The sequence below is a fragment of the Entelurus aequoreus genome, linkage group LG06 (assembly GCF_033978785.1).
Source record: "Entelurus aequoreus isolate RoL-2023_Sb linkage group LG06, RoL_Eaeq_v1.1, whole genome shotgun sequence".
NCBI classification, from domain to species: Eukaryota; Metazoa; Chordata; class Actinopteri; order Syngnathiformes; family Syngnathidae; genus Entelurus; species Entelurus aequoreus.
In genome coordinates this window covers 3,525,989-3,653,488 of record NC_084736.1, presented here as the reverse complement: position 1 = coordinate 3,653,488, position 127,500 = coordinate 3,525,989, and the positions used below count along the sequence as shown (strand labels likewise).

Genomic DNA, 127,500 nt, shown 5'->3' with positions numbered 1-127,500 from the left:
TTTTCATGACTATTTACATTGTAGACTGTCACATCAAAACTATGAATGAAGCTCGTGCAGCCCTTTGAGACGCTCCTGATTTAGGGTTAGGGTTAAGGTTGGGTTAGGGTTAGGGTTAGGGTTAGTGTTAGTGTTAGACTTTTCCACGTACTGTACAGGGCAAAAGTTTGGACACACCTTCACATTCAATGTGTTTTCATTATTTTCATGACTATTTACATTGTAGATTGTCACATCAAAACTATGAATTAAGCTTGTGCAGCCCTTTGAAACGCTCCTGATTTAGGGTTAGGGTTGGGTTAGGGTTAGACTTTTCCATGTACTGTACAGGGCAAAAGTTTGGACACACCTTCTCATTCAATGTGTTTTCATTATTTTCATGACTATTTACATTGTAGATTGTCACATCAAAACTATGAATGAAGCTTGTGCAGCCCTTTGAGACGCTCCTGATTTAGGGTTAAGGTTGGGTTAGGGTTAGGGTTAGGGTTAGGGTTAGACTTTTCCACGTACTGTACAGGGCAATAGTTTGGACACACCTTCTCATTCAATGTGTTTTCATTATTTTCATGACTATTTACATTGTAGATTGTCATATCAAAACCATGAATGAAGCTTGTGCAGCCCTTTGAGACGCTCGTGATTTAGGGTTACGGTTAGGGTTAGGGTTAGGGTTAGACTTTTCCACGTACTGTACAGGGCAAAAGTTTGGACACACCTTCACATTCAATGTGTTTTCATTATTTTCATGACTATTTACATTGTAGATTGTCACATCAAAACTATGAATTAAGCTTGTGCAGCCCTTTGAAACGCTCCTGATTTAGGGTTAGGGTTGGGTTAGGGTTAGGGTTAGGGTTAGACTTTTCCATGTACTGTACAGGGCTAAAGTTTGGACACACCTTCTCATTCAATGTGTTTTCATTATTTTCATGACTATTTACATTGTAGACTGTCACATCAAAACTATGAATGAAGCTCGTGCAGCCCTTTGAGACGCTCCTGATTTAGGGTTAGGGTTAAGGTTGGGTTAGGGTTAGGGTTAGGGTTAGTGTTAGACTTTTCCACGTACTGTACAGGGCAAAAGTTTGGACACACCTTCACATTCAATGTGTTTTCATTATTTTCATGACTATTTACATTGTAAATTGTCATATCAAAACCATGAATGAAGCTTGTGCAGCCCTTTGAGACGCTCGTGATTTAGGGTTAGGGTTGGGTTAGGGTTAGGGTTAGACTTTTCCATGTACAGTACAGGGCAAAAGTTTGGACACACCTTCTCATTCAATGTGTTTTCATTATTTTCATGACTATTTACATTGTAGATTGTCACATCAAAACTTTGAATGAAGCTTGTGCAGCCCTTTGAGACGCTCCTGATTTAGGGTTAGGGTTAGGTTAGGGTTAGGGTTAGGTTTAGGGTTAGGGTTAGGGTTAGTCTTTTCCATGTACAGTACAGGGCAAAAGTTTGGACACACCTTCTCATTCAATGTGTTTTCATTATTTTCATGACTTTTTACATTGTAGATTGTCACATCAAAACTATGAATGAAGCTTGTGCAGCCCTTTGAGACGCTCCTGATTTAGGGTTAGGGTTAGGGTTAGGGTTAGGGTTGGGTTAGGTTAGGGTTAGGTTTAGGGTTAGGGTTAGGGTTAGTCTTTTCCATGTACAGTACAGGGCAAAAGTTCGGACACACCTTCTCATTCAATGTGTTTTCATTATTTTCATGACTATTTACATTGTAGATTGTCATATCAAAACCATGAATGAAGCTTGTGCAGCCCTTTGAGACGCTCGTGATTTAGGGTTAGGGTTAGGGTTAGGGTTAGGGTTAGGGTTAGGGTTAGGGTTAGACTTTTCCACGTACTGTACAGGGCAAAAGTTTGGACACACCTTCACATTCAATGTGTTTTCATTATTTTCATGACTATTTACATTGTAGATTGTCACATCAAAACCATGAATGAAGCTTGTGCAGCCCTTTGAAACGCTCCTGATTTAGGGTTAGGGTTGCGTTAGGGTTAGGGTTAGACTTTTCCATGTACAGTACAGGGCAAAAGTTTGGACACACCTTCTCATTCAATGTGTTTTCATTATTTTCATGACTATTTACATTGTAGATTGTCACATCAAAACTATGAATGAAGCTTGTGCAGCCCTTTGAGACGCTCCTGATTTAGGGTTAGGGTTAGGGTTAAGGTTGGGTTAGGGTTAGGGTTAGGGTTAGGGTTAGACTTTTCCACGTACTGTACAGGGCAATAGTTTGGACACACCTTCTCATTCAATGTGTTTTCATTATTTTCATGACTATTTACATTGTAGATTGTCATATCAAAACCATGAATGAAGCTTGTGCAGCCCTTTGAGACGCTCGTGATTTAGGGTTAGGGTTAGGGTTAGGGTTAGGGTTAGGGTTAGACTTTTCCACGTACTGTACAGGACAAAAGTTTGGACACACCTTCACATTCAATGTGTTTTCATTATTTTCATGACTATTTACATTGTAGATTGTCACATCAAAACTATGAATTAAGCTTGTGCACTCCTTTGAAACGCTCCTGATTTAGGGTTAGGGTTGGGTTAGGGTTAGGGTTAAACTTTTCCATGTACAGTACAGGGCAAAAGTTTGGACACACCTTCTCATTCAATGTGTTTTCATTATTTTCATGACTATTTACATTGTAGATTGTCACATCAAAACTATGAATGAAGCTTGTGCAGCCCTTTGAGACGCTCCTGATTTAGGGTTAAGGTTGGGTTAGGGTTAGGGTTAGACTTTTCCACGTACTGTACAGGGCAATAGTTTGGACACACCTTCTCATTCAATGTGTTTTCATTATTTTCATGACTATTTACATTGTAGATTGTCATATCAAAACCATGAATGAAGCTTGTGCAGCCCTTTGAGACGCTCCTGATTTAGGGTTAGGGTTAGGGTTAGGGTTAGGGTTAGACTTTTCCATGTACTGTACAGGGCAAAAGTTTGGACACACCTTCACATTCAATGTGTTTTCATTATTTTCATGACTATTTACATTGTAGATTGTCACATCAAAACTATGAATTAAGCTTGTGCAGCCCTTTGAAACGCTCCTGATTTAGGGTTAGGGTTGGGTTAGGGTTAGGGTTAGGGTTAGACTTTTCCATGTACTGTACAGGGCTAAAGTTTGGACACACCTTCTCATTCAATGTGTTTTCATTATTTTCATGACTATTTACATTGTAGACTGTCACATCAAAACTATGAATGAAGCTCGTGCAGCCCTTTGAGACGCTCCTGATTTAGGGTTAGGGTTAAGGTTGGGTTAGGGTTAGGGTTAGGGTTAGTGTTAGACTTTTCCACGTACTGTACAGGGCAAAAGTTTGGACACACCTTCACATTCAATGTGTTTTCATTATTTTCATGACTATTTACATTGTAGATTGTCACATCAAAACTATGAATTAAGCTTGTGCAGCCCTTTGAAACGCTCCTGATTTAGGGTTAGGGTTGGGTTAGGGTTAGGGTTAGACTTTTCCATGTACAGTACAGGGCAAAAGTTTGGACACACCTTCTCATTCAATGTGTTTTCATTATTTTCATGACTATTTACATTGTAGATTGTCACATCAAAACTATGAATGAAGCTTGTGCAGCCCTTTGAGACGCTCCTGATTTAGGGTTAGGGTTAAGGTTGGGTTAGGGTTAGGGTTAGGGTTAGGGTTAGACTTTTCCACGTACTGTACAGGGCAATAGTTTGGACACACCTTCTCATTCAATGTGTTTTCATTATTTTCATGACTATTTACATTGTAAATAGTCATATCAAAACCATGAATGAAGCTTGTGCAGCCCTTTGAGACGCTCCTGATTTAGGGTTAGGGTTGGGTTAGGGTTAGGGTTAGACTTTTCCATGTACAGTACAGGGCAAAAGTTTGGACACACCTTCTCATTCAATGTGTTTTCATTATTTTCATGACTATTTACATTGTAGATTGTCACATCAAAACTATGAATGAAGCTTGTGCAGCCCTTTGAGACGCTCCTGATTTAGGGTTAGGGTTAAGGTTGGGTTAGGGTTAGGGTTAGGGTTAGGGTTAGACTTTTCCACGTACTGTACAGGGCAATAGTTTGGACACACCTTCTCATTCAATGTGTTTTCATTATTTTCATGACTATTTACATTGTAGATTGTCACATCAAAACTATGAATGAAGCTTGTGCAGCCCTTTGAGACGCTCCTGATTTAGGGTTAGGGTTAAGGTTGGGTTAGGGTTAGGGTTAGGGTTAGGGTTAGGGTTAGACTTTTCCACGTACTGTACAGGGCAATAGTTTGGACACACCTTCTCATTCAATGTGTTTTCATTATTTCCATGACTATTTACATTGTAGATTGTCTTATCAAAACCATGAATGAAGCTTGTGCAGCCCTTTGAGACGCTCGTGATTTAGGGTTAGGGTTAGGGTTAGGGTTAGGGTTAGACTTTTCCACGTACTGTACAGGGCAAAAGTTTGGACACACCTTCTCATTCAATGTGTTTTCATTATTTTCATGACTATTTACATTGTAGATTGTCACATCAAAACTTTGAATGAAGCTTGTGCAGCCCTTTGAGACGCTCCTGATTTAGGGTTAGGTTAGGGTTAGGGTTAGGGTTAGGGTTAGACTTTTCCACGTACTGTACAGGGCAATAGTTTGGACACACCTTCTCATTCAATGTGTTTTCATTATTTTCATGACTATTTACATTGTAGATTGTCACATCAAAACTATGAATGAAGCTCGTGCAGCCCTTTGAGACGCTCGTGATTTAGGGTTAAGGTTAGGTTAGGGTTAGGGTTGGGGTTGGGGTTAGGGTTAGGGTTAGACTTTTCCATGTACAGTACAGGGCAAAAGTTTGGACACACCTTCTCCTCATTCAATGTGTTTTCATTATTTTCATGACTATTTACATTGTAGATTGTCACATCAAAAGTATGAATGAAGCTTGTGCAGCCCTTTGAGACGCTCCTGATTTAGGGTTAAGGTTAAGGTTGGGTTAGGGTTAGGGTTAGGGTTAGGGTTAGACTTTTCCACGTACTGTACAGGGCAATAGTTTGGACACACCTTCTCATTCAATGTGTTTTCATTATTTTCATGACTATTTACATTGTAAATTGTCATATCAAAACCATGAATGAAGCTTGTGCAGCCCTTTGAGACGCTCGTGATTTAGGGTTAGGGTTAGGGTTAGACTTTTCCACGTACTGTACAGGGCAAAAGTTTGGACACACCTTCACATTCAATGTGTTTTCATTATTTTCATGGCTATTTACATTGTAGATTGTCACATCAAAACTATGAATGAAGCTTGTGCAGCCCTTTGAGACGCTCCTGATTTAGGGTTAGGGTTGGGTTAGGGTTAGGGTTAGACTTTTCCATGTACAGTACAGGGCAAAAGTTTGGACACACCTTCTCATTCAATGTGTTTTCATTATTTTCATGACTATTTACATTGTAGATTGTCACATCAAAACTATGAATGAAGCTTGTGCAGCCCTTTGAGACGCTCCTGATTTAGGGTTAGGGTTAAGGTTGGGTTAGGGTTAGGGTTAGGGTTAGGGTTAGACTTTTCCACGTACTGTACAGGGCAATAGTTTGGACACACCTTCTCATTCAATGTGTTTTCATTATTTTCATGACTATTTACATTATAGATTGTCATATCAAAACCATGAATGAAGCTTGTGCAGCCCTTTGAGACGCTCGTGATTTAGGGTTAGGGTTAGGGTTAGGGTTAGGGTTAGACTTTTCCACGTACTGTACAGGGCAAAAGTTTGGACACACCTTCTCATTCAATGTGTTTTCATTATTTTCATGACTATTTACATTGTAGATTGTCACATCAAAACTTTGAATGAAGCTTGTGCAGCCCTTTGAGACGCTCCTGATTTAGGGTTAGGTTAGGGTTAGGGTTAGGGTTAGGGTTAGACTTTTCCACGTACTGTACAGGGCAATAGTTTGGACACACCTTCTCATTCAATGTGTTTTCATTATTTTCATGACTATTTACATTGTAGATTGTCACATCAAAACTATGAATGAAGCTCGTGCAGCCCTTTGAGACGCTCGTGATTTAGGGTTAAGGTTAGGTTAGGGTTAGGGTTGGGGTTAGGGTTAGGGTTAGACTTTTCCATGTACAGTACAGGGCAAAAGTTTGGACACACCTTCTCCTCATTCAATGTGTTTTCATTATTTTCATGACTATTTACATTGTAGATTGTCACATCAAAACTATGAATGAAGCTCGTGCAGCCCTTTGAGACGCTCCTGATTTAGGGTTAGGGTTAAGGTTGGGTTAGGGTTAGGGTTAGGGTTAGGGTTAGACTTTTCCACGTACTGTACAGGGCAAAAGATTGGACACACCTTCTCATTCAATGTGTTTTCATTATTTTCATGACTATTTACATTGTAGATTGTCACATCAAAACTTTGAATGAAGCTTGTGCAGCCCTTTGAGACGCTCCTGATTTAGGGTTAGGTTAGGGTTAGGGTTAGGTTTAGGGTTAGGGTTAGGGTTAGGGTTAGTCTTTTCCATGTACAGTACAGGGCAAAAGTTTGGACACACCTTCTCATTCAATGTGTTTTCATTATTTTCATGACTATTTACATTGTAGATTGTCACATCAAAACTATGAATGAAGCTTGTGCAGCCCTTTGAGACGCTCCTGATTTAGGGTTAAGGTTGGGTTAGGGTTAGGGTTAGGGTTAGGGTTAGACTTTTCCACGTACTGTACAGGGCAATAGTTTGGACACACCTTCTCATTCAATGTGTTTTCATTATTTTCATGACTATTTACATTGTAGATTGTCATATCAAAACCATGAATGAAGCTTGTGCAGCCCTTTGAGACGCTCGTGATTTAGGGTTAGGGTTAGGGTTAGGGTTAGGGTTAGGGTTAGACTTTTCCACGTACTGTACAGGGCAAAAGTTTGGACACACCTTCACATTCAATGTGTTTTCATCATTTTCATGACTATTTACATTGTAGATTGTCACATCAAAACTATGAATTAAGCTTGTGCAGCCCTTTGAAACGCTCCTGATTTAGGGTTAGGGTTGGGTTAGGGTTAGACTTTTCCATGTACTGTACAGGGCAAAAGTTTGGACACACCTTCTCATTCAATGTGTTTTCATTATTTTCATGACTATTTACATTGTAGATTGTCACATCAAAACTATGAATGAAGCTTGTGCAGCCCTTTGAGACGCTCCTGATTTAGGGTTAAGGTTGGGTTAGGGTTAGGGTTAGGGTTAGGGTTAGACTTTTCCACGTACTGTACAGGGCAATAGTTTGGACACACCTTCTCATTCAATGTGTTTTCATTATTTTCATGACTATTTACATTGTAGATTGTCATATCAAAACCATGAATGAAGCTTGTGCAGCCCTTTGAGACGCTCGTGATTTAGGGTTAGGGTTAGGGTTAGGGTTAGGGTTAGACTTTTCCACGTACTGTACAGGGCAAAAGTTTGGACACACCTTCACATTCAATGTGTTTTCATTATTTTCATGACTATTTACATTGTAGATTGTCACATCAAAACTATGAATTAAGCTTGTGCAGCCCTTTGAAACGCTCCTGATTTAGGGTTAGGGTTGGGTTAGGGTTAGGGTTAGGGTTAGACTTTTCCATGTACTGTACAGGGCTAAAGTTTGGACACACCTTCTCATTCAATGTGTTTTCATTATTTTAATGACTATTTACATTGTAGACTGTCACATCAAAACTATGAATGAAGCTCGTGCAGCCCTTTGAGACGCTCCTGATTTAGGGTTAGGGTTAAGGTTGGGTTAGGGTTAGGGTTAGGGTTAGTGTTAGACTTTTCCACGTACTGTACAGGGCAAAAGTTTGGACACACCTTCACATTCAATGTGTTTTCATTATTTTCATGACTATTTACATTGTAGATTGTCACATCAAAACTATGAATTAAGCTTGTGCAGCCCTTTGAAACGCTCCTGATTTAGGGTTAGGGTTGGGTTAGGGTTAGGGTTAGACTTTTCCATGTACAGTACAGGGCAAAAGTTTGGACACACCTTCTCATTCAATGTGTTTTCATTATTTTCATGACTATTTACATTGTAGATTGTCACATCAAAACTATGAATGAAGCTTGTGCAGCCCTTTGAAACGCTCCTGATTTAGGGTTAGGGTTAGGGTTAGGGTTAGGGTTAGACTTTTCCATGTACAGTACAGGGCAAAAGTTTGGACACACCTTCTCATTCAATGTGTTTTCATTATTTTCATGACTATTTACATTGTAGATTGTCACATCAAAACTATGAATGAAGCTTGTGCAGCCCTTTGAGACGCTCCTGATTTAGGGTTAGGGTTAGGGTTAAGGTTGGGTTAGGGTTAGGGTTAGGGTTAGGGTTAGACTTTTCCACGTACTGTACAGGGCAATAGTTTGGACACACCTTCTCATTCAATGTGTTTTCATTATTTTCATGACTATTTACATTGTAGATTGTCATATCAAAACCATGAATGAAGCTTGTGCAGCCCTTTGAGACGCTCGTGATTTAGGGTTAGGGTTAGGGTTAGGGTTAGGGTTAGGGTTAGGGTTAGACTTTTCCACGTACTGTACAGGGCAAAAGTTTGGACACACCTTCACATTCAATGTGTTTTCATTATTTTCATGACTATTTACATTGTAGATTGTCACATCAAAACTATGAATTAAGCTTGTGCAGCCCTTTGAAACGCTCCTGATTTAGGGTTAGGGTTGGGTTAGGGTTAGGGTTAAACTTTTCCATGTACAGTACAGGGCAAAAGTTTGGACACACCTTCTCATTCAATGTGTTTTCATTATTTTCATGACTATTTACATTGTAGATTGTCACATCAAAACTATGAATGAAGCTTGTGCAGCCCTTTGAGACGCTCCTGATTTAGGGTTAGGGTTAAGGTTGGGTTAGGGTTAGGGTTAGGGTTAGGGTTAGACTTTTCCACGTACTGTACAGGGCAATAGTTTGGACACACCTTCTCATTCAATGTGTTTTCATTATTTTCATGACTATTTACATTGTAGATTGTCACATGTTGGGGCGGTATAGCTCGGTTGGTAGAGTGGCCGTGCCATCAACCTGAGGGTTGCAGGTTCGATTCCCGCTTCCGCCATCCTAGTCACTGCCGTTGTGTCCTTGGGCAAGACACTTTACCCACCTGCTCTCAGTGCCACCCACACTGGTTTAAATGTAACTTAGATATTGGGTTTTCACTATGTAAAAGCGCTTTGAGTCACTAGAGAAAAGCGCTATATAAATATAATTCACTTCACTTCACATCAAAACTATGAATGAAGCTTGTGCAGCCCTTTGAGACGCTCCTGATTTAGGGTTAGGGTTAGGGTTGGGTTAGGTTAGGGTTAGGTTTAGGGTTAGGGTTAGGGTTAGTCTTTTCCATGTACAGTACAGGGCAAAAGTTCGGACACACCTTCTCATTCAATGTGTTTTCATTATTTTCATGACTATTTACATTGTAGATTGTCATATCAAAACCATGAATGAAGCTTGTGCAGCCCTTTGAGACGCTCGTGATTTAGGGTTAGGGTTAGGGTTAGGGTTAGGGTTAGGGTTAGACTTTTCCACGTACTGTACAGGGCAAAAGTTTGGACACACCTTCACATTCAATGTGTTTTCATTATTTTCATGACTATTTACATTGTAGATTGTCACATCAAAACTATGAATTAAGCTTGTGCAGCCCTTTGAAACGCTCCTGATTTAGGGTTAGGGTTGCGTTAGGGTTAGGGTTAGACTTTTCCATGTACAGTACAGGGCAAAAGTTTGGACACACCTTCTCATTCAATGTGTTTTCATTATTTTCATGACTATTTACATTGTAGATTGTCACATCAAAACTATGAATGAAGCTTGTGCAGCCCTTTGAGACGCTCCTGATTTAGGGTTAGGGTTAAGGTTGGGTTAGGGTTAGGGTTAGGGTTAGACTTTTCCACGTACTGTACAGGGCAATAGTTTGGACACAACTTCTCATTCAATGTGTTTTCATTATTTTCATGACTATTTACATTGTAGATTGTCATATCAAAACCATGAATGAAGCTTGTGCAGCCCTTTGAGACGCTCGTGATTTAGGGTTAGGGTTAGGGTTAGGGTTAGGGTTAGACTTTTCCACGTACTGTACAGGGCAAAAGTTTGGACACACCTTCACATTCAATGTGTTTTCATTATTTTCATGACTATTTACATTGTAGATTGTCACATCAAAACTATGAATTAAGCTTGTGCAGCCCTTTGAAACGCTCCTGATTTAGGGTTAGGGTTGGGTTAGGGTTAGGGTTAAACTTTTCCATGTACAGTACAGGGCAAAAGTTTGGACACACCTTCTCATTCAATGTGTTTTCATTATTTTCATGACTATTTACATTGTAGATTGTCACATCAAAACTATGAATGAAGCTTGTGCAGCCCTTTGAGACGCTCCTGATTTAGGGTTAGGGTTAAGGTTGGGTTAGGGTTAGGGTTAGGGTTAGACTTTTCCACGTACTGTACAGGGCAATAGTTTGGACACACCTTCTCATTCAATGTGTTTTCATTATTTTCATGACTATTTACATTGTAGATTGTCATATCAAAACCATGAATGAAGCTTGTGCAGCCCTTTGAGACGCTCGTGATTTAGGGTTAGGGTTAGGGTTAGGGTTAGGGTTAGACTTTTCCACGTACTGTACAGGGCAAAAGTTTGGACACACCTTCTCATTCAATGTGTTTTCATTATTTTCATGACTATTTACATTGTAGATTGTCACATCAAAACTTTGAATGAAGCTTGTGCAGCCCTTTGAGACGCTCCTGATTTAGGGTTAGGGTTAGGTTAGGGTTAGGGTTAGGTTTAGGGTTAGGGTTAGGGTTAGTCTTTTCCATGTACAGTACAGGGCAAAAGTTTGGACACACCTTCTCATTCAATGTGTTTTCATTATTTTCATGACTATTTACATTGTAGATTGTCACATCAAAACTATGAATGAAGCTTGTGCAGCCCTTTGAGACGCTCCTGATTTAGGGTTAGGGTTAGGGTTGGGGTTAGGGTTAGGGTTAGGGTTGGGGTTGGGGTTAGGGTTAGACTTTTCCATGTACAGTACAGGGCAAAAGTTTGGACACACCTTCTCATTCAATGTGTTTTCATTATTTTCATGACTATTTACATTGTAGATTGTCACATCAAAACTGTGAATGAAGCTTGTGCAGCCCTTTGAGACGCTCCTGATTTAGGGTTAGGGTTATGGTTAGGTTTGTGGTTAGGGTTAGGGTTAGACTTTTCCATGTACAGTACAGGGCAAAAGATTGGACACACCTCATTCAATGTGTTTTCATTATTTTCATGACTATATACATTTTAGATTGTCACATCAAAACTATGAATGAAGCTTGTGCAGCCCTTTGAGACGCTCCTGATTTAGGGTTAGGGTTAGGTTAGGGTTAGGGTTGGGGTTGGGGTTGGGGTTAGGGTTAGGGTTAGGGTTAGACTTTTCCATGTACAGTACAGGGCAAAAGTTTGGACACACCTTCACATTCAATGTGTTTTCATTATTTTCATGACTATTTACATTGTAGATTGTCACATCAAAACTATGAATGAAGCTTGTGCAGCCCTTTGAGACGCTCCTGATTTAGGGTTAGGGTTAGGTTTAGAGTTAGGGTTAGGGTTAGGGTTGGGGTTAGGGTTAGGTTTGTGGTTAGGGTTAGGGTTAGGGTTTGGGTTGGGGTTAGGGTTAGACTTTTCCATGTACAGTACAGGGCAAAAGTTTGGACACACCTTCACATTCAATGTGTTTTCATTATTTTAATGACTATTTACATTGTAGATTGTCACATCAAAACTATGAATGAAGCTTGTGCAGCCATTTTGAGATGTTCGGGATTTAGGGCTATATAAATTATATTTGATTAATGATTGATTGACATGTGGAGTTATGTACTTAACAAAAAAAAGGTGAAATAACTGTAAATAGAGGTTTTACTGTATTCAACACTTGCAAATGAGACTCAAAAATATAACAAAGCAATATATAACAAACTAAACAGCACACTTATAAATAGCTCATTGTTACTTCTTAAATTAAAAAATATATATATACTGTATATATATTAAACAGTTAACATATATTAACACACACATAAATACTGACAATTGGCACCGGTATCGATTACCATATCTGAGTTATTGTGTAGAAATATGGGAAATAACTACAAAAGTAAATTTCATTCATTAACGGTGTTACAAAAAAGATGAGTTATAATAATACATCATGTTGGATATAGACAACATACAAACACTTTAATCATTGAATCAAAAATACTGAAATTCCACCACATATTTTTGCACACAAAGCAAACTATAATCTGGTAGCCAACAATTCTTCTCAATAAAAGAGGAGACATATAACCTTAGAGAAAAATGTCATTTAAAACATTTGTACGCACGTACAACACTTAAGACCTTCAGTATGTGGAATTAAATGATGGAAGCAAAGCAATCCAACAATGTACTAATATGATCCACTTCAAGAAACTCTTCACACTTAAACTTTTTACAAAGTACAAAGAAGAAGATAAACATTCTCAACTCAACCCAGTTGGAGAGCATTGGTAGTTTAAATGTGATTGGTGCACATCCCTACTGCTCAGCTTCCACACCCACATTTCCCCCAATGATGTTGGCACATGTATTATTTATTATTTAGCTGAGACAATAATGCATGAGCAATTCAATGATTCCATTTGTGCAAGCTGTAAAGTCACTTTCACACTCCTTACATAAGTCACCCACACTCACTCACACTTTCCTCTTATCACCCCCACGGCCTCCGCATCGGCAGCCGTATATCCGCTGTCCACTTAAGTGTATGTTGGCTCCGACAGGCTGCTTGGGTATGTTCTGATCAGAGTGTGGATCAAGCAGCTCTGACAGGGACGTCATTCTCCATGCCTTGACAGGCTTCTGCTGGTTTTGCTTCAACAGCACAATACTGGTCCTGTAGTTGTAGGAGTTGTCTCAAAACCTCATCAGGAGTGTCGACAAAAGCCGAAAATGGCAGAAATGTTATATTTTTCGAGAAAAAAATTTGCTAAAATGTCATAAGGGGGGACCTTTACACAAAAATTTTAAAAACGGTTTTGCTTCAACAACACAATACTGGTCCTGTAGTTGTAGGAGATGTCTGAAAACCTCATCAGGAGTGTCGACAAAACCCAAAAATGGCAGAAAATGCATATTTTTCTAAAACTTTTTTTTTCGCTAAAATGTCATTAGGGGGGACCCTTACAAAAAAAATTAAAAAAAATGGACCCAAAAAAGGGACAAGCGGTAGAAAATGGATGGATGGATGGGTTTTGCTTCAACAACACAATACTGGTCCTGTAGTTGTAGGAGATGTCTCAAAACCTCATCAGGAGTGTCGACAAAACCCAAAAATGGCAGAAATTTTATATTTTTCGGGGGAAAAAATTGCTTAAAATGACATAAACCCGAAAATGGCAGAAAATGCATATTTTTCTAAAACTTTTTTTCGCTAAAATGTCATAAGGGGGGACCCTTACACAAAAATTAAAAAAACAGTTTTGCTTCAACAACACAATACTGGTCCTGTAGTTGTAGGAGATGTCTCAAAACCTCATCAGGAGTGTCGACAAAAGCTAAAAATGGCAGAAATGTTATATATTTCTTTATAATATTTTGCTAAAATGTCGTAAGGGGGGACCCTTGGTGTTGGATGATTGAAAAAGTAAAATTGTACACAAAATTTAAAAAATCTCAATTGATCTTCCAGGGAAGGTGGCGCCTGTGCTGCGGACCAATGGCATCGAACCTATCGCCGGTGCTCAGCCAACGAGGTGCACCACATCCGCCTGGAGGAGAGCAAGTTCTTTGGGGAGTACCAGGGCAAGAGTTTCACCTTCGCCTCCTTCCACGCTCACAAGAAGTAAGTCCTACCTAAAAACACAGGGATGCAGCCCGGCTATGAACTCTGGTCTCCGTGGCAACAGGTATGGAGTTTGTCTGATCGGAGTACGCAGGCTGGACACCAGCAACATCCTGCTGAACCCCGGGCCCTGTCACATCATGGGGGCCTCTGACATCTGCTTCTACATCAACATCTCCAAAGAGGAGAACTCTGCATTTGTCCGGGGCCAGAGGGAGCCGTCATGGGGCAGCGCTGGGGGCCACACCAGGGGGGTCCAGCCCACCATTTACCACGGACTCACCCGCCTACCAGTGCACAGCATCATCGCCAGCATGGGTCAGTGAGGCCACACACACTTAATCAATCAGTCAATGTTTACTTATACAGCCCTAAATCACCAATGTCTCAAAGGGCTGCACAACGACATCCTGGCTCAGATCCCACATCAGGGCAAGAATTGTAACTAATTAGATGGCCATAGTAACTAATTACATTAGATGACCATAGTAACTCATTAGATGACCATAGCAACTCATTAGATGACCATAGTAACTAATTACATTAGATGACCATAGTAACTCATTAGATGACCATAGTAACTAATTACATTACCAAAGTAACTAATTAGATTACCATAGTAGCTAATTAGATGACAATAGTAGCTAATTATATTACCATAATAACTAATTAGACTACCATAGTAACTAATTAGATGACCATAGTAACTAATTAGATGACCATAGTAACTAATTACATGACCATAGTAATTTAGATGTCATTTGTAACTAATTAGATGACCATAGTAACTAATTAGATGACCATAGTAACTAATTAGATGTCCTTTGTAACTAATTAGATGACCATAGTAACTAATTAGATGTCCTTTGTAACTAATTACATGACCATAGTAACTCATTAGATGACCATAGTAACTAATTAGATGACCATAGTAACTAATTTGTTTACCATAGTAACTAATTAGATGACCATAGTAATTTAGATGTCATTTGTAACTAATTAGATGACCATAGTAACTAATTAGATGACCATAGTAACTAATTAGATGTCCTTTGTAACTAATTAGATGACCATAGTAACTCATTAGATGACCATATTAACTAATTAGATGAGCATAGTAACTAATTAAATGACCATAGTAACTAATTAGGTTATCATAGTAACTAATTAGATGAGCATAGTAACTAATTAGATGACCATAGTAACTAATTAGGTTACCATAGTAACTCATTAGATGAGCATAGTAACTAATTAAATGAGCATAGTAACTAATTAGATAAGCATAGTAACTAATTAGATGAGCATATTAACTAATTAGATGAGCATAGTAACTAATTAGATGACCATAGTAACTAATTAGATGAGCATAGTAACTAATTAGATGAGCATGGTAACTAATTAAATGACCATAGTAACTAATTAGATGAGCATAATAACAAATTAGATGAGCATAGTAATTAATTATATGACCATAGTAACTAATTAGATGACCATAGTAACTAATTAGATGAGCATAGTAACTAATTAGATGAGCATAGTAACTAATTAGATGACCATAGTAACTAGTTAGATGACCATAGTAACTAATTAGATGAGCATAGTAACTAATTAGATGACCATAGTAACTAATTAGATGAGCATAGTAACTAATTAGATGACCATAGTAACTAATTAGATGACCATAGTAACTAGTTAGATGACCATAGTAACTAATTAGATGAGCATAGTAACTAATTAGATGACCATAGTAACTAGTTAGATGACCATAGTAACTAATTAGATGAGCATAGTAACTAATTAGATGAGCATAGTAACTCGTTAGATGAGCATAGTAACTAATTAGATGACATAGTAACTAATTAGATGACATAGTAACTAATTAGATGATGCAGATTCCAAGCATGTAAAGACTTAGTATAGTTGAAGGTGATTATAAAACATGAGTGACATCATAATGGCAGCTACACTTTAGTGAAGTGAAGTGAAGTGAATTATATTTATATAGCGCTTTTCTCTAGTGACTCAAAGCGCTTTACATAGTGAAAACCCAATATCTAAGTTACATTTAAACCAGTGTGGGTGGCACTGAGAGCAGGTGGGTAAAGTGTCTTGCCCAAGGACACAACGGCAGTGACTAGGATGGCGGAAGCGGGGATCGAACCTGCAACCCTCAGGTTGATGGCACGGCCACTCTACCAACCGAGCTATACCGCCCAACATCTTAAACATCTAAACAGTTATTAGGGAATGTCCGGCGGGCCAGATTGAAAAGTTTAACGGGCCGCATGTGGCCCCCGGGTCTTAATATGACCAGGTCTGCCTTAAGTGCAATATACCACTGAGCTTTGGTGTCCCGGGTCTTAATATGACCAGGTCTGTTCTAAGTGCAATATACCACTGAGCTTTGGTGTCCCTGGTCTTAATATGACCAGGTCTGCCTTAAGTGCAATATACCACTGAGCTTTGGCCCCCGGGTCTTAATATGACCAGGTCTGCCTTAAGTGCAATATACCACTGAGCTTTGGCCCCCGGGTCTTAATATGACCAGGTCTGCCTTAAGTGCAATATACCACTGAGCTTTGGTGTCCCGGGTCTTAATATGACCAGGTCTGCCCTAAGTGCAATATACCACTGAGCTTTGGTGTCCCTGGTCTTAATATGACCAGGTCTGCCTTAAGTGCAATATACCACTGAGCTTTGGTGTCCCTGGTCTTAATATGACCAGGTCTGCCTTAAGTGCAATATACCAGTGAGCTTTGGTGTCCCTGGTCTTAATATGACAAGGTCTGCCTTAAATAGTTAATAGTTAATAATTCTATTAAATCGGGCAATTTCCCGAAGGCTTTCAAAACTGCAGTCATTAAACCTCTTCTAAAAAAGCAGAGCCTAGATGCCTCTGTTATCAACAACTACAGACCAATTTCAAATCTACCATTCATAAGTAAAATAATTGAGAAAGTTGTCCTCCAACAACTAAATCACTTCTTGGCTTCTACTGGCTGCCACAACAACTTCCAGTCAGGATTTCGACCTCTTCATAGCACAGAGACGGCCCTTCTTAAAGTTATAAATGACATCCGTCTAAACACAGACTCTGGCAAAACTTCAGTATTAATGCTTTTGGACCTCAGTGCTGCATTTGACACTGTCGACCACTCAATACTTTTGGACAGGTTGGAAAACTGGGTGGGGATCTCAGGCACAGTTTTAAGCTGGTTCAAGTCATATCTACAAGATAGGAACTATTTTGTTTCCATTGGTGACTTTGTATCAGAACCAACCAACGTAACGTGTGGAGTCCCCCAAGGTTCAATCTTGGGGCCGACTTTATTTAACATCTATATGCTCCCACTAGGACAAATCATGCAAAATAATAACATTGACCATCATTGCTATGCCGATGACACCCAAATCTATGTAGCGCTATCACCAAATGACTATCGCCCCATAGATCTTCTGTGCCAGTGCATTGAGCAAGTCAAACACTGGATGTGCCAAAATTTCCTACAACTAAATGAAGATAAAACTGAGATAATTGTTTTTGGTGCTAAAAAAGAAAGGTTTAAAGTCATCCAACACCTTCAATCACTGTCCCTGAAAACCTCAAATAAAGCCAGAAATCTTGGGGTTATTTTAGATTCTGATTTACATTTCGACAGTCACATCAAATCAGTAACAAAATCGGCCTACTATCACCTCAAAAATGTAAAAAGACTTAGAGGGCTCATGTCAGCTCAAGACTTAGAAAAACTTGTACATGCCTTTATTACCAGTAGGCTAGACTATTGTAATGGTCTCCTTGCAGGTCTTCCCAAAAAAACTGTCAGGCAGCTACAGCTTGTTCAGAACGCTGCTGCTAGAGTTCTAACAAAGACCAAAAAATGTGAGCACATTACACCAATTCTTAAATCCTTACATTGGCTCCCTGTACATCAGAGAATAGATTTCAAAATCCTCCTGCTCACATATAAATCACTACATGGTCTAGGGCCCAAGTATATCACTGATATGCTCCCACTATATACGCCCTCTAGATCACTAAGATCTTCTGAGACCAATCTGTTAGCGGTTCCAAGAGTAAACTCAAATCAAGGGAGATCATCATTCAGTCACTATGCAACACATAGCTGGAATAAACTTCCTGAAGATGTCAGACTCTCCCCAACTCTCACTACTTTTAAAACTAGACTGAAGACTTTTATGTTCACCTTAGCTTTCAGCTAAATCTTTTAATCTTTTAACTTTTAACGTCTGCACTGTTTTTATTTTTATTGTCTGCATTTTAATTTTGCTTTTATTTTCTTTCATTTCACTTTGTTGTCTGTGAAGCACTTTGAGTCTGCCTTGTGTATGAAAAGCGCTATACAAATAAAGTTGCCTTGCCTTGCCTTGCCTTAAGTGCAATATACCAGTGAGCTCTGGTGTCCCTTGTTAGGCACAGTGGCAATCGACCTGCAGGATTCCAGCGACAGCAGCCCAGAAGGTCCAGAGCCGGGGAGCACGGGGCCCGGCAGCCGGAGCAGCTCCAGGACGGAGATGAGCGGCCCCAACACTCTGGCCTTGCCTGCGCCGGCGGACTCGGCCGAGGAGCGACGGCACAGCATCGCACCCGTCCTGGAGCTGGTGGACGGCGTCAGCAACCCCACTTTTGACCTCCTGGGGGACCAGTCGGAGGACGAGGGAGGAGAAGAGAGCAGAGATAATGGCGACAAAGATGAGAGCGCCCACTGGTGGGGCAGACACTGCGAGTGAGTACTTTGAAGGTGCACTTTAGACGTGGTCCAAGGGTAACTGTGAGCGTGTGCTGCAGGTGGGTGAAGGGCTACCCGCTCAACTCTCCATACATCGGTAGCTCTCCTGCCCTTTGCCACCTTCTGCAAGAAAAGATGCCTTTTTGCTGCCTGCGCATGGACAAGGTAAGCACTTGGAACCGTTGGCCGTCCTCTGGCTCATTGGATTCCACACTCTCTCCTTTTTCTATTGTGGATCACGGATTTGTATTTTAAACCACCTGGAATACTATATCCTCTTGAAAATGAGAGTCGAGAACGCGAAATGGACATTTACCGTGACTTTTATCTCCACGACAATACATCGGCGAAGCTAACGTGATAGCATCGAGCTCAAATGAAGATATAAACAAAATAAATAAACCCCTGACTGGAAGGATAGACTATAAATCAACAATACTATTAAACCATGGACATGTAACTACACGGTTAATAATTCCCAGCCTGGCAAAGCTTAACAATGCTGTTGCTAACGACGCCATTGAAGCTAACTTAGCTACGGGGCCTCACAGAGCTATGATAAAAACATTAGCTATCCACCTACGCCAGCCCTCATCTGCTCATCAACACCCGTGCTCACCTACGTTCCAGCGATCGACGGAGCAACGAAGGACTTCACCCGATCATCCGTGCGGCCGGCGGCTAGCATCGGATAGCGCGTCTGCTATCCAAGTCAAAGTCCTCCTGGTTGTGTTGCTGCAGCCTGCCGCTAATACACCGATCTCACCTACAACTTTCTTCTTCGCAGTCTCCATTGTTCATTAAACAAATTGCAAAAGATTCACCAACACAGATGTCCAGAATACTGTGGAATTATGAGATGAAAACAGAGCTTTTTTGTATTGGATTCAATGTGTCCGAATACTTCCATTTCAACCATTGACGTCACGCGCATACGTCATCATACATAGACCTTTTCAAGCGGAAGTTTAGCGGGAAATTTAAAATGTCACTTTATAAGTTAACCCGGCCGTATTGGCATGTGTTGCAATGTTAAGATTTCATCATTGATATATAAACTATCAGACTGCGTGGTCGCTAGTAGTGGCTTTCAGTAGGCCTTTAAAGATCGTCTAAAGTTTGCTGCTGATCACATGGACAAAGATAAGACCTTCTGGAGGAAAGTTCTGTGGTCAGATGAAACAAAAATGGAGCTGTTTGGCCACAATACCCAGCAATATGTTTGGAGGAGAAAAGGTGAGGCCTTTAATCCCAGGAACACCATGCCTACCGTCAAGCATGGTGGTGGTAGTTTTATGCTCTGGGCCTGTTTTGCTGCCAATGGAACTGCTGCTTTACAGAGAGTAAATGGAGGATTAGCTCCAAATTCTTCAGGACAAGCTAAAATCATCAGCCCGGAGGTTGGGTCTTGGGCGCAGTTGGGTGTTCCAACAGGACAATGACCCCAAACACACCTCAAAAGTGGTAAAGGAATGGCTAAATCAGGCTAGAATGAAGGTTTTAGAATGGCCTTCCCAAAGTCCTGACTTAAAGGTGTGGACAATGCTGAAGACAAAAAAGTCATATGTCCACTGATGTTTAAAAACTCTACAGTTTAAATCTATTTCTTGTTTCCCCAACAACTTTTACTGTGAAAGTTACTGACTGTGCAGTCCAAAATGGCGGACGACTGGCGTAAACACTCCACAACATATAATAAATACATAGAGCAATATTGCCCCCTCGTGGAACTGTGCCGTCACAACTCCCTCCTCCAACCCCATAACAGTCCTGACTTAAACGTGTGGACAATGCTGAAGAAACAAGTCCATGTCAGAAAAGCAACACATTTAGCTGAACTGCAGCAATTTTGTGGTCAAAAATTCAAGCAGAAGCTTGTGGACAATGACCCCAAACACACCTCAAAAGTGGTAAAGGAATGGCTAAATCAGGCTAGACTGAAGGTTTTAGAATGGCCTTCCCAAAGTCCTGACTTAAAGGTGTGGACAATGCTGAAGAAATAAGTTAATGCCAGGAAAAGCAACACATTTAGCTGAACTGCACCAATTTTGTCAAGAGGAGTGGTCAAGTGGTCAAGCAGAAGCTTGTGGATGGCTCCCAAAAGCGCCTTATTGCAGGTCAACTTGCCAAGGGACATTGACAAAGTATTTAAATGGTTGGAATCTGCGCTTTTGGATGATATACCAGTTACTATGGGCATGTAATTAGTTACTATAGTAATCTAATTAGTTACTATGGTCATCTAATTAGTTACTATGGACATGTAATTAGTTACTATGGTAATCTAATTAGTTACCATGGTCATGTAATTAGTTACTATGGTAATCTAATTAGTTACTATGGTCATCTAATTAGTTACTATGGTCATGTAATTAGTTACTATGGTAATCTAATTAGTTACTATGGTCATCTAATTAGTTACTATGGTCATGTAATTAGTTACTATGGTAATCTAATTAGTTACTATGGTCATGTAATTAGTTACTATGGTCATGTAATTAGTTACTATGGTAATCTAATTAGTTACTAGGGTCATGTAATTAGTTACTATGGTCATGTAATTAGTTACTATGGTCATCTAATTAGTTACTAGGGTCATGTAATTAGTTACTATGGTAATCTAATTAGTTACTATGGTCATCTAATTAGTTACTATGGTCATGTAATTAGTTGCTATGGTAATCTAATTAGTTACTATGGTCATGTAATTAGTTACTATGGTAATCTAATTAGTTACTATGGTCATGTAATTAGTTACTATGGTCATGTAATTAGTTACTATGGTAATCTAATTAGTTACTATGGTCATGTAATTAGTTACTATGGTCATCTAATTAGTTACTATGGTCATCTAATTAGTTACTATGGTCATGTAATTAGTTACTATGGTAATCTAATTAGTTACTATGGTCATGTAATTAGTTACTATGGTCATCTAATTAGTTACTATGGTCATGTAATTAGTTACTATGGTCATCTAATTGGTTACTATGGTCATGTAATTAGTTACTATGGTAATCTAATTAGTTACTATGGTCATGTAATTAGTTACTATGGTCATCTAATTAGTTACTATGGTCATCTAATTAGTTACTATGGTCATGTAATTAGTTACTATGGTCATGTAATTAGTTACTATGGTAATCTACGTCACAGCAGCTCAGACGAGGCACCGAGCAGTGTGGGCGGGAAGCGTTTCCACAGACGTGGAAGGAGATTTTCACAACAAAGTTCTAAAGCTTAGTGATATATCAGACTGTAGGTGTGTTTATTTTGTACCCTTCACGTTCATACTTCACCGTTTGTTGCATTTTTGTCGCGTTTCACTCGATTGTAAAATATGTGGATGGAAAGGGGGTGTGACGTTCATATTTTGTCAATATTCAGTGTTTTATCCTTCATAGAAAAATGTAAAATGCCAGTACGTTTTTCCGTACGTTATGTAGCTACGTATGTTAGCTACTTCTCTTTGTTTATAATGTCTATTTTCTATTTCCTGCTGGACCTATTCTCCATTTTATGCTGCTGCTGTCGTATAGACTGTATATACTGTAATATTGTACATGGTCATTGGTTTATATTGTATATATGTTATAGACATAATATAATATATCTGTATATAAATTACTCTGTACACATATTATGTATATATTCGTATATATGTTAAAAAATTTTTTTGGTTGTTTTTTTTGGCTATATTAGTCTATTTATACCTGCATTGTCCTTTCCATCATTGTAACTGAGCTACTGTGTTGAACAATTTCCCTTGCGGATCATTAAAGTTTGTCTAAGTCTAAGTCTAAAGGCGGTCTGTCATAACGTTTTTAGCATTCAATCAGACATTATTGTGAGGTTTTGTATTAGTGTTCCTAAGACTAGATATACCGGCCCCCAGACACATTTTTTTCCTCTAAATGTGGCCCCCCGAGTCAAAATAATTGCCCAGGCATGTTCTAGCCTGATTCAGCCATTCCTTTACCACTTTTGAGGTGTGTTTGGGGTCATTGTCCTGTTGGAACACCCAACTGCGCCCAAGACCCAACCTCCGGGCTGATGATTTTAGCTTGTCCTGAACACTTTGGAGCTAATCCTCCATTTACTCTCTGTAAAGCAGCAGTTCCATTGGCAGCAAAAAAGGCCCAGAGCATAATACTACCACCACCATGCTTGACGGTAGGAATTGTGTTCCTGGGATTAAAGGCCTCACCTTTTCTCTTCCATAACATATCGCTGGGTATTGTGGCCAAACAGCTCCATTTTTGTTTTGGCCTTCCCAAAGTCCTGACTTAAAGGTGTGGACAATGCTGAAGAAACAAGTCCATGTCAGAAAAGCAACACGTTTAGCTGAACTGCAGCAATTTAGTGGTCAAGTGGTCAAGCAGAAGCTTGTGGATGGCTACCAAAAGCGCCTTATTGCAGGTCAACTTGCCAAGGGACATGTAAGCAAATATTAACATTGCTGTATGTATACTTTTGACTAGTAGAGCCATAATAAATTCATAAAAGAAGCAAACTTCATGAATGTTTTTTTGTGAGCAACAAGTATGTGCTCCAATCACTACATCACAAAAATATAAGAAATGATTGTAAACTCCAGACAGCCATGACATGATGTTCTTTACAAGTGTATGTTGTCAGGTTCAAGCACTGATGACATCTATTAAACAGACAAGAAGCAAGGAATCATGCAGAGGCAGAGTTCAATTTAGCTCATGAGGAGAACGCATGGAGCCGCGCACACTTAGTCACAGTCTCGCCCTACGCTCTAAGGTTCAGCTCCCGCGTCCCTCTATTTATTCAGGAGTTCCACAGTCGACATCACTGAGGCCGCCTCTAAAAGGAGTGGTCACATATATCATGCAAAGACTTAGACTTAGACTTAGACAAACTTTAATGATCTACAAGGGAAATTGTTCAACACAGTAGCTCAGTTACAATGATGGAAAGGGCAATGCAGGTATAAATAGACTAATATAGCTATAAAAAAAAATCTAACATATATACGAATATATACATAATAAGCAGGTCCAGGACGCACAATACGTGACGGAATGTGCTGGGGGCCTTGTGATTTCGCCTTGTCCCCGCTTCGTCTGCGTGTTGTCATCTTATCTTCGTTGAGGTCCTTGACGTCTCTGCTTCGTCTGCGTGCTGTCGTCTTATCTTCGTTGAGGTCGTTGAAGTCCTTGGCTGTTAGCGGGCTAAAACAAAGACAACATCTGTGGCTGAGGCCACCCCTCAGACAAGAAGTTTTGTCCTTGCATAGATTAGAAAAGTCTAACTTGAGCACAATAGCTAATAACTAAAGCAATGGATTTTAAGCATACTAAAGTGATAATATATACATAATTATTCTAACAATGTACACTTTTAAACCACAACTGTACATGGTAAATCCGATGGTGATAGTCCAAGTGTGGTATTCCTCCTCCTCCACCAGGCTTGTCACCACATCCCGCTGGAGGACGCCCGCTCTTACGGCTTCAAGAACAAGCTGATCATCGTGTCGGCTGAAAGTGCGGGCAACGGCCTTTACAACTTCATCGTGCCTCTGCGGGCGTACTACCGGCCCAGGAAGGAGCTGAACCCCATCGTGCTGCTGCTGGAGAGCATGTGAGTCAACACCTTTCTTTTTTTTATTTGGCAAATTTGGTAAGCAGAGGCGTGCGTCATGCTGCTCACAACTGCTGCTGAGGGCGTAACATCGCACCATAAATCTCAGCTCGGGTGGGGAAACTGCTTCCTGTTCTCCAGTGGGGGCATAACTGAGCTATTTTGGGCCTCGGAGAAGATGATTTGTGAAATGCTGGACACTTTGGGGCCGTGCAATAAAAATGCTGATGAGCTAGCAGAGGAGCTAGGAGCTAGCATAACAAACACTGAGGTGTTTTTATGCAGGATTAATTTGTGGCATATTAAATATAAGCCTGGTTGTGTTGTGGCTAATAGAGTATATATATGTCTTGTGTTTATTTACTGTTGTAGTCATTCCCAGCTGAATATCAGGTCACCCCCGGCTCTCACAGCATCTTCCCTATCTGAATAGCTTCAACTCCCCACTAGTCCTTCACTTGCACTTTCCTCATCCACAAATCTTTCATCCTCGCTCAAATTAATGGGGAAATTGTCGCTTTCTCGGTCCGAATCTCTCTCACTTCATGCGGCCATCATTGTAAACAATAGGGAACTTTGCGTATATGTTCAACTGACTACGTCACGCTACTTCCGGTAGGGGCAAGCCTTTTTTTTATCAGATACCAAAAGTTGCGATCTTTATCGTCGTTGTTCTATACTAAATCCTTTCAGCAAAAATATGGCAATATCGCAAAATGATCAAGTATGACACATAGAATAGATCTGCTATCCCCGCTTAAATAAAAAAAAATCATTTCAGTAGGCCTTTAAGCTGCTGGTCACTCCCAAGTTCTTGTTATGGCACATAAGCTGAAGTTTAAATTGATCGCCAGGCAGTAGTTGGTATTTTGTGGTTTATTCTCAGAGCTTTGAAGACAATAAACATGAGACCAATCCAGTACAGAAGCGTTCCCTAGCCCAGCCAAGATCGATCTTCTCCCAAACCCACGGAAGTGCTGTGTTCTTCCCTCCGTCCCTCGCTCCCACCCCCCCAGAGACGCTCCGTTCCACCCCCCTCCTCCCCACCTGCTGTCTGCCAGCCCAGCACCGCTTTGTGCCATTATCTCAGGAATGTTATGGGAGTCTCAACAGAGACAAAATTCTCTCAGCAAGGACACTCTAATGCCAGCACTTTGTACCAGACGAAACATTAGCTGAAGAAAATATGACTATAGGAGATACAAAAGAAGTAACACTTAAATATGGACACATGCAAAAGATCTGGTTCCGTCACCAGCCATCCAAATGATGAGAATCAGGTGTCCTAATCACTTGGCCCGGTGTATCAAATCAAGCACTTAGGCATGGAGACTGTTTCTACAAACATTTGTGAAAGAATGGGCCGCTTTCAATGATTTCCAGCGTGGAACTGTCATAGGATGCCACCTGTGCAACAAATCCAGTCCTGAAATGTCCTCGCTCCTAAATATTCCAATGTCAACTTTATCATAAGAAAAGTGAAGAGTTTGGGGAACAACAGCAACTCAGCCACCAAGTGGTAGGTCAGGTAAACTGACAGAGAGGTCAGCATAGTGCAAAGACTTTCTGCACAGTCACTTGCTACAGAGCTCCAAACTTCATGTCACCGTCCAATTAGCCCACGTACAGTACGCAGAGAGCTTCATGGAATGGCTTTCCATGGCCGGGCAGCTGCATCTAAGCCATACATCACCAAGTCCAATGCAAAGCGTGGGATGCAGTGGTGTAAAGGACATCACCACTGGACTCTAGAGCAGTGGAGACGCCTTCTCTGGAGGGGGGGGGGGTAGGATATGGACATCAAGTAGTGGACATAGAGAGAGAGAGAGAGAGAGAGAGAGAGAGAGAGAGAGAGAGAGAGAGAGAGAGAGAGAGAGAGAGAGAGAGAGAGAGATCAGAAGGTATAAGAAAAAGTATCTGCATTTGATTGTTTACATTTGATTATTAGCAATCCGGGGAGGGTGTTAGTTTAGGGTTGTAGCTGCCTGGTGTGGCTTCATAGCTTACCAAAGTCCTACTAAAAACATTTTGACCGATTTTTGAGCGCCGTGTGTAATGTTCTATATTCTCAATGGAACCTATAAACTGTTGGTGTTGTTTACTTCAGTCATATTGCAGTCTACACCTATCTCTTATGTGTGACTGCCATCTACTGGTCACACTTATCATTACACCATGTACCAAATAAAATAGCTCCGAGGTCGGCGAGCACAACCAAAATTATTCCGTACATTAGTGCGCCTTATAGTCCGAAAAATACGGTATATAGAAAAAAGTGTTATATATCTAATCAAATCCAGTATTATTATGAATGTGTTGAATTGAAAGGGTTGGCATGTTTAAAATATGAACTGTTTTGATCAATGCAGACCCGAGGCAGACTTCCTGGAAGCAATCTGCTGGTTCCCGATGGTTTTCTACACAGTGGGCTCCATGGACAAGTAAGTCAGGTCAAAGGTCCTTGCATATTTCATGTCTCACCGCAATAAGCCTAGAATCATCTACTATACCAGGGGTCGGCAACCTTTACCACTCAAAGAGCCATTTTGGCAAGTTTCACAAATTAAAGAAAGTAATGGGAGCCACAAAAAGAATTTAAAATGAAAAACACCGCATACAAAGCTTTAATGCTTTGTGCTATGTTAACCAGGGGTCTCCGACACACGTACCGGCACGCACTTTAATGTGGAAATTTGGTGTTAGTGCAGCCCACGAGTTTTGAATGAATGGCGCTTGATAGCATCATACTTGCCAACCCTCTCATTTTTCCCGGGAGACTCCCGAATATCAGAGCGTGATGACACTGCATTTGGCGCCCTCTACAGTCTGCCCTAACAGTGTACCTGCTCGACCACACGTAGAATGCAATTTCAGCTTGCTCACATAAGTGACAGCAAGGCTACTACTTCAGCAGCCACACATCTTACACTGACGGTACCAATACCCAGAATCCCATGCAGCCCTAACTCTTCCGCTCAACCAGCGCACGGAGAGGGGGGGGGGGGGGGGGGGGGTTGATGTGTGGGGGGATTTGGTGGTAGCGGGGGTGTATAATGTAGACCGGAAGAGTTAGGGCTGCATGGGATTCTGGGTAATGGTTGTGTTGTGTTTATGTTGTGTTACGGTGGGATGTTCTCCAGAAATGTGTTTTTCATTCTTTTTTGGTGTGGGTTCACAGTGTGGCGCATATTTGTAACGTAACAATGTTAAAGTTGTTTGATACGGCTACCGTCAGTGTAAGCTGTGTGGCTGATGACTAAGTATGCTTTGCTGTCTCCTGTGTGTGCAAGTAATAACATCATGCAACATGTGGCTGGACTGGCACGCTGTATGTAAATGCTATAAAGGACAATTACTGCAGTGCAATTAGGGCACACCCTTTATTTAGTAATTAGAGTGTAAATAGGATTATTGTTTCCCTGGTAGTAATCTATGAGAGACACTGAGATCCATAATTCTCCTGGGAAAATCGGGGGAGTCGGCACGTATGTAGCTGAGCCGCATCAGAGTGGTCAAGGAGCCGCATGCGGCTCCGGAGCCGCGGGTTGCCGACCCCTGTACTATACAGTATATGGCAGTGGTCCCCAACCTTTTTGTAGCTGCGGACCGGTCAACTCTTGAAAATGTGTCCCACGGACCGGTGGGGGGGGGGGGGGGGGGGGGGGTATGTAAAAAAAAAAAAAAAAAAAAAAATTTTTTTTTTTTTTTTTTTTACATAAATAAATACAATCATGTGTGCTTACGGACTGTATCCCTGCAGACTGTATTGATCTATGTTGATATATAATGTATATATTGTGTTTTTTATGTTGATTTCATAAAAAAAAAAAAAAATTTTTTTTTTTTTTTTTTTTACATAAATAAATACAATCATGTGTGCTTACGGACTGTATCCCTGCAGACTGTATTGATCTATATTGATATAGAATGTATATATTGTGTTTTTTATGTTGATTTCATAAAAAAAATAAAATAAAATAAAAACATTTTTTTTAAATTTTTTTTATTTCTTGTGCACCAATCGGTCCGCAGACCGGTACCGGGCCGCGGCCCGGTGGTTGGGGACCACTGGTATATGGCACATGGCAGCATTTATATGACAGATAGGGACGCCTGTGAGAAAAATAATGGCATTTATATGACAGACAGAGTCAAATAGTGGTACCTCATATGTGGTGGTAAGTGGTGCCTGTGGGTTGCACGACATAGACAAGTGGTTCTCACACATTTTTCACAAAGTACCACCTTAATGACCAACATTAAAATACTGTAGCGTAGTAGGCCTACATGTTCATAAAAAAACAAGGCAGAGCTTTTATTTAAATATATTTAAAGTATATTTATGGAGAGAATGCCAAGAGTGTGCGAAAAAGTAATCGGAGCCAAGGGTGGCTATTTTGAAGAAACTAGAATATAAAACATGTTTTCAGTTATTTCACCTTTTTTTGTGAAGTATATAACTCCACATGTGTTCATTCGTAGTTTAGATGTGACAATCTACAATGTAAATAGTCATGAAAATAAAGAAAACACATTGAATGAGGAGAAGGTGTGTCCAAACTATTGGCCTGTACTGTATGTCTGCAGCTAAATTATGAGTTTTCGTAACCTGATTTGAAATTGTTCTATTATCGTTTCTGTGCAAAATTATATATGGTGATATATAATAATAATAATTGATCATAAATTATGTTGGAAACCGCATATTGAATATATAAAGGGAAAAATATCCAAATCCATTGCTATTCTTTATAAAGTAAAACACATGCTGAATAATAAATGTCTGCATATGTTATATTATTCTTTTATTTTTCCATATTTAACATATTGTGTTGAAGTTTGGGGAAATGTTTATAAAACAAACGTAGACCCAATAATTAAACTTCAAAAAAGGGTCATTAGAATAATACACAAAGCGTGCTACTATGAACATACCAATCCATTATTTATAAGTTCTAATGTGTTAAAATTTTCAGATATTGTGTTTTTAAAAACAATGGAAATTATGTTTGGAGTAAAGAACAACAGCCTTCCAGCTTGTATTCTTAGCTTATTTACATTAAGAGGAGAAAACTATCATTTACGGGGGATATTGGTTTTTGAAATATGTAAAGCAAGAAGGAATACAAAATACAAATGTATTTCAGTTTTAGGAGTTAAATGGTGGAACAAGCTCAGTGACGAGTTGAAGACATGTACTTCTTTGTTAAGGTTTAAGAAAACATTGAAAGGTGAAATAATTGAAAATTATAAAATATAGCAACGATTACTTTCATCCCATTGATTTTTTTTCTTTTTAATGTTGATGTTCGAGGGAATCTTATTTTCAGTGAAGGTATAGGATAGGCAAATATAAGCCTTGGCTTCGGCCTATTCCTTTTTCGCTCATGCTTTTTCTTTACTTTTCTTTTTGTGTGTAAATGTGTATGATTGTTATATATGTATAATTTGTACTGTACTGTCACACACAATGGTTAATGGTTGATTATATGACCGAAATAAACTTATTTCATTTTAAAAAAAAAAAATATATATATATATATATATATATATATATATATATATATATATATATATATATATATATATATATATATATATATATATATATATATATATATATATATACATTCATGAAGTTTGCTTCTTTTATGAATTTATTATGGCTCTACTGAAAATGTGAGGGTCAAAAGTATACATACAGCAATGTTAACATTTGCTTACATGTCCCTTGGCAAGTTGACCTGCAATAAGGCGCTTTTTGGTAGCCATCCACAAGCTTCTGCTTGACCACTTGACCACTCCTCTTGACAAAATTGGTGCAAATTTGTTGGTTTTCTGACATGGACTTGTTTCTTCAGCATTGTCCACACTTTTAAGTCAGGACTGTTATGGGTTGGAGGAGGGAGTTGTGACGGCACAGTTCCACAAGGGGGCAATATTCAAAAGTATACATCCATCCATCCATTTTCGAACAAACAAACAAAAAATGGAGCTGTTTGGCCACAATACCCAGCAATATGTTTGGAGGAGAAAAGTTGAGGCCTTTAATCCCAGGAACACCGTTCCTACCGTCAAGCATGGTGGTGGTAGTATTATGCTCTGGGCCTGTTTTGCTGCCAATGGAACTGGTGCTTTACAGAGAGTAAATGTAGGATTACCTCCAAATTCTTCAGGACAAGCTAAAATCATCAGCCCGGAGGTTGGGTCTTGGGCGCAGTTGGGTGTTCCAACAGGACAATGACCCCAAACACACCTCAAAAGTGGTAAAGGAATGGCTAAATCAGGCTAGAATGAAGGTTCTGCTTGAATTTTTGACCACTCCTCTTGACAAAATTGGTGCACTTCAGCTAAATGTGTTGGTTTTCTGACATGGACGTTTAAGTCAGGACTGTTATGGGTTGGAGGAGGGAGTTGTGACGGCACAGTTCCACAAGGGGGCAATATTGCTCTATGTATTTATTATATATTGTGGAGTGTTTACGCCAGTCGTCCGCCATCTTGGACTGAACAGTCAGTAACTTTCACAATAAAAGTCGTTGGGGAAACGTAAAATAGATTTCAAGTGTAGAGTTTTTTAACATCAGTGGACATATGACTTTTCTTCAGCATTGTTCACACATTTAAGTCAGGACTTTGGGAAGGCCATTCTAAAACCTTCATTCTAGCCTGATTTAGCCATTCCTTTACCACTTTTGAGGTGTGTTTGGGATCATTTTCCTGTTGGAACACCCAACTGCACCCAAGACCCAACCTCCGGGCTGATGATTTTAGCTTGTCCTGAAGAATTTGGAGGTAATCCTCCTTTTTCATTGTCCCATTTAAAGCAGCAGTTCCATTGGCAGCAAAACAGGCCCAGAGCATAATACTACCACCACCATGCTTGACGGTAGGAATGGTGTTCCGGGGATTAAAGGCCTCACCTTTTCTCCCTCCAAACATATTGCTGGGTATTGTGGCCAAACAGCTCCGTTTTTGTTTCATCTGACCACAGAACTTTCCTCCAGAAGGTCTTATCTTTGTCCACGTGATGTCAGGTGAAACAAAAATGGAACTGTTTAAAAAATAAGAGTTGTATAAATTATTGGAAACTCAAGACCTCCGGGCTGATGATTTTAGCTTGTCCTGAAGAATTTGGAGGTAATCCTCCTTGTCCCAATGACCCCAAACACACCTCAAAAGTGGTAAAGGAATGGCTAAATCAGGCTAGAATGAAGGTTTTAGAATAGCCTTCCAAAAGTCCTGACTTAAAGGTGTGGACAATGCTGAAGAAACAAGTCCATGTCAGAAAAGCAACACATTTAGCTGAACTGCAGCAATTTAGTGGTCAAGCAGAAGCTTGTGGATGGCCACCAAAAGCGCCTTATTGCAGGTCAACTTGCCAAGGGACACCCGTGTGAATGTCTTTGGTGCCAAATGGTGTCATTAAGTGGCAGGAAGTGTCCCGCCCGGTGAGTAAGACATGAAGACCGCACACGATGATGCTGACCCTCATCTTCATCTTCATCACTTCACCTGACACTGACCTCTGCACTCCCCGTAGTTTGGACAGTCTGTTGCGGTGTGGCGTGACCTTCGCCGACACCATGGTGGTGGTTGACAAGGAGAGCTCCATGATCGCGGAGGAGGACTACATGGCCGACGCAAAGACCATCGTCAACGTCCAGACCCTTTTCAGGTCTGCCTCGCCCATAAAGTCTCAAAGTCTATGATTGTTTTCCTGACCTTTTGTGGTGTGTGCGCATCCAGACTGTTTCCAGCTCTGAGTATTATCACTGAGCTCACACACCCCGCCAACATGCGCTTCATGCAGTTCAAAGTCAAAGACCACTACTCGCAAGCTCTGTCCAAGCTGGAAAAGGTAAACGTGACCTCGGTTCACCTGCATACAGTCCTGGTCAGAAGTGTACATACACTTGTAAAGAACATCATGTCATGGCTGTCTTCAGTTTCCAATACAAGTCTTATATTTTTGTGATGTAGTGATTGGAGCACATACTTGTTGCTCACAAAAAACATTCATGAAGTTTGCTTCTTTTCTGAATTTATTATGGCTCTACTGAAAATGTGAGCAAATGTGCTGGGTCAAAAGTATGCAATAAGGTGCTTTTGGTAGCCATCCACAAGCTTCTGCTTGAATTTTTGACCACTCCTCTTGACAAAATTGGTGCAAATGTGTTGGTTTTCTGACATGGACTTGTTTCTTCAGCATTGTCCACACGTTTAAGTCAGGACTGTTATGGTTTGGAGGAGGGAGTTGTGACGGCACAGTTCCAAAAGGGGGCAATATTGCTCTATGTATTTATCATATATTAGATGCAGGCCAAATCACAAAAACTACAAAGAACTGCTGCATTTCTTGGGCTTAAGATCAATTCACAAAAAACAAAGGTCATAAAAGTCGTTGGGAAAAACGTAAAATAGATTTCAAGTGTAGAGTTTTTTAACATCAGTGGACATATGACTTTTCTTTCTTCAGCATTGTCCACACATTTAAGTCAGGACTTTGGAAAGGCCATTCTGAAACCTTCATTCTAGCCTGATTTAGCCATTCCTTTACCACTTTTGAGGTGTGTTTGGGGTCATCGTCCTGTTGGAACACCCAACTGCGCCCAAGACCCAACCTCCGGGCTGATGATTTTAGCTTGTCCTGAAGAATTTGGAGCTAATCCTCCTTTTTCATTGTCCCATTTACTCTCTGTAAAGCAGCAGTTCCATTGGCAGCAAAACAGGCCCAGAGCATAATACTACCACTACCATGTTTGACGGTAGGAATGGTGTTCCTGGGATTAAAAGCCTCACCTTTTCACCTCCAAACATATTGCTGGGTATTGTGGCCAAACAGCTCAATACTTGTTTCATCTGACCACAGAACTGTCCTCCAGAAGGTCTTATCTTTGTCCATGTGATCAGCATGAAACTTTAGACGAGCCTTAAGGTGTGGCTTCTGGAGCAAGGGCTTCCTTCTTGCATGGTAGCCTCTCAGTCCATGGCGATGGTTCTGGACACTGACACCTGTGTTCCAGCAGCTTCCAATTCATTGCAGACCTGCTTTATTGGTGGTTCTCGGTTGACTCTTGATCATCCTGACCAATTTTCTCTCAGCAGCAATTGATAGCTTGCGTTTTCTTCCTGATTGTGGCAGTGACAAAACTGTGCCATGCACTTTATACTTACGAACACTTTTTTCTGCACAGTTGCTCTTGGGACCTTAAGCTGCTTTGAAATGGCTCCAAGTGACTTCAAAGATTTGTTTTTTTCTGATCTGTGCTGAGTTCCTTTGACTTTCCCATCGTGGCGTTTGTAAGCGAGTCTAATGACCGCATCACATGAGTCCTATTTAGATGTGCTCGGAGAAGTCAACAGGTGTCGTCAATCATAATCCCTCACATGATGTTAAAGGCCTACTGAAAGCCACTACTAGCGACCACGCAGTCTGATAGTTTATATATCAATGATGAAATCTTAACATTGCAACACATGCCAATACGGCCGGGTTAACTTATAAAGTGACGTTTAAAATTTCCCGGGAAATATCCGGCTGAAACGTCGCGGTATGATGACGTATGCGCGTGACGAAGTCAGTATAACGGAAGTTATGGTACCCCGTAGAATCCTATACAAAAAGCTCTGTTTTCATTTCATAATTCCACAGTATTCTGGACATCTTTTGCAATTTGTTTAATGAACAATGAAGGCTGCAAAGAAGACAGTTGTAGGTGGGATTAGTGTATTAGCAGCGGACTACAGCAACACAACCAGGAGGACTTTGTTTAGTTTAGTCTTTATTTGAAGGGACAATGTACAGAAACATTAAGCTCAAAGACAGATATGTTCTGTACCAGATTATAGCTAAATAGCTCATTTCCATCTGCAGTCCCTGGCTACCTAAATTAAAGGGATACAAAAATCATGCAATAAAATTATGACAATAAAAACATACACAAGTATTAACCAACCAGGAGGACTTTGTTGGAGCGCTAGCCGCGCTAGCCGCCGACCTCACCTTGACTTCCTACGTCTCCGGGCCGCCAAACGCATCGGGTGAAGTCCTTCGTCCTTCTGCCGATCGCTGGAAGGCAGGTGAGCACGGGTGTTGATGAGCAGATGAGGGCTGGCTGGCGTAGGTGGAGAGCTAATGTTTTTAGCATAGCTCTGTGCGGTCCGGTTGCTAAGTTAGCTTCAATGGCGTCGTTAGCACAGCATTGTTAACCTTCACCAGCCTGGAAAGCATTAACCGTGTATTTACATGTCCACGGTTTAATAGTATTGTTGATTTTCTATCTATCCTTCCAGTCAGGGGTTTATTTTTTTTGTTTCTATATGCAGTTAAAGCACGATGCTATCACGTTAGCTCGTAGCTAAAGCATTTCGCAGATGTATTGTCGGGGAGATAAAAGGCACTGAATGTCCATTTCGCGTTCTCGACTCTCATTTTCAAGAGGATATAGTATCCCAGGTGGTTTAAAATACAAATCTGTGATCTACAATAGAAAAAGGAGAGTGTGGAATCCAATGAGCCAGCTTGTACCTAAGTTACGGTCAGAGCGAAAAAAGATACGTCCATCGCTGCCTCTCAAGTCCTTCACTGTAACGTTCCTCATCTACGAATCTTTCATCCTCGCTCAAATTAATGGGGTAATCATCACATTCTCGGTCCGAATCTCTCTCGCTCCATTGTAAACAACGGGGAATTGTGAGGAATACTAGCTCCTGTGACGTCACGCTACTTCCGCTACAGGCAAGGCTTTTTTTTATCAGCGAGCAAAAGTTGCGAACTTTATCGTCGATTTTCTCTACTAAATCCTTTCAGCAAAAATATGGCAATATCGCGAAATGATCAAGTATGACACATAGAATGGATCTGCTATCCCCGTTTAAATTTAAAAAAATCATTTCAGTAGGCTTTTAAGAGTAGGGATGATGTTTGTTAAGAAATTATCGATTTCGATGCCATTATCGAATCCTCTTATCGAACCGATTCCTTATCGATTCTCTTATGGAATCCAGATAGGTTGTTGTATATGGAAAAAAACACAATACCTGAAATAGGATAACGTTAACATTATCTTAATTCACATCTTGCAAGCATTAGTTTATTAGACAGACCTGCAAACTCTGGAGTAGTTTAGGCCAGTGGTGCCCAACCTTTTTGTAGCTGCGGACCGGTCAACGCTTGAAAATTTGTCCCGCGGACCGGGGGGGGATTTATTTTTTTATTTATTTTATTTTTATTTTTATAAAGAAATACAATCATGTGTGCTTACGGACTGTATCCATGCAGATTGTATTGATCTATATTGATATAAAATGTGTTTTTCTATGTTGATTTAATAATTTATTTATTTTTTTTAATTATTTTTTTTTATAAAGAAATACAATCATGTGTGCTTACGGACTGTATCCCTGCAGATTGTATTGATCTACATTGATATATAATGTATAAAATGTGTTTTTCTATGTTGATTTAATAAAAATAAAAAACTTTTTTTTTTTTTTTTTTTTTTTTTTCTGGTACCAATCGGTCCGCGGCCCGGTACCAATCGGCCACGGCCCGGTGGTTGGGGACCACTGGTTTAGGCTACAAGATATTGTTAACGTTTTTAGACACATACAAAAAGGTTAACTTTAACGTTACCGTTAGCCACTGACTATGCTTAGGTAACGTTAGTCTAGCTAACATTACTGCAGTCCTGGATTGACATAAGAGGTAACGTTATTTTAGCCTAAAGGCTACAAGTGAGCAGATTTGGAAATTAACCGGCAACAGTTAACGTTAGTTACTCACTGCCACTATCACTGGGACTGCAGGTTGAAGCAGAGGAAGAGGGGCGTGCTTCGTCATCTCTGTCACTGCTTCTCCACGTGTCGAAGCCGCGACACGTTTCTCTAACCTTCAGGTTATGTACGGCCTGAACATGTTTCATCATGTTTGTTGTACCGCTCCCCTTACAGGAAAGCAAAGCCTGGCAATAATTGCAGATAGCAGTTTCCTCCTCGAATTTCTTAAAGTGTAGCCGTGCTTTGGAGCGTATTTTCCGGTCCATTGTTGTTGCTGCTTCTGTATCTGCCGCCGAATGACTGAGCTACGTCATTTCCTGTGATGTGTCACAGGGCATTTCCTGTGACACGGGATTTGTTACCAGGGATTCGAATAAAGAACCAGATCTTTTTCTTCACTATAGTGGCTTCCATAACGGGAACCGTTTCTCCAAAAGGGATTCGAATCCATGGAATCGGTTGTTTTCTTATCGAACAATCGGGAGAACCGGTTTCGAACATCATCTCTAGTTAAGAGCCATGAAGCTCATTTGATTGGATTGTAACTTTTCTACATCACCAAAATTGATCATGTATGTTGCTGTATGTATACTTTTGACCCTCACATTTTCAGTAGAGCCATAATAAATTCATAAAAGAAGCAAACCTCATGAATGTTTTTTGTGAGCAACAAGTATGTGCTCCAATCACTACATCACAACAAAATAAGAGTTGTACACTGCAAAAAGTCAGTGTTCAAAAACAAGGAAATACAAAAATGAGGGGTATTTTATTTGAACTAAGCAAAATTATCTGCCAATAGAACAAGAAAATTTGGCTTGTCAAGACTTTCCAAAACAAGTCAAATTAGCTAACTTCAATGAACCCAAAAATACCTTAAAATAAGTATATTCTCACTAATAACAAGTGCACTTTTCTTGGTAGAAAAAAACAAGAGACCTTTTTGCTCAATATGTTGAAAAATATTCTTAAATGAAGTAAATGCTAGTGCCATTATCTTGACATAATGATATGCACTCAGCATTACATTTCTTGAAACCAGCAAACTTATACTAAAAACTTTCTTTTTGCCGATATCCGATATTCCGATATTGTCCAACTCTTTAATTACCGATACCGATATCAACCGATATATGCAGTCGTGGAATTAACACATTATTATGCCTAATTTAGACAATGGTGAAGATAAGGTACTTTTTTTTTAAAATTAGTAAAATAAGATAAATAAATTAAAAAAAATTTCTTGAATAAAAAAGAAAGTACAACAATATAAAAACAGTTACATAGAAACTAGTAATGAATGAAAATGAGTAAAATTAAGTGTTAAAGGTTAGTATTATTAGTGGAGCAGCAGCACGCACAATCATGTGTGCTTACGGACTGTATCCCTTGCAGACTGTATTGATATATATTGATACCGGTATATAATGTAGGAAGCAGAATATTAATAACAGAAAGAAACAACCCTTTTGTGTGAATGAGTGTAAATGGGGGAGGGAGGTTTTTTGGCTTGGTGCACTAATTGTAAGTGTATCTTGTGTTTTTTATGTTGATTTAATTTTAAAAAATAAATAAAAAAACCATACCGATAATAAAAAAAACGATACCGATAATTTCCGATATTACATTTTAACGCATATATCGGCCGATAATATCGGCAGGCCGATATTATCGGACATCTCTAGTAAAAATGATTGTAAAGTCAAGACAGCCATGACAGGATGTTCTTTACAACAGTGGTCCCCAACCACTGGGCCGCGGCGGACCGATTGGTACCGGGCCGCACAAGAAATTTAAAAAAAAAAAATTTTTTTATTTTTTTTATTTTTTAATGAAATCAACATTAAAAACACAATATACACATTATATATCAATATATATCAATACAGTCTGCAGGGATACAGTCCGTAAGCACACATGATTGTATTTATTTATGTAAAAAAAAAAAAAAAAAACTTTTTTTTTTTTTAATTTTTTTTTTAAATACACCCCCACCCCCACACTACTCACCGGTCCGTGGGACAAATTTTCAAGCGTTGACCGGTCCGCAGCTACAAAAAGGTTGGGGACCACTGCTTTACAAGTGTATGTCCACTTTTGACCACCACTGTATATTTGTGTGCGTGTAGTCGTCTCTTGATGTCTGTGCATTCCTAATTCCTAATAATGTTTTTGCTGCGTCGTCCAACAGAAATAGTGTGAGTGTGCGTGTGTTGTGTTCCCTGCAGAAGGAAAGGGAAAGAGGATCCAACCTTGTGTTCATGTTCCGCCTGCCATTCGCTGCAGGCAAAGTGTTCAGTGTCAGCATGCTGGACACGCTCCTTTACCAGGTAGCACATTTAAAAGCAATGTTGCACCTTGCCGGGGCGAGCGGTCAATTCTCATCCGTTTACAGTCGTTTGTCAAGGACTACATGATCTCCATTACCAGGCTGCTCCTGGGTCTGGACTCCATGCCGGGTTCAGGGTTCCTTTGTGCTGTAAGAGAAACGGCAACTTTGAATTCAGTCTTGTGCGTGAGAAAGATGAGTCCGTGACTTGTGCGATGTTTGTCTTCTAGATGAAAATCACCGAGGAAGACTTGTGGATACGGACTTATGGCAGGCTGTACCAGAAGCTGTGCTCCTCCACAGGGGACATTCCAATCGGTATCTACAGAACAGAAGCCCACAAGCTTCCTGTTTCAGAGGTCAGTTGTAAACGCTCCCTTCTTCAAATGTTCTTGTAATCACACCATATTTTCTGGTGGATGGAATATTTACCTCAAATGTTTGGACTGCAGTCTTCTTCAGAAGGGTCACCTGACCACTGTGACGTGTCGCCTATCAGCTGTTCTTATAGGCGTGGCCAAGCAGGCAGACCTGTCAAGTCTACCTGGTTAAGTTGAACCCCCCCACACTTCCTTAGTTCGATCGCCTCCTTAAGCCTTAATCGTTTGAATTTGTTACTTTCTGTGCCGATGATTTTGCCGTTGTCCCGGTCCATGATGTGGTTATTTATTTTGAAATGATCTGATATGGCTGATTTTAAGATTTTCTTTTCAGATTTTTACTTTAGGCTTCTTGTAAACCTTCCGGTTGTTTCTTTTTCGCATTCATTCTGATGTTCTTTCTTTCTTGTGTTACATGTCATGTAAAGATTCCACCTAATGTGTGTGTGTATATATATATATATATATATATATATATATATATATATATATATATATATATATATATATATATATATATATATATATTAGGGCTGCAACAACTAATCGATTAAATCGATTAAAATCGATTATTAAAATAGTTGCCGATTAATTTAGTCATCGATTCGTTGGATCTATGCTATGCGCATGCGCAGAGTTTTTTTTGTTTTGTTTGTTTTTTTTAATATATATATTTTTTATTTTTTTTACTAAACCTTTATTTATAAACTGCAACATTTACAAACAGCTGAGAAACAATAATCAAAATAAGTATGGTGCCAGTATGCTGTTTTTTTTCCAATAAAATACCGGATAGGATATAAATGTAGTCTGTCTCTCTTATCCGATTATTAATCAATTAATCGAAGTAATAATCGACAGATTAATCGATTATCAAATTAATCGTTAGTTGCAGCCCTAATATATATATATATATATATATATATGTGTGTGTGTGTGTGTGTGTGTGTGTGTGTGTGTGTGTGTGTGTGTGTGTAATATATATATATATATATATATATATATATATATATATATATATATGTGTGCGTGTGTGTGTATATATATATATATATATATATATATATATATATGTGTGTGTATATATATATATATATATATACACACACATATATATATATATATATATACATATACATATATATATATATATATATTTGATAATTGATTAATCTGTCGATTATTACTTCGATTAATCGATTAGTAATCGGATAAAAGAGACAAACTACATTTCTATCCTTTCCAGTATTTTATTGAAAAAAAACAGCATACTGGCACCATACTTATTTTGATTATTGTTTCTCAGCTGTTTGTACATGTTGCAGTTTATAAATAAAGGTTTATTAAAAAAAATTAAAAAATAAAAAATTTATAAATTGCTTCTGCGCATGCGCATAGCATAGATCCAACAAATCGATGACTAAATTAATCGCCAACTATTTTTATAATCAATTTTAATCGATTTAATCGATTAGTTGTTGCAGCCCGAATATATATATATATATATATATATATATATATATATATATATATATATATATATATATATATATATATATATATATATATATATATATGTATATATATATATATATATATATATATATATATATATATATATATATATATATACTAGAGATGTCCGATAATGGCTTTTTTGTCGGTATCCGATATTCCGATATTGTCCAACTCTTAATTACCGATTCCGATATCAAGCGATACGATGCCCCGCTGGATGCATTAAACAATGTAACAAGGTTTTCCAAAATAAATCCACTCAAGTTATGGAAAAAAATGCCAACATGGCACTGCCATATTTATTATTGAAGTATAAATATTTAAAATAACATTAAATATATACGTATAATAAATATGATATATATGTAATGTAGTAACATTTATGATAACATTAAATATTTACGTATTTTGATCATTTGAAGCATACGCGGCACATTCCTTTCAAACATCACAGCGTTTGCTTTTTTTTTTCAACGACATCACTGATTATTACTCACTGCAGACTTCATGAGAGCCAACAAACATAATAAAACATCACCTACTGTGCAATGTCTGCTGTCATTAGCATCCCGACTAATAAAATCTTGTGATTTTCCCGTTTTAAAAAAATGACTCATAATTAGGGATGTCCGATAATATCGGCCTGCCGATATTATCGGCCGATAAATGCGTTAAAATGTAATATCGGAAATTATCTGTATCGGTTTTTTTATTATCTGTATCGGGTTTTTTTTGTTTTGTTTTGTTTTGTTTTTTTTAATTAAATCAACATAAAAAACACAAGATACACTTACAATTAATGCACCAACCCAAAAAACCTCCCTCCTCATTCACACAAAAGGGTTGTTTCTTTCTGTTATTACTATTCTGCTTCCTACATTATATATCAATATATATCAATACAGTCTGCAAGGGGTACAGTCCGTAAGCACACATGATTGTGCGTGCTGCTGCTCCACTAATAGTACTAACCTTTAACAGTTAATTTTACTCATTTTCATTAATTACTAGTTTCTATGTAACTGTTTTTATATTGTTTTACTTTCTTTTTTATTCAAGAAAATGTTTTTAATTTATTTATCTTATTTTATTTTATAATTTTTTTTAAAAAAGTACCTTATCTTCACCATACCTGGTTGTCCAAATTAGACATAATAATGGGTTAATTCCACGACTGTATATATCGGTTGATATCGGTATCGGTTTATATCGGTACCGGTAATTAAAGAGTTGGACAATATCGGAATATCGGATATCGGCAAAAAGCCATTATCGGACATCCCTACTCATAATCCTCGCGAAGAAAAAGGGTGGAACCAAGCGTGTTTTCGTGTCGTTCTCGCCATTTCCGGGTCTAAATTGGCTGTCAAAGTGTCTAACTTGTCGGGATACGTCCTTGTCGTTCTACCATCCGGGTGAGAGGCATGATGTATGATCTACAATCAACTTTTACGAGCAAAGGAAGCGAAAAAGCAGCTTACCACTCGATGATTCACTACCATGAATTGATTAACGTGGACCCCGACTTCAACAAGTTGAAAAACTTATTGGGGTGTTACCATTTAGTGGTCAATTGTACGGAATATGTACTGTACTGTGCAGTCTACTAATAAAAGTCTCAATCAATCAATCAATGATGTAAACATTGGCACACACGCTGGTGATCACGGCGCCGCTATAAATGGTTTGTCTGCGTTAGCACTCATAATAATAATATCTTCCCGGGCGCGTAAATGTAAATGGAGTATTGTTGGCGCTTTTTGGATGCTTTTTTATTGGGTTTTATGGGCGTAATAAATGATTGATTGATTGATTGATTGAGACTTTTATTAGTAGGTTGCACAGTGAAGTACATATTCCGTACAATTGACCACTAAATGGTAACACCCCAATAAGTTTTTCAACTTGTTTAAGTCGGGGTCCACTTAAATTGATTCATGATACAGATATATACTATCATATATACTATCATCATAATACAGTCATCACACAAGATAATCACAATGAATTATTTACATTATTTACATCTCGAGTTTGAATGCATTAAAATGTCATAATAATAATAATAATAGATTGTATTTGTAAAAAGCACTTTACATTGAGTAAACAACCTCAAAGTGCTACAGTGTATTACAAGAAATTAAAATAAAAAGGTAATAAAAAATATACAAATAAAAACTAGAACGGCCAAATAGCTAAAACTAGTATGCATATATCTAAAAAAAAAAAAAAAGGCTTTTTTAAAAAGAAGGGTTTTTAAGGCTTTTTTAAAAGCATCCACAGTCTGTGGTGCCCTCAGGTGGTCAGGGAGAGTGTTCCACAAACTCCAAAAAAGTGCTGCTCCCCTTTAAAACATAGTTACACCTTTGTTTCTAACTTTATGGGGGGTCTTTGAACACAACACAGTTATGTGCAATGAGATGCAAAAGTGAAATTGTACTTCACTTCCTCCTATGCTGCCACAGATAGATTAGTTATAAGAGTATACATTTGTATGTGGACACACGTCAGTCCCAGGTATCCATCACAGTGGAAGACTACGAGGACACCCGGGAACCTCGAGAGCCCCTGCTGTCTCGAAGCGGCGCTCACCGAAACTCCACCTCCTCGGAGCCCATCTCCACCTCGTCCCACTCTTCGGACCACCCGCTGCTTCGGAGGAAGAGCATGCAGTGGGCGCGGCGGCTGAGTAGGAAGGGCGGCCGCAGCTCCGGCGGGGCCAAGGGAGGCGCAGGCAGCGCCGCCGAGAGGATCAGCCAGCAGAGACTGACCCTGTTCCGGCGCTCAGAGAGGCAGGAACTGAATGCCCTGGTGAGAACCAGGATGAAGCATTTGGGCCTCTCTTCCACTGGATTCAGTAAGTCCGGGGTACATGACCATGGCCTCTATCTGTCCACTTCATGTCCTGCTCTTTCTTCCTGTTCCAGACGGAATGACGGACCAAGGCAACAGACTGTCTTACATCCTTATCAACCCTTCTCCAGACATCAGGCTGGAGCTGCACGATGTTGTGTGAGTACACACCACACACACACTAGCACATGCTGGAGCCCAGCAGAGGGCGCTGTTTTATCCTCAAAGTAATTTTGTTTTAGACCAAACGGGGTTTTCAAAGTGTGACGACTTGAGCTTGGGAAAAATTGTTGGGCAAAGCGAATTTTTAGTCGTTATGTTGAGAGTAAAGCAAGTGTCTGGGGTAACGGGAGACAACACAACACCACACTCCAATCAATTACGAGGTTTTTTTCCTCATAAAATACTGTCTTCTCCGAGGTTTTAGATTAACTTGTCAGGTTTAAACACCGAACTATCTATTAAGCAGAACAAGAAGCAAGGAATCAGGCAGAGAGAGTTCAATTTTGCTCATGAGGAGAACGCATGGAGCTGCACACTCAGTTACAGTCTCGCCCTACTCTCTGAGGAACAGTCCACGCGTTCCTCTATTTATTCAGTTTGGGAGTTCCCTAGTTACATGGCTGAGGCTGCTTCTAAAGGGAGGGGTCACCAGTGTTGGGTTAGTTACCATTGCTAAAAAAAAAAAAAAGACTAAAAATCTATGTTATAATGAATTATTACTAGAGATGTTCGATAATATCGGTCTGCCGATATTATCGGCCGATAAATGCGTTAAAATGTAATATCAGAAATTATCGGTATCGGTTTTTTTATTATCAGTATCGGGTTTTTTTGGGTTTTTTTTTATTAAATCCACATAAAAAACACAAGATACACTTACAATTAGTGCACCAAGCCAAAAAACCTCCCTCCCCCATTTACACTCATTCACACAAAAGGGTTGTTTCTTTCTGTTATTAATATTCTGCTTCCTACATTATATATCAATATATATCAATACAGTCTGCAAGGGATACAGTCCGTAAGCACACATGATTGTGCGTGCTGCTGGTCCACTAATAATACTAACCTTTAACAGTTAATTTTACTAATTTTCATTAATTACTAGTTTCTATGTAACTGTTTTTATATTGTTTTACTTTCTTTTTTATTCAAGAAAATGTTTTTAATTTATTTATCTTATTTTATTTTATTCATTTTTTTAAAAAGTACCTTATCTTCACCATACCTGGTTGTCCAAATTAGGCATAATAATGTGTTAATTCCACGACTGTATATATCGGTTGACATTGGTATCGGTTGATATCGGTATCGGTAATTAAAGAGTTGGACAATATCGGCATATCGGATATCGGCAAAAAGCCATTATCGGACATCCCTAATTATTACTTAAAAAATATCACTTTAAAATGTTTTATGTGGAAAAAATATTGCATATATTGTGTGGTTGCCATATAAAAACATCAACGTTTTATTTGACAAAAGAGCATAAAACAAACAAAATAATAGTTCAAACATAAAATCGACAGAAATATCTGAAGTTGATCTCGTAATTTAAGTGTTAAAAGTAAAAAAAAACTAATAAAAATGTATCACTTTATGAGTGGGGCACCTTTTGGATCCCAAATATATTTAGTAGGATTTTATTTAACTTTTCACTGTGATTACTCAAAAATATGAAATAATTAAAATCAATGGTGTCCTGCATTATTGATCTTTTAAGGCTCTAATTACTAAATACTGCATATTTCAGTTTTACTATAAAAAACAAAGTTGTCTTTGACAGAAAACCTTTTTTTTTTTTTTACTTTATATCAACCTCAAGTTGATATAGAGATTTACTGTAAGCGTTAAATAAAAAATAATAATAATAATTGGACTTATTTTTAACAGTTTAATGACTGAGACCCTTTATGGTCCCCGGGAGCCCTAAAGGTTGAAAAAAAAAAAAATCCATATATTTTGTTATGGTTTGAAAATGAAAAATATCAAAATGGCCCCCGCATGCTTACATTTTTCCGTGTGCGGCCCTCAGTGGAAATGGGGGGGGGGAAAAAAATTTTTTTTATTTTTTATTTTTTTAGACATGTATCTCGTGCGTACGAGAAAGTTTCTTGTTCGCACGAGATACAAGTCTAAAAAAAATTATTTTTAATTATACTTTTTTTTTTTTTTTAGACATGTATCTCGTGCGCACGAGAAACTTTTTATAAAGTTATAAAAAAAAAGGTTTTTATATTTTTTATTTATTTTTTAATTTTTTTAACATGTATGTCTAAAATATATATATATATATATATATATATATATAATTTTAATTTAAAAAACATTTTTTTTACATGTATCTCGTGCGTACGAGAAAGTTTCTTGTTCGCACGAGATACAAGTCTAAAAAAAAATTTTTTTTAATTATACTTTTTTTTTTTTTTAGACATGTATCTCGTGCGCACGAGAAACTTTTTATAGTTATAAAAAAAAAAATTGTTGTATTTTTTTTTTTTAACATGTATCTTGTGCGCACATACATGTCTAAAAAATATATATATATAATTTTAATTTAAAAAAAATTTTTTTTACATGTATCTCGTGCGTACGAGAAAGTTTCTTGTGCGCACGAGATACAAGTCTAAGAAAAAAAATGTTTTAATTATCCTTTTTTTTTTTTTTTAGACATGTATCTCGTGCGCACGAGAAACTTTTTATAAAGTTATAAAAAAAAAAGTTTTTATATTTTTTATTTATTTTTTATTTTTTTTAACATGTATCTCGTGCGCACATACATGTCTAAAATATATATATATATATATATAATTTTATTTTTTTTTTTTAAAAATTTACATGTATCTCGTGCGTACGAGAAAGTTTCTTGTTCGCACGAGATACAAGTCTAAAAAAAAAATTTTTTTAATTATACTTTTTTTTTTTTTGACATGTATCTCGTGCGCACGAGAAACTTTTTATAAAGTTATAAAAAAAATGTTTTTATATTTTTTATTTATTTTTTATTTTTTTAACATGTATCTCGTGCGCACATACATGTCTAAAAAATATGTATATATATAATTTTAATTTTTTAAAAACATTTTTTACATGTATCTCGTGCGTACGAGAAAGTTTCTTGTTCGCACGAGATACAAGTCTAAGAAAAAAAAAAATTTAATTATCCTTTTTTTTTTAGACATGTATCTCGTGCGCACGAGAAACTTTTTATAAAGTTATAAAAAAAAATGTTTTTATATTTTTTATTTATTTTTTATTTTTTTTAACATGTATCTCGTGCGCACATACATGTCTAAAAAAAAAATATATATATATAATTTTAATTTAAAAAAAAAAATTTTTACATGTATCTCGTGCGTACGAGAAAGTTTCTTGTGCGCACGAGATACATGTCTAAAAAAAATAAAAATAATTATAAACAAAAAAAATTCCCCCATGTCCCTTTAGGGGCTACGTACATCTCCCTTATTAGCAATGAAACATTGAAACAAAAAAGGTGTTATGTAATACTGACATGGGGGGGTCGATAAGATGTTTTCTGTATCGCCCAGCTCTGCCCCTAGTGGCTATTGACAACATTGTGGATTGTAAAAAAAAATTTAAAAAAATCTTCCTGACTTCTACGCTTTTTTAAAGCATTCTTTACTATTTACTTACCAACCATTACATTACATTCTATAAAATTGCATGCAGGAAAATATTTCACAAGCAATTTAATTTCAGGCTGAGAAGACTAAATGTTCACACTTTCAGTTGGAATTGTTTACTCCACTCCTTCTGGCTTGTTTACGGGTTGAAACCATCATCAAACAGAACGTGTGTGAGTGTGCATGCATGATGGAAAGTACCGGAAGGGGATTTAGTGAGCTCTTTTAAACAAAGAAATGGTACCAATGTACCAAGGCAACAGTGGCCTCTAGTGGCGCCATTGCGAATTACACGTGTGGAGGTTGTGGTTATTGGTCCTGTAAAATGACTGCGTCGCATCCAAACGAGAATAAACATTTTCAGTCAGAAGTGTGCGTTATTGGGAGCTGCTTATCAGATGAGATGGTACATGAGGTTGTGGCGCCACTGAGGAGTGAAGGGCAGGAAATGAAGGAGATGCAATCTTTTTACCGCTCCGTGTCCAATCTGCAGGTACCTCATCAGACCGGACCCCCTCTCGTTGGTGCCCAATCAAGGCAGCGGCAGGAAGTGCAGCACGGGACTCACGGAGAGCCACAGGTTTGATACCCAGGACAGCACCCATCTGTGAGACATCGAGACAAATGTGGTGTTTAAAAAATAAAATAAAAAAGAGACCTAAGAGGAACTCACGCTTGAGAGGGACACACATGAAGGAAAAGTGAAGGAATGCATCCAGATGGCAAATCCTCCCACAGTCAGCCATGTCGGACATGCGTGGACCTTGTGGAGAATATGTTTTGTTTATGCACCTTCCTATTTTGGTTTATGCACCTTCCTATTTTGGTTTATGCACCTTCCTATTTTCCAAGCATTGGGACACAGAAGTGCATTTAATAAAAAACTTCAGCATCTACAGCATGTTCTGTACTGCATCACGTACACACACTGACTCCGGTATTGGGACACACCGTGACCAGAGCCCACACCACTGCTTCTCTACCGGTGGCAAGACATGACCCAGGAATGACACCAGACCCAGAGTCCCAGGAATGACAGCAGACCCAGAGTCCCAGGAATGACAGCAGACCCAGAGTCCCAGGAATGACAGCAGACCCAGAGTCCCAGGAATGACAGCAGACCCAGAGTCCCAGGAATGACACCAGACCCAGAGTCCCAGGAATGACACCAGACCCAGAGTCCCAAGAATGACAACAGACCCAGAGTCCCAGGAATGACACCAGACCCAGAGTCCCAGGAATGACACCAGACCCAGAGTCCCAGTAATGACAGCAGACCCAGAGTCCCAGGAATGACACCAGACCCAGAGTCCCAGGAATGACACCAGACCCAGAGTCCCAGTAATGACAGCAGACCCAGAGTCCCTGGAATGACACCAGACCCAGAGTCCCAGGAATGACAGCAGACCCAGAGTCCCAGGAATGACAGCAGACCCAGAGTCCCAGGAATGACACCAGACCCAGAGTCCCAGGAATGACACCAGACCCAGAGTCCCAGGAATGACAGCAGACCCAGGGTCCCAGGAATGACAGCAGACCCAGAGTCCCAGGAATGACAGCAGACCCAGAGTCCCAGGAATGACAACAGACCCAGAGTCCCAGGAATGACAGCAGACCCAGAGTCCCAGGAATGACACCAGACCCAGAGTCCCAGGAATGACACCAGACCCAGAGTCCCAGTAATGACAGCAGACCCAGAGTCCCAGGAATGACACCAGACCCAGAGTCCCAGGAATGACACCAGACCCAGAGTCCCAGTAATGACAGCAGACCCAGAGTCCCAGGAATGACAGCAGACCCAGAGTCCCAGGAATGACAGCAGACCCAGAGTCCCAGGAATGACACCAGACCCAGAGTCCCAGGAATGACACCAGACCCAGAGTCCCAGGAATGACAGCAGACCCAGGGTCCCAGGAATGACAGCAGACCCAGAGTCCCAGGAATGACAGCAGACCCAGAGTCCCAGGAATGACAGCAGACCCAGAGTCCCAGGAATGACACCAGACCCAGAGTCCCAGGAATGACACCAGACCCAGAGTCCCAGTAATGACAGCAGACCCAGAGTCCCAGTAATGACAGCAGACCCAGAGTCCCAGTAATGACAGCAGACCCAGATATATATATATATATAATTATATATATATATATATATGTATATAATTAACAAAAAACGAAACAATTTCACAAACAAAATTCACAAAAGACACAACAAATTACAATTTCAGAAAACATCACCGCCTTCCGCCCGAGTGCAGCTGGGATAGGCTCCAGCACCCCTTGCAACCCCGAGAGGGACAAGCGGTAGGAAATGGATAGATGTTGTTAGTTGAACTTTTCAAATAAAATACAATTAAGAAAATAAAATGACATTTTCATTATAAATGAACAAATTTGATCTATTATTTGTATTATTATTTCGTCGTTTTATCTCACTTTGTAGTCGGTGAACATGCTGACGTGAACACAATCCTGCACAAGGAGGCACTTCTGTATGTAAAAAGGAAAAAAATATTTTACTTTATTTTTTTATTTTTTTTTTTACAAAATGCATGAAAAATGTTTAATGGTAGGAGGCCACGGGGAAGACCCAGGACACGTTGGGAAGACTATGTCTCCCGGCTGGCCTGGGAACGCCTCGGGATCCCCCGGGAGGAGCTGGACCAAGTGGCTGGGGAGAGGAAAGTCTGGGCTTCCCTGCTTAGGCTGCTGCCCCCGCGACCCCACCTCGGATAAGCGGAAGAAGATGGATGGATGGATGGAATACATTCACATTATTACTAGGGAAAAAAATATTTTTTTTTAAAATTAACAAAATGGATGAAAAATGTTTAATGAATACATTCACATTATTGACGTAATTGTGTTCATTATTTTATCTCACGTTGGAGCCGCTGACTGATCAGGAAAACAAACATTCCTCCACCAGGGGGCGCCATTTCAAGTAACCGGATGTCAATTGCCGTCTTCCGGCGCACTATTTTTTTTGTATGAAATATATTAAAACATTTATAAAATACCAAAACAACAACAAATGTATGAACATAATCTATGTGTTTGAATTTCTTTATTTTATTTCAGCTTTTGTTCTCACGTTGAAGTGCGAAACTAACATTTCACGAGACAACAAAAGACAAAACGATTTACAATTTTAGAATCCAATTTAGCAAATGACACACAACACTACACAATTTCAAAAAGCACGTAAACAAAAGACACCATTTTATTCATTTCCAAAACATAATTGCCAAAACAATTCACAATTTCACGAACGGAATTAACTAAAAGACACAAGAAATTACAATTTCAGAAAACATAAACAAGCGGCAGGAAATGGGTGAATGTTGTTAGTTGAACATTTGAAATAAAATACAATTAAGAAAATAAAATGCATCGTGACATGTTCATCATAAATGAACTCATTTTATGTTTTCTTTGTGATATTTCATAATTTTATCTCACTTTGTCGCCGGTGAACAAGCTGATGTGAACTCAATCCTGCACAAGGAGGCACTTCTGTATGTAAAAATGGAAAAAAAAAAATGTAATTTAACAAAATGCAAAAAAAAAATTGAATGAATACATTCGCATTATTGATGTAATTGTGTTCATTATTTTATCTCATGTTGTAGCCGCTGACTGATCAGGAAAACTAACATTTATTTATTTATTTACACCATGACACAAACCCTATAACGAAACCTTTATTTATAATGTGCAACATTTACAGATAAGCAAATAAATAATAGTGATCAAAACAGTACAAAACAACGCCATGGGGGTTGTAAACTCAATAAAGCAACTAAAATAGAATGCAAAATATACATATGTAACAAAGTGTAAATCCATAGGCTCACATAAATTCCGTAAATAATCCAAATTTGGAGCTCAGCATCATAGTTTTCACAGCTTTTTGGTTGTTAGAGGTAGAAAGCGTTTTAAAGTAAAGTTCTAATTCTTTTTTAAAGGCACAAAAAACAAGTCGGGTATTGAGAAACGTACATTTATGAATTTAAAACTTAGCCAATAGTATAAGGAAGTTGCAAAGGTAAAATTCCTTTTCAAATTTTTTTTTCATAATGTGTAAATCCAAATAGGACATCTTTACAGTTTTTCCCATTTGCTTACACACAAATTTTCTAACTGTGTGTCTTTTTTTTTTTTTAATGATTTACACACTTTTCCAAACACCACATTAAATGTTCTTAATTCCTAGATTATTTGCAAAATGACACACTTGGGCCAAAACTTATATGCCCATTCATCAAAATAAAGCAAGCATTTGTGAAAATGCAGTTTTATTGTCATCTCACTCACACACTTCAAATGATAAGACACTATTGGAGTGAGTTACCCAGAACACTGATAAATACATTGGTAAAAAACCCTATTTTACTATAAGAAATCACATGTTTGGGGCATTTTGCATGACCATTTTAGCATATGTGATGAATGATTACTGTAACTTGACAAAATATATTGGCTAATCCATAACAATTGTCATTGTTTACTTTGAAGTGGGCCTATACGTAAGGACCTAAAGAGAAAGTACAAATATCCTGTCATCTTTTCAAAAGCTGCTCAACAATGATGCTGCAAACTGCAAATATGTATTTTGACCACAGTCAGGTACAGTAACATATTACAGTAGTCAACAGTGACATGCAGTACAAATTTAAATATGAGACAAATAAAAAAAGACTTGGAAAAAAATCTGGAGATAAATAAAAATGACAGCATAGAGTACAGACTACATGTGCAGACTTAGGCAACAGCGAGGTTTGAAAAAAAATCTGGAGATAAATATGTGTGTATCACAACTTTAGTGTGTGTGCAAGATGGGAAGGTGTGTGTAAAGCATTGTGTGTAATATTTTGCAAAAACTGTGAAGTAGAGTCTATGCCTATAATATTAGGCAAATCTGCACAGTGTTTTTTTTACTGTGTGTAGACTTCGTTAACTGTTTGAAAATTAAAAATTTAGTGTGTAAGCAGTTGGGGGGAAAACTGTGAAACAAAGCACAAATAGGAAAACCAAACGTTCTGTGATGTTATGAGCTAGGGAACATTAGAACTCCACTACCCAGCATGCAACAGTAGTGACGAGCATGCGCGGGAGCCCCGTGAAGTGTGGTTGTATGTCGCCATGCCGGTGTGGTTACGAGCACTGCTGCGTGAGTAAACGTTGAGAAGTCAGCCGACACGCCTCGTCTGCATTATTTACGATTATTTACAATTTATTATTACAATTTATTACAATTATTATTTACAATTAGACAGACACGTTCCTCCATCAGGGGGCGCCAGTTCAAGTAACCGGATGTTAACGACTTGCCGTCTTCCGGCGCACGGCATTGTGGGTAGGTGGTCAAAGCGGCGGGAGTATAATACTCAAAACATTTCTCTTGTTCAAAAAAAGATTCATTTTTTGGATATTATGCAACATACTTTAGTGCATTGTGTCGTTTGAGTCGCATTTAGAAGCTATTCCGGTGGTCAAGGTGAAGACAAAAGTGAGTTTGTCTTCATTTCAAGCTTCCCCCACCGTAAAAAAAGAGCTTTGAAGCGCCTGTTTTTGGACTTAGCATCGTGCTAGCTGGCGGGCAACAATGGCGAAAGTGCAGGTGTTAAATGTGGCCGTCTTGGACAACCCCAGCCCCTTTGGGAACCCCTTCCAGTTCGAAATCACCTTCGAGTGCATGGAAGACCTCCCCGAAGGTGAGTAAATACCACTGAAGTGTCCTGTTGTCACTAACATGACTTAACTGCTAACGTTCACAGGCGGTTACATACAGTGAGTCCGCCAGAGTTTGCTCAGTCTGCAAGTTTGAGACTTCTCCCACTGGGAAATGTCTGAAATGTTCATCAAAGATGTATTTCCACTGTTAGAGACATCATCTAAAAAGAAAAATCCGGAAATCACATTGTATGATTTTTTTTTACATGACTTATTTGTATGTTACTGTCAATCAATCAATCAATGTTTATTCATATAGCCCTAAATCACGAGTGTCTCAAAGGGCTGCACAAGCCACAACGACATCCTCGGTACAGATCCCACATCAGGGCAAGGAAAAACTCAACCCAATGAGACAATGAGAAACCTTGGAGAGGACCACAGATGTGGGGACCCTCCTCCCCTAGGGCGACCGGTGCAATGGACGTCAGGTGGATGTAACATAATATTATGTGAGTCCAGTCCATAGTGGATCTAACATAATAGTGTAAGAGTCCAGTCCATAGTGGATCTAACATAATAGTGTGATAGTCCAGTCCATAGTGGATCTAACATAATAGTGTGAGAGTCCAGTCCATAGTGGATCTAACATAATAGTGAGAGTCCAGTCCATAGTGGATGTAACATAATAGTGCGAGAGTCCAGTCCATAGTGGATCTAACATAATAGTGTGATAGTCCAGTCCATAGTGGATCTAACATAATATTGTGAGAGTCCAGTCCATAGTGGATCTAGTTAATAGTGTGAAAGTCCAGTCCATAGTGGATCTAACATAATAGTGAAAGTCCAGTCCATAGTGGATCTAACATAATAGTGTGAGAGTCCAGTCCATAATGGATCTAACATAATAGTGAGAGTCCAGTCCATAGTGGATCTAGTTAATAGTGTGAATGTCCAGTCCATAGTGGATCTAACATAATAGTGTGAGAGTCCAGTCCATAGTGGATCTAGCATAATAGTGTGAGTCCAGTCCATAGTGGATCTAACATAATAGTGTGAGAGTCCAGTCCATAGTGGATCTAGCATAATAGTGAGAGAGTCCAGTCCATAGTGGATCTAACATAATAGTGAGAGAGTCCAGTCCATAGTGGATCTAACATAATAGTGTGAGAGTCCAGTACATAGTGGATCTAACATAATAGTGTGAGTCCAGTCCATAGTGGATCTAACATAATAGTGAGAGTCCAGTCCATAGTGGATCTAACATAATAGTGTGAGAGTCAAGTCCATAGTGGATCTAACATACTAGTGAGAGAGTCCAGTCCATAGTGGATCTAACATAATAGTGAGAGAGTCCAGTCCATAGTGGATCTAACATAATAGTGTGAGAGTCCAGTACATAGTGGATCTAACATAATAGTGTGAGTCCAGTCCATAGTGGATCTAACATAATAGTGAGAGTCCAGTCCATAGTGGATCTAACATAATAGTGTGAGAGTCAAGTCCATAGTGGATCTAACATAATAGTGAGAGAGTCCAGTCCATAGTGGATCTAACATAATAGTGTGAGAGTCCAGTCCATAGTGGATCTAACATAATAGTGTGAGTGTCCAGTCCATAGTGGATCTAACATAATAGTGTGAGAGTCCAGTCCATAGTGGATCAAACATAATAGTGTGAGAGTCCAGTCCATTGTGGATCTAACATAATATTGTGAGAGTCCAGTCCATAGTGGATCTAACGTAATAGTGTGAGTGTCCAGTCCATAGTGGATCTAACATAATAGTGTGAGTGTCCAGTCCATAGTGGATCTAACATAATAGTGTGAGAGTCCAGTCCATAGTGGATCTAACATAAAAGTGTGAGTGTCCAGTCCATAGTGGATCTAACATAATAGTGTGAGAGTCCAGTCCATAGTGGATCAAACATAATAGTGTGAGAGTCCAGTCCATTGTGGATCTAACATAATATTGTGAGAGTCCAGTCCATAGTGGATCTAACATAATATTGTGAGAGTCCAGTCCATAGTGGATCAAACATAATAGTGTGAGTGTCCAGTCCATAGTGGATCTAACATAATAGTGTGAGAGTCCAGTCCATAGTGGATCTAACATAATAGTGTGAGAGTCCAGTCCATAGTGGATCTAACTTAATAGTGTGAGAGTCCAGTCCATAGTGGATCCAACATAATTGTGAGAGTCCAGTCCGGTGGCATTGTTGTGTGTGGACACGGATAAGGTTAGGTGGGATTTACCCTGGATAACCTATTAACCGGCCTAAAGTCACCTGTGCAGCCCACAGTCAGTCAAGGTCCAACTGCTACCATGGGCAAGACCAAAGAGCTGTCAAAAGAGACCAGAGACAAAATTGTAGAGCTCCACAAAGCTGGAAAAGGCTATGGCACAATTGGGAAGCAGCTTGGTGAGAATAGATCAACTGTTGCAGCAATTGTTAGAACATGGAAGAGGCTAAGCATGACTGCTAATCTACCTCGGACTGGGGCTCCATGTAAGATCTCTCCTCGTGGGGCATCACTCATGAGAAGAAAAGTGAGGAATCAGCCCAGAACTACAGGTGAATGACCTGAAGGGAGCTGGGACCACTGTTTCCAAGGCTACTATCAGTATAGTGCTTTAAAATCATGCATCGCACGGAAGGTTCCCCTGCTTAAGTCAGCCCATGTCCAGGCCCGTCTGAAGTTTGCCAACAGCCATCTGGATGATCCAGAGGAGTCATTGGGGAAAGTCATGTGGTCAGATGAGACCAAAATATAACTTTTTGGTATAAACTCCACTCATCGAGTTTGGAGGGAAAAAAAGGATGAGTATCATCCCAAGAACACCATCCCTACAGTGAAGCATGGGGGTGGTAGCATCATGCTTTGGGGGTGCTTTTCAGCAAAGGGGACAGGACGACTGCACTGTATTAAGGAGAGGATGAACGGGTCCGTGTATTGTGAGGTTTTGGCCAAAAACCTCCTTCTCTCAGTCAGAGCATTGAAGATGGGTGGTGGCTGGGTCTTCCAACATGACAATGACAGCCAGGATAACCAAGGAGTGGCTCCATACCAAGCATATCAAGGTTCTGGAGTGGCCTAGCCAGTCTCCAGACCTAAATCCAATAGAAGATCTTTGGAGGGAGCTGAAACTTTGTGTTGCTCGGCCACAGCCCCGAAACCTGACAGATCTAGATAAGATTTGTGTGGAGGAGTGGGCCAAAATCCCTGTTGCGGTGTGTACAAACCTGATGAAGAACTATAGGAAACTTTTGACTTCTGTAATTGCCAACAAAGGCTTCTGCACTAAATATTAACACTGATGTTCTCATGTGTGCAAATACATACGAACCCCAGTAACATACAAATAAATCATACAATGTGATTTCCGGATTTTTCTTTTTAGATGATGTCTCTAACAGTGGATATACATCTATGATGAACATTTCAGACCTCGCCCTAATTTCTAAGTGGGAGAACTTGCAAAATTGCAGGGTGTGCAAATACTTGAGGACCTCACTGTAGCTTTAATTACTCACAGTTGACGTTAAGAGTGCTAATACTCCCTAAGGCACACTGAAAATTAGGGATGATGTTTGATAAGAAATTATCGAGTTCGAGCCTATTATCGAATCCTCTTATCGAACCGATTCCTTATCGATTCTCTTATCGAGTCCAGATAGGTTGTTGTATATGGAAAAAACCACACAATATTTGGTTTAACAAAAGCTCACTTTTATTATATAATAAAAAAATAAAATCTAATAAATAAGTAAATATTGACTGTTACCCACCTAAAAAAATAAAATAAATAAATATTGACTGTTACCCAAAGTATATTAAGTGGGATTTTTCAGAGAAACAAATATATACAGTAACACAAAAACAACCTGTCTCTGTGATCACTATAGGGGTATAAATAATAATATAGTGTTAAATAAAATCAGTCCCTTGGGCACAAAACTGAAAATAATACAGCTCTCCAAAAAGTGCACTTCTGCTGCTATTGGAACATAACTGTTTGTTATGATGCTTTGACATTTTTGCACTTTATTTCTTTATTGAAAGAAAATTCTATGAAGAGAAAAGTTCTTTGCAAATGTGGTTACAATGCTAATAAATGAAAAGTTAAAGCTAAAAAAAGAAATACACTTTATTGAATTAACATTATTTCTTTATGGGGAAAAAATGTTATGAGCTAGAGAATATAACAACTACACTACCCAGCATGCAACGGGAGTTACGAGCATGCGCGGTAGCCCCGAAAAGTGTTGCATGTTGCCACGCTGTGAAAGTAAACATCAAGAACTCAGCCAACACGCCTCGTCTGCATTATTTATAATTAGACAGACAACACATCTACAGTGTGAATTTGTTTTGTTTACAAGGAAAGAAAAACAAAAGTTAAAAAAGGGAGATATGTTGTATATATATGGATGTGCTGCGGTTGTTTTAAGAACGTTGCGACAGCTGCCATAAAGGAGGTGCGGTGCTAGCCTGGTTGCTATGTTTCCGGTTGGTCGTAAAAGTGTCATGTGTTTTACCCTGCTAAAATCTCTCAGTAAAGTTATTCGATGGATTATACCTTTTGTTTTGAACTTTATTGCACCTTGGAGTGCTTTTTCCCGTCCATTGTTTTCCTGCTTTCGCTATCTGCGCCTAATGACTGAGCTACGTGACGTCATTTCTTGTGATGTCCCACGGAGCATTTCTGGTCGGGACAGGATTCGAATAAAGAATCAACTCTTTTCCTTTACTATAGTGGTCTCGATAACGGGTACCGGTTCTCAAAAAGGGATTCGAGTCCGAGGACTCGGTTCTTTTCTTATCAAACAACCGGGAAAACCGGTTTCGAGTATCATCCCTACTGAAAATATTTAAACCTGCACTTTGTGTCCCTTTGGTCCCTGATTATTTTTGTCAGTCTTCTATGGGGAATGACACCTTCCATGCTTGATTAATGTGAAATCACTTCCTGTTTTGACAGACTTGGAGTGGAAGATCATCTATGTGGGCTCAGCGGAGAGCGAAGAGTATGATCAAGTCCTGGATTCCGTCTTGGTTGGACCGGTACCCGCTGGACGACATATGTTTGTTTTTCAGGTAGTAGTAAATGTACTGTGTTGTTGCTGTCAGAATGTTGTTGATATCCAGCCAAACCCCAACAGGCTGATGCACCAAACACTGGGTTGATCCCGGAGAGCGATGCTGTTGGTGTCACCGTAGTACTCATCACCTGCACGTACCGTGGCCAAGAGTTCATTCGCATCGGTTACTATGTGAACAACGAGTACACAGACCCGGAGCTTCGGGAGAACCCACCCATCAAGCCAGACTACACTCAGGTTAGACCTTCGACAGTTGACTTTTGGGCCAATTCTAAATTGGGTTTAAGTTGTTAGGTTTCATTTGAGCAAAATTCACACTTTTCTGCCTGTAGCAAGTTCTGGAATTGCCTCAATGAGTTATTAATTAAGGTAATTAGTAGAGCTGAAATGATTCCACAAGTAATTTGATTACAAACTATATTAGAGGAATTTTCTGTTTAGGTGTTGCACCGCGTGTTTAGGTCAGATCATACGCCCGCTGCGCTGCACAACACCGTTCCTTTAAATACGCTTGAGTTTAGTAAACTTTTTCGCCGACATAACTGGCAATGGCAGACGCCACAGAAAGCAGTGGACAAGAGCCATAACAAAACGAGGGAATTAAGAAGCGACAAAAGTTGTCTAAGGTGTGGGAACACTTCACACTAAAATTGAAGGAAAACGCAGTCTTATGCAAACATTGCAAAGTGGAGCTGGCATACCACAATAGCACAAGTTTGATGCTGTAGCACCTGTCGATAAGAGCATCCGATTGAGGGACGTCCGGAGGCGACGCAAGTCATCTATTATCAAATGTAAACTGAAAAGTTGTTAGTAAAATAAATGTTATTCATTTTGATAACCAGGATGTGTTCTCTCACTCCCACCAAGTCATCAAATGACGCCAAAGGGTGTGAAAACTAACAACGCTATCCCAGCTGTCGTGTTCAATTAGCCGTTCATTAGTAACCCCGCGAAAGTAGTCATGCAAAGTTATTCAAGTCATGCAACCACATGCTACTTGGGTAGCTTGCACTTGCACCCACTATAGTCTCTATAGCAGGGGTCACCAACGCGGTGCCCGCGGGCACCAGGTAGCCCGTAAGGACCAGATGAGTAGCCCGCTGGCCTGTTCTAAAAATAGCTCAAATAGCAGCACTTACCAGTGAGCTGCCTCTATTTTTTAAATTGTATTTATTTACTAGCAAGCTGGTCTCGCTTTGCCTGACATTTTTAATTCTAAGAGAGACAAAACTCAAATAGTATTTGAAAATCCAAGAAAATATTTTAAAGACTTGGTCTTCACTTGTTTAAATAAATTCATTAATGTTTTACTTTGCTTCTTATAACTTTCAGAAAGACCATTTTTGAGAAAAAATACAACCTTAAAAATGATTTTAGGATTTTTAAACACATATACCTTTTTACCTTTTAAATTCCTTCCTCTTCTTTCCTGACAATTTAAATCAATGTTCAGGTAAATTTATTGTTTTTATTGTAAAGAATAATAAACACATTTTAATTTAATTCTTCCTTTTAGCTTCTGTTTTTTCCACGAAGAATATTTGTGTAATATTTCTTCAAACTTGTTATGATTAAAATTCAAAAAAATTATTCTGGCAAATCTAGAAAAGCTGTAGAATCAAATTTAAATCTTATTTCAAAGTCTTTTGAATTTCTTTAAAAAAAATTTGTTCTGGAAAATGTAGAAGAAATAATGATTTGTCTTTGTTAGAAATATAGCTTGGTCCAATTTGTTATATATTCTAACAAAGTGTAGATTGGATTTTAACCTTTTTAAAATATGTCATCAAAATTCTAAAATTAATCTTAATCAGGAAAAATTACTAATGATGTTCCATAAATTATTTTTTTAATTTTTTCAAAAATGATTCGAATTAGCTAGTTTTTCTCTTCTTTTTTTCGGTTGAATTTTGAATTTTAAAGAGTCGAAATTGAAGATAAACTATGTTTCAAAATTAATTGTCATTTTTTTCGTGTTTTCTCCTCTTTTAAACCGATTAATTAAGTGTAAATATCATTAATTATTAATAATACCATAGAGTTAAAGGTAAATTGAGTAAATTGGCTATTTCTGGCAATTTATTTAAGTGTGTATCAAACTGGTAGCCCTTCGCATTAATCACTACCCAAGAAGTAGCTCTTGCTTTCAAAAAGGTTGGTGACCCCTGCTCTATAGCATCGGCGCCGATCTACATTTCTCCCAGTGGGTGCACGGACGGGTGGTAAATCTGACGCTACTTTTCTGAGCATGCGCGGTTTTTGCTTGGTGGTGACTCACCACTGGTTGCACATTTCAAATGCAGTATTAAAGGCACTACCTAATCCACTTTTTATGTTTGATATAATGAAAACTCTTCTTATTGGTTTATTTTTGATACTTAGAATATCGTTTTATTTGAACTTTCTCAGGGAATATTAATTTTGAACTCATTTTATATATATGTGTTTTCATCTCAAACATGTTATGATGGCAAAATGAACATTGATTACTATTTTGCATGCAATGAACTGTATTGCATTCTCAAAATGTTCAGCTGTTGTCGTCGTTATTAAGTGGTTTGTCTTTTTATATTGTGTATGTATGTTTGGCAGGTTAAAAACAGCTCAGCGGATTTGCGTGGAGAATCCACCGTTTAAACGGCACCGTATAATAATCATCAAAAACGCACAAGAGACAAGAACTTTGTTTATGCGGTCACACCACACATCACATAGGGCTGTGAGCGCACCTGTTTTTATTAGCACACACAAATTGACACAATCAACCACGGACGCATTTCAGCTGTGCGTGTCAGCCTTCAATAATGAAAACAGGCGTTTAGGAAATAAAAGACAATTAGGCCAAACGCAATAATTGAGGGCACATCTTAAAATGTATAATTAAACCTTAATTAAGCAAACATATTGCTCCGGCCCGGCTGCACCAAATAATATTATAAATCCATTTAATAAAGTCAAAATACAAATAAGGCAACAAGAGAAGTATCCCACACTTCTCTTTTGTAAAATACATTTGTACAGCCGATATGGGCATCTACATCAACTATATCAGGGGTCGGCAACCTTTACCACTCAAAGAGCCATTTTGGCAAGTTTCACAAATTAAAGAAAATAATGGGAGCCACAAAAAAATTTTTTAAATGAAAAACACCGCATACAAAGCTTAAATGCTTTGTGCTATGTTAACCAGGGGTCTCAGACACACGCACCGGCACGCACTTTAATGTGGAAATTTGATGTTAGTGCGGCCCGCGAGTTTTGAATGAATGGCGCTTGATAGCGTCATACTTGCCAACCCTCTCATTTTTTCCGGGAGACTCCCGAATATCAGGGCGTGATGGCACTGCTTTTGGCGCCCTCTACAGCCTGCCCAAACAGTGTACCTGCTCGACCACATGTAGAATGCAGTTTCAGCTTGCTCACGTAAGTGACAGCAAGGCGTACTAGTTCAGCAGCCACACAGCTTACACTGACGGTAGCCGTATAAAACAACATTAACACTGTTACGTTACAAATATGCGCCACACTTTGAACCCACACCAAAAAAGAATGACAAACACATTTCTGGAGAACATCTGCACTGTAACACAACATAAACACAACACAACCAATACCCAGAATCCCATGCAGCCCTAACTCTTCCGCTCAACCAACGCACGGAGGGGGGGGGGTTGATGTGTGGGGGGATTTGGTGGTAGCGGGGGTGTATAATCTAGACCGGAAGATTTAGGGCTGCATGGGATTCTGGTTATTGGTTGTGTTGTGTTTATGTTGTGTTACGGTGGGATGTTCTCCAGAAATGGGTTTTTCATTCTTTTTTGGTGTGGGTTCACAGTGTGGCGCATATTTGTAACGTAACAGTGTTAAAGTTGTTTGATACGGCTACCGTCAGTGTAAGCTGTGTGGCTGATGACTAAGTATGCTTTGCTGTCTCCTATGTGTGCAAGTAAAAGCTACATACATCATGTGGCCGGGCTAGCACGCTGTTTGTAAATGCTATAGAGAACAATTACTACAGTGCAATTAGGGCACTCCCTTAATTTAGTAATTAGAGTGAAAATAGGAATATATTTTCCCTGGGAGTTATCTAGGAGAGGCACTGAGATCCATAAGTCTCCTGGGAAAATCGGGGGGGTCGGCAAGTATGCATCTGAGCCACATCAGAGTGGTCAAAGAGCCGCATGCGGCCCCGGAGCCGCGGGTTGCCGACCCCTGAACTATATGATTTGCCTGAGAAGCTGGACAGAACACACACAAAAAAAATACATTTGATAGTATTCGATAGAATACTCGATTACTAAAATATTCGATAGCTAGGTGCACTTTTGCAAGGTAAGACTAAGTATTCATTAAACACAAGGCAGAGGTTTTATTTAACAAGTATATTTACTATTTTTGGGCATTGTGACATTACACAAAGTTTGAACATTAACACTGTGTTTGAATATAGGAAAATAAAGCACTGTGCTTTCATCAAATGATTATTTGGCATACCACTAGATGGAGCCCACACACCACTTAAGGTACATGTAATATAGTTTGAGAATCACTGCTGTAAACATTCATCCCGCAGCACCTGTAGTGAGCGAGTTCATCCAGAAGATGGTGCCATAGCACAAACATTAACACACATTTTCAGTGTCTTTGCTTGTGTTTTGTGAAAACTGTTGGCATTACGGCTGACAGCGATGTAAAATCCTTAAATTAGCCGCGCGGTTTTATAAGCCACAGGGTGCAAAGTGCAGAAAAAAGGTAGCGGCTTGTAGTCCAGAATTTATGATATTTGTCATTTTTTACTCCTGACTGCTCCCATGTCAGGTTCAAACACTGATGACATCTATTAAACAGACAACTGTTTGGGGCGGTATAGCTCGGTTGGTAGAGCGGCCGTGCCAGCAACTTGAGGGTTGCAGGTTCGATCCCCGCTTCCGCCATCCTAGTCACTGCCGTTGTGTCCTTGGGCAAGACACTTTACCCACCTGCTCCCAGTGCCACCCACACTGGTTTGAATGTAACTTAGATATTGGGTTTCACTATGTAAAGCGCTTTGAGTCACTTGAGAAAAAGCGCTATATAAATGTAATTCACTTCACTTCACAAGAAGCAAGGAATCATGCAGAGACAGAGTTAAATTTAGCTCAATGAGGATAGACTTTTTGGGCTGTACTCTTAGTTACAGATCCAACCTACGCTCTAAAGCAGTGGTCCCCAACCATTGGTACCGGGCCGCGCAAGAAATAAAATAAATAAAAAAAATATTTTTATTTTTTATTAAATCAACATAAAAAACACAATTTATATATCTATATAGATCAATACAGTCTGCAGGGATACAGTCCGTAAGCACACATGATTCTATTTATTTTATGAAAAGGAAAAATCAATCCCCCCTTTTTCTCTTTTTTTGGTATTTTCCTGTAGCAGTTTCATGTCTTCCTTGGATCGATATTTCCCGCATCTACTTTGTTTTAGCGGTCAAGAATATTTCAGTTGTTTTTATCCTTCTTTGGGGACATTGTTGATAGTCATGTCATGTTCGGATGTACATTGTGGACGGCGTCTTTGCTCCACGTAAGTCTTTGCTGTCGTCCAGCATTCTGTTTTTATTGACTTTGTAGCCAGTTCAGTTTTAGTTTCGTTCTGCATAGTCAGACACATTTTACAACTGTCTGCATTACTTTATTTACAATAAACAAATCGATTATTGAAGTTTACTAATCGATTCTATAATCGTCCATGTCTGAATTGCGATGCGTATAAAAATTGATTATATTTCCTCCACCTGTAGTTGCGACGCAGGCACCCCACGTGACCTATGGTGGCCTAAGATGGTCAAACCAGGCAATCTTCACAACTCTTACTTTGTGACATTCCCACAGTAAATGAGTTCCTTCAGCTGCCTGACTTTATACATACTGTAACTTGCTAACAACCGTACCCATTTTAAACAACTTGCAATCTATTCAAAATGTTCAATTGACTCTGTTTATTTTTAATGAATCTCATTGACATTTTTCCAAGTATCTTTCCAAATCAATCATCCATTTCCGAACATGTGCATCATTTGCATTCCTAGTACGATGATCATTAAACCATAAAACCTTTTAAACATTTCTTTAAATTGTTTCCTGATTATAAAAAATGTGTCCTGCAGTTTGTGGCTATAATAAGTCACATTTTCAGAGGATATGCATGTTTTTAAAGAGATACCATTTAATTCAGAATCGGGTGTTTATTTAAGTGCAAATCTTGAATCATTTTGATTGAAAGTAAAGTGTGATGATCGACAGGCGGAACCTTTTTAATGGGCTATTGTTTTTGGCTGTGGAGGAAGTCAGGACACTGGATCCTACTACAGAAAAATACATTCTCAGGTGAAACACTCATGCCAATCAGTTTTACCAAGTAACATTTATTGTAAACTGTTCAAGATTATCATTGTCAAATGCACACAACTGTGTGTATACAGACAATTGTACATTTTGACTACCGTATTTCCTTGAATTGGCGCAGGGAATATAGTATTCGCACGTCTAGAATTACTGCCGGGTCTAACTCGTTTCTCAAAATAATTAACGCATACTTGGCCTTATCGCCGGTTCATTATTGACGCCGGATCAAATTCGTTTCGCAAAATATTAATTTTATTATCGCATGTCTATAATTTTCGCCGGGTCAAACTAGTTTCGCAAAATATTTAGCGTATGGCTAGAACTTCCACCGGGTCAAATTCGTTACGTCACGAGTGACGCTTTACCTGTCCTCATTTTCAAAATGGAGGAAGCTGCTTTCAGTAGTTTGCAATCGCACAAAGGAAAAAAGATAAAGAGCTATTCAGTAGGATTTAAGGTCCAAGCTATTGAATACCAGTACAGTATGCTAAAAAGAACAGTAAGCAGCTATGTTTTATTAATATACCGTAGCTGCGTGTGTCGAATACTGTATGAGTCATGAAATGACTCCCGCCTCCTGGTGGTAGAGGGCGCTGCCGCGCTAGTGATCCTTCTTGTGACTTCCGGTACTGCAGAAGAAGTGAACACACGCAGCCTCTGCCTGAACTTTTAACATGGAGGATTACATACCGGTATCTAAAATAAAACAGTTTTCTAAACCGGACTTTCAATGGAAGCAGGAGGTAATAATTAAAGGAATATCTCCATCGAGACAGAGAGACTTTTAAAACTGAAGAAAGAAAATAAGGAAGACTTCTATAAACAAGTTATCGATGCTTTTGGTCAGAAGGAGCTGCAAATGGACTCCATTTATAAGTACAGGTAAGACCATAATTAATGTTTTTTTTATTAAATGTGCTTTTCATGATGGTATGCTTACATCACACTCAAAGCGCACGCCTAAATTTACCGGATTCCTTTTGGTAAACGCCGGAGTGAGAAGAGGTTTTAAAATAATTACCGCATGCACGGCCATCCCGCCGGTTTCCGGTAAACGCCGGCGTGACAGGAGGTTTTAAATTAATTAGCGCCCCTGCGGCTATTCAAGGAAATACGGTATGTTTAATAACCATGTTGCACATACTTGGACAATACATTTTTTTTTAAATGGCATTAAAAAGCATTAAATTAGATTTGCTTGTAGAAGCCCTGTTATTGTCCAAGTCATGATTTGCTTGTTATTGAAGCCCCCTGCTTTTTATATATTTTGCCACAAATGCAGTTAGTTTTTGAGTGAGATTTATTTATGTGTAGTTTTTTGGTTTATATCTCTGGATAAATGTAATTGAGTGTTGAACAAGTTGTCAATAAATAACACACCGTGATGGCAATCAAATAGCAGCTGTTTATTTCATCACTCTTGTGTAAAAAGCACATAGTTATTATATATTTTTTTGTTGCAGAAAATAAAGTGAAACATTTTCATAAATTGTGTGTATGTTGTCTCTTTTCAGCTCCAGAGAAACATCTTAGCATCAAACCCCCGCGTCACCCGATTCCACATTAACTGGGAAGGCTGCGCCGAGCGAATGGAAGATTCTGAAAATGTGGATCCGTCTTCAAACTCCATGCTGCCTCCATCCTGTCTTCCAGGCAAAGCTCCGCCCTTGGGAATACTTCCAGACAATTCCATGGACTGCTTATAGAGATGTCCCCAGTTTGTTTTGTTAAAAGAACCCTTGGGACATTGTCGCATTGTACAGATTTTTTTGCCTTACAACTTCATTTCTTTCAAAGCTCTTCAACCATAAAGGCTTCAGATGAAGCAATATTAAAGTCGTTTTTACTCACGGGAGAGGAAATGCTCACAAGTGAAGTGAAAGCTTTCATTCACGCCAAGCGCAGTTGTGTCATGTCCGATGTCAGCAATAGTCCAATCAATGACAGGAGTTTGATCGTCTGACATTTTATTTTCACTATAGTTTGCACTTAAAATGTCTATACTCACACTGACGGATGGGATTATTGTTGCTGCCTTCATGTTTTGGTTTTTCTCTGTTTTGGGTACAAATTAAAAAATGTATTTGAATGCATTTTTGTGTTACAGATATTTGGAGTCATGTGTTTTTCTACAGCAAACTGGTAGCCAAGATGAACGGAAAAGGCATGAAAATATGATTTAATGTCTCTAGTTTTCAATATTTACAGGAAATTGTTAAAGCAATTACTCCCTATCAGCAAGTAATACCTTTCATTTTCGCATTTGACTTTAAATACCCCGTGTCAACATCACGCCCTGTTTGGGTTAAAAATATTTTATGCAAATTATAATCTGCAAATAAAGTGCCGTTCTTGAGTGTCTGTGCTGTCTGGAGCTCGGCAGAGTAACCGTGTAATACTCTTCCTTATCAGTAGGTGGCAGCAGGTAGCTAATTGCTTTGTAAACGTAACTAATGCTTAAACCAAAAAAAAAAAAAAAGGTGAGGGCCCCTAAGAAAAGGCATTGAAGCTTAGGGATGACTATGGAAAACAAAACTAAAACTGAACTGGCTGCAAAGTAAACAAAAACAGAATGCTGGACGACAGCAAAGACTTGCAGCGTGTGGATTGATTGAGACTTTTATTAGTAGATTGCACAGTGAAGTACATATTCCGTACATTTGACCACTAAATGGTAACACCCGAATAAGTTTTTCAACTTGTTTAAGTCGGGGTCCACTTAAATTGATTCATGATACAGATATATACTATCATCATAATACAGTCATCACACAAGATAATCACATTGAATTATTTACATTATTTACAATCGGGGGGGGGGGGGGGGGAAGGATGGCGTCCACAAAGTACATCCAAACATGACATGACAATCAACAATGTCCCCACAAAGAAGGAAAGCAACAAGTGAAATATTCTTGGTTGCTAAAACTAAGCAGGTGCAGAAAATAGCACTCAAAGGAAGACATTAAACTGCTAAAGGAAATTACCAACAAAACAGGAAAAGCTACCAAAATAAGAGCGCAAGACACTACACACAAGAAAACACCAAAAACCTCCAAACAAGTCAGTGTGATGTGACAGTACTTTGAGACAACAGCTATAGTGATGGTTATGGTACTTTAAAGTCATATCCAACAATTGCCAGAACGACTTTTTACTGTCAATATTGACTACTGAGTCTCATTTTTTGAGGTTTTCTTCTGGTGGTGTGCCTCTGCGTTTTGTCAATGTAAAAAAATGTGCCTTGGCTCCAAAAAGGTTGAAAAAGACTGCTTTAATGTGTGCAGCAAGCTGTTGGAGATCTTTTTTCAGTCTGTTGTGGCCAGTGCCCTGTACTTTGCAGTGCTTTGTTGGGGGAGCAGCACCAGCAAAAGGGACTTGAACCGGATTGACAAACTGATCCGGAAAGCCAGCCAACTATTAGCACGCAGTTGGAAGTGTTTGTGTCAGTGAGGGACAGGAGGACACTGGACAAACTGCTGGCCATCATGGACAATCCTGCCCACCAAATCCACCAGACAGTTACACAGTGTTCAATTCAAGAACTCCTTCATTCCGCACTCCATCCAGCTGTATAGTCACTTGCCATACAGCAATAGATGATATCTGTCTATTACCTGACACCTGACATGTTAGCTACCTCGCTTTCTTTATTATGTTTATTTTCTCTTGGATCTACTCTCTATTTTATGCTGCAGCTGTTACATATACTGTAATATTGTACATGGTAATTGTTATATATTGCAGTTTTTTTCAACCTTTTTTTTTAGCCAAGGCACATTTTTTGCGCTGAAAAAAACGCGGAGGCACACCACCAGCAGAAATCATTAAAAAACTAAACTCAGTTGACAGTAAAAAGTCGTCGCAATTGTTGGATATGACTTTAAAGCATAACCAAGCATGCATCAATATAGCTCTTGTCTCAAAGTAGGTGTACTGTCACCACCTGTTACATCACACCCTGACTTATTTGGACTTTTTTGCTGTTTTCCTGTGTGTAGTGTTTTACTTCTTGTCTTGCGCTCCTATTTTGGTGGCTTTTTCTCTTTTTTTGGTATTTTCCTGTAGCAGTTTCATGTCTTCCTTTGAGCGATATTTCCCGCATCTACTTTGTTTTAGCAATCAAGACTATTTCAGTTGTTTTTATCCTTCTTTGTGGGGACATTGTTGATTGTCATGTCACGTTCGGATGTACATTGTCTTTGCTCCACAGTAAGTCTTTGCTGTCGTCCAGCATTCTGGTTTTCGTTTACTTTGTAGCCAGTTCAGTTTGAGTTTCGTTCTGCATAGCCTTCCCTAAGCTTCAATGCCTTTTCTTAGGGGCACTCACCTTTTGTTTATTTTTGGTTTAACCATTAGACACCTTTTTACCTGCACACTGCCTTCCGCTGTTTCCGACATCTACAAAGCAGTTAGCTACCTGCTGCCACCTACTGATATGGAAGAGTATTACACGGTTACTCTGCCGAGCTCTAGACAGCACCGACACTCAACAACAACACATCATTTGCAGACTATAATTACTGCTTTGCAAAAAATATTTTTAACCCAAATAGGTGAAATTAGATCATCTCCCACGGCACACCAGACTGTATCTCACGGCACAGTGGTTGAAAAACACTGATATATTGTATATATTATATAAAAATATAATATAATATATCAGTATATATTATATACTGTATATATAATATGTAAATATTACATATATGTTATAATTTATATTGCTACTACGGTACATTTTTAGTCTACTTTATACCTGCATTATCATTTCATTTCCATCCTTACTTTTTCCATTCTTTGTAACTGAGCTACTGTGTGGAACAAGTGCCCTTGTGGAGGAATAAAGTTTGTCTAATGTCTAATTTATCTGTGTTGGCCCTGCGATGAGGTGGTGACTTGTCCAGGGTGTACACCGCCTTCTGTCCGAGTGCAGCTGGGATAGGCTCCAGCACCACATATTATATATTGTATATATTAGAGATGTCCGATAAATGCTTTAAAATTTAATATCGGAAATTATCGGTATCGTTTTTTTTTTATCATGTATTGTTTTTTTTGTTGTTTTTTTTTATTAAATCCACATAAAAAACACAAGATACACTTACAATTAGTGCACCAACCCAAAAAACCTCCCTCCCCCATTTACACTCATTCACACAAAAGGGTTGTTTCTTTCTGTTATTAATATTCTGCTTCCTACATTATATATCAATATATATCAATACAGTCTGCAAGGGATACAGTCCGTAAGCACACTAATAGTACTAACCTTTAACAGTTAATTTTACTCATTTTCATTAATTACTAGTTTCTATGTAACTGTTTTATATTGTTTTACTTTCTTTTTTATTCAATACATTTTTTTTAATTGATCTTATTTTATTGTATTTTTAATTTTTAAAAAGGACCTTATCTTCATCATACCTGGTTGTCCAAATTAGGCAACATAATGTGTTAATTCCATGACTGTATATATCGGTATCGGTTGATATCGGTATCGGTAATTAAGAGTTGGACAACATCGGAATATTGGATATCGGCAAAAAGCCATTCTCGGACATCCCTAGTATATATAATATGTAAATATTACATATATGTTATATTTTATATTGCTACTACGGTACATTTTTACTGTACATTATACCTGCATTATCCTTTCCATCCTTACACTTTCCATCCAAAAAAGGTGGACAAACAACAAGCTTCGGCTACAGTCGCCTCGCTTATTGGCCGCAAGCTGGTCGAGCGACGTGAAGCCCGTCCAATCAAATGAAGGCAAGTGTGCCATATGTCAAAACTGTGTCCAATCAGCTCTCGTGTTACAACCGCTGTCACGCCCAATGTCCGCCTGATTAGCCAATCGGAGCCACGGAGGGGCGGAGTCAGCTGCTGGACGACTGGAGTTTCCCTTGCCGTGTAGAGATTAATGGACAGGCGCCTTTGAGTGCTCGGTCCTGGCTGTCAGACGCTGCTCGGTCCAGACGGCTTTAAATCCGCCCTGGACGATATCGGAAAAGGAGTGAAGTGGACTACAAGTTTAAAAGCCACAGGCACATATCCACAGGAAAAGGGGCCTGCCTGTTTTGTGTAACGACTGCGAGGGACGCCAGCAGCTAGCTCGCGATTAGCCACTCTGAAAAAGGAGTGCGTCTTTTTTGAACACTTGTTCCAATTCCCCGGACTGCCTTTTGGATGTATTTGGCTTTCGTTTGACAAGAAAATCGCACAACGAAGCGACTTCCTGGCTCGACTTGTGGTTGACCGAGCTAACACCCACTAGCCTAGCATTAGCCTAGCATTAGCCTAGCCTAGCCTAGCCTCCGACGTGAGGTGTTGGGAGTTCCCCACAATTGACCGACAACCGGGGGGCGGGGGGGTTACGATTCGGCCTCGTTCGCCAAGAATGACCGCGGTAAGCTAGAGGACGGCACCGATAGCTTTTAACCAGCCCGGAGGAGGCAAACTCAATCGCAGTCATCCACTTCTACGGCCGCTAACAAAACAAACACAACAACAACAACAAGTCGCTCCCAACGCCAGGATCTTGCCAGGGCTGCCATCATGGGCAACACGGCCACCGCCAAGAAGGGCAATGAGATGGAGAGTGGTGAGTACAATCCAATCATTTCCACCATGGTTCTTTTTCTTTGGCTCCAAAACATCTGTAATAATACTTCCACTACATCAATCAATCAAAGTTTACTTATATAGCCCTAAATCACCAGTGTCTCAAAGGGCTGCACAAGCCACAACCACATCCTCGGCTCAGATACCACATCAGGGCAAGGAAAAACTCAACCCAATGGGATGACAATGAGAAACCTTGGAGGGGACCGTAGATGTGGGGACCACCCCACCTAGTTAATAGTGTGAGAGTCCAGTCCATAGTGGATCTAACATAATAGTGTGAGAGTCCAGTCCATAGTGGATCTAACATAATAGTGTGAGAGTCCAGTCCATAGTGGATCTAACATAATAGTGTGAGAGTCCAGTCCATAGTGGATCTAGCATAATAGTGCGAGAGTCCAGTCCATAGTGGATCTAACATAATAGTGTGAGAGTCCAGTCCTTAGTGGATCTAACATAATATTGTGAGAGTCCAGTCCGTAGTGGATCTAAAATAATAGTGTGAGAGTCCAGTCCATAGTGGATCTAACATAATAGTGCGAGAGTCCAGTCCATAGTGGATCTAGCACAGGGGTCGGCAACCCGCGGCTCCGGAGCCGCATGCGGCTCTTTGACCACTCTGATGTGGCTCAGCTACATACATGCCGACCCCCCCTGATTTTCCCAGGAGATTTATGGATCTCAGTGTCTCTCATAGATTGCTCCCAGGGAAAAAAATAATCCTATTTCCACTCAAATTTCCAAACAAAAGGGCGTGCCCTAATTGCACTGCAGTGATTGTCCTCTATAGCATACAGCGTGCCTGTTCTGCCACATGTTGCATGTTGTTATTACTTGTACACACAGGAGACAGCAAAGCATACTTACTCATCAGCCACACATCTTACACTGACGGTAGCCGTATCAAACAACTTTAACATTGTTACGTTACAAATATGCGCCACACTGTGAACCCACACCAAAAAAGAATGAAAAACACATTTCTGGAGAACATCTGCACTGTAACATAACATAAACACAACACAACCATTACCCAGAATCCCATGCAGCCCTAACTCTTCCGGTCTGGATTATACACCCCGCTACCTTACAACCCCCCCCACACATCAAACCCCCCCCCCTCTCCTTGCGTTGGTTGAGCGGAAGAGTTAGTGCTGCATGGGATTCTGGGTATTGGTACCGTCAGTGTAAGATGTGTGGTTGCTGAGGTAGTACGCCTTGCTGTCACTTACGTGGACAATCTGGAACTGCATTCTACGTGGGGTCAACAGGTGCGCTGTTAGGCCAGCCTGTAGAGGGCGCAAAATGCAGAGTCATCACGCTCTGATATTTGGGTGTCTCCCGTTAAAAGTGAGAGGATTGGCAAGTATGACGCCATCAAGCGTCATTCGTTCAAAACTCGCGGGCTGCGCTAACATCAAATGTCCACATTAAAGTGCGTGCCGGTGCGCGTGTCGGAGACCCCTGGTTAATATAGCACAAAGCATTTAAGCTCTGTATGCAGTGTTTTTCATTTTAAATTGTACATTTTTTTTTGTGGCTCCGATCACTTTCTTTAATTTGTGAAACTTGCCAAAATGGCTCTTTGAGTGGTAAAGGTTGCCGACCCCTGATCTAGCATAATAGTGGAAGAGTCCAGTCCATAGTGGATCTAAAATAATAGTGTGAGAGTCCAGTCCATAGTGGATCTAACATAATAGTGAGAGTCCAGTCCAGAGTGGATCAAACATAATAGTGTGAGAGTCCAGGCCATAGTGGATCTAACATAATAGTGCGAGAGTCCAGTCCATAGTGGATCTAGCATAATAGTGCAAGAGTCCAGTCCATAGTGGATCTAACATAATAGTGTGAGAGTCCAGTCCAGAGTGGATCAAACATAATAGTGTGAGAGTCCAGTCCATAGTGGATCTAACATAATAGTGCGAGAGTCCAGTCCATAGTGGATCTAACATAATAGTGTGAGAGTCCAGTCCAGAGTGGATCAAACATAATAGTGTGAGAGTCCAGTCCATAGTGGATCTAACATAATAGTGCGAGAGTCCAGTCCGTAGTGGATCTAAAATAATAGTGTGAGAGTCCAGTCCATAACTAACATAATAGTGAGAGTCCAGTCCTTAGTGGATCTAGCATAATAGTGTGAGAGTCCAGTCCATAGTGGATCTAACATAATAGTGCGAGTGTCCAGTCCATAGTGGATCTAACATAATAGTGTGAGAGTCCAGTCCATAGTGGATCTAACATAATAGTGTGAGAGTCCAGTCCATAGTGGATCTAGCATAACAGTGCGAGAGTCCAGTCCATAGTGGATCTAACATAATAGTGTGAGAGTCCAGTCCAGAGTGGATCAAACATAATAGTGTGAGAGTCCAGTCCATAGTGGATCTAACATAATAGTGCGAGAGTCCAGTCCGTAGTGGATCTAAAATAATAGTGTGAGAGTCCAGTCCATAACTAACATAATAGTGAGAGTCCAGTCCTTAGTGGATCTAGCATAATAGTGTGAGAGTCCAGTCCATAGTGGATCTAACATAATAGTGCGAGTGTCCAGTCCATAGTGGATCTAACATAATAGTGTGAGAGTCCAGTCCATAGTGGATCTAACATAATAGTGTGAGAGTCCAGTCCATAGTGGATCTAGCATAACAGTGCGAGAGTCCAGTCCATAGTGGATCTAGTTAATAGTGTGAGAGTCCAGTTAAGTGCACAGGAAGCCAGTGCAGGTGAGCGAGTGTATATATATATATATATATATATATATATATATATGTATATATATATATATATATATATGTATATATATATATATATATATATGTATATATATATATATATATATGTATATATATATATATATATGTATATATATATGTATATATATATATATATATATATATGTATATATATATATATATATATATATATATATATATATATATATATATATATATATATATATATATATATATATATATATATATATATATATTAAAGGTATATATATATTAAAGGTATATACAGTATAGGCGTAATATGATCAAACTTTCTTGTTCTTGTCAAAAGTCTAGCAGACACATTTTGACATAGGGAGACCCCAAAATAATAGGTTACAGTAATGGAGACGAGACGTAACGAACGCATGAAAGTGGACAAAATCGAACACATTTTAGCGATATTACAGAGATGAAAGAAGGCCGTTTTAGTAACACTCTTAATGTGTGACTCAAACGAGAGAGTTGTTTTAGTAACACTCTTGATGTGTGACTCAAACGAGAGAGTTGGGTGGAAGATAATAGCCAGATTCTTTACCAGATTCATGTCATGCATCCCACCCTGAACGATGCCTGTGCACATTTGCACACATTAAAAGTGGGAATTTGTTCATTTTGTGGCAAAGCTAATTAAAATGCCTGGAGGTGCACCCAGCGGAGGTAGCACTTTTTTTTAATTACATCGAAAGATCTTGTGGCCTTCATTTGGTTCCTCCTCCTTGCTATGAAAGCTTGGCTAATAATTAAACCCACTCCCTCAGTACTAATTTTAAAGTCCTACATAGCTTCAATACTGTGATAGTGTTGGCTTGTCATATGATGCTTGCACGATGATCCTCTGCAGGCACCAACTTGGGACTTGAGCAGTCTCTTGAGCATCATGTGATGAGATAGAGCCTTCACAACAAGGCAGCTTCTATGCTGCTCCATGGCTTTCCCCGTGTCATCAATGAGCCCATTTTTGATGAGAAACCGCCCGGGTCGGCCGTTATAGTTGTCGAGAAGTTGGTTCTGGACTGCTGGTTAGCCTCAGTTCAGTTGTTAAGAACTGTTTCTCGTAAGAAAGAAAACCCTTTAAACTGCTTAAAAGAATGCAAGTGTAAAAAGAAGCAAACTGCGATTCTAAAACGAGAAAAAAAAATGGCCCATAACTTTAAGTAGAGGACTTCCTTCCTTACACAAGTGTAAAAATAAGTTAAGACTGCATAGCAAAGCGGTAAACTGTGTAGAGGTGAGTTTCTTAACATCTAATGGTGGTTCTTTAGTCAACATTTAGTTTTATAGACCACGGGTCCCCAACTTTTTTTGCACCCGGGACCGGTTTAATGTCGGCAGATAAATATAGCAAGTAAGTGCATGAAAAATGAATACATGAAAGAACTCACCATGGCGTTGAATTAGTGGGAGCCCCAGGCCTTCCGTAGACTTTTGTTTTTGACTCATTTTAGTAGGCTTTTTTTTTTTTTGGCTTGAGTATCTGATGGGTTATTGGTGATACAACACATTCAAGGACAAGAGCATGGATATATAATAAAGCTAGAAATACTTGACATTACTTCTTATAGATTCTGTGGATTTCTATTTCCATTCTAAAAGTTACACTAGCGTTCAAAAGTTTGGGGTCACATGTAAATGTCCTTATTTTTGAAGGAAAAGCACTGTACTTTTCAATGAAGATAACTTTAAACTAGTCTTAACTTGAAAGAAATACACTCTATACATTGCTAATGTGGTAAATGACTATTCTAGCTGCAAATGTCTGCTTTTTTGGTGCAATATCTACATAGGTGTATAGAGGCCCATTTCCAGCAACTATCACTCCAGTGTTCTAATGGTACAAAGTGTTTGCTCATTGGCTCAGAAGGCTAATTGATGATTAGAAAACCCTTGTGCAATCATGTTCACACATCTGAAAACACTTTAGCTCGTTACAGAAGCTACAAAACTGACCTTCCTTTGAGCAGATTGACTTTCTGGAGCATCACATTTGTGGGGTCAATTAAACGCTCAAAATGGCCAGAAAAAGAGAACTTTCGTCTGGAACTCGACAGTCTATTCTTGTTTTAGAAATGAAGGCTATTCCACTAAATTGTTTGGGTGACCCCAAACTTTTGAACGGTAGTGTATGTATTCATATTTTGTGCAATATTTCATAGGTAGATATACTTAGCTTTTTTTGGTCCAATGTTCCATGCGTGAATACATGTGTTATTGCTAGCTACTTGAGTAAAAGGACTGTGTGCAATCATACCAGCACTTTAACTTACTAGGCCAAAGGAGATGTGTATTTTTTTCCTTCTGCACGATTATTACATGCAACAATTTAGCACTTTTCCATCTTGAACAACTATGGTCACTTTGTTCCTGATCTGCCCTGATCTTAGCTCATCAACCTGCCGCCCACTGCAGATGGAACCTAGCTTTTCGCTACCATTTAGCACCTTTTACGTTTTAAATGTTTGCTAATGTGCTTTGTCCCATGTAACAAAGATGTAACAAATGTAGCAAATGGTGACTTCCTATCAGGAGTTTTGTAATACATCTAAGAACAAGCTTATTGGTGTTTCTGCTGGGACTGGCCAAAGTTAAGTAGGAGAAAATGCGGTCGATTATAACTTATTTAATGTCTCTGTGTGGCCCAGTAGCTGGGGACTACTTTTATAGACCATTTTCAAGCGCTTTCTGACTATCTCTTTAAGGATGCTTTGTGGGCGGTCTTATTTACATGCCTCCAATTTGACTACGTCTTTTCCCGTCATCCATGTTGTACTTTTTAGCGCTTCCATATGGAGTCTACTGACCGCTACAAGTTATGACTACATGCTACTTTGTATTAGAAATGGCAACAGCGGAAGTTTTTAGTGTGCATGTATGAGCCTGTCTGTCCCACAACAAGAGTACACAGAAAAATAAGGACCTTATTGACTACAACTTTGGACTACCACTGGATAAAAAGGGCGGACTTGCACTTAGCTCTTGGTATACTCTTCTACCATATCGCTGGGATGTTACTGATGTCACGTCCGGCTCATGTCCCGCCCAATGAAGACTGGTGGTGGGCAAGCTAGCCCTGTTTTCAATGGGCCATTTAGCTTTTCTCGTAGAAAAAATGCTCAATGCCTGTGTTGTTTTCGGCTGTACGAACCGTTCAAATCGCAAAAAAGTATAAAGGTTTCATTAGGGATGATACTCGAAACTGGTTTTCCCGGTTGTTTGATAAGAAAAGAACCGAGTCCTCGGACTCGAATCCCTTTTTGAGAACCGGTACCCGTTATCGAGACCACTATAGTAAAGGAAAAGAGTTGATTCTTTATTCGAATCCCGTCCCGACCAGAAATGCTCCGTGGGACATCACAAGAAATTACGTCACGTAGCTCATTCATTAGGCGCAGATAGCGAAAGCAGGAAAACAATGGACGGGAAAAAGCGCTCCAAGGTGTAATAAAGTTCAAAACAAAAGCTATAATCCATCGAATAACTTTACTGAGAGATTTTAGCAGGGTAAAACACATGACGGACACTTTTACGACCAACCGGAAACATAGCAACCAGGCTAGCAACGCACCTCCTTTACGGCAGCTGTCGCAACTTTCTTAAAACAACCGCAGCACATACATATATATACAACATATCTCCCTTTTTTAACTTTTGTTTTTCTTTCCTTGTAAACAAAACAAAATCACACTGTAGATGTGTTGTCTGTCTAATTATAAATAATGCAGACGAGTTCTTGACGTTTACTTTCACAGCGTGGCAACGTGCAACACTTTTCGGGGCTACCGCGCATGCTCGTAACTCCCGTTGCATGCTGGGTAGTGTAGTTGTTATATTCTCTAGCTCATAACATTTTTCCCCCTATAAAGAAATAATGTTAACTCAATAAATTGTATTTCTTTTTTTAGCTTTAACTGTTCATTTTTTAGCATTGTAACCACATTTGCAAAGAACTTTTCTCTCCATAGAATTTTCTTTCAATAAAGAAATAAAGTGCAAAAATGTCAAAGCATCATAACAAACAGTTATGTTCCAATAGCAGCAGAAGTGCACTTTTTGGAGAGCTGTATTATTTTCAGTTTTGTGCCCAAGGGACTGATTTTATTTAACACTATATTATTATTTATACACCTATAGTGATCACAGAGACAGGTTGTTTTTGTGTTACTGTATATATTTATTTCTCTGAAAAATCCCACTTAATATACTTTGGGTAACAACAGTCAACATTTATTTATTTTATTTTATTTTTTTAGGTGGGTAACAGTCAATATTTATTTATTTATTAGATTTTATTTTTTTATTATATAATAAAAGTGAGCTTTTATTAAACCAAATATTGTGTGTTTTTTTTTCCATATACAACAACCTATCTGGACTCGATAAGAGAATCGATAAGGAATCGGTTCGATAAGAGGATTCGATAATAGGCTCAAACTCGATCATTCCTTATCAAACATCATCCCTAGGTTTCATATAAGTTCTTAAGGGGTTATCAAAAAGGGAGGAAAAGTGCAAGATTAGAAAATCATGCAGCTTTTGATTGATTGATTGAGACTTTTATTAGTAGGTTGCACAGTGAAGTACATATTCCGTACAATTGACCACTAAATGGTAACACCCCAATAAGTTTTTCACACTCTAGTCCAAGGAAGCAGAGTTGAAGAATGCATAAGTTGGCAGTGATCACTTCATTAAGGGTTTGTTTGATATGCGTTTTAACGGTTATCGTTTCCCATTTAAGTATTATCTTGATATTATTTGTAGATCTTAAACACGTTTGCTACGAGTGTTTCGAAAAGCACCAACTTGTCATGTCTAAATAAAAGAAAGCAAATGTGAGCAAAACCTAAAAGAGTTATTTAAGCTTTAACCAAAGGCAACAATCATAAATGAATCTTTCAGCACATACACAATGTTGACATTTATAGTTATATTTTGATAAACAATTATAAATGAATCTTTCAGCACATACACAATGATGACATCTATAGTTATATTTTGATAAACAATCATAAATGAATCTTTCAGCACATACACAATGATGACATCTATAGTTATATTTTGATAAACAATCATAAATGAATCTTTCAGCACATATCCAATGTTGACATCTGTAGTTATATTTTGATAAACAATCAAATGAATCTTTCAGCACATACACAATGTTTACATCTATAGTTATATTTTGATAAACAATCATAAATGAATCTTTCAGCACATACACAATGATGACATCTATAGTTATATTTTGATAAACAATCATAAATGAATCTTTCAGCACATACACAATGTTGACATCTATAGTTATATTTTGATAAACAATCATAAATGAATCTTTCAGCACATACACAATGTTGACATCTACAGTTAATTTTTGATAAATGAATCTTTGAGCACATACACAATGATGACATCTATAGTTATATTTTGATAAACAATCATAAATTAATCTTTGAGCACATACACAATGATGACATCTATAGTTATATTTTGATAAACAATCAAATTAATATTTCAGCACATACACAATGTTGACATTATGGATGTCCGATAATGGCTTTTTGCCGATATCCGATATTCCGATATTGTCCAACTCTTAATTACCGATACCGATATCAACAGTCGTGGAATTAACACATTATTTTGCCTAATTTGGACAACCAGGTATGGTGAAGATAAGGTCTTTTTTTTTTAAAAATTATAAAATAAAATAAGATAAATAAATTAAAAAAAATTTCTTGAATAAAAAAGAAAGTAAAACAAAATAAAAGCAGTTACATAGAAACTAGTAATTAATGAAAATGAGTCAAATTAACTGTTAAAGGTTAGTACTATTACTGTGCTTACGGACTGTATCCCTTGCAGACTGTATTGATATATATTGATATATAATGTAGGAAGCAGAATATTAATAACAGAAAGAATCAACCCTTTTGTGTGAATGAGTGTAAATGGGGGAGGGAGTTTTTTTGGGTTGGTGCACTAATTGTAAGTGTATCTTGTGTTTTTTATGTTGATTTAACAAAAAAAAACAATAATAAAAAAACGATACCACTGATAAAAAAAACAGATACCGATCATTTCCGATATTACATTTTAAAGCATTTATCGGCCGATAATATCGGCAGACCGATATTATCGGACATCTCTAGTTGACATCTATAGTTATATTTTGATAAACAATCAAATGAATCTTTCAGCACATACACAATGTTTACATCTATAGTTATATTTTGATAAACAATCATGAATGAATCTTTCAGCACATACACAATGTTTACATCTATAGTTACATTTTGATAAACAATCAAATGAATATTTCAGCACATACACAATGTTGACATCTATAGTTATATTTTGATAAACAATCAAATGAATATTTCAGCACATACACAATGTTGACATCTATAGTTATATTTTGATAAACAATCAAATGAATCTTTCAGCGCATACACAATGTTTACATCTATAGTTATATTTTGATATTTTGATAAACAATCAAATGAATCTTTCAGCACATACACAATGTTTACATCTATAGTTATATTTTGATAAACAATCATGAATGAATCTTTCAGCACATACACAATGTTGACATCTATAGTTATATTTTGATAAACAATCATGAATGAATCTTTCAGCACATACACAATGTTTACATCTATAGTTATATTTTGATAAACAATCATGAATGAATCTTTCAGCACATACACAATGTTGACATCTATAGTTATATTTTGATAAACAATCATGAATGAATCTTTCAGCACATACACAATGTTTACATCTATAGTTATATTTTGATAAAGACGAGAAAAACACGCAACTAGTAAACGGCACGTGCTAAAGCAACAAACATGGCATCTTAGACGCGAAGTCAAATCATGAAATACAACCTTACCTGAGCAAAAACGATACATATTTATCCAGGAGAGTCTTGATACCAATGACCTTGACCCAGTCACACACCAAGAAGTTGTAGACGTCCATGTTTTACAAGTTTCCACCTGGAGCACAATAGTTCCATATGTCCGGGAACGCGACCAACAGGTAATCCTTGATATCAAATCTTTTTTTGATCAAGTTTAGGGATCTATTCCATTGCATCGTTAGATTTTTTCCCTTTTATCTGCTTTTTGCAGGAAGATTTAAGCCTCTTTTGTAGTCCGATAGTTCGCCATCTTAGCTTGGTTGACCACCACTGGTTTTCACTTCCCGGAGAACAAGTCATGTGTCGCAATACTGTATGAAGATACCCGCTGACGTCACACGTTGGTAAACGTGACAAGTCGGGGCCAATCTGGAACGGCTTGTTTGGAACAAGACAAAATTGTTTTATAAAACCACCCTAAGTTTGAATTCACATTTTTGGTCCTCATGTGAATCCCACGTACACAAAACCAGGTAACTTCAGGCAAGATATGTGAGTTTTGCATCATAGCGCCGTCTACACTCCTATTCTACGTTGATTGATTGATTGATTGATTGATTGAGACTTTTATTAGTAGATTGCACAGTACAGTACATATTCCATACAATTGACCACTAAATGGTAACACCCCAATAAGTTTTTCAACTTGTTTAAGTCGGGGTCCACATTAATTAAGCCATCTTGTACGGAGGAGCCAGGACTTGGACATGCACTATACATTAATCCCTCGCTTATCACTGTTAATTGGTTCCACAACGTAGGAATCAACAATTATGAAATAAATATTTTCATAGCTAGAGCATAAAAATATGTGTACTACCTTCTAAATATATTCTTCAACATGAGAGGCTTCTAGACATGAAATAACACCCGATAGTCTACACTCATTTAATCTAATATGGTAATTGTGCCTGAGGTTCAGCCAATCAGTGGCCACAATACTGAATATATTGTTGCTGTATATTGTAGCGTCCCGGAAGAGTTAGTGCTGCAAGGGGTTCTGGGTATTTGTTCTGTTGTGCGGATGTTCTCCCGAATTGTGTTTGTCACACTTGTTTGGTGTGGGTTCACAGTGTGGCGCATATTTGTAACAGTGTTAAAGTTGTTTATATGGCCACCCTCAGTGTGACCTGTATGGCTGTTGACCAAGTATGCCTTGCATTCACTTGTGTGTGTGAAAAGCCGTAGATATTATGTGACTGGGCCGGCACGCAAAGGCAGTGCCTTTGAGGTTGATTGGCGCTCTGTACTTTTAAAGTCATACATTTTACTTTTTGAAACCGATACCGATCATTTCCGATATTACATTTTACAGCATTTATCGGCCAATAATATCTACATAAAAGCGTAATTTCCTGTGTGATGACTGAATGGCTTCATTTGTTTTGTTACTCTATAGCAGGGGTCACCAACCTTTTTCAAAGCGAAAGCTACTTCTTGGGTAGTGATTAATGCGAAGGGCTACCACTTTGATACACACTTAAATAAATTGCCAGAAATAGCCAATTTGCTCAATTTACCTTTAACTCTATGTTATTATTAATAATTAATGATATTTACACTTAATTGAACGGTTTAAAAGAGGAGAAAACACGAAAAAAATGACTATTAAATTTTGAAACATAGTTTATCTTCAATTTCGACTCTTTAAAATTCAAAATTCAACCGAAAAAAAGAAGAGAAAAACTAGCTAATTCGAATCTTTTTGAAAAAATTAAAAAAAGAATTTATGGAACATCATTAGTAATTTTTATTGATTAAGATTAATTTTAGAATTTTGATGACATGTTTTAAATAGGTTAAAATCCAATCTACACTTTGTTAGTATATATAACAAATTGGACCAAGCAAGAGGTGGCGACTTGTCCAGGGTGTACCCCGCCTTCCACCCGATTGTAGCTGAGATAGGCTCCAGCGACCCCAAAGGGAATAAGCGGTAGAAAATGGATGGATGGATGGATGGACCAAGCTATATTTCTAACAAAGACAAATCATTATTTCTTCTAGATTTTCCGGAACAAAATTTTTAAAATAAATTCAAAAGACTTTGAAATAAGATTTAAATTTGATTCTACAGATTTTCTAGATTTGCCAGAATAATATTTTTTTGAATTTTAATCATAATAAGTTTGAAGAAATATTTCACAAATATTCTTCGTCGAAAAAACAGAAGCTTAAATGAAGAATTAAATTAAAATGTAAATATTATTCTTTACAATAAAATTTTTTTTTTACTTGAACATTGATTTAAATTGTCAGGAAAGAAGAGAAAGGAATTTAAAAGGTATATTTGTTTAAAAATCCTAAAATCATTTTTAAGGTTGTATTTTTTCTCTAAAATTGTCTTTCTGAAAGTTATAAGAAGCAAAGTAAAAAATGTATGAATTTATTTAAACAAGTGAAGACCAAGTCTTTAAAATATTTTCTTGGATTTTCAAATTCTATTTGAGTTTTGTCTCTCTTAGAATTAAAAATGTCAGGCAAAGCGAGACCAGCTTGCTAGTAAATAAATACAATTTAAAAAATAGAGTCAGCTCACTGGTAAGTGCTGCTATTTGAGCTATTTTTAGAACAGGCCAGCGGGCTACTCATCTGGTCCTTACGGGCTACCTGGTGCCCGCGGGCACCGCGTTGGTGACCCCTGCTCTATAGGCACATTGTTGTGTAAAATGAATCCCTTTTTATTTTATCCATCTATTTTGTGTTCAAATGTGTAGTTTTGCTGTTGTGTCGGTTGTGCATCAAACATTCACATCCTTCTTGCATTTGTTGAATCTGGGATTATTTTTTCGTCCTTGTTTCATCTTATTCGGCACTCTTTTTCGGGAGCCTACTATTTCATGGAATTATTTGCGCCCTCTTCCGCTTGCTGCCGAGTATTTACACCTTTTATGTACCGTTGCTTTAAGACGAGATAAACGCTAGCTTGCCTTTTTTTTTGGAGCTACATTTATTGCCAAAAGCACTTGGAAAAGAGTCTTTAAAAAAGAAAAGTATTTTAGATTCCTGCCACTGAGAGTAGCGCTGGAGTGTGTTCAGTCTGAGCAGCTATCTGTGAAATGAGCGTCAGCTCCTTGTTGCTGCTGGAAAGGAGGTGTGAAGAACTTGTGCTCCAACATCTTTGTGACGTCCCGGCTTCTGGACTTTTCCCGTGCTGTGTGGTCTTCACTGCAGATTGGCCTCAGGCACTTTGCAATGTAGGGACAATACGATAATGTTGTTACCAGAATAAAGTTGACGAATAATAACTATCATTTTTATAATGGGGCGGTAAACCTCGGTTGGTAGAGTGGCCGTGCCAGTAACATGAGGGTTCCAGGTTCGATCCCCCGCTTCCGCCATCCGAGTCACTGCCGTTGTGTCCTTGGGCAAGACACTTTACCCACCTGCTCCCAGTGCCACCCACACTGCTTTAAATGGAACTTACATAATGGGTTTCACTATATAAAGCACTTTGAGTCACTAGAGAAAAGTGCTATATAAATACAATTCACATAATTTTGTTTTAGAAAAAAGTCATATAGTGTATAGCAGGGGTCACCAACCTTTTTGAAAGCAAGAGCTACTTCTTGGGTAGTGATTAATGCGAAGGGCTACCAGTTTGATACACACTTCAATAAATTGCCAGAAATAGCCAATTTGCTCAATTTACCTTTAACTCTATGTTATTATTAATAATTAATGGTATTTACACTTAATTGAACGGTTTAAAAGAGGAGAAAACACGAAAAAAATGACAATTAAATTTTGAAACATAGTTTATCTTCAATTTCGACTCTTTAAAATTCAAAATTCAACCGAAAAAAAGAAGAGAAAAACTAGCTAATTCAAATCATTTTGAAAAAATTTAAAAAAGAATTTTTGGAACATCATTAGTAATTTTTCCTGATTAAGATTAATTTTAGAATTTTGATGACATGTTTTAAATAGGTTAAAATCCAATCTGCACTTTGTTAGAATATATAACAAATTGGACCAAGCTATATTTCTAACAAAGACAAATCATTATTTCTTCTAGATTTTCCAGAACAAAAATTTTAAAAGAAATTCAAAAGACTTTGAAATAAGATTTAAATTTGATTCTACAGATTTTCTAGATTTGCCAGAATAATTTTTTTTGAATTTTAATCATAATAAGTTTGAAGAAATATTTCACAAATATTCTTCGTCGAAAAAACATAAGCTAAAATGAAGAATTAAATTAAAATGTATTTATTATTCTTTACAATAGAATTTTTTTTTTTTTACTTGAACATTGATTTAAATTGTCAGGAAAGAAGAGGAAGGAATTTAAAAGGTAAAAAGGTATATGTGTTTAAAAATCCTAAAATCATTTTTAAGGTTGTATTTTTTCTCTAAAATTGTCTTTCTGAAAGTTATAAGAAGCAAAGTAAAAAAATGAATGAATTCATTTAAACAAGTGAAGACCAAGTCTTTAAAATATTTTCTTGGATTTTCCAATTCTATTTGAGTTTTGTCTCTCTTAGAATTAAAAATGTCGGGCAAAGCGAGACCAGCTTGCTAGTAAATAAATAAAATGTAAAAAATAGAGGCAGCTCACTGGTAAGTGCTGCTATTTGAGCTATTTTTAGAACAGGCCAGCGGGCTACTCATCTGGTCCTTGCGGGCTACCTGGTGCCCGCGGGCACCGCGTTGGTGACCCCTGGTCTATAGTGTACACCCGCTCTGGTATTTTGAGCGTTTAATTGAGCCCACAAATGTGATGCTCCAGAAACTCAATCTGCTCAAAGGAAGGTCAGTTTTGTAGCTTCTGTAACGAGCTAAAGTGTTTTCAGATGTGTGAACATGATTGCACAAGGGTTTTCTAATCATCAATTAGCCTTCTGAGCCAATGAGCAAACACATTGTACCATTAGAACACTGGAGTGATAGTTGCTGGAAATGGGCCTCTATACACCTATGTAGATATTGCACCAAAGAGCAGACATTTGCAGCTAGAATAGTCATTTAGCACATTAGCAATGTATAGAGTGTATTTCTTTCAAGTTAAGACTAGTTTAAAGTTATCTTCATTGAAAAGTACAGTGCTTTTCCTTCAAAAATAAGGACATTTCAATGTGACCCCAAGCTTTTGAACGGTAGTGTACATGCAATATTATGTGTTATGGTTGATTTGGTACAAAAACAAATGGCAATAATATTGTTTTTATCGGCAATTTGTAGGTCAATATTTGTCGAGCTAAATATGTCGTCTTAAACTACTATTAACATGCTAGCACTATGAAGAGTATGTTTTATTTGTTATATATTGTCTGCAGCAGAGGAAAAATCAATAAATTAAATATTCCATTAAAAAGTTATTTTACTGTTTTTTTTGGTGTTAACTTTAGCTATATATGGACCTGATGTTTTATTATAGTAAATACAATTGCATCTGTTTAAGTCTATTAAAAACAATACATGGCTTTATAATGGTACTTTTAAAAAATAAATCTATCCTTACAATAATGTAATTAATTGAAATTGAAATACATCAAGTTGAAGTAGTTTCTTAGCATTTTTAGGTACGATTATCAGGAAATGTATTTAATTATTTACAGATCATGATTAATTAAACACTCATTTAAAAAAATAATAATAATTGGTTTAAAAATACTAGCCTAAATATCCCATGGTACTAGTAAAGCCTGATTTCCCAAGGGGTCCCCTCTGGTCCCTGCCAGGGACTTGCATTTGTTTTGGGTACAAAACTGAGAATGAGCTGAGTCAAGTTTTATACAAAACATGTTACAAAAAATGCTGCAGAAGTGTGCAAAATAGGGGTGTGGCCAACAGGAAGAAACTGATTTGTTGCAGGAAGTGAAGGAGCAAGCGAGGTCCTACACTATTTCCTCAGGGCCTTGAAAACCCAAATAATATGGATTTGCCATGCAGGCACACAATGTATATGACTTGGCCTTCTACCTTCTTCTAGTGAAGCATGTTTAGCTATTCCTCGTCCTGCAGGGATGATACTTGTAAGAAACTTACTTTGTCGCCATGCAGGCGAGGATTAGTGATTTAGAATTAGCTAAAACACTGCCGACTGCGGATGGACATTAGCCGCTAGCTAGCTAGCCATGTTTTAAAACACCTCTTGTAGAGTTGTGTTTTAGTGTTATAACTTCACCTTTAATGTTAGTTTTTAAGCCAAAATGCGTCCATTCTCCCTTTTTTGTCCACACACTGTGTCTGCTTGTAAGTACTCTGTGTGTGCGCGCTGCCGAACATGCTGCTCTGCTCGTAAAACCAGCAATGTCACGATGTTGACAACGGCATGCCGTCATGCCCGTTAATTAAAAAAATAAAAAATACATTTAAAAAACGGATGAATTGCTACTTTTCATAGGCGGTATAGTACCGATTATGATTCATTAGTGTTACTTAATCAAGGCTCAAGTTCTTTGTTTTTGCTCACACACACATTTATTTCTGCCACGCCTTCTTCTCGTTAACAACCATGCCAAAATAATGCCGTGAGAACTAATAAATAAGAAAAACAGAACTTATAATTAGTCCGACATCCAATAAAATAAAATACATAATCATCAGAAAGAATCATGCCTCATTGACCTCACAAACTCCGAGGGAATAAAGATTATTTTCAAGCCGAGACTCCGTTAACCTCTTCCATCAAATGCTTGCTGTCTCATGCTGCTTCCTTTTTTTTCTTCTTTTTTTTTCATGCTGCTTCCTTTATTCCGTCACATATTAATTGTCCCCCCAACAATGTGACCAAACCGGAACAAAAAATATATTCCCCTCCAATCTACATGGGTTTTGTAACAAAAATTAAAGGCCTACTGAAATGATTTTTATTTATTTAAACGGGAATAGCAGATCCATTCTATGTGTCATACTTGATCATTTCGTGATTTTGCCATATTTTTGCTGAAAGGATTTAGTAGAGAAAATCGACGATAAAGTTCACAACTTTTGCTCGCTGATAAAAAAAAAGCCTTGCCTGTAGCGGAAGTAGCGTGACGTCACAGGAGCTCGTATTCCTCACAATTCCCCGTTGTTTACAATGGAGCGAGAGAGATTCGGACCGAGAAAGTGATGATTACCCCATTAATTTGAGCGAGGATGAAAGATTCGTAGATGAGGAACGTTACAGTGAAGGACTTGAGAGGCAGTGCAGGACGTATCTTTTTTCGCTCTGACCGTAACTTAGGTACAAGCTGGCTCATTGGATTCCACACTCTCCTTTTTCTATTGTGGATCACAGATTTGTTATTTAAACCACCTGGGATACTATATCCTCTTGAAAATGAGAGTCGAGAACGCGAAATGGACATTCAGTGCCTTTTATCTCCACGACAATACATCGGCGAAATGCTTTAGCTACGAGCTAACGTGATAGCATCTTGCTTTAACTGCATATAGAAACAAAAGAAATAAACCCCTGATTGGAAGTATAGATAGAAAATCAACAATACTATTAAACCGTGGACATGTAAATACACGGTTAATGCTTTCCAGGCTGGCGAAGGTTAACAATGCTGTGCTAACGACGCCATTGAAGCTAACTTAGCAATCGGACTGCACAGAGCTATGCTAAAAACATTAGCTCTCCACCTACGCCAGCCAACCCTCATTTGCTCATCAACACCCGTGCTCACCTGCGTTCCAGCGATCGGCAGAAGGACGAAGGACTTCACCCGATGCGTTTGGCGGCCCGGAGACGTAGGAAGTCAATGTGAAGTCGGCGGCTAGCGCGGCTAGCGCTCCAACAAAGTCCTCCTGGTTGTGTTGCTGTAGTCCGCTGCTAATACACTGATCCCACCTACAACTGTCTTCTTTGCAGCCTTCATTGTTCATTAAAAAAATTGCAAAAGATGTCCAGAATACTGTGGAATTATGAAATGAAAACAGAGCTTTTTGTATAGGATTCTACGGGGTACCATAACTTCCGTTACTCGGACTTCGTCACGCGCATACGTCATCATACCGCGATGTTTCAGCCGGATATTTCCCGGGAATTTTAAAATGTCACTTTATAAGTTAACCCGCCCGTATTGGCATGTGTTGCAATGTTAAGATTTCATCATTGATATATAAACTATCAGACTGCGTGGTCGCTAGTAGTGGCTTTCAGTAGGCCTTTAAGTTAACATGTACTTGCATGAATTAACCAAAGGGAATACGTTTTTAATCACATTATATGTAAATATGAACTTATATTTATACATTGTATTTATTTATTCTAACCAACTATGAAATGATATAACATATATATACAATGTGCTTCGGTCAGCAGCTACAATTAGTATCGCAGTACTTTACTAGTACCAGTGTATACTCACACACCCACACACACACACACACACACACACACACACACACACACACACACACACACACACACACACACACACACACACATATATACAGTGCAGTGCAGTGCAGCCAGTTTGTTATGCAAGTTCTCCCCTTCCACTTTGTTTATTTGTGTTTTAACACAAACATTTTAATTGTCCAATAGTTGGACTTGATGCATAGAAATGTCTCTCTCGCCCACACTCAAGCCGCAGTGGATGCTCGTATTTTCCACTCATGTGTGGTTTACATCACGTATGTCATAAAGAGGCACCCCCCTGCCAACTATTCATATCTCACACACGTCCTGCCCACTTCTCTCCAACAAGGAATTGTTTGTGTTTCTAATGCTGATCGCTTCCCGTCTCCACTTTTAAGCACGCTTTGTTGGCTAAGTCTGATTGCCGCCACTCTACTTTTATTGTGTAAATGAATGTGGCCTCCACAGATAAGCCGGCTAACCTGTGCAATCAGTGGCAATCACAGGATAAAGCATGACTTGTTTTCCCCCAAATTGTATGGATTTAAAGGCCTACTGAAAGCCACTACTAGCGACCACGCAGTCTGATAGTTTATACATCAATGATGAAATCTTAACATTGCAACACATGCCAATACGGCCGGGTTAACTTATAAAGTGACATTTTAAAATTCCCGCCACACTTCCGGTTGAAAAACTCCTTTGGATATGATTTATGCGCGTGACGTCACAAAAGCAACGGAAGTGGTTGGACCCCATCGGACCCGATAGAAAAGCCTCTTGTTTTCTTTGACAAAATTCCACAGTATTCTGGACATCTGTGTTGGTGAATCTTTTGCAATTTGTTTAATGAACAATGGAGGCTGCAAAGAAGAACGTTGTAGGTGGGATCGATCGGTGTCTTAGCGGCTAAGTACAATACTGTAATATCTGTGATATTTGCATTAGTGTACTGTGTCTTTAAGGGTTTGGGGAACGCGCATGCGCGAGTGAGTTGGCGGAGAACTTGAGTGTGTGTGAGCGTGACTTTTGGCTAACAGCAGCTCGTGTATGTGTGTGCGTTACTTTTTTAACTACAACCAGTTACCGCTTGTTAATAAAGCGATTGAGCAATTTGTTTAATGGACACTGGAGACTGCAAATAAGAAAGTTGGAGCCGGTGGAGCGGCGGACTACAGCAACACCAACACCAGGAGGTTGTGTTGTGTTTTGAGCAGGATAACAGACGCACTACGGTGAGTACAGCTTTGGCTTCCAAACATTTGATCGATTGCCCGTACGTGCGTGTCGATATGTGCATGTGACGTACGTATCTTTGGGGAAATATATGTTTCTTGCCGACTCTGATGGCGGCCGGGGTGTCGTCAAAAGCGTACAACGCCCGCCGCTGCATCTAAGTTAGCTACGCAGCTAGGTTAGCTTCTGTTTTTTTAGCTTCGCCAAGCGGAATATTATTAATCGTGTATTTACATGTTCATGGTTTAATAGTATTATTGATCTTCTGTCTATCCATCCAGTCAGGGTTTTTTTTAAATTTAGTTTCTATCTGCATTTGAGACTGTTGCTATCACGTTGGCTACGTAGCTAGGTTAGCTTCTATTTTTTTAGCTTCGCAAAGCTGAATTATTAATCGTGTATTTACATGTTCAGTCACTGTGAATGTCCATTTCGCGTTCTCGACTCTCATTTTCAAGAGGATATAGTATCTGAGGTGGTTTAAAATACAAATCTGTGATCCACAATAGAAAAAGGAGAGTGTGGAATCCAATGAGCCAGCTTGTACCTAAGTTACGGTCAGAGCGAAAAAAGATACGTGCATCACTGCCTCTCAAGTCATTCACTGTAACGTTCCTCATCTACGAATCTTTCATCCTCGCTCAAATTAATGGGGTAATCATCGCTTTCTCGGTCCGAATCTCTCTCACTCCATCGTAAACAACGGGGAATTGTGAGGAATACTAGCTCCTGTGACGTCACGCTACTTCCTGTACAGGCAAGGCTTTTTTTTTATCAGCGAGCAAAAGTTGCGAACTTTATCGTCGATTTTCTCTACTAAATCCTTTCAGCAAAAATATGGCAATATCGCGAAATGATCAAGTATGACACATAGAATGGATCTGCTATTCCCGTTTAAATAAAAAAAATTCTATTTCAGTAGGCCTTTAAGATTATTTTTGTTTTTAATCTTACCTTAATATCTCAGTAGATAAACTTTGATTGTTTGATGGAATTTTACACGACACTTAATAATAGGGATGGGCGTATATATACAATTAATATTGCGATATTGTTACCGGAAAGTAAATGAAACATTAAATATGCGTGTCAAATTGATGTGGTACCATCATGTTTTAAGACGGCCACAATCATACCAGTGCCTAAAAAACCCACAATCTCCTCCCTCAATGATTACCGCCCCGTTGCACTCACCCCCATCATAATGAAGTGCTTGGAGAGGCTGGTAAAGGAATATATTGGCTCCGGACTTCCCCCCACATTCGAACCATACCAGTTTGCTTATCGCCCTAACCCGGGGGTCGGCAACCCGCGGCTCTAGAGCCGCATGCGGCTCTTTAGCGCCGCCCTAGTGGCTCTCTGGAGATTTTTCAAAAATGTATGAAGAATGGAAAAAGATGAGGGGAAAAAAATCTATTTTTTTGTTTTAGTATGGTTTCTGTAGGAGGACAAACATGACACAAACCTCCCTAATTGTTATAAATCACACTGTTTATATTAAACATGCTTCACTGATTCGAGTATTTGGCGAGCGCCGTTTTGTCCTACTCATTTTGGCGGTCCTTAAACTCACCGTATAGTTTGTTTACATGTATAACTTTCTCCGACTTTCTAGGACGTGTTTTATGCCACTTCTTTTTCTGTCTCATTTTGTCCACCGCACTTTTAACGTTGTGCGTGAGTGCACAAAGGTGAGTTTTGTTGATGTTATTGACTTGTGTGGCGTGCTAATAGGACATATTTGGTCACTGCATGACTGCAAGCTAATCGATGCTAACATGCTATTTAGGCTAGCGATATGTAGGGATGATGTTTGATAAGGAATTATTGAGTTCGAGCCTATTATCGAATCCTCTTATCGAACCGATTCCTTATCAATTCTCTTATGGACTCCAGATAGGTTGTTGTATATGGAAAAAACCACACAATATTTGGTTTAACAAAAGCTCACTTTTATTATATAATAAAAAAATAAAATCTAATAAATAAATAAATATTGACTGTTACCCACCTAAAAAAAAATAAATAAATAAATAAATATTGACTGTTGTTACCCAAAGTATATTAAGTGGGATTTTTCAGAGAAACATATATATACAGTAACACAAAAACATCCTGTCTCTGTGATCACTATAGGTGTATAAATAATAATATAGTGTTAAATAAAATCAGTCCCTTGGGCACAAAACTGAAAATAATACAGCTCTCCAAAAAGTGCACTTCTGCTGCTATTGGAACATAACTGTTTGTTATGATGCTTTGACATTTTTGCACTTTATTTCTTTATTGAAAGAAAATTCTATGAAGAGAAAAGTTCTTAGCAAATGTGGTTACAATGCTAAAAAAATGAAAAGTTAAAGCTAAAAAAAGAAATACACTTTATTGAGTTAACATTATTTCTTTATAGGAGGAAAAATGTTATGAGCGAGAGAATATGACAACTACACTACCCAGCATGCAACGGGAGTTACGAGCATGCGCGGTAGCCCCGAAAAGTGTTGCATGTTGCCACGCTGTGAAAGTAAACGTCAAGAACTCGTCTGCATTATTTATAATTAGACAGACAACACATCTACAGTGTGATTTTGTAACGTTTACAAGGAAAGAAAAACAAAAGTTAAAAAAGGGAGATATGTTGTATATATATGTATGTGCTGCGGTTGTTTTAAGAACGTTGCGACAGCTGCCGTAAAGGAGGTGCGTTGCTAGCCTGGTTGCTATGTTTCCGGTTGGTTGTAAAAGTGTCCGTCATGTGTTTTACCCTGCTAAAATCTCTCAGTAAATTTATTCGATGGACGATAGCTTTTGTTTTGAACTTTATTACACCTTGGAGCGCTTTTTCCCGTCCATTGTTTTCCTGCTTTCGCTATCTGCGCCTAATGACTGAGCTACGTGACGTCATTTCTTGTGATGTCCCACGGAGCATTTCTGGTCGGGACGGGATTCGAATAAAGACTCAACTCTTTTCCTTTACTATAGTGGTCTCGATAACGGGTACCGGTTCTCAAAAAGGGATTCGAGTCCGAGGACTCGGTTCTTTTCTTATCAAACAACCGGGAAAACCGGTTTCGAGTATCATCCCTAGCGATATGTACATATTGCATCATTATGCCTCATTTGTAGGTATATTAGAGGTCATTTAGTTTCCTTTAAGTCCTCTTAATTAAATTTATATCTCATGACACATGTAATATGGCTTTTAATTTTTTGCGGCTCCAGAGAGATCTGTTTTTGTATTTTTGGTCCAATATGGCTCTTTCAACATTTTGGGTTGCCGACCCCTGTCCTAACCGCTCCACAGAGGACGCCATCTCCTCTGCACTCCACCTAAGTTTAGAACATCTGGAAGGAAAGGACACACACGTGCGGATGTTGTTCCTGGACTTCAGCTCAGCATTCAACACCATCATCCCGCAGCACTTGGTGAGCAAACCTTGGATTCAGTACCCCCCTTTGCAACTGGCTGCTTGACTTCCTCACAGACAGACCCCAATCTGTGAGAGTGGGCAACAACACCTCCAGTGCCATCTCCCTGAGCACCGGCTCCCCCCAGGGCTCCGTCCTGAGTCCACGTTGATGACCCATGACTGCTGCGCCAGGTCCACTACCAACCACATTGTGAAGTACACGACAGTAGTGGGCCTCATCCGTGACAACAATGACATGGACTACAGAGAGGAGGTGAAACATCTGGTTGACTGGTGCAGAACCAACAACCTGGTCCTGGATGTCAACAAGACCAAGGAGATCATTGTTGACTTCAGGAAGCACCAGTCCAGCCACGCTCCACTCTACATTAACGGCACAGCGGTGGAGATAGTAAGCAGCACCAAGTTCCTGGGGGTGCAGATAACTGACAATATAACCTGGTCCCTACACACCGGAGCTCTGGTAAAAAGAGCTCAGCAGCGCATGCACTTTTTGCGTGGGATGAAAAGAGCACAGCTCCCTCCCCCCATTCTGACCACATTCTACAGAGGCACTATAGAGACCACCTGCTGACCAACTGCATCTCTGTCTGGACTGGAGCCTGCAGTGCCTCAGACTGGAAGTCTCTCCAGAGAGTGGTGAGGACGGTGGAAAAGATCATCAGGACTCCTCTTCCTCCTATCCAGGAGATGGCAAAAAGCCGCTGCCTGACCAGGGCTCAGAAAATCTGCAAAGACTCCTCCCACCCCCACCAAGGACTGTTTTCACTGCTGGACTCTAGAAAGAGGTTCCGCTGCCTCCGAAGAAGAACCTCCAGGTTGTGTAACAGCTTCTTCCCTCAGGCCGTAAGACTCTTGAACGCATCATAATTAAATCATCCCCTCAACTCCCCCCAAAATGGATTAACTGGCTGGAATAAAAAAGACAATATAACATACATCCATAAACGTGGACGCATGTGAAAAAGTGCAATATATTTATCTGTACAGTAACCTATTTATTTATTTATATATGCACCTTATTGCTTTTTTTATCCTGCAATACCATGAGCTTATGTAACGAAATTTCGTTCTTATCTGTACTGTAAAGTTCAAATTTGAATGACAATAAAAAGGAAGTCTAAGTCTAAGTCGGAAAGTAAATTAAACCCAAATATGCGTGTCAAATTGTTTTATTGAAACAAATATTTAACATTCCCCATTACCCCGTTTTGCCCTCACTATCAAACACTTTAAAACCTTTACAAATTTAAAACATAAGAAGATAAACATTGAAAAATCTTAATAATACGACAATATTTAATGTTTCTTCTGCCGAGTAAAGTATATATATTGTGTGTGTTGTTTATTTGCTTATTTATTTTAAATAAAACTTGGTTAAAATATTTTAGCTATGTGTTTGTATGTACTTTTTCAGCACATTTAACAATGTAATAGTAATAACTTTGATAAATATGGTCACGATAACTTAGGAGTGTAACAGTACGTGTATTTGTATTGAACCGTTTCGGTACGGGGGTTCCGGTTCGGTTCGTTGGTGTACCGAACGAGTTTCCACACGGACATATTAAGTAGCGTAACGCACGTTGTGTACACAATGCACACCGAGGCACAACACACGGCATGCTAGCAGCTAACGGGCTAGGATAGACTGACCATACGTCCTCTTTTCACCGGACATGTCCTCTTTTGCGGAGCTGTCAGGGCGGAGTTTCTTAAATGCCTCAAATGTCCGGAATTTTGAGTTCGGGTTGCGTGTATTTTCAATGTACGTTCAGGGTTAAGAAGGGGTTAAAAACAAAACAAATTGTTCACGCAGCAGCATTGGTGAGGGAGGGGCAGAGACAGAGAGAGAGAGAGAGAGTTATGATAAACGCGCATGCGTCGCCAGGCTCTGCTTTTTATCCATAGATTTATCACATTTAATTTTTTATTATCTATAGCAAAGGTGTCAAAAGTGTGCCCCGGAGGCCATTTGCGGCCCACAGCTAATGTTTTAAAGGCCCACGGCACATTCCAAAAATACTATTAAAATAAACAAAATCATAACAAAAGTGAAATAAAAAAGCTTAAAGGTGAAATGTCATTTAGAAAAAGTTGCAATGTTGACTAATAAAACAAAGCTGTTTTTTTTTCTTTCAAACCGTCATTGCTCAAAACATAATATTGAATCAAAATCAATGTTATTATAAATTATTGACCTATCCAAGGTTCCCATTACTTCACATCAAATATTACACTAAGACAAATATTTTTGGTGGAAGATTTTGCAAATTTGGTAAATAAATAACCCAAAAATGTATATTTTGTTGATTTCTTACTGTACCGAAAATGAACCGAACCGTGACCTCTAAACCGAGGTACGTACCGAACCAAAAATTTTGTGTACCGTTACACTTCTACGATAACCGTGACACAACATTGTAATATAGTTACATTTCTAATTGATCATGCACATTTAGTATAGAAAAACAATGATGGTTATGGCAGGCAGAAAAATCATTTTTTATTTCAACTATTTTGCGTAAAATATGCACTGAGACTAAAGTGTGTTTGATCCGATTAATGGAACAAAATAATGGATAGATTACTCAATTATTCAAATCATTGATAGACGCTGCCCTAAAGTAGCTTATGTTACTATTAGTGGTTTAGAAGAACATATTACAAAAAAGTATATTTTTCACAATGACTAATTGTAATGAATAAAAAATATTTGTCGGCCCAAGAAAAAAGACCTTAATGGCTGTCTTGTACGCACAAGAAGTGTGTGTATATACACACACATTCCCAGAAAAGCTACTAAAAATGTGCAGTTGTGTTGTTGTTACAATAGACCAGGGGTCCCCAAACTACGGCCCGCGGGCCGGATACGGCCCCGCAGCGTCCAAAATCCGGCCCGCGGGAAGTCCCAAGTTAAAAAAAATAAATATTTTTTTTTATTATTTAAAAAAAAAAATCTGTCCTTACTTGTCCATTTTCTACCGTCTCCTAACCACTCAGGCAAATCATATTGTCTAAAAATGCATTTTACCATCGATAACGTGACATGCAGCAAGTGCGCTCTTTAAGTCAATTAGTGCGCGAGGAATATATATATATATATATATATATATATATATATATAGTGCGCGAGGAATATATATATATATATATATATATATATATATATATATATATATATATATATATATATATATATATATACACACATATACTGTACATATATATATATACACACACATATATATATATACATGGACATATACATATATATATATATATATATATATATATATATATATATACACATATACATATACAGTATATATACATATATACACACACATATATATACATGGACATATACATATATATATACACGTATACATATATACACACATATATACACGTATACATATATACACACACATATATAAACGTATACATATACATAGACATATACATATATACACACATACATATAAAAACACACACATATACACATTTACATATACATATATACACACACATATATATATATATATATATACAAAAAAAAAAAATATATATATATATATATAAAAAAAAAATATATATATATATATATATATTAAAAACTGCGCTATATATATATATATATATATTAAAAACTGCGCTATATATATATATATATATATATATATACAAAAAAAAATATATATATATATATAGTGGGGCAAAAAAGTATTTAGTCAGCCACCCATTGATTGTCAATGGGTGGCTGACTAAATACTTTTTTGCCCCACTGTATATACAAAAAAAAAAAAATATATATATATATATATATATATATATATATATATATATATATATATATATATATATATATATATATATATATATATATATATATAGCGCGGCCCCCAGCCAAATTGTTTTAACCGAATGCGGCCCTGGAGTCAAAAAGTTTGGGGACCCCTGCAATAAATTATAAATTCAATGATGGCTTAGCTTAGTAGTAGCTAAACTTATCCAAATCGTTCTCATTAACTGACAACAAACATAAGAAATGAGTAGGGCTTGCAACACTTTCGTCTTAACATGAATATTTATTATGTATATGAGATTGTTTTATTCAATACGTTTGCAAACATTTAAAAAATACTCTAGTCATTAGAAAAATGTATTACATTTTTGAATAAGGCTATAACATAAAACAAGGAAAAAGTAAAACGCTAAATACTTTGCAGATGCACTGTATATTTATTATGTATTATCTTTACTGTATTTATTAATTGTTTATGATCTATACATTTATGTTTTGAATATAACATTTGGTTATTATTAATAATATGTGTATTACAGAGGGCAATCTTCTCATGAAAAACAGCTACTGTGAGACAAGTTAATATAGAGACTTTAATTTTATAGAAACCAAGGTCTAAAACCTGTAAATATATACTTAGAATAGCTTAAAATGCAGTGTTTAAAAAAAACAAAAAAAAAACATGAATAAAAACCAACTGGTGTTAAATGTCGGTCAATATAATCCTCCTGTTCCTAGGTCAGAATAGGCCAGTGAGGCCCAAGGGAGAGATGAAGAATTGATTTTTTTATTTTTTTGGCTATTCAATCAAGCTCTACAACTCTTTGGTGCATTTGGTTGCCTTCCCGCTTCCAACATGTATATACAGTAGGAATGTATATATTGGAACGTACCATCTGATAGCTTTAAGTCAAATGTTTTGCTGCAGCCCAGTTTACCTTTGAACTTCCTTTTTTGGGCCGGATAATATGTGTTTAGGCCCCTCCCCTCTGTTGATTATGTCTACAACGATATATATCTGTGTGTGTGTGTGCGTGTAACTTAGCCATGGCTCAATTGATTGGCGTTAGTGTGGCGGGAGGACTATACATGAGTGGACGCTACCTTCCAAAACAGCAGAGCAAAGACGTAGTGAGGACTGGACGGTTTTCAGGTGCAGGAATAGTGAAGACTGGACGGTTTTCAGGTGCGGGAATAGTGAGGACTGGACGGTTTTCAGGTGCAGGAATAGTGAGGACTGGACTGTTTTCAGGTGCAGGAATAGTGAGGACTGGACGGTTTTCAGGTGCAGGAATAGTGAAGACTGGACGGTTTTCAGGTGCGGGAATAGTGAGGACTGGACTGTTTTCAGGTGCAGGAATAGTGAGGACTGGACTGTTTTCAGGTGCAGGAATAGTGAGGACTGGACTGTTTTCGGGTGCAGGAATAGTGAGGACTGGACTGTTTTCGGGTGCAGGAATAGTGAGGACTGGACTGCTTTCAGGTGCGGGAATAGTGAGGACTGGACTGTTTTCAGGTGCAGGAATAGTGAGGACTGGACTGTTTTCGGGTGCAGGAATAGTGAGGACTGGACTGCTTTCAGGTGCGGGAATAGTGAGGACTGGACTGCTTTCAGGTGCGGGAATAGTGAGGACTGGACTGTTTTCAGGTGCAGGAATAGTGAGGACTGGACTGTTTTCAGGTGCAGGAATAGTGAGGACTGGACTGTTTTCAGGTGCAGGAATAGTGAGGACTGGACTGTTTTCAGGTGCAGGAATAGTGAGGACTGGACTGTTTTCAGGTGCAGGAATGCGACTGGTCCGAGAGTAGAAGTCCCTGAGTCAGTGGCTGTGAGGAAGCGTCCAAGGAAGGCAAAGTGGGGTAGACTCTTTCGGGGTAATGTGTGACAGGAAGAGCTCCAGGAGGCACAAGAGGGAGTCATCCTCGCGCTCCACCGATTCTTTGGCAGAGACAGCCGAGACACCCGTAGTCATCCCAGATGGTAAGGCGATCGGATGTTAGCTCGGTAGTCGTAGCGAAAAGTAGGCGGAATAAATGTTGCATGGAGGCAAAACCCAGGCTTTAAAATGTTTTATCTATGGAGTTCAAGTTTTGAACTCTGTGCCCTCCTTGTTGATGCTATGTTCGTTGCAAGTCTTGCGTTCACCTGCTTGAAATACGTTTGTGTGTGTTTCACGTTACAAATTACAGTCCAGATGGCTGCTATTTGTTGCCCTGCATTCGGTGTTTGGAGGTCAAAAGGCAAAAAGTGTTGATGCATGTTGGAAATCTTGCAGCTGACTGGCTGTGTGTACACTTCGCTGCAGGCTGTTGTTTCACATCGATTATTCCGACATGCCACATGATCCTGAAAAGCTCAATGTGCTTTATTTTTCCACTGTTAGAACAGTAGTCAAGATGTAGTGCAACATCATAATGGTTATACACAAAAAAACAAACCAATGCCTCCCGTGCAGTAAGTGGGAGTTAAGGCCGAATGGAGAAGTTATCTCCCATGTTCCCACAGAGAGATGTCATTTAACCCCATAAAGATAAGAACAGGAGGAAAAAAATGAACTCTTGTAAATGACATGACAGTAAATTGTCCACAGTGTGGGTTTGTATGCACTATTAAGGCCATTGTACGGATGGTGTTTCCCATACATTTCTTGCTGCTACCAATACAATTGGACCGCCACTACGCCACAAATGGTTTCTGCCAGATAATAAAAAGACATAGCAGGAAGGAGCGGTGTTGCGAAGTTTGCAACTTTGTCGCTACGTTTAGCAAGCGTTCAGAGTCAGACCCCTCTATATACGACGGGTGTAGGGCTGCAACTAACGATTCATTTGATAATCGATTAATCTGTCCATTATTACTTTGATTAATCGATTAATAATCGGATAAAAGAGACAAACTACATTTCTATCCTTTCCAGTATTTTATTGAAAAAAACCAGCATACTGGCACCATGTGGTGGACATTGGGGGTGCAGCATACACCAACAATAACACAGAAATGTAACTCATCAGAACTGAATCAGATATTGTACACGTTTCTGTTGTGAATAATAAAGGATTCATTTTAGGCTGCCTCTAAATAATAGCATGAAATATTCCAGCACCCTCATAACGTTTAGTTATACTAAAGCGTCACTACTTCCTTAACGTTAATGACCGCCATAACCACAACACCAGGGGGTGCTCCACTAACCACGTTAAACCCAGATTCCGAACTAACAAAGGTCTTAACTCATTCTCTTTCTATGCCACATCAATGTGGAATGCGCTCCCAACAGGTATAAAAGAAAGGGCATCTCTATCCTCCTTCAAAACCGCAATAAAAGTTCACCTCCAGGCAGCTACAACCCTAAACTAACACCCTCCCCGGATTGCTAATAATCAAATGTAAACAATCAAATGCAGATACTTTTTCTTTTTCTTATGCCTTCTGATCTCTCTCTCTCTCTCTCTCTCTCTCTCTCTCTCTCTCTCTCTCTCTCTCTCTCTCTCTCTCTCTCTCTCTCTCTCTCTCTCTCTCTCTCTCTCTCTCTATGTCCACTACTTGATGTCCATACCCCCCCCCCCTCCACACCCCTGATTGTAAATAATGTAAATAATTCAATGTGATTATCTTGTGTGATGACTGTATTATGATGATAGTATATATGATAGTATATATCTGTATCATGAATCAATTTAAGTGGACCCCGACTTAAACAAGTTGAAAAACTTATTCGGGTGTTACCATTTAGTGGTCAATTGTACGGAATATGTACTTCACTGTGCAACCTACTAATAAAAGTCTCAATCAATCAATCAAAAAACTCAAATCTAAATATATTTATATAGCTTTATCGGCCCGGCTACATTGATCCATTATGAAACCAACCTGAGATATTTCTGTCCGTTACGTTTATTTCCAAATTGGTAAGCGTGCGTTTTCTCTCTCAAAACGGAGTCAAATGTGCCGGAGACACATTATCAGCCCCGCCTTGCAACAAAGGCATAACTTTAAAGTTACTTACAAAAAAGCTGAACTCATGAATGCTTGTTGCCACTATGGGCTTAAAAAGTTACGTACTGTGAGTTCCTCCCTTCATCCATGGCTGCAACATGTTTCCTTTTCAGGTGCTCCTGAAGCAATGTTGTACTTCCGTGCCATTTTGCAGGAAACGCTCTTCTTTGAAGTCTTTAAAGTGAAGCGTTCCCACACTTTTGACGACTTAGGTCGTACACTTTTCTCCATTGAAGCAATAACCTCAAGATGTTTCTCCGCTAAACTATCGGTCGTGTTTTCCGGCGCCATTTTTCGAATTTTTCCAGCAAAGGAGACGCCGTGGTCACGTGAGCTGCACATGACACATCATTGGCTAGCTTACGCCACCTCATGAGACGTAGCCTCACCGCCGCCCTGGCGCTGTTTTGTACTGTTTTTGTACTTACCGTATTTTGATTATTGTTTCTCAGCTGTTTGTAAATGTTGCAGTTTATGAATAAAGGTTTATAAAACAAAAACAAAAAAATAACCAAAAAAAGCCTCCACGCATGCGCATAGCATAGTTCCAACGAATCGATTACTAAATTAATCGCCAACTATTTTGGTAATCGATTTTAATCGATTTAATCGATTAGTTGTTGCAGCCCTAGACGGGTGTAACAGTGAATGTATTCGAGTTCATATTTTTTGATAGAGCCTTTGGTTCGGTACAAAAGTGTCCTGAATTCCCACACGGTACACATTGTTAGTGCAAGACAGGAAGTGTTTCTTGGGTAATGCATGTAGTTGCTAATTGAATACAAGGTACCACAAAAGACGATGTACTGGCAGTGGGAGCAGAGATCCAGGCATGACGACGTCTGCGTCGAAAAGCGTGTTTGTGGACAAAGAGAGTGCGTTCTTAAAACATTATTTTTTGCTTGTTTTCTGCTCATTTGTGAACTATTTATTTTTGCAATTGCCTATTTTGGTGAATAATTATGACGCTAATTGCTTTTTGATGACTTATTGGTTGGATGAATGTGACCTAAGCCTCGGGATGATATTTGATAAGAAATTATCGAGTTCGAGCCCATCATCGAAACCTCTTATCGAACCGATTCCTTAACGATTCTCTTATTGATTCCAGATAGGTTGTTGTATATGGAAAAAAAACACAATATTTGGTTTAACAAAAGCTCACTTTTATTTTATTAGAAAAAAATAAAATAGATAAATAAATATTGACTGTTATCACTCCTAAAAAAAAATTAAAATATTGACTGTTGTTACCCAAAGTATATTAAGTGGGATTTTTCAGAAAAGCAAATATATACAGTAACACAAAACCAACCTGTTTCTGTGATCACTATAGGTGTATAAATAATAATATAGTGTTAAATAAAATCAGTCCCTTGGGCATAAAACGGAAAATAATACAGCTCTCCAAAAAGTGCACTTCTGCTGCTATTGGAACATACTAACTACACACACTATGACACTAAGAACACCACAGTCATCAATCGACAATTCTTCTTCCCTTACATGAGAGCGAAGCCTGGCAATAATTGCATATTGCCTGTTCTGCCCTCACTATACGTGTTGAGGTTATACAGCTTGGCAGACAGCTAACAAACAATCCAAGACGTCTAATAAAGTTCCAAAGCAGATTAATCCATTTCGGCTCTTTATTTTTGTTGATCTTGGCATCGCTATTCAGATATGGACTATTATAAAAATCAATTAGTAAACGTCAATAATCGATAATGGATTTATTTATTGTAAATAAAGTTAAAGTTAAAGTACCAATGATTGTCACACACACACACTAGGTGTGGCGAAATTATTCTCTGCATTTGACCCATCACCCTTGATCACCCCCTGGGAGGTGAGGGGAGCAGTGGGCAACAGCGGTGGCCGCGCCCGGGAATCATTTTTGGTGATTTAACCCCCAATTCCAACCCTTGATGCTGAGTGCCAAGCAGGGAGGTAATGGCTCCCTTTTTTATAGTCTTTGGTATGACTCGGCCGGGGTTTGAACTCACGACCTACCCATCTCAGGGCGGACACTCTAACCACTAGGCCACTGATAGGGCCTAGTAAAGTAAAGCAGACAGTTGTAAAATGTCAGCGAGCCACCTCACAGAGAGAGCCGACCAACTCCTTTATTTTAGGGCACTTATGTTCCAGTTTTGCACACGTTTCCATTAATTTAGTAAATGTGAGAGTTAATTTAAATGTTTCTTATTATAAATACACTGGGTTTTTTTTTAAAGTTGCAAGTGATAAATGTGTATTTAGTGAAACAAAAATAAATGTAAAACTGCATCGATTTATATTAATTATAGATGCATCAATAATGGATTTTTAATTGGATCGTAGCTCCTGAATTGTATTCGTAATCAAATGGTGAGATGCCCAAAGAATCCACCTCTAGTAACCAGGTCATCCAACCACCAGGAATACATTTACTTTCCCGAGTACTTTGCTCAGTTTTTGAAACATCTTTTACTATATTATGTTGCCTCGTAGTGGGTTGATTTGGTGTTTAATCTAGGGGAGACCGGATGCAATGGACGTCGAGTGGGTCTGACATAATATTGTGAAAGTCCAGTCCATAGTGGATCTAACATAATAGTGAGAGTCCAGTCCATAGTGGATCTAACATAATAGTGTGAAAGTCCAGTCCATAGTGGATCTAACATAATAGTGAGAGTCCAGTCCATAGTGGATCTAACATTATAGTGAGAGTCCAGTCCATAGTGGATCTAACATAATAGTGTGAGAGTCCAGTCCATAGTGGATCTAACATAATAGTGTGAGAGTCCAGTCCATAGTGGATCTAACATAATAGTGAGAGTCCAGTCCATAGTGGATCTAACAGAATAGTGTGAGAGTCCAGTCCATAGTGGATCTAACATAATAGTGTGAGAGTCCAGTCCATAGTGGATCTAACATAATAGTGAGAGTCCAGTCCATAGTGGATCTAACATAATAGTGAGAGTCCAGTCCATAGTGGATCTAACATAATAGTGAGAGTCCAGTCCATAGTGGATCTAACATAATAGTGAGAGTCCAGTCCATAGTGGATCTAACATAATAGTGAGAGTCCAGTCCATAGTGGATCTAACATAATAGTGAGAGTCCAGTCCATAGTGGATCTAACATAATAGTGTGAGAGTCCAGTCCATAGTGGATCTAACATAATAGTGAGAGTCCAGTCCGTAGTGGATATAACATAATAGTGAGAGTCCAGTCCATAGTGGATCTAACATAATAGTGAGAGTCCAGTCCATAGTGGATCTAACATAATAGTGAGAGTCCAGTCCGTAGTGGATCTAACATAATAGTGAGAGTCCAGTCCGTAGTGGATCAAACATTGTAGTGAGAGTCCAGTCCATAGTGGATCTAACATAATAGTGAGAGTCCAGTCCATAGTGGATCTAACATAATAGTGAGAGTCCAGTCCATAGTGGATCTAACATAATAGTGAGAGTCCAGTCTATAGTGGATCTAACATAATAGTGAGAGTCCAGTCCATAGTGGATCTAACATAATAGTGAGAGTCCAGTCCATAGTGGATCTAACATAATAGTGAGAGTCCAGTCCGTAGTGGATCTAACATAATAGTGAGAGTCCAGTCCGTAGTGGATCTAACATAATAGTGAGAGTCCAGTCCGTAGTGGATCTAACATAATAGTGACAGTCCAGTCCGTAGTGGATCTAACATAATAGTGAGAGTCCAGTCCGTAGTGGATCTAACATAATAGTGAGAGTCCAGTCCATAGTGGATCCAACATAATAGTGAGAGTCCAGTCCATAGTGGATCTAACATCATAGTGAGAGTCCAGTCCGTAGTGGATCTAACATAATAGTGAGAGTCCAGTCCGTAGTGGATCTAACATAATAGTGAGAGTCCAGTCCGTAGTGGATCTAACATAATAGTGAGAGTCCAGTCCATAGTGGATCTAACATAATAGTGAGAGTCCAGTCCATAGTGGATCCAACATAATAGTGAGAGTCCAGTCCATAGTGGGGCCAGCAGGAGACCATCCCGAGCGGAGACGGGTCAGCAGCGTAGAGATGTCCCCAGCCCCCAGCCGATGCACAGGCGAGCAGTCCACCCCGGGTCCCGACTCTGGACAGCCAGCACTTCATCCATGGCCACCGGACCTGTGCCCCCCCCCCCTCCCCCCCTCCACAAGGGAGAGGGGGGCAGACTAGAAAAGAAAAGAAACGGCAGATCAACTGGTCTAAAAAGGGAGTCTATTTAAAGGCTAGAGTATACAAATGAGTTTTAAGATGGGACTTAAATGCTTCTACTGAGGTAGCATCTCTAACTGTTACTGCTAGAACATTCCAGAGTACTGGAGCCCCAATAGAAAACGCTCTATAGCCCGCAGACTTTTTTTGGGCTCTGGGAATCACTAACAAGCCGGAGTTCTTTGAAGGCAGATTTCTTGCCGGGACATATGGTACAATACAGTCAGCAAGATAGGATGGAGGTAGACCGTGTAGTATTTTATACCTAAGTAGTAAAACCTTGAAGTCACATCTTAAGTGCACAGGAAGCCAGTGCAGGTGAGCCAGTATAGGTATATATATATATGTATATAAAGGTATATACAGTATAGGCGTAATATGATCAAACTTTCTTGTTCTTGTCAAAAGTCTAGCAGCCGCATTTTGTACCAACTGTAATGTTTGAATGTTTGTGAAAGAGCAGAGATGCCCAGCCCTGTTATGGATGTGCTGCACATAGGGTCCACTGCTCTGTTGCATCATTTGAAATAGTCTCTATCTGCACTTTGTTCCACAGTGAAGGAGTTTCTTGCCAAAGCCAAAGAAGATTTCCTAAAGAAATGGGAGAATCCAGCACAGGTAACACTCATGTGTATTGCCTGTGTTAGCGTGAAGATTCACTATAAATATGGACATAGCTTGGGGCAGTCTCTGTGGAAATAGTCCCACCCATGAACTGCTCTGTTTATTTGAGAGGCAGGGCGCCCTCTGCTGGCCTGACACGTACCATGCAAACATATGTTCTCCATTCCACACAGCAAACTGCAGCTTTGGACCACTTTGAGCGTCTAAAGACTTTAGGCACTGGTTCCTTTGGCAGAGTCATGCTGGTTAAGCACAAAGAGTCGGGCCTGCACTTTGCAATGAAAATACTTGACAAACAAAAGGTAAGCTGCTTTGGTCCGCAGCACATTTCCGTGTTCAATTTGGTGTTGAGTCGGCGTCCGTCCTCTCCTCCCCCTCCAGGTGGTGAAGCTGAAGCAGATCGAGCACACACTAAATGAGAAACGCATCCTGCAGGCAGTTACCTTTCCTTTCCTTGTGCGACTGGAGCATTCTTTTAAGGTATGCAGCGACACCAGTGTTTCATCTCTACGTTGAAATTAGAGTTTGCCCGTCTCCTTTCAGGACAACAGTAATTTATATATGATAATGGAGTACGTCCCAGGAGGAGAAATGTTTTCACATTTGAGGAGAATCGGTAGATTCAGGTATATTGTTTTCTTCTTCTTCTTTTGCCCCAAATACTTGGACAAATATTGCTAAGGATGTTTTCTTGCAGTGAACCACACGCCCGCTTCTACGCAGCACAGATTGTACTGACCTTTGAGTACCTTCACTCGCTGGACCTCATCTACAGAGACCTGAAGCCAGAGAACCTGCTCATCGACCAGCAGGGTTACATCCAGGCAAGGCTCACTTCTTTGACACCCTTTTTTTTTTCTAGCTAAAAAAAAAAGTGTGATGTTTTGAGGTCTGCGCCCTCTCTTGCAGGTTACAGTACAAATAAATATTTATGCATGAATTAGTCATCTTTGTTGTTAGTAAGCACGCGCCTAAAATAACTTAAGCTGCATTTAGAAGTCGATGGAAATACAACAGCCATTAAATGTGTACGCTCAATTATCCGATTAGTCGACTAATCATTAAGATAATCGTTGACCAATCGACTATTAAAATAATGCTTAGTTGCAGCCCTAGTGTTCAATAGCTTATACATTACTGCCATCTTGTCTCTCAAAAGTGAAACTTACTTCAAATGGACTGAATTCCTTGGACCGCCTCATCCTACCTGGCTGCCACACACCTTCTCCACTCATAAATAAGTTGGAAATTGCATTACTGTATTTATTGGCAGGCTTAAATAAGTCCAAAAACAACACCCAGCTCAAATTTCTACATCATTTCTATGTAGGAAATGCCTTCCAAAGCACCTTTAAAAATGGAATAATAAAGGGGCCCCGTAACCTCCAGCCGATTATTTTGAATTCCTCTTTTTTTTTTTTTACCTCGCTGGGATCCTTGCAAACCGCAGAGTTTATACTTTGTTATTAATGCACACATGCTAAAAGTGCAATATGCACACATGCTAAAAGTGCAATTTCAATATTGATGAAAGGGATGTAACGATTATTGTTATAATAATGATAAACAGCAATATAATTTCCGACAGTTAGTATTACCATTAAACATTTTCCCTATTGGAAAATTGTGATTATAATCTCGCTTTGAAATACTCCCGGTGATACTGCAAATTTTATGTAAAAGCAGCTAGCGCTCTAATCGATAGCTACCTTAAATGCCAAAATGAATACAACCCAGATTAACGTATTTCCCCGTTACAAACAATATCCGTTTTGCCTTCAATATCAAACACTCTAAAACCTTTACAAATTCAAAACATGAGAAGATAAACATATAAAAAACTTAATACCGTATTTTTCGGAGTATAAATCGCTCCGGAGTATAAGTCGCACCGGCCGAAAAATGCATAATAAAGAAGGAAAAAAACATATATAAGTCGCACTGGAGTATAAGTCGCATTTTTTGGGGAAGTTTATTTGATAAAAGCCAACACCAAGAATAGACATTTGAAAGGCAATTTAAAATGTCTAAAGAATAGTGAACAACAGGCTGAATAAGTGTACGTTATATGAGGCATAAATAACCAACTGACAACGTGCCTGGTATGTTAACGTAACACAGGGGTGTCCAAAGTGCGGCCCGCAGCTAATTGTTTAGCGGCCCGCCACACATTCTGCAAAAATTGCAAAATTGATAATATTGCAAAAATGTAAAAAAACATTTTAAAAAAGTGGAATGAGGTGAAATCTAACAAGTAAAAAGTTGCAATGTTGACACAAAGCTGCCATGCAGGCTGTTTTTTTTCCTTTTGTGTTTATTTTTCTTTTTTTTGCCATTGCTAAAAAAAAAAAAAAGACTAAAAATCTATGTTATAATGAATTATTACTTTAATTTAAGTGTTAAAAGTAAAAAAAAATTAATAAAAATGTATCACTTTATGAGTGGGGGACCTTTTGGATCCCAAATATATTTAGTAGGATTTTATTTAACTTTTCACTGTGATTACTCAAAAATATTAAAGAATTAAAATCAATGGTGTCCTGCATTATTGATCTTTTAAGGCTCTAATTACTAAATACTGCATATTTCAGTTTTACTATAAAAAACAAAGTTGTCTTTGACAGAAAACCTTTTTTTTTTTTACTTTATATCAACCTCAAGTTGATACAGAGATTTACTGTAAGCGTTAAATAAAAAATAATACTAATAATTTGACTTATTTTAAACAGTTTAATGACAGAGACTCTTTATGGTCCCCGGGAGCCCTAAAGGTTGAAAAGAAAAAAAAATCCATATATTTTGTTATGGTTTGAAAATGAAAAATATCAAAATGGCCCCCGCATGCTTACATTTTTCCGTGTGCGGCCCTCAGTGGAAAAAGTTTGGACACCCCTGACGGAACATATTATGGTAAGAGTCATTCAAATAACTATAACATATAGAACATGCTATACGTTTACCAAACAATCTGTCACTCCTAATCGCTAAATCCCATATGAAATCTTATACGTCTAGTCTCTTACGTGAATAATATTATTTGATATTTTACGCTAATGTGTTAATCATTTCACACATAAGTCGCTCCTGAGTATAAGTCGCAAAAACTGCGACTTATAGTCTGAAAAATACGGTATATTGTGTGTGTTGCAGGTTACAGATTTTGGCTTTGCGAAAAGAGTGAAAGGTCGAACCTGGACGCTTTGCGGAACTCCAGAGTACCTGGCACCCGAGATCATCTTAAGTAAAGTGAGTGTTCTGTTTTGTAGTGCGACAACCCTGTAAGCGTGACCTGAGCAGACATTATTTCATGTTTCCAGGGCTACAATAAAGCCGTTGACTGGTGGGCTCTCGGGGTGCTCATATACGAGATGGCTGCTGGGTACCCCCCGTTCTTTGCAGACCAGCCCATCCAAATTTATGAGAAGATTGTATCAGGGAAGGTAAGTTCAAAACATCCTGGATTAAAACTGAGGCTACTTACAGGTAGGGATGGGTACCGGATTCGGTACTTTTATAGGCACTGATCGAACTCCTTTGTTACTACTAGGTATCAATCACCTCAAATCAAAAGGTGCTATCAAACAGTGCCATATGTTGATATCTTTATTACACGCTTCCATTTGTGCTGCTGCTGTTTCTTATGCCATTTAAGGTTTTCTTTTCGAGTTTTTTCCAAGTACCGGTATATGTTTTTAGTGTTTAATCAATCAAAGTTTACTTATATAGCCCTAAATCACAAGTGTCTCAAAGGGCTGCACAAGCCACAATGACATCCTCCGCTCAGATCCCACATCAGGGCGAGGAAAAACTCAGCCCAATGGGATGACAATGAGAAACCTTGGAGGGGACCGCAGATGTGGGGACCCCCCCCCCTCCTAATAAGCCGGAGTTCTTTGAACGCAGATTTCTTGCCGGGACATATGGTACAATACAATCAGCAAGATAGACGCTTTAGTATTTTATACCTAAGTTGTAAAACCTTAAAGTGACATCTTAAGTGCACAGGAAGCCAGTGCAGGTGAGCCAGTGTATATATATATTTATATATATATATATATATATATATATATATATATATATATATATATATATATATATATATTAGAGATGTCCGACAATATCGGCCGGCCTATAATATCGGCCGATAAATGCTTTAAAATGTAATATCGGAAATTTATCGGTATCGTTTTTTTTATTATCGGTATCGTTTTTTTGTTATTGTTTTTTTTTAATTTATTTTTTTATTTATTAAATCCACATAAAAAACACAAGATACACTTACAATTAGTGCACCAAGCCAAAAAACCTCCCTCCCCCATTTACACTCATTCACACAAAAGGGTTGTTTCTTTCTGTTATTAATATTCTGCTTCCTACATTATATATCAATATATATCAATACAGTCTGCAAGGGATACAGTCCGTAAGCACACATGATTGTGCGTGCTGCTGCTCCACTAATAGTACTAACCTTAACAGTTAATTTTACTAATTTTCATTAATTACTAGTTTCTATGTAACTGATTTTATATTGTTTTACTTTCTTTTTTATTCAAGAAAATGTTTTTAATTTATTTATCTTGTTTTATTTTATTAATTTAAAAAAAAAAAAGGACCTTATCTTCACCATACCTGGTTGTCCAAATTAGGCATAATAATGTGTTAATTCCACAACTGTATATATCAGTATCGGTATCGGTTGATATCGGTATCGGTAATTAAAGAGTTGGACAATATCGGAATATCGGATATCGGCAAAAAGCCATTATCGGACATCCCTAATATATATATATATATATATATATATATATATATATACACATTATATATTATAGAAGATAATACCCAGATTCTTTACCGAGTCGCCTTGTGTAATTGTTTTGTTGTCAAATGTTAAGGTGGTATTATTAAATAGGTGTCGGTGTCTAGCAGGATTGATAATCAGGGTTTCCGTTTTCTTAGCGTTGTGTTGCAAAAAGTTAGCAGACATCCATTGTTTAATGCTGTCCTTCCTTCATTGGGAGCACCACCACCAGCAGAAAGGAATAGCTAAAGAACAAAATGGAGGAGCAAAAGTTAGTTTCGAGTACAGGGAATTAAGCGTGATGGTGTTCATTAAAAAAAAAGGCTCCATGATGTTATTTTGCTGACTCTCTCATTGAGTTGGAGGGTCATAGCTATCAGGAAGAGGCGAGGGGGGTTGGGGTCTGTCTGTAAATGTCAGCTGGTGTAGGAATGACACAATGAGGGAGACTATGTATAGCTGTTGTACAGTGTATAATAATAATAATACATTTGATCTGGTATAGCGCTTTTCAGAGTACTCAAAGACGCTTTACAGCAGTGGTCCCCAACCTTTTTGTAACTGCGGACCGATCAACGCTTGAAAATTTGTCCCACGGACTGGGGGTTGGGGGGGGAGATTTTAAAAATGTAAAAAAATGTAAAAAATATATATATATATATTTTTTTGGTCATTAAAAAATACAATCATGCGTGCTCATGGACTGTATCCCTTTTTGATTGATTGGTTGAGACTTTTATTAGTAGGTTGCACAGTGAAGTACATATTCCGTACAATTGACCACTAAATGGTAACACCCCAATAAGTTTTTCAACTTGTTTAAATCGGGGTCCACTTAAATTGATTCATGATACAGATATATACTATCATATATACTATCATCATAATACAGTCATCACATAAGATAATCACATTGAATTATTTACATTATTTACAATCAGGGGTGTGGAGGGGGATATGGACAGCAAGTAGTGGACATAGAGAGAGAGAGAGAGAGAGAGAGAGAGAGAGAGAGAGAGAGAGAGAGAGAGAGAGAGAGAGAGAGAGAGAGAGAGAGATCAGAAGGCATAAGAAAAAGTATCTGCATTTGATTGTTTACATTTGATTATTAGCAATCCGGGGAGGGTGTTAGTTTAGGGTTGTAACTGCCTGGAGGTGAACTTTTATTGCGGTTTTAAAGGAGGATAGAGATGCCCTTTCTTTTACACCTGTTGGGAGCGCATTCCACATTGATGTGGCATAGAAAGAGAATGAGTTAAGACCTTTGTTAGTTCGGAATCTGGGTTTAACGTGGTTAGTGGAGCTCCCCCTGGTGTTGTGGTTATGGCGGTCATTTACGTTAAGGAAGTAGTTTGACATGTACTTCGGTATCAGGGAGGTGTAGTGGATTTTATAGACTAGGCAGACCCTGCAGACTGTATTGATATATATTGATATATAATGTAGGAAGCAGAATATTAATAACAGAAAGAAACAACCCTTTTGTGTGAATGAGTGTAAATGGGGGGAGGGAGGTTTTTTGGGTTGGTGCACTAATTGTAAGTGTATCTTGTGTTTTTTATGTTGATTTAATACAAAAAAAATAATAATAGTAATTTATTTTTTTATTTTTATTTTTTTAATTTCTTGTGCGGCCCGGTACCAATCGATCCACGGCCCGGTGGTTGGGGACCACTGCTTTACAGGATAAAAAATTAAGATATAAAACAGTTCAAAGTAATAATATAACATCCAGGAAATATAAAAGCAGTACATTGTAAAATAAATCATAATACTGGACATTTACAAGACACAGAACACTAATCACTGGAATATCTGGAAAGTATTCACTTTTTCCACATTTTGTTGTTACGGTCCAATTCCAAAATGGAGTACATTTTTTTCTTCTTCAAAATTCTACCCACAACACGCCAATATTAAAATGTGGAAAGGTTTTGGGGGTTTTTTCGACATTTTTGCAAATGTATGAAATAGAAGAACTAAGAAATCCCATGAAGTATTTACAGCCCACGCCATGAAGCTCCAAGGTCAGCTCAAACCTACATCGTAATTGGAGTGCACCTGTGTTCACTTCCGTGGGTTGGACATGATTTGGAAAGGCACACACCTGTCTATACACAGTGGGTACGCAAAGTATTCAGACCCCTTGAAATGTTTAACTCTTTGTTCCATTGCAGTCGTTGGCTAAAATCCAAAAAGTTCATTTGATTTCTCACCACCCCCATCTTGACAGAAATAAAACAGAAATGTAGACATTTTTGCAAATGTTTTGAAAGTATTTAGACCTTTTGCTCAATATTTTGTTTATGCACCTTTAGCAGCAATTACCACCTCAAGTCTTCTTGACTACGGTGCCACAAGCTAGGCACACCTATCTTTGGGCACTTTGGCCCATTTCTCTTTGCAGAAACCTCTCAAACTTTTATCAGATTGAATGGGAAGCATTAGTTTTCATATTTTGCTGTTTTTCTTTCCCTCTACCCTGACTAGTCTCCCAGTTTCTGCCACTGAAAAGCATCCCCACAGCATGATGCTGCCACCACCATGCTTCACTGTAGGGATGGTATAAACCCTGGTAATGAGCGGTGCCTGGTTTCCTTCAAACATGACACTTCAATCTTTGACTCATCAGACCAGGGGCCGTACTTATCAAGCTTCTTAGAGTGCCATTTTACACTTAAGTCCTGAGAATTTGCGAAATGTAGTCCGACTCTCAAACTTAAGAATAAAAGCTTTTTTATCAACGTTCTTAAGTCTAAGAATCACTCCTACTCTCCACGATATTTAAGAGACCTTCAGAGGTGTCTTAAGTGGTTAGGAGTTGCCAGCAGGGGATGGCACTGAGGCGAGAGAGACGTGCGCCAACGTTCAGGGAACGGAACAATGTTTTGTTTTTTTTTGATGACGAGCAGCTGATCAAACGGTATCGTTTAGACAGAGCGGATATTCTTTTTGTCACAGATTTAATACTTTTCGATTCCTTGTTGATTTCTGCATGTGGCTGCAGTGGGCTAGTATATATAGAGCCACCCACACCAGTTTCAAATTAGTTGCCTAATTAATGAATTGGAAAGAAAATGTTATGACAGTAGCGTATGTGTGTGGCCGTGAGGTGAGTGACGTCAGTGAGTGTGTGGGCGAGAGAAGAGAGGGAGCGGTAGCGTGAGTGCCGGCGGGGACTAGTTTGTTTTGTATTATTTTGTAGTTTATTGTCAAAATATACACTCCCATTGTCCACTTCAATATTTCCAAAATATTTCTTTATTCTTAGACAACGGATTCCCTTCCGTGATTGGTCATTTCTATGGACACAGAAATGACGTCACCTAAAATTGCGTTTACGGCACATAGTAATGTCGTAATTCAGCTCTGAGTGTGACACTTAAGATTCAGTCCTACACTTGGCTGAAAGTGTGAGTAAGACGCTTGATAACTAACTTTTAAGTGCAGCTTTCAGCGAAGAATTTATTTACTCTTAAGTCAACTCTTAGCAGACTTCTTAGGAGTAATTAATTCTAAGAAGCTTGATAAGTACGGCCCCAGATCATTTGGTTTCTCATGGTCTGAGAGTCTTTCAGGTGCATTTTGCCAAACCTTTCACTTAGAAATGGCTTCCGCCTGACCACTCTACCATACTGGTGGTTTTCTGCAGAGACGGTTGTCCTTCTGGATGGTTCTTCTCTCCCCACAGAGAATGCTGTATCTGACAAAGTGACCATCGGGTTCTTGGTCACTTCTCTGACTAGACTAAGATGCAACAATGTACAAAGACATCCCGGATGAAAAGCAACGCTTCCAATTCAATCTAATGGAGGTTGCAAAGAGGAATGTGCTAAGCTGCCCAAAGATAGGTGTGCCAAGCTTGTGGCAACGTATTCAAGAAGACTTGAGGCTGTAATTGCTGCCAAAGGTGCTGTAAATTGAAGAAGTTAGGAACCACAAGGACTCTTTCAAGAGCTGGCTGGTCGTCTGAAATCAGCCACCTCTCATCGCCAGGCCTGTATTATACCTACAGTGAAGCACGGGGATGTCCGCATCATGCTTTGGTGATGTTTTTCAGCGGCAGCAACTGAGAGACTCGTCAGTTAATTAATACTATAAATGAGATGCAGAGGTGTAAAAGAAAAAACTGGGCAACACAGTTATTTTCAGCTTGTTGTTTAATGTTAAATAAATTAAAAACAACGATATTATTATGAAATAAATGATTATTTGATAGCACATGAACACACAGAAAAGTACCAAAACTGGACCCCTCATTGGCTGGTTGTGAGACAGCAGTGTTTCCCATAAACTGCCAAGATACCTGTGGCGGTGGGGGCGTGGCTATGGGCGTGGTCAACATGACATCATCGAGTAATTTGCATAATTCACTACAATGATATGATTTTCTCTAAAAAGGCTCAAAAAATGTATACTTACTAATTAATAATAACAGTTTTGTTTTAAACGTCCATCCATCCATCCATTTTACAATATAATTACAACACTTTATGTACATATTTATATACAGATTTGAACAATAAGTTATTCACTGAAATATATTTATTAATTGTGGTTCTTACAAAAAATATATCTTATAAAAATATAAAAGCTAAAATGTCTCTTAAAGCTCTGCCCCTTTAATTAGTGCATACTAAATAATTTAACTTTAGCCTACTACTACAAGCATATTATTTACCAGCAACATAAAGTGAAACAGAGGCAGAGGTGTCCTGCCACAGTCAGTAACAAATAAACAGAAAACAGTAGTGGTCAAATACAAATAAGGCAACAAGAGAAGTATCCTACACTTCTTTTTTGTAAAGTAATTCTGAACAGCCTATATGGGCATCTACATCTACTATATGATTTGCCTGAGAAGCTGGACAGGACAAAAAATAAAAAATAAAAAATATTTTTAATTTTTTTTAATTTGTGGCGGACGTAATTCTTTCGTGGCGGGCCGCCACAAATAAATGAATGTGTGGGAAACACTGGACAGGATCGATTGTTTCAGCCTTATTTTACCGGAAGTGAGTCTTACTTTTTAAAGCAGCACTTTTTTTTTTACACTGAATTTATACTATGCATTTTTTTTTTTACACTAAATTTTTATACACTAAATTCTAAAACACTGAATTTTTCTTTTAATTACATTTCCGGCATAGTTCATAGGGACATAGTTCACAAAATTCAAACGCAAACCATCTTGTTAGATAAATTCACTGTCAAAAAAAGGCTTTCCTAATAAGCCACCAATTAACCTGCATGTGCAACTAAGTTGTTTTTTTCTTTTAATATTTGCTTGAAACTGGATGTCCCGGCCCTGCACAATTCCTTGTACTTCAAAATACACCACCGTTCAAAAGTTTGGGGTCACATTAAAATGTCCTTATTTTCAATGAAGATAACTTTAAACTAGTCTTAACTTGAAAGAAATACACTCTATACATTGCTAATGCGGTAAATGACTATTCTAGCTGCAAATGTCTGCTTTTTGGTGCAATATCTACATAGGTGTATAGAGGCCCATTTCCAGCAACTATCACTCCAGTGTTCTAATGGTAGAATGTGTTTGCTCATTGGCTCAGAAGGCTAATTGATGATTAGAAAACCCTTGTGCAATCATGTTCACACACCTGGAAACAGTTTAGCTCCTTACAGAAGCTACAAGACTGACCTTTGAGCAGATTGAGTTTCTGGAGCATCACATTTGTGGGGTCAATTAAACGCTCAAAATGGCCAGAAAAAGAGAACTTTCATCTGAAACTCGACAGTCTATTCTTGTTCTTAGAAATGAAGGCTATTCCACAAAATTGCTTGGGTGACCCCAAACTTTTGAACGGTAGTGTACATCTATGTAGTAATAAGTAGGATTAGAACATTTTAGCAATATGCTTGTTTTCAAATACAGTAAGTTCTTGCTACTTCATTTTACAGACTAACATTTTTTTGACATATACCACAATAATATCCAACCGTGAGATATGATTTACCATTACATCCCTATAAAAATACATTTACATGATAAATGAACAATTTACCCAAATTGGGCTCTTTGACATATTCCTGGCCTGGATGTGGGTTTCGATCAGAGGGTGTCGCCTTTTCAGATGAAGGACCATATAAATAAACTTTGATTTATTTAACATCTCTTTTACTTTTTATTAAAGACTCTTGTTGGCCGAGGTGGCCATGAGCAGAGAACCATACTAACAAGGCATTTTACTAGTGTTTCTCACCTTTATTAAAGTGGTGCCATTTGCAGCTTTCTTCGGCCCTATGGTGCATTCTTTAGCAGCAAGACTTATTTAAAAAACACACAGACCAGGACTTATATGGAATAATAGCTGGGCAAACAGTACAACCTAGACCACAGGTGTCAAACTCAAGACCCCGGGGCCCAGATCTGGCCCGCCACATCATTTTGAATGGCCCGTGAAAGCCTGGAAATAATATCTTTCTTTCTTTTTCTATTTTGACAGAAAAAAAAGACTTTTACTGCATACAATTGTATATATTTTAAACTGTATTTATCTACTAATGCAACAGATATTATACTATCATACATTCGAAACACTTTTGGGATAAAAACATGCATAAATAGCTACTTGGCCTATATGGTTTCAAAGCAAGTTATCCACTGTAAACATGACAATATTTTTTTTTTTAAACAGCTCGGTCTTCAGAATCCTAACGTAAGAAAAAAAGTGTGGTGCCATGTTTACATTGACAGTAATACACTGTGAAAACAGCAACTATATTTTACTAACAAAAAACTGCAAGCTCAATCACCAGAATTGTACAATAAAATAGAGTGACACCATTTTACTGTCAATTTTATGGTAAAATTCTGCCATTTTTTGACTGCAAAATCCGCCAATTTTTTTTTCTTACAGTGTAGGTCAAATATAAATGTACTAATCACATGCATAGGTAATGGTGTGACAAGATCTAATCCAGGGGTCACCAACGCGGTGCCCGCGGGCACCAGGTAGCCCGCAAGGACCAGATGAGAAGCCCGCTGGCCTGTTCTAAAAATAGCTCAAATAGCAGCACTTACCAGTGAGCTGCCTCTATTTTTTAAATTGTATTTATTTACTAGCAAGCTGGTCTCGCTTTGCCTGACATTTTTAATTCTAAGAGAGACAAAACTCAAATAGTATTTGAAAATCCAAGAGAATATTTTAAAGACTTGGTCTTCACTTGTTTAAATAAATTCATTCATTTTTTTTACTTTGCTTCTTATAACTTTCAGAAAGACAATTTTAGAGAAAAAATACAACCTTAAAAAGGATTTTAGGATTTTTAAACACATATACCTTTTTACCTTTTAAATTCCTTCCTCTTCTTTCCTGACAATTCAAGACAATGTTCAAGTAAATTTATTTTTTTTATTGTAAAGAATAATAAATACATTTTAATTTGATTCTTCATTTTAGCTTCGGTTTTTTCGACAAAGAATATTTGTGAAATATTTCTTCAAACTTATTATGAGAAAATTATTAGAAAATCTGTAGAATCAAATTTAAATCTTATTTCAAAGTCTTTTGAATTAAAAAAAAAAATTTTGTTCTGGAAAATCTAGAAGAAATAATGATTTGTCTTTGTTAGAAATATAGCTTGGTCCAATTTGTTATATATTCTAACAAAGTGCAGATTGGATTTTAACCTATTTAAAACATGTCATCAAAATTCTAAAATTAATCTTAATCAGGAAAAATTACTAATGATGTTCCATGAATTATTTTTTTAATTTTTTCAAAAAGATTCGAATTAGCTAGTTTTTCTCTTCTTTTTTTCGGTTGAATTTTGAATTTTAAAGAGTCGAAATTGAAGATAAACTATGTTTAAAAATTTAATTGTCATTTTTTTTTCGTGTTTTCTCCTCTTTTAAACCGTTCAATTAAGTGTAAATATCATTAATTATTAATAATAACATAGAGTTAAAGGTAAATTGAGCAAATTGGCTATTTCTGGCAATTTATTGAAGTGTGTATCAAACTGGTAGCCCTTCGCATTAATCATTACCCAAGAAGTAGCTCTTGCTTTCAAAAAGGTTGGTGAGCCCTGCTCTAATCCTTATACATGTATGTTTCTTTTATTCACGTTACAAGCGGCCAAAACTGCAAGGTGGCCCTCAGTGAGAACCACTTTGACGGCCCTGACCGCGACAATATAAGAAAACTAAGTTGAACTATTACAAAAAAGTGGGCTAAAATAATAAAACCTGGTGTAGTTTCCTAATGAAACCTTGGCTTGACGCTCCTCTACTTCCTCCTGCTTGCTGCGGCAACAACAAACACAACTCCAGACGCTCCTCTTTGTGTTGTATCCTTTACTTGTCAACTTAATCATTCCAAAATGTCAAACAATAACCACGTGGGGACAAATGAATGGCAAAATAAAGAGAGAGTGTTACAGTAAGAAAGAGTAAGAGCAAGGTCAAAAAACTGTCTCTCCATTCCACCATACCTGACTACCATTACCCATAATGCATTGTGTTTAGTCTTTATTTGAAGGGACAATGCAGGGAACATTAAACTCAAAGACATATATGTTCTGTACCAGATTATAGCTAAATAGCTCATTTCCATCTGCAGTCCCTGGTACCGAAATTACAGGCATACAGAAATCATGCAATAAAATGATGACAATAAAATCATACTAGCAGTGAGAGTCCAGTCCATAGTGGATCTAACATAATAGTGGGAGTCCAGTCCATAGTGGATCTAACATAATAGTGAGAGTCCAGTCCATAGTGGATCTAACATAATAGTGAGAGTCCAGTCCATAGTGGATCTAACATAATAGTGAGAGTCCAGTCCATAGTGGATCTAACATAATAGTGAGAGTCCAGTCCATAGTGGATCTAACATAATAGTGAGAGTCCAGTCCATAGTGGATCTAACATAATAGTGTGAGTCCAGTCCATAGTGGATCTAACATAATAGTGTGAGAGTCCAGTCCATAGTGGATCTAACATAATAGTGAGAGTCCAGTCCATAGTGGATCTAACATAATAGTGAGAGTCCAGTCCATAGTGGATCTAACATAATAGTGAGAGTCCAGTCCATAGTGGATCTAACATAATAGTGGGAGTCCAGTCCATAGTGGATCTAACATAGCAGTGAGAGTCCAGTCCATAGTGGATCTAACATAATAGTGTGAGAGTCCAGTCCATAGTGGATCTAACATAGCAGTGAGAGTCCAGTCCATAGTGGATCTAACATAGCAGTGAGAGTCCAGTCCATAGTGGATCTAATATAGCAGTGAGAGTCCAGTCCATAGTGGATCTAACATAGCAGTGAGAGTCCAGTCCATAGTGGATCTAACATAATAGTGAAAGTCCAGTCCATAGTGGATCTAACATAATAGTGAGAGTCCAGTCCATAGTGGATCTAACATAATAGTGTGAGAGTCCAGTCCATAGTGGATCTAACATAATAGTGTGAGAGTCCAGTCCATAGTGGATCTAACATAATAGTGTGAGAGTTCAGTCCATAGTGGATCTAACATAATAGTGAGAGTCCAGTCCACAGTGGATCTAACATAATAGTGTGAGAGTCCAGTCCATAGTGGATCTAACATAATAGTGTGAGAGTCCAGTCCATAGTGGATCTAGCATAATAGTGTGAGAGTTCAGTCCATAGTGGATCTAACATAATAGTGAGAGTCCAGTCCATAGTGGATCTAACATAATAGTGAGAGTCCAGTCCATAGTGGATCTAACATAATAGTGAGAGTCCAGTCCATAGTGGATCTAACATAATAGTGTGAGAGTCCAGTCCATAGTGGATCTAACATAATAGTGTGAGAGTCCAGTCCATAGTGGATCTAACATAATAGTGTGAGAGTCCAGTCCATAGTGGATCTAACATAATAGTGTGAGTCCAGTCCATAGTGGATCTAACATAATAGTGTGAGAGTTCAGTCCATAGTGGATCTAACATAATAGTGTGAGTCCAGTCCATAGTGGATCTAACATAATAGTAAGAGTCCAGTCCATAGTGGATCTAACATAATAGTGTGAGAGTCCAGTCCATAGTGGATCTAACATAATATTGTGAGAGTCCAGTCCATAGTGGATCTAACATAATAGTGTGAGTCCAGTCCATAGTGGATCTAACATAATAGTGAGAGTCCAGTCCATAGTGGATCTAACATAATAGTGTGAGAGTCCAGTCCATAGTGGATCTAACATAATAGTGTGAGAGTCCAGTCCAAAGTTGCAATTGTCAGACATTTTTTACATTTTAACAGTGGAACCTCCCTGTCAAAAAGAGACTAAAACCGACTAAAAATCTAAAATATTACAAAAAATAAATAAAAAAAAGAGTATATTTATATTTTTCAAAAATGAGTAAATAAACTTAAAGGCAGCAGGGTGGAAGAGGGGTTAGTGTGTGTGCCTTAAGGCTGCAGCTAACGATTATTTCTCTATCGAATAATCTATAGATTATTTTTTCGATTAATCGGTTAATGTATAGATTATTTTTCGATTAATCTATAGATTATTTTTCCTTTTACCGATTATTTTTTATTTTATTTAAAATGAAGATGAAAAAATAAATGTAGGCCAGTTTTTTCAAAAGGCATGGCTTTTATTTACAAAAAAAAAGAAGTATGGCCACTCAGTCAACATTGACAACAACATGACTAAATATTCTGTAACAATGTAAACATTTAAAACTTTTAACATTTAACAAAATTAAAAGTAGCTTATTTGCTTTTTAATGTGCAAATATAAAAGTAAACATCCAGTGCAAATCTTAATATTCTGCAATAGTATAAGCATTTCAAAAGTAAAAGTATTGCTTATTTTGCTTTAAAATGTGCAAAAATAAAGATAAACATCCAATACAAAAAAGTGCAAAACGAAATATTCTGTAACAACAGTGTAAACATTTCAACAAAAGTGAAAGTATTGCTTATTTGCTAAAATGTGCAAAAATAAAGATAAACATCCAATACAAAAAAGTGCCAATCTAAATATTCTGGAGCACTGTAAACATTAAGTATTGCTTTTAAAATGTGCAAAATAAACATCCAGTCCAACACAGTACACAATAACCAATTCTACTCATTCCAGTGAGTGACTAACAGTTGTAATGAAGAAAGGTTAGCATGTCTACTTGCTTTGGTTCTTTTCTTGTTTACAATATTCCCAGCAGCTGAAAATAGGCGCTCAGAAGGGGTCGATGTGGCTGGAACTGAGAGCTAATTAGCCTTCACCTCAAGCCAGGATTGCGAGCGAGCTGAGCTGCAGTTTAAGTTTCTAGAAGGTCAACGGGCTCATAGTGATGTTACTAGTAGTTGACTGGGAGGTGTTTATTATCATTTGGGGAGAGTCCGCTGCCTGATGCTCACCTGCTAAACACCTATCTGCTCCACGCTGAAGCGCTGACTACATGCGCTCTGAATACACACTGCTGATTGGCTGGTAACGCTCTGAATACGCACTGCTGATTGGCTGATAATGCTTTGTGTGTACCAATCAGATGGTTGTGAGGGTGGGACAATGCTGCGTGTGTACCAATCAGATGGTTGTATGGGTGGGACAATGCTGCGTGCTGAGACAGAGGCAGCCGCAGAAGGAGCAAAGCAGCTTGTTAACACTTTAGCAGCTAAAGTTAGCTTTAGCTTAGAAACTCGTTCGGTACACCCCCGTACCAAACCGAAAGCCCCGTACCGAAACGGTTCAATACAAAACACGTACCGTTACACCCCTAGCAGATACAAATGACACATTCATGTTTTTGTGTAATGATGACAACGTATGCTAACGCGGACGATTGACTAGTTGATTGTTGATGGTTTTCTTTTCAAATGTTCGTTCATAGTCGTTGTGCTGCTATGATAGGCCATTTACGCTCGACACAGTGTGCATACAACAACATTATTAGGCTGTGTATTGAAATACTCCCACACTTTTGACGTGCTTTTTCCCCTCGCTCGCACAGTCTGCTTTGCGCTCCGCCATGACGGTAGTGTGATGTAAATATGCGACGCATCGACGCACAAAAACGGCGTCGACGTATTTACGTAACCGATGACGTCGACTACGTCGACGCGTCGTTTCAGCCTTAGTGTGCCTCACAATACGAAAGTCATGAGTTCAATCCCGGGCTCGGGATCTTTCTGTGTGGAGTTTGCATGTTCTCCCCCGTGACTGCGTGGGTTCTACTCCGGCTTCCTCCCACCTCCAAAGACATGCACCTGGGGATAGGCCCCTCCCACCTCCAAAGACATGCACCTGGGGATAGGCCCCTCCCACCTCCCAAGACATGCCCCTGGGGATAGGCCCCTCCCACCTCCCAAGACATGCCCCTGGGGATAGGCCCCTCCCACCTCCCAAGACATGCACCTGGGGATAGGCCCCTCCCACCTCCCAAGACATGCACCTGGGGATAGGCCCCTCCCACCTCCAAAGACATGCACCTGGGGATAGGCCCCTCCCACCTCCCAAGACATGCACCTGGGGATAGGCCCCTCCCACCTCCCAAGACATGCACCTGGGGATAGGCCCCTCCCACCTCCCAAGACATGCACCTGGGGATAGGCCCCTCCCACCTCCCAAGACATGCACCTGGGGATAGGCCCCTCCCACCTCCCAAGACATGCACCTGGGGATAGGCCCCTCCCACCTTCCCAAGACATGCACCTGGGGATAGGCCCCTCCCACCTCCCAAGACATGCACCTGGGGATAGGCCCCTCCCACCTCCCAAGACATGCACCTGGGGATAGGTAGATTGTGGTCCCTAGTGTGTGAATGTTGTACATCTGTGATGAGGCGGTGACTTGTCCAGGGTGTACCCTGCCTCCCGCCCTAATGCAGCTGAGATAGCTCCAACACCCCCCGCGACCCTGAAAGGGACAAGCAGTATAAAATGGATGGGTGTATGTATGAGTAATAGTAGAGAATGTTCCAGTCAGGTCAAATAAATGTTTACATCCAAAGAGAGGAAGAATTTACTCGTCAACGTTTGCTCTTTTTTTTTGCAGGTGCGCTTCCCCTCCCACTTCAGCTCGGACCTGAAGGACTTGTTGAGGAACCTCCTCCAGGTGGACCTCACCAAGCGCTTCGGCAACCTCAGGAACGGCGTCAACGACATCAAAGGCCACAGGTGGTTCGCCACCACCGACTGGATCGCCATCTATCAGAGGAAGGTGAGCCAAGCCCCTCCCCCGGGCCCTAAACAAACCACGCCCCCTCACTGTGGGTGCCGTGCGTTGCAGGTGGAGGCCCCCTTCATCCCCAAGTGCAGAGGGCCCGGCGACACCAGCAACTTTGACGACTACGACGAGGAGGAGATCCGAGTGTCCATCGCAGAGAAGTGTGCCAAGGAGTTTGCCGAATTCTAACTTGCTTTGCTGATTTGGAGTAGCGGGGAGAGGATGTCGGGCGGACTGCTTCTTTGTGTTAAGCCCCTCCCCCTCCCCACCTTGCCTCCTCACAGGAGAGGCAGGCCCAGCAGCGAGGGAAAGATCCAACAGAACCAGCAGTGTTGCCTTCTTCACATCTTTTTTCTTTCTTTCTCAGCTGTTACCTGTTCACCTCTACCATCCCTGTTCACCTCTACCATCCCTGTTCACCTCTACCATCCCTGCTCACCTCTCCATCCCTGCTCACCTCTACCATCCCTGTTCACCTCTACCATCCCTGTTCACCTCTACCATCCCTGTTCACCTCTACTATCCCTGTTCACCTCTACCATCCCTGTTCACCTCTACCATCCCTGTTCACCTCTACCATCCCTGTTCACCTCTACCATCCCTGTTCACCTCTTCCATCCCTGTTCACCTGTACAATCCCTGTTCACCTCTACCATCCCTGTTCACCTCTACCATCCCTGCTCACCTGTACAATCCCTGTTCACCTCTACCATCCCTGTTCACCTCTACCATCCCTGCTCACCTCTACCATCCCTGCTCACCTCTACCATCCCTGTTCACCTCTACCATCCCTGTTCACCTCTACCATCCCTGTTCACCTCTACTATCCCTGTTCACCTCTACCATCCCTGTTCACCTCTACCATCCCTGTTCACCTCTACCATCCCTGTTCACCTCTACCATCCCTGTTCACCTCTTCCATCCCTGCTCACCTGTACAATCCCTGTTCACCTCTACCATCCCTGTTCACCTCTACCATCCCTGCTCACCTGTACAATCCCTGTTCACCTCTACCATCCCTGTTCACCTCTACCATCCCTGCTCACCTCTACCATCCCTGCTCACCTCTACCATCCCTGTTCACCTCTTCCATCCCTGTTCACCTCTCCATAGAGGTGAACAGGGATGGAAGAGGTGAACAGGGATGGTAGAGGTGAACAGGGTCATCCCTGTTCACCTCTCCATAGAGGTGAACAGGGATGGAAGAGGTGAACAGGGATGGTAGAGGTGAACAGGGTCATCCCTGTTCACCTCTCCATAGAGGTGAACAGGGATGGAAGAGGTGAACAGGGATGGAAGAGGTGAACAGGGATGGTAGAGGTGAACAGGGTCATCCCTGCTCACCTCTACCATCCCTGTTCACCTCTACCATCCCTGTTCACCTCTACCATCCCTGTTCACCTCTACCATCCCCCGCTCGCCAAGCAAGTCTAAGGTCCTTAAGCTCGACTCCTATCTGGGGGGGGTCGCCACACCTGCTGTTAAGGTACCCCCCTTGTTCTTCTTCTTTTTAACAAGTCCTGTTGATAGCCCGTCACCTCCGCTCCCATCCCAAGCAATACCCAGTCCAACAGACGTGCCTATCGCCATGACAACCGCCGCCCAGCTTTAGTCGCGACACGTGTAAAAAGATAATTTCTTCCTTGTTCGAGCTCTTATTTCTCACGCGGAGTAGACGTACACGGGTGCATCTCAGTCAATTACAATGTCTACTTGAGACGGTCCTCACCAACACGGGTAAATACACTTTTACACCTGGCAGTGGAACAACGACAAAGGAACACCTTCTCCTCATTCTGTGTGTTCTCTTCATGTCCATGACTATTTACATTGTAGATAGTCACATCAAAACTAGGAATGCTTTGCACACTCTTGGCATTCTCTCCATGAGCTTCAAGAGGTAGTCACCTTCACAGGTGTGCTTGAAGCTACAGCCGCGACACCTTCGAAATAAGGTTGTTTTTTTAAAATGTCAAAACAAATCAAAGTACTGCGATGTACTGTAGCCTCCAGAAGAAGTCACACAAAGTCAGATGACATTTTTAACTTTTATTGCCAATCTTATACTAACCACCGTGGCTTATGCTAACAAGGGTGGCTATTTTGAAGAACGTGGAATATAAAACATGTTTTCAGTTATTTCAGTTACATAACTCCACATGTGTTCATTCCTAGTTTGGATGTGACTATCTACAATGTAGATAGTCATGGAAATAAAGAAAACACATTGAAGGAGAAGGTGGGTCCTAACTTTAGGCCTTTTTCAAATCAGTTCACATTTCAATCAATCAATCAATCAATGTTTATTTATATAGCCCTAAATCACAAAAGTCTCAAAGGGCTGCAAATTTACACATTGTAGAAAAAATGGAGGGTTTTTGAAGCACTCGACTCGACTACTATTTGGCGTACGCACACACACACACACACACACACACACACACACACACGCACTTCGCTCTATCCCAAGTGTTAGCTCACCAACTGTACTTACCAAAGTGTGTAAGAATATTTGCTTGGAATGAAGACATGAGGCCTCCATTTAATGATCACACTGAGTGGACGTCCGCTTCTTAAATCAAGTACCATTTTACTGTGGCCAGATTGAGCAATTAAACACTAATTCCTTTATTTTTTGGTTAAAATAGCTTGAATTGTGATTTAAAAATTGTTTTAATAATTTTAAAAAATGATGTGAGGATAGCAATAATTAATTATTTGGTCAATTAAGCTTTTTCCTTTTTGTTTTGGTTGAAATAAGTTGACAAATAAAAATGAGTTGATCTCAACCATTTTTTATTTTCTTTATTTCAAAGAATGTGAAAAGGAAATGGTGCTGTTAAAAGAAGAGACGTAATCAGAAATGAAATGTAAATGAGTATAAACATGTCCAAGTCCACACACAAACACCGGCAGGAGTAGTTGAACAGTCACACTGGCCACAGGTGTAGCAGAAGATAAAGGATGTTGTGGGCGTGGCCAAAGCGACCAATTAAAAGCTCAGGATGAGCTGGCAGTTAAATATTTTATTTGAGCGCCAACTAGTATTTTAAAAAAATATATTTCTAAGCTTTATAATCATGAATATGATGACATTTATTGTGTATTGAATCTACACAATACACACTTTTCAAAGATATTACAATCTATACAATATACAACTTGTCAAAGATATTATAATTGATTGAGATGCTCCTGTGTAGGAAGAATCATCCATTATTCTTACCAAGTCTTCTCTATGGTCCATCATTGGTGGGCAAATACTGCCCACAACACACCACTCATGAACCGTGTGTGTGTACATGTATATATACATATGTGTATGTATATAACATATGTGTGTATACATATATAAATGTGTGTATGTATAAATGTGTGTATGTGTATATATATATATTTGTATATATAAATATTTATATATATATATAAATGTGTATATATATATAAATATATAATTGTATATATATATACACACACATATTTATATAAATATATGTATACACATGTGTGTATGTGTATATATATATGTATACAGTATATGTGTGTATATATAAATATATACATATTTTTATATATA

General features: G+C 38.8%; 3 protein-coding genes across 5 annotated transcripts in view; all 3 read left to right on the top strand.

Moving 5' to 3' along the window:
- Nucleotides 1–47,803, top strand: part of kcnt2b (potassium sodium-activated channel subfamily T member 2b) — a 177,175-nt gene extending 129,372 nt beyond the window's left edge. The window contains exons 17-30 of one of the 2 annotated variants that reach the window (XM_062049865.1): nucleotides 13,820–13,972; nucleotides 14,037–14,290; nucleotides 18,408–18,720; nucleotides 18,783–18,888; nucleotides 24,164–24,336; nucleotides 26,706–26,777; nucleotides 31,880–32,014; nucleotides 32,086–32,197; nucleotides 38,349–38,447; nucleotides 38,513–38,596; nucleotides 38,677–38,805; nucleotides 42,856–43,201; nucleotides 43,272–43,356; nucleotides 47,341–47,803. In XM_062049865.1, the coding sequence (XP_061905849.1) occupies nucleotides 13,820–13,972; nucleotides 14,037–14,290; nucleotides 18,408–18,720; nucleotides 18,783–18,888; nucleotides 24,164–24,336; nucleotides 26,706–26,777; nucleotides 31,880–32,014; nucleotides 32,086–32,197; nucleotides 38,349–38,447; nucleotides 38,513–38,596; nucleotides 38,677–38,805; nucleotides 42,856–43,201; nucleotides 43,272–43,356; nucleotides 47,341–47,458 (2,179 nt within the window). In that variant the 3' untranslated portion in view covers nucleotides 47,459–47,803. Of the gene's footprint in view, nucleotides 1–13,819; nucleotides 13,973–14,036; nucleotides 14,291–18,407; nucleotides 18,721–18,782; nucleotides 18,889–24,163; nucleotides 24,337–26,705; nucleotides 26,778–31,879; nucleotides 32,015–32,085; nucleotides 32,198–38,345; nucleotides 38,448–38,512; nucleotides 38,597–38,676; nucleotides 38,806–42,855; nucleotides 43,202–43,271; nucleotides 43,357–47,340 lie in introns of both variants that reach the window. The other variant, XM_062049864.1, reaches the window with a different exon arrangement.
- Nucleotides 47,804–52,167: 4,364 nt separating this feature from the next.
- On the top strand, nucleotides 52,168–66,133 carry LOC133651408 (histone chaperone asf1b-B). The gene is made up of 4 exons (XM_062049353.1): nucleotides 52,168–52,561; nucleotides 57,503–57,618; nucleotides 57,684–57,860; nucleotides 65,533–66,133. The coding sequence occupies exons 1-4, from the start codon at nucleotides 52,453–52,455 to the stop codon at nucleotides 65,722–65,724; spliced, it is 594 nt and encodes a 197-aa protein (XP_061905337.1). The 5' UTR covers nucleotides 52,168–52,452; the 3' UTR covers nucleotides 65,725–66,133.
- A 3,767-nt stretch (nucleotides 66,134–69,900) lies between these two features.
- prkacaa (protein kinase, cAMP-dependent, catalytic, alpha, genome duplicate a) lies at nucleotides 69,901–124,591 on the top strand. 2 transcript variants are annotated; one of them, XM_062049873.1, is made up of 10 exons: nucleotides 69,901–70,628; nucleotides 105,893–105,954; nucleotides 106,134–106,262; nucleotides 106,342–106,440; nucleotides 106,504–106,586; nucleotides 106,658–106,784; nucleotides 109,111–109,206; nucleotides 109,278–109,400; nucleotides 123,753–123,917; nucleotides 123,987–124,559. In XM_062049873.1, the coding sequence occupies exons 1-10, from the start codon at nucleotides 70,583–70,585 to the stop codon at nucleotides 124,110–124,112; spliced, it is 1,056 nt and encodes a 351-aa protein (XP_061905857.1). In that variant the 5' UTR covers nucleotides 69,901–70,582; the 3' UTR covers nucleotides 124,113–124,559. The 2 variants fall into 2 exon arrangements, with proteins under 2 accessions (XP_061905857.1, XP_061905858.1); XM_062049874.1 differs by lacking the exon at nucleotides 69,901–70,628 and adding an exon at nucleotides 98,743–99,096 and having other exon boundaries at nucleotides 123,987–124,591.
- The last annotated feature ends 2,909 nt before the right edge of the window (nucleotides 124,592–127,500 follow it).

Bases quoted from the DNA above. Each gene is read 5' to 3' on its own strand.
- LOC133651408 (XM_062049353.1), top strand. From the start codon at position 52,453: ATGGCGAAAGTGCAGGTGTTAAATGTGGCCGTCTTGGACAACCCCAGC. The intron at 52,562-57,502 runs GTGAGTAAATAC...CTGTTTTGACAG, and splicing joins CATGGAAGACCTCCCCGAAG to ACTTGGAGTGGAAGATCATC. The intron at 57,861-65,532 runs GTTAGACCTTCG...GTCTCTTTTCAG, and splicing joins TCAAGCCAGACTACACTCAG to CTCCAGAGAAACATCTTAGC.
- prkacaa (XM_062049874.1), top strand. From the start codon at position 98,994: ATGTGTGACAGGAAGAGCTCCAGGAGGCACAAGAGGGAGTCATCCTCG. The intron at 106,587-106,657 runs GTATATTGTTTT...GTTTTCTTGCAG, and splicing joins AGGAGAATCGGTAGATTCAG to TGAACCACACGCCCGCTTCT. The intron at 123,918-123,986 runs GTGAGCCAAGCC...CGTGCGTTGCAG, and splicing joins TCGCCATCTATCAGAGGAAG to GTGGAGGCCCCCTTCATCCC.